Here is a 144,179-nt window from a genome sequence, read left to right as displayed (position 1 = left end):
GTTTACACAATGTTGGATTATGTAATTGGTTTGTCATGACTCATTGTAAAACAAAATATAAATCGCGGGGGGGTTCTGAGGGGAGTGGCCACTGGCTGACAGTGCTCTCTGTCTCGGGTGCCGGTGTTGTGCCGAATTCGGACTCCCTGCCAGAATCCGACTCCCCCTCGGGTAATTAAGCATTACATCACGCGCAGGAGTGGTTTGTGAACAATAAACCATGCCTAGGGGTGGTTGTTAGGCACGAGGCGCAGCCGAGGGTCGTTAGACCCCCCTAGGCATGGTTTATTGTTCACAAATCACGACTGCAAGTGGTGTAAAGCTTTTATACAACTGCCACATTAATCCAACCTTATTTCTATACAATAAACACACATTAATCGAAGATTTATTGAAAAAACCATCCGCCAGAAAAAGTAGTTCCCACAACTACAAAAAAGACAATTTGCCTCCATGTGGAAGCAGCTTGAAGTGCATCCAACCAACTAACACATCCAACTGTGTATTATTGGAATGATTGAGAGAAGTTGCCTCATGTGGAAGCAGCTTGAAGTGCATCCAACCAACTAACACATCCAACTGTGTATTATTGGAATGATTGATTGAAAATTGTATTACCAGATGCAGAATGGGTACAATACAGTACGGCTCAATACACACAATTGTTAAGGGAATGCAGACCTACTTTCCATAGAACTTCATTCTTGGATGCTTCTATAGAAGGTAGGTAAAACAAATTAAAAAGTTTTCTTTGCCCTATAGGAAAAAAACGTTTTCTTCACCCTATTTTTTTATTTGTTTTTTTAAACCTACTGTAGAGGGCCTAAACTTAACCAGTTGGAAACCAAGCGTACAGTAATAAAATTAGCAATCAATCAATCAATCAATCAACTCAATAGGCCATGCTCACTTAGAACAGCGCAGCACCCAGCTCTCTCTCTCAGTCTGACTATCCCCCGCGTTGCAGGCAGAGTGTGTGTGTGTGTGTGTGTGTGCGTGTGTGCGTGTGTGTGTGTGGGGGGGGGGTGGCGGTGGGTGGAGACTAGAGCGAGCGCTGACAGTCGAAAGGAAAAGAAATTGATTTTTTTTTTTAATTAATCAATCAATCCGCGATTTTTCTTTTGTTACAGAATGATTCAAGACCCATCAATTACATCATCCAACATTGTTTAAACGACTAAGACATTCACTGTGACAGAATCGCTCGATATTTAGTCGTTTAGTCGCTATCAACATATCCATTTGTAAAGATTATTGTCCACCTTCTTGTGATCCGGCGGAGTGATGTGATGTGGTTCGGTTGTGGGCGGGTCCTGGGCCAGCAGCGTGGAATTGTTGCCAATAAAGACGTGTAAAATGACTGTTTCAGCCAATCAGAATCGAGAAATTTGCATGCCGTTGTATAAACGTGCATACACTATCAGCCTACCCAGCATGTAATACGTTCTTTGTTAGAACTCAACTCGTTATTATTGGCGCATAGATTGCAGAAATACGGGAACGTTTTGATTATATTTAAAAGGCTTTGACATTGTAAAACGAAATAAGTGGAGTTTTGAAACTGTAAGCAGAATACAAGTCATAGGAACACCCACGATATAGTGTTCTTCCCCCGTCCTACTGTATAAGAAATAATAAAAAAATGCATTGCAAGGAGAACAGAGGTTATTTGTTGAGTTTATGTGTATACAAAACCCTTGCAATAAATGTGTCTTAAATGAATGAAAAGCATACATGGCACCTAATGCTGCTCTGGATACAGGTAGTAGCACAATATCGTGTGGGTGTTCCTATGACTTTTATTTCGTTTTACAATGTCAAAGCCTTTTAAATATAATAAAAATGTCCGCGTATTTCTGTCCGCTTTATCGTTTTATGACAGACATATGATAGAGTGTATGTGCCAATAATAACGAGTTGAGTTCTAACAAAGAACGTATTACATGCTGGGTAGGCTGATAGAGTAAATGTGCGTCCACACGAGGGGGAGTCGGATTCTGGCAGGGAGTCCGAATTCGGCACAACACCGGTTGTTATTTCGTATAACACACTGCACGTGACCCCAGAACCTCAATGTAAATAAACCATAATCACCCTACAAAAGGTTCTGAGAATTCTGTTCCAGCTAAGAGGCAAAATAACAACAGATACTTTTTTCACAAACTGCACTATAACCGGGAATGTTACCATCTATGTAAATAAACCATAATCACCCTACAAAAAGAGTACTGTATTTGTAAATCTGGTATGTCATAAATGTATAGATGTAGCAGTACTGTCTATCTGTATGTCATGTATGTCATATATGTTAATAAAATCTTCAATCAATCAATCAATCAATCATGACTTCCATTGGATCTACGTTTTCTGTTTTGGGATCTACTTTTTCTGTTTTTGAATAAATCTCCATTATGCTTCAATTACTGTGTGTTTATAATAATAATAATAAGGTTGGGTGAATTGGGTTATTGTATAAGATACATTACATCACTTGAAGTCGTGTGTTATAGGAATTAGATCACGCCTAGGGTGGGGTCTAATTAATTGAATTAATTAATTGATTGAAAACCTTTATTTATCCCCGAGGGGAGGATCCCCTGCTGTGCGTCGGGCCTAACAACCACCACCCCTAGGCATGATCTAATTCCTATAACACACTCCGTCGCGTGATGTAATGCTTAATAAACAACTCACTAGGAGGGTGTTAACACTTTCAGTGCCTTTGATTAACATTGATTTACCCCGTTGAATGCCATCATCCACTTCAATGTTAGCGTTAAAAACGCCTAATCTATGTTTAAAATTATGGCTATGTGTCTAATCTGCCCGTCGCTTATCAATGACTTGTTTGCAGTCAACATTGTCGAAACGGATTTTTTTATTTTATTTTTTTTTATCGGTTCATATCCTTTTTATAGCATTTCGAAAAGCTATCGTTCTCTCGAAAATTTGCGGAAAATTGAAAGATTCCGTCATAAACGGCATTTATTGGAATATTCTCGAATACACTAGACACGTTGTCATTTGTCGGCCTATTTATGAATCGTTTTCAAATAAACGCTAGATTATCGATAGTATATGTGTACTTATGCACGCTATAGAGGCGAGCTGAAAAATCGATTCTCTCGTTTCCTCAAGATCACGCACACACACACACACACAGGGACACGCTGTTATCTCAGTGAATACAGCTCCGATTACCCCAAGACTGGTAACATAGACTCCTTACCTTAGATCAGATGTTCTCCAAAAAGATTATTCCAATTCCTGATCGCCATTCCAAATATCGATCGCGTTTATTCATTGATTATTGGCTGCTGTAAATATATATTCCAGGCTGCTTTCCGTCTCGCCATCAGATCCCTCATCATCAGATCCATCGCCAGCACAATGGAGCCAGTTGGCTCCACCTCTACAGATCCCACAGGGATCTCCCAGTCTAATGGACTGACCTGCAGTTACACAGGGATAAACGATAGGGGGCGCTTTTTTACCATCTGAGCTCCTGGGGGGGCTGCTGGACCAACCCTATCGTCTCCCAGATGGTAAATCACCCTTTTGGATTGGACTCAATGAAAGGGGGGAAAAAAACCGCACTCCACATTTTACTTCTCACTCATGTAACCGGGGTCTACCAGCTTCACTCTGGAGCCTCGGAGCCGCGGGGAATATGTGTTTTACTGTATACACGATGGATCAATCAAATGAGCGATTTTTTCTAATGGCGATCGGGAATTGGAATAAACCATTTGGATACCATCTGATCTCAGGTAAGGAATCTATGTTATCAGTATTAGGATAATCAGACTCGTTTTCACAGAGATATAAGCTTTTATGTGATTGTGTGTTAGGAGACTCGATTATCGATATACTATCGATAATCTAGCATTTATTTGAAAACTATTCATGACATGGCCGAACAATGACCACGTTCTAGAATGTTACAGTAAAAGGCGATTATCATGGAATGTGTTGTTTTTTCCGTGAAATCGAGTGATTTTCTAAATGCTAGAAAACGGAAATGAAGCGATAAAAAAAACAATCTTGACTGGAAAATGAGTCTTTGATAAGCGACGAGCAGATTAGACACATAGCCATAATTTAAAACATAGATTAGGCAATATTAACGTTAACATTGGAGTGGATGTGGGCATTCAAGGGAAATTACACTTGGGCAGTCACAGTGTTAATAGTAATAATCAACAGGGTGTAAATAGTAATAATCAACTCACTAGGAGGGTATTAATAGTGATAATCAACTCACTAGGTGGCGTAACAGCGTAGATGACTCCGTCGTTCTGCAGGTGGAGCAGGGCTATGCTGACGGACGGCCCCAGCTCTCGCACGGCGCGGTTGTGTTTGGCGTCCAGCCTGAGCGTCCCCTCGTCCTCCCCGAAGAGCACGCGGGACAGGTGCGATGCCACCGGACTGGAGGGCCGCGTGGGGGCCTGGGAGCGTGCCGGCGAGCGCAGCGGAGAGTTAAAGGCGCTGCCAATCTCTGAGGCGGTGTCGGTGCTCTCGTTGCTGGGCGTCGGCGAGGGCTGCGAGGCGGCTGTGATGCAGATGCCCCCCGTGCGGCCCTCTGTGCGGACCGACAGCGGCGTGGTCAGCGCGTCCTCCTTCTTCCGCTGGACCTCCTTCTTCAGCTTCTCGGCGAGGACGCTCAGAGCCACCTGGCTCTCCACGCCGGTGGCGACCCGACCCGTCCGGGAACGCAGGCCCGGCTTCCGTCTGAACCTTGACAAAGAACGGAAAACGAGATCACGTCACTATCTGGCAGCTGCGGTCGATCGTAAAAACATTTCAAAAAGGGTTTATTTCATTATTCTAATTAAAAGGGGCATTCCGCCAATTATGACAAAGGTTTACAGTATATGTTGTTAGATGAATTACCACTGAACTAGGGATGGGCATGAGTAATGTTTTCCCAGCAACAACTCACGCCTTGCGGGATTTCAGACCGAGATTTCTGTTTCAGTGGCACAAACAAGCACTTTGTGTGTCTGTGTGTGTGTGTGTGTGTGTGTGTGTGTGTGTGTGTGTGTGTGTGTGTGTGTGTGTGTACAAGTCGAGCAGCACTCTCAAAAACCACTGGAGTTCAGTTCAGAAATGGAGAGTACTCAAGTAATCGATTACTCACACCCCTCCCTACACTGAACTTCAGTCATATACGTACTGAGGTATCAAGTATCAAGGTATCAACAAGGTATTCTCTGAGGTATCAAGGTATCAACAAGGTATTCTCTGAGGCATAAGGTATCAACAAGGTATTCTCTGAGGTATCAAGGTATCAACAAGGTATCAACAAGGTATTATCTGAGGCATAAGGTATCAACAAGGTATTCTCTGAGGCATAAGGTATAAAGATATCAATAAGGTATGGTCTAAAGTATCAACAATGTATCCTCTGATTCACCCTGCTTGTACAGACAGTGTGCTGTTTCTCAGTTCAATACAATATTTCTCTTTGGTTAGATTACAACTGTAAAAAATGCAGCATTGCGCTAACCTGCTGGGGGGGGGCGTGGCCGGTGGGGGCGGCACCTCCTCGTCGTCTTCCTCGTAGTCATCATCGTCAGAGTAGGAGGGCTTGGGGGGGCCCGGTATCCTGGCGCGACCCACAACTGCAGCAAGATCCTCCTCTTCCTGTCAATCACACAGAGAATCCCCAGTCGGCCGCTGAGTCAGAGAGAACTCACCGACACGACAGCCTGGCAGGAAGGTGCAAACCACATGGAATGCTCAGGTGGTGGATTTCAAACATTAGTCCCCAGCAGGGTGAGGGGATGAGGGCAGAAGAGTCCATCATCCTTATCCGAGTGAAAGGTGTTTTGTCCACAGAATACTGTTGAGCTAAATGGATCTTTTTGCTCTCATCCTGTGACCCCGCCCACCCCCAGGGACCCACGTCTGACCACTGCATTAATGGATGATTGCTTTTTAAATTGTATTTGTTTAAGATAAAAAATGCATAAAATGAATCCGGAAGTAATCAGTGGAGAGAGTGACAGTAGGGCTGACCCCGAACATTCAAATGGTTTGGAATTTGTTCAGTATATTGACATTGAAAGCTATTCAGGATTAGAGTGATTCGTTTTTTTTTAGAGTGATTCGTTTTTTTATTTTTTATTATTACTGTGTGTAGATCATTTGGCTAAATGATAGTCCAGGTTGTTCATTGTGAGCCGTGTGTGTGTGTTTACCTTGCGATGTGTGTGTGTGTGTTTACCTTGCGATGTGTGTATATCGCAATCACATATCGTGATCACATCACACCAGTTTTGTCCGCCCTACATTGGCTTCCTATCCAAGCCCGCTCTGACTTTAAAGTGCTACTCCTCACCTACAAAATTTTAAATGGGCTTGCACCGCTCTATCTATCTGATCTCATCTCCCGATACTCGCCCGCTCGTGCTCTGCGCTCACAAAATGCGGGGCTTCTATCGACCCCTAGGGTTAAAAAGAAATCCGCCGGCCACAGAGCCTTTGTCTACCGCGCTCCCTACCTGTGGAACAAATTACCTGCCGTCATCAGGGGCGCCTGCTCTGTCGAAGCTTTTAAATCCCTGCTTAAGACTCATCTTTTCTCTCTCTCCTTCAACCTACCTTGATCTCACCTGGTCGGGGACTGACCTTTAGATTAATCTGTGTAGTTTAGTTATGGTACAGGGTACTACATGGTACCACTGGGTAGTTTACTATAGGGTAGTTTAGTTAGGGTACAGGGTACTACATGGTACCACAGAGTACTACTTGGTACTGCATGGCATTACAGGGTACTACATGGCTTACACAGCTCTACATGGCACTACAGGGTACTACATGGCACCACAGGGTACTACATGGCACTACAGGGTACTACAGGATACTACGGGGTACTACATGGCACTATGGGGTACTATAGGGTACTACATGGCACTACGGGGTACTACATGGCACTACAGGGTACTACATGTCTGCTCCTTTGCAGCACCACAAACATGGGAACTCTCTAACTCTCCCCCCCCCCCCCCCTCTCCCCCCCCCCCTCTCCCTCCCCCTTCTCTCTGAGTACCCGTCTCCTGGCGCTGACCAAGGTGATGGATGCCTCGGGGTCTTGGCCAAGCTTGTAGTGACTGCTCTACATGCACCTCCGAGGCATTGGATCAGTTATTCACCGCCGTCTGTCCGTGGTCCTGTCAACTGATTAACAGACTGTTAACAGATTAACAGTCAACGCGGTTTCATTGCTGGGTTAAGTACTTCTATTCTATTCACATAATACGCTTACTTCATACATCTACTCCATTCACATATATGCCTACCACTTGTATCTATTGCTATGTCCGCCTACTACAATCTCATGAGCTGTCTAACGCCTGTCCCGTCTCCCTGTCTTCCTATGACTTGCTGTCCTGGAGTGTTGACCGGAGTGTTGGACGTTGACGAAGGCCGGGAGATTGCGACCCCCTCTGCGTGCCCCCCTGTCTTCGGAGGTTTCGTAGTGGTGACCGGAGTGCCGGATGTCCCGCGATGATGCCGGGAGTTCGCGACCCTCTCTGTGCCACCCCCCCTTCCCCCTGTCTCCGGCTGTCCCTGAGCAACGACCGGAGTGCTGAATGTCCCGTGACTAAGACGGGGAGGACGTGACCCTCTTGCGCCGCCCCTGTGCTTCAAATAGATCCGCTATCAACTCTATCTTTAATTTTTCAAAATGTACAGTTGCTATTGCATGCACTCATCTGTGTTTCACTACACACATGAGTGCATGCTTACCAACTGTCCGTCTGCAACACTACTATCACCGACATCTAAGAAGGGAGATCCCCCCTTGAACGGCCCTTCTAAGGTTTCTCTCCTCCACATTGCCTGTGGAGCTTTTTTCCCTATTGTTAGGTTTTAGTGAGTTTTTCCTTACCTTCGCGTGGGGTATGTCTGGGAGTGCTTGCATTCTTTCATTTATTTGCATTCATCTAAAAAATGTTTGGACCCTATGGTGTTCTTGTTCTGTTCTTGACTTATTGTTATGTTGTCTTCTTGACTTGTTTAAAGAAGACCTGTACGGCCCATGGGGACATTAACGTGTGTTGTCGGGCCCTATAAATAAATTTGATTTGATTTGATTTGATTTATATGTGTATATGTGTAGGTGTGTAGGTGTGTGTGTGTGTGTGTGTGTCGAGCCAGGAAATCAAACAAGGTTTCTGAGTAACATTAACCACTAAACGTTTGTTAAGTTTGTTAAGTTCTATCAGATAATCAAATCGAAATAACGGTTTTTAATTGTGAAAGATGAACTTTTGATACGGACGGACATGCAAGTTGTGGCTAGCTTGTGCTACATGGTCATGACTCATGGACCCAAACACTCGAGACAACCTGGCTGTACCAAGAAATCTGCCGTTCAGAGTTGAAGGATGTCTATGTTTTTCAATGTGTATATAATGTAGGCCTGCCGCGATAAGCAATAAATCGATTAATTGCAGCGATAATTAAAATGAATGCAATGATTTTGACGGGCGCGATTAATTGCTATTTGCGCATTTGTTTTAATGAGGCGGAACCAGTACCCCTCGTCAGTCACTCTCTGTGTGGGGAGGCGGGCCGCTGGCTTTACTACAGAGCACAGCACGGGAGCTCCGTGGGGCAACGCCACATAGCTTAACTACATTTCTCAATAGTGTTGCTCCTTTTAACCAAGTAGCGTTATTTGTAGTGTAACGTTGGCTATTTTTAGACCCAAGTAGTTACTCGTTACTGCCCGGAGAAACTGGACTGCTAAATAAAGATGAAAGATCGAGCGTTGATGCTCATTCAATGCTAACAACATTAGCTAAATAGCTAACAAACGAAATACAACGTATAGCATAGCTACAACACAGAATAACGTTAATACAATTACATGCATCATTGTTTACAATGAACGGGTGGGGCTAGTCAAAGGACTGGACACGGGGACAAGTTAAACATGAATTAATTTATTATAACAGGTAGTTTCGAGTCATGCCTACGCACCACAGGGCTAATATTCTATTATATACGGATTTGACGCTTCCTCCTCATCGTTGATTGCCTGTAGTAGCTGCATCTAACGTTAGTAGCTAACGTTAAAACTAACCTAAAGTTAGTTGTTCACCAACAATCTCAACATTTGTTTTATCATTAGCTCAAAAACACAGAACCGGACGAGACAAGTTGTCCGCTCATAGGTTCTGCTAGGATAATCACAACAATACTTCCGGTCCGGTCGGTGGGCTTCAAAATAAAAGTCTAAAACACCGGAAAAGACGGAGCGGTGGGCTTCAAAATAAAAGTCTAAAACACCGGAAAATACGTTTATTTTGTACAGCGTTTTCCTCCACGAGTACTCGAGTACATCATGTGATCAATCGATCTGGATTATTTTTGCCCATCCCTAGTTTATCCTGTGCTGAAGTCTCCATTCCAATAGAGATAGTATATATTTTGGTCTTTATTTGATTAGTTTCACTGCCTTTTTATTTATTACGTTTCCAGTTTTTTCCTCACACTTTATTAACATTTTGTACATGGTACCGCGGCGCAAGGTACATTAATAATACATGTACATGTTAAAAGGATGACACAAAAAGCCAGACAGAGGGCTTGTTTCCAGTTTCAGTTTTTTTATAATAAACAATCAAACTGAGCATTTTTTTATTTAGGATATTTAAAATGTCTTCCAATGTTAAATAAAAGTTTATTGCACTTTGAAACGGTGTCCTTGCATTATTATGCTATTATCATTATATTAGTGAATTTTTTAAAGAAAATTGAGAACTTTTGGGAAATACATTTCTCCAAAAAATTATTCTCTAACCGGTCGCAATAATATCGCTTATCGCGATATTTTCGGGGGCAATTAATCGCCCAGCAAAATGTGTTATCGTGGCAGGCCTAATATAATGTATATATATCGGTGGGTGACAGCATTTACTCAGACGGATCTATAGATCTTAAAAGTAGCAGGCAGTCAGAGAGTGTGTGTCTCCAGTCGGACTGCAGATGAGGGCCTGTTATCAGCTGAGCTCTCAAGCCCAAAGATAACCAGCCAAGGTCATTGTCTACAGCAGCGCTGGCGTCACATAGCGGTGAAACCACAGAGGGGGGATAATATCAACATTGCCGTTGCTATAGTGATCTGGGTCAAATAGCTGTGGTCAAAGACAGCGCGTCACATAGTAACGAGGAGAGGGGGCGGGCCTGTTGTTAGGGGAAAGAAGGTATGATGCGAGTTTCTTCCGGGTAAGGTTAGATCTAGACACGAAGCTGACGCGAGCAGACGTGGATCAGAGACTTTCATCCTTCCCCACCCTCGCTGGGTGGGGGAAGGGAATATGATACATCATCATTAGCTTCGGCTAACAGGAAAATGGTGGTTGGCTACGACAAGGCCCTGAACCATCGGACTAATGAGAGAATGAGAGGAGAGACGGTGGAGACGAATAAATTAGGACTTTTCAAGGACAATACAGAAGGGGTTACATCTGATTACGAGGCTTTGTTTATGGAATAAACAACGTTTTTCCAAGAAAGGTATCACGTTGCCAGTGTCAAATTCTTATGATTACGGATTGCATATAAGGGGGATAACATCGCTGTACAGCCAGTATGAGAAGGTCGACTTCGGAGAGAGAGATAAACACAACGCAGAAACTACACGAACACAGAGGAAGAGGTGATACTGGCTGATTATGGTCGAAATCTAACAGAGTGGAGAGAGCTGCTGCAGTGCAGACAGAGTGGATGGTAATGTAATGTTAATTATTACTATTGATATGGAAGGATTATTACATTATGGCTAGCTGTTAAGAGTAGGGTTTAATGTCTTTGCATGGGACAGGTAAGAGTTGTCTAATAAGCTATTATAATGACCGCATCTCCCATCAACACGGTTAAATTAGCACAATAATTCCCGGGTTCTAAAACGTAAATAATTGCTCTGTTGAGCTCCTAAAAGTACTTGTAAAATTATTCAACAGCTTTATATGCACTTATATCATACCTGTCAGTTAAATGGTGAGTTTAACACAGAAGCAGTGAGCGGAGCTGCTATTGTGATCACATTACAACAGAACATTTCAAAGACCTTACAGACCTTGATGTATCCCTGATGTTTTTGTGAGTGTGAAGATTCTGAGCTTCATTCATAAACGGCAACGAAGTCCGAACCCTAAAGAAATGGCATTTGGGCCTCAGCCCCAAGTGACAGGAAAACGTAGTGTATGGTTACTTTTCAGGACGTGGATTTATACCAAAATGGCAATAAAAGGTGTGACTTCACTTACTCTACGCAACCAAAACAATCACGGAAGTGGTCAATTTAAACCTTTCAAGTCTTTTGTCTGTTCATCACAAGCAAGTTCGATGCTGCATGTTGCTACTGTTGACACTAATCATAATGCAATGTGACTTTTTATTTCCATGACAAGGGACGGGACAGAAACCTAACTTCCCTACTGCACAGTAGGTGAATTTAGACCTACTGGGTGAACCTACTGTAGGTCCTAAAAGCATAGTGTGTGGGTAGTAGGGTTAGTAGCTTCTGTCTGATTGTGTAGGTACTGAGGGTAGTAGGGTTAGTAACATTGTTGCTCAGCTGATAGAGTTGTGCCCTTCCTGATGGCTTGTCGTACAGAACATGTAAGTCGCTTTGGATAAAAGCGTCAGCTAAATGACTAAATGTAAATGTAGTAGCTTCTGTGTGTGTGAGTGAGAGTGAAAGTGAGAGTGCGAGTGCGAGTGTGAGAGAGAGAGAGAGAGAGAGAGAGAGAGAGAGAATGGATGACGTGTAAACAACAGTCATAAAAAAAGGTCATGAAACTGAAGCCACAGGAAGATCCACCTCTTCCTCTCGTTCCAACAGAGAATCTTCAATAGGCTATTAATCAGGGTGGGGGAATTAACACCAGCCACCGATACATTTACACTTTGGCAGGTAAACAACCAGGCTATTTTCCATTCTATAATTCTATTGGGCAGGTGGAACAGTAGAAGTGTCTGCTGGGAGGGAATTTATGAATAGACACTCTGCCACCGTGGATCAGACAGCAGCACACAGACAGACAGCAGCACACAGACAGACAGCAGCCTGCAGACAGACAGACAGCAGCACAGACAGACAGACAGCAGCACAGACAGACAGAAGCACACAGACAGACAGCAGCCTGCAGACAGACAGACAGACAGACAGCAGCACAGACAGACAGACAGCAGCACACAGACAGACAGACAGACAGAAGCACACAGACACAGACAGCAGCACAGACAGACAGACAGAAGCACAGACAGACAGCAGCCTGCAGACAGACAGACAGACAGAAGCCTGCAGACAGACAGCAGCACACAGACAGACAGACAGACAGCAGCACAGACAGACAGCACACAGACAGACAGACAGCACACAGACAGACAGCAGCACACAGACAGACAGCAGCACAGACAGCACACAGACAGACAGACAGCACACAGACAGACAGCAGCACACAGACAGACAGCAGCACACAGACAGACAGCAGCCTGCAGACAGACAGCAGCACACAGACAGACAGACAGCAGCCTGCAGACAGACAGACAGCAGCACACAGACAGACAGCAGCACACAGACAGACAGCAGCCTGCAGACAGACAGCAGCACACAGACAGACAGACAGCAGCCTGCAGACAGACAGACAGCAGCACACAGACAGACAGCAGCACAGACAGACAGCAGCAAACAGACAGACAGCAGCAGACAGACAGCACACAGACAGACAGCAGCACAGACAGACAGCAGCAGACAGACAGCACACAGACAGACAGCACACAGACAGACAGCACACAGACACAGACAGACAGCACACAGACACAGACAGCACACAGACAGACAGCAGCACACAGACAGACGGCACACAGACAGACAGACCGCACACAGACAGACAGCACACAGACAGACAGCACACAGACAGACAGACAGCACACAGACAGACAGACAGCACACAGACAGACAGACAGACAGCACAGACAGACAGACAGACAGACAGACTGCAGACAGACAGACAGCACACAGACAGACAGACAGCACACAGACAGACAGCAGCACACAAGCATAGCTGTGAGTATAGATGGGAGGTATAAAGGTATAAAGAGTATGATTCAATAATATCATGGATCCATTTTATTATTATATATATACAATACTAATAATAAAAAAGTTAGTGCCCCACTTCACCAAAAGGCAATGCTGATTTATTTTGCACATAATCTCACACACATCCAAAACAATTTAGCAAACATTCATTTAGTTTGACAGTTATTGAAAGTAAATGAGTTTGATATGACCACCAGTGATATCATTGGGGACATTGAATCCTTGTGTTGTGTTAATTACAGCTGGTGGTCATATTCAAACTCATTTACTTTCAATAACTGTCAAACTAAATGAATGTGTGCAAAACTGTTTGAGTTTTTGGATGCGTGTGAGATTATGTGCAAAATAAATCAGCATTGTTTTTTGGTGAAGTGCCCCTTTAATCAAAAAATAATTTCCTTGCAGCAGTATTAAAAACAGTTACAGAAAATAGACCATTTTGAATGAAACAGCACCATGACAATTGACCTCTCCCAAGCTCCGCCCGCTCGTAGCTTAACCGAGGAAGGCAGCGCTTGTCATAGGAGGGCCAGGAAAGAAATGTTTGTTTGACAGAAGAAAAAGCAGCAGTTCTGATTGGAGGGTCAAGAAAAGAGGGGGTGGAGCTTGGGATAGGTAAATTGTATTGCAAGATAAAGACATTTAAAAATGCAAAAATGTCATATCACAGTTTTTGTACTGAACATTTTTTAAATACCGCCAAACACTGTTCTACCTTCAAAACTAAGAAAAATATTATGTGATATTTTGGCCATGTCGCCCAGCACTAACTGACCTGCATGGGGGACTTGGCGTAGTTATGGTTATCCAGGAAGGCAGGCAAACGCTGGACGACGGGGTTGGGACTGGTGACCGGCTGGGAAGACCCCGCTGCTGGCGCTGCAGGTTTACCCATGGTTTTACTGCCACCCGAAGGGCTCGGAGCCGGCTGGGCTTGAACTCCCGAGTCATCCGCTGGGGCTGAAAGGAGAGAGTCCGTGCGTAAAAAAACGTTGAAAGATTTAAGAGGAAACTCGCACAGTACAATTTACAAGGTAAACTCGTGTCAGCGTTTCCTCTGCCTTCATTCAGCCGTGGTGGTGTTGTGTGGCTTGTATATTCTCAGACCACACGTTCTCTCTCTCTTACACACACACCCACACATTATATTAGAGCCCGACCAATACTGGATTTTTGGGGCCAATGCCGATATTTGGGAGTAAAGAAATTCTGATATCGATATATCGGCCAATATTCAAATTTTTTGCAGGGATCCATCAAACATTGTTATAAAAAGAGTTTTGACAAAGACATATACTGGATACGGGATATTTCACAGTTGAACTCATTTGACTGTGAATATATATATTATGTATATATTGTGTAGTTCTATTGAGCACATTTTCATTCAGTTTTCTTGAGGTGAGAAGTCAAGGTACCCCTCCCATCCTCCCATCAAATTTAAGATAGCTTGAAATAGCTCAACTTTGGAGCTAAATCTACCTCCTTTGCCAGTGAGCTAGCATGGCATGGCTGGTAGCTTCTCTAGTCTAACATACACAATATATCTGTGATAAACCCATATCGACCCATATGTCAATTGGCCTCTACATACATATATAAAATAGGAAACTAACTAAATGTATAATCCAGCTCTGTATAATCCAGCTAAATTTCCCACAAGAAGCACCAGCAATCATAGGCCCAGTGCTTAGAAGTGGTGCTTTAATCACAATCAAGTATCCAAATACAAGGTTTTTGTGCCACAACCAAACTTAGGAGCAACAGGGATGGACGTGGAGCAAATGCCAAGAATGACCCGCTACAACCAAACCTAGGAGCAACAGGGATGGACACCAACACCAAGAATGACCCGCTACAACCAAACCTAGGAGCAACAGCGATGGACACCAACACCAAGAATGACCCGTTGCCACCACGGCTACCAAACAATCACTGGTTGCACTGTGAAATTCAACAGGAACACCGTGTGGATGTTCTAGCTGACGTCAGTACCTGGAGGAGTCTGCCCTGCTCCCTGGGATGTCACTGGCTTCACGTGGGCTTCTTTCTTGACAGCAGGAGCTGCGTCGTCAGGAGAGGAAGAGTCCTGCTGCTTCTTGTCCTGGACCAGATCAGGCTGCGTGAGCCGGATCAGCTGGAGGACAGACGGCACGTCGTGAGTTCTCCCTCTTGTGACAGATACATGGGTAAAGGAAAACTACCACATCCTGTATGCTAGTTAAAGGCCCCGCTAGTAAGATTTCAACATCATCAATATTATCATTGTCGACGATAACACGACAAGTCTCTTGCTAGCCTCTACTTTGCTAATTACGCACCAAAGCTATGGGACACCGGCTTACCTATAAACTTTAGGGGGGCTAGCTCAATAAATATTTTCAAAAGTAAAAGCAAAAAATGTATCTCCTTCACAATTAGTATTTTAATACATTCTGCCACTTAAGACTCATTACATCCACACCGTCTATTTTACGCTCATTTTATTTTATGTCTTTTTTTACTGCATTCTATGTCTGCACTTTGCTCATTTGCTCATGCACTTTGGGCTGCAATTCTAAGTTCTAAGTTTCTTTATTAGTTGTCATACAAAAATACAGAGTACTTTTATATCAAATCAAATGCTTATTTCTGTTTTGCTCCAGAGATTGTGCTAGATAAAAATAGATAAGTATAATAAGTATAAAATAGAAGTCAAGTACGTAGACAAAAGTGTTCAATGTACATATATACAATATACAATGCAGAGTAGAAAAGTAACTGAGTTAGAATACAATATACAGTACAATGCAGAAATAGGATGAGGTACAATTTAGGTACAATTTACAGTAAGGTGTGATGAGGTATGAGTTGTAGTGCAAATTCTTTACCAATAAATATAAAGTGTGTTAGGTGTCTAAAGTGGGTAAAGTGGGTGCTGCAGTGAGTTGTTTGTTTAAAGTGTGCGTGTGGATGTGTGTGCTGTGAGTGTATTTGATGGTTTGTTACATAGTGTTATTGTCATTTAGCATCCTGATGGCCTGGGGATAGAAGCTTCTTCTGAGTCTCTCTGTGCTTGCCATGAGACTCCGGTATCACTTGCCTGACCGCAGCAGTTCAAAGAGGCAGTTGTTTGGGTGGCTGGAGTCTTTGATTATTCTCTTAGCCTTACCCATGCAGTGCTTGTTGTAAATGTCTTGGAGAGTGGGAAGCCCACCTCCAATTGTGCGTACGGCTGAACGGGCCACTCTCTGTAGTCTGCTACGGTCTTGTGCGGTGCTATTCCCAAACCAGGAGGTGATATTGCCAGTCAGGATGCTCTCTATTGTGCATGAGTAGAAGTTCTTAAGGATCTTCTGACTCACTTGGAACTTCCTTAGGCGCCTAAGGAAGTAGAGGCGTTGCCGTGCTTTCTTGATAACACTGTCAATGTGTGTGGTCCATGTCAAGTCCTCGGATATGTGGACTCCGAGGTACTTAAAACTGTTCACTCTCTCAACCGGTGCCCCGTCGATGCTGAGGGGGCTGTAGTCCCTGACCCCCGACCTCCTAAAGTCCACAATCATCTCTTTTGTTTTGCTGACGTTCAGGGAGAGGCTGTTCTCCTGACACCATCCCGCCAGAACCTTTACCTCTTCCAGGTAGGTAATTCTTGTATGAAAGGTGCTATATAAATAAAGTATATTATTATTATTATTACATTGTGCTAATATTGTGTGCAGTCAGGTCGGATCCACACGAGCTCTGCTGAATGGCATTACCGCACAAAGGAAGCTTTTCCAAACGAACTTGCTTTTTCAACAAAAACACCTTGACAGTTTAGAAGGGGCTGTTCACCGTCTCGTGGCTTCTTCAAAACAAACACCAGGTGGGAAGCTTCTGGGGCACAAACTACATTCTCTCAAACGTTCTCCTCGCGGGATGTTCTTGTGTTATAGACTGTGGCACAGTGAAGCATATTTACAAGGTCAGCAGTGTAGACCCACAGGTTAGCATGCCATTTTCATCAGATCTGGAGAGTTGGGTGGAGTCAGTGAATTCAGCTAGTCACAACAATGTCTCTGGGTGAGGGTTGTTGAGGTGGGATCTGCAGAGTTGGGATCTGCTTTTGTTAAAGGGCACCTATTGCAGTGGCGTCGCGTGGGTAAAATAACAGGGGAAGCCAAAAAAAAATTAAAAAAAAAATTTAATATTTTTATTAATATTTTTTTTTTTTTTTTTTTTTTTTAAGTCAAGCAGTCACCATGTACACTACAGTATGGCTCGGCGGCCAGTCAAACTTTCTTTTTATTTATTTAACAGATTGCAGAATGGGTACAATACAGTACGGCTCAATACACACAATTGTATAAGGGGATGCAGACCAGAGAAAGACGTTTGTCTTGTTTACATCAGGGTCATTAATACTGCTGGAGCATTGGTTAATTTTTGGTCCGATTTTTCCTTGCACGATTTTGCGCGCCGCGTGGGAGCAAATTCGAGACACATATTCGGTTGCAAAAAGGTGTCCCACAATCTCCTCTATGGCCGTGAATATTTTCACGCGGATCGGAATCACGGCGCGCCCGTGGGACACTTTTCCGTTTCGGCAAGTTTATTCCACGCTTTCTGTTTTCCTTTTCTAAGCATTTTAGGGGCTACATGTGAATGAGTAAAAGTTGCGGGACGCCCAGATGTTTCCACGATAGAAAGCTCGCGTGGATCCCATAATAGGCTCACTTAATACAGCGTTTTTAAAATCACGCAACATTTTCAGGGTCGCGAGCCGACCTTTTCCCCTCGTTTTCGATGATGGAAGTGATTTAGGAAAAGCTTCGGCACGCCGAGAGGTCCCCGTGGATTTAATCTTGCGAGGATCGGGGCAATATTCGGCCCGTGGGAACAGTTACGGGTTAATACAATGTTCAGAGTGCAGAGGGGAAAATATGCTGAGTGTTTTCCTCTCAGCCCCGTTTTAAACTTTTAGGGTGTGGCAGTCAGCTCGAATCTGATTGGCTAGGATCGGATTTGGACCTACCATCTGGACCTACCATCTGCCTCCTCTCCTGCTGCAGTGAGCATAGTGAGGCTGACAGTGTGTTAGAGGGAGTGAGAAGGAGAAGAGGGAGACATTTAAAAAAAAAATAATAATAATTATAACACAGATGCACAGATGAAAAAGAATGTAAACTATATTACATTTTTTTTTTTTTTTTTTTTCATATTTCATATTTGATATTAATTCATATTTTAATATTAGGGAGGCATGGCTTCCGTTGGCTTCCATAAGGATTCGCCACTGACCTATTGTGAAAATGGCCTTTTGAAATGTTAAATACTGTATGTGCATCTGCAACGTCTAGTCTGAAAGTTGGATCAGAACTTGCTTGTTACAGGCACAGAAGCTCATTGAGAACAGGAATAAAACGGATGCATAGAGGCTGCTAGAATGCATAGTCTCTTCAAATACATGTTTAGGGGACCTCAAATACTATTCAATTGTTGAAAATTACTAAAATATGTCCCCTGCCAGGGCTTGACATTAAGGCTTGTCCTATTGTCCGGGACAAGTAAAAAAAAAAATTTCGGACAAGCATAATACAATTGAACTTGTCCGACTGGACAAGTAAAAAGAAATATATATATATATTCCCCAAACGAATAGTAACGTTACTCCATCTGATCAGAAAGTGCCTGTCTCACAGTGTCACACTGGAAACTCTCAATCTCTGTACGTCAATATTACTTGTCCTGGTCAAACGGCGAGCATCTTCTGAGTGCTCGCTTAGTTGACACTGACAGTGGCACAAGACCCGTGAAAATATCAGAATGTTTAATAGAATGTTTAATAAAGGTTGATTGTTTTGTTGTTACCTGTTGATCTAATGTGCCTATTGTTAAAAGAAATTATTTCAAATAAAAATACAATTATTTATTTGAATTATTTATGGCAATAACAACTATACCGTAATAACTAGGGATGCCCCGATCGATCGGCCACCGATCGTTATCGGCCGATACTCAGTATAAATATGCAATCTGTGAATTCCGATAATTAGTCATATTCGCCGATAGCGGAAACCGATCAAGCGAAGCTCTCACTCGCTGTCTGTCTCAGACACACACGACCTGCAAACTGCCGCTGCTCCTCCTCCCTAGCCCCGCCCGCCCCCGTGTAGAGTTTGTAAACAAAGAGGTGCGGCTCCTCTGCTCGAGTCTGTAGTGCACTGCATTCGACCTGCGCTAACGTTAGCTACCTAGCTATCGTTACTGTTTAAACAAAATTACCCAGTCAACTATTCACGTTTAGTAGGCATTGTCTAACGGTATTTAGCCGGCTAGCTACCGATAGCTCCTGATATCAACAAATGATCCAGAAAGTCTAGTAGTTCATGTTCATACCCCAGTTAGCTTGCGTTAGCTGACGTTCGTTTACTGTTCAAAACGAAATGTCCCATTGAACTAAAGTTCTGTCTTAACGTCATCTAGCCGGCTAGCAGTAGCTACAGATAGCTCTTGATATCAATGTCTTATAACATTGATTTAATGCGTATTCGAGCTGAGGGCTTGCTGAATGTGAAATGACCAAAGCACTTAACGTTACCAATGGGGTCCCGCTGCAGCACCGGAGAATCCTTTTTGGAGCTGGGCTACTAGAGTACACACAGACAGTGGAGCTGTTTGCAGATAGTGAGCATTTTGACTTGTTGCGTGGTGGCGATGTCTCGCAGATAATACAAGTACAAGTCTAATTATATAATATATATATTTTATAAAAAAAAAAAAAAAACTTTTTATATAAAATAATTTTTAATTTCTTTTTAATCAAAAACAATCGGTATCGGATCGGTATCGGCCGATATGGCTCACGACGATCGGTGATCGGTATCGGTGGCAAAAAACGTGATCGGGGCATCCCTAGTAATAACAACTATAGGCGTAGACCAGGGTTTAACCCCTGGTCGCCAAGAGAGAGGGGAGATTAGAAAGATGAGCTGGTGCTGATGGGGAGTGAAGATGAGCTGGAGCACTCATCATAAAGTATTATACCCCACACACACAAATGCACACACACTGTGTTTAAGTTATTAAATCATAATAATTGTCCAAATCTCTTGTCGGTTTTATAAATTTTTTAATAGGCCTTTATTTTCACAAGTACATTTCGGACAAGTAAGTTTAGCTTTCGGACAAGTAAGTTTAGCTTTTGGACAAGTAAAATATCTGAGTGAAAAACCTGTTAAGCCTTAAGGTCCCCCTATAGGGGGACCCTGCTTTTCTTTATCATAAATCGATCAATAGAGACCGTATTAGATCCCCAATTATCATATCATGGGGTATCATTGGAAAGCCACACCCATTGGCTACAACCCTGTGCAAAGATTTTCGAGATCGCCAAATGATTGACGGAGCTAGAGCCCCGGGAGTCGGGGGTGGTAATGTGTACTTTTGCGTACTTTGGGGCACGCCTCACATATCGGCATGTAACTCGAGAACCGCTGAACGGATTTTGTCACCTGAAATCGACAGGCAACAAATAGGGCTTTAATTCTATCTATATATTGTATTAAAAGAAATGCACACCCAAGCTACTAGAGGTCGGCAAAGAATCGTCCACATGTGTGCCCTTGGATGTTAAGAGGTCAATGTTTTTAAATATTTTTTTTGTAGCCAAGAGTAAAGACCATAACCCTATCAAAAACAGTAGTCAAAGTGTATATTTTCATTTTTACCGATGTTTTATACGATTTATCGGAAATACAAATTTATCGGAAAATGCTAATTATCGTAAAAACAGCAAGAAATGACTAAATCCAGATTCAACCCTGCCATTGGAAAGAGGAGCATTTTCCCTATCCGATAGATGTATGATTTGGCCATAATAAGGTCAAGGTCAAGTTCAAGGTCAAATATGAATTTATAATTAAAGTAGATTATCATTCATTACTGTATCTACAAATCCTTCTGTTTAATCATCTTCCCGTGGTTCATTTGCTTAGATTTTTTGTACACATGATCTCAATAAGGTGGTGAATGAGCTCAGTGAGCATTTTCTCCTACTCGTATCAATTTTTGATCATCATCATCAAAATTCATAAATCATAATTAATTTATTCATTACAATTGAATAATTACTAGTAACAGACACAATATTTCTGACACTGGAAATACATACCCCCAGGTCCCTAGATGTTCCTAGATACCAAGAACATGCAAATTGACCGTGGAGCAATCTTCCATTTACTTAGGCATGTACCTTTAGGCGAAAACGGTCTATAGATTAACAGGTTAATGTCAAGCCCTGCCTGCACTGCACTTGTATTATCCCAGAGGTGAAACTTGTCTTCTACATTTGACCCATCCTAACTATTTAACCTGTTCCACCCGTGGTGAAAATCCGCCTAAAATATATACCTAGGTAAATGGAATATTGCTCCACTTCTACAAGGTCCATTTGCATATTCTTGGTATCTAGGTACATCTATGGACCTCAGGGAATGTATTCACAGTGTCAGAAATATTGTGTCTATTACTATGCTTGCTTAAATTGTGATGAAACAAAAAGGAGAATATGAATTATGATTTTTCTTTGCATCTTTGACAGTGAATAACACCATGCTAATAATGACCAAACATAAAAAACTGCCACTGATCTCGTTCAGTACCTTCTTGAGATCATGTGTACAAAAAATCTAAGGAAATTAATAAAGGGAAGATGATTAAACAGAAGGTTCTGTAGATACAGTACTGAATTCTCCCATCCGGACCAATGCAATTTGAAATATTATTATAGAATATAGAATAGGAGGCTTATAAATTACCTTATTATAGCCAATTCGCACATTTATATATATATATATATACATATATTATCTTTCAAATACCCGAGTTCAATTTGGATTTAGTATCACCAGGCGTGCATAAGAACAGATAATGATATCTACTGTAATTTACTGTACCTTTTTATTTTCACCACAGTGCAACCATTTTTTTTTACTAATTTCAGATCTAATTGTTGCTACATGCTAACAATAGGGAGGAGAAACTAACTGTGTTTCAATATTTGTCAAAAATGTTACCTTTTGTGGCTTATTATCCCAAATAATAACAGTTATTGATATAATTAATTCAGAACGCTGAACTTTGAACCCCCACAGAATCTGCCAGGAAGTGTAGTTCGGAAGAATTCCAACGCTGATCGGCAGCTATAGATGCCCTCCACAAAATGGCCACAAAAAGACTACAATTCCCATGGTTCAAAATGTCCAAAATGGTCGCCGTCTCGCAATAGACTTCAGTAAATCGAAAACTTAAAACTATCTAATGGCACTTTTAACCTATTGCTAAACTAACGTATTGATTATAATATACATTCTACATGCTTTTGTGACATGTTAGTGATGTTAATACTTGAATACGTTTGATTTTAAAATCGCAAATTTTTTGCATCACTCTGAAAAATATTGATTTATGACCAGATGCCATTTTGGGACCGGATCCGGTCCCGTCGGCGGTGGAACAGAGCAGTGGGCAGCCACAGACAAACACCCGGGGACAAGCTCCGGTTGTAACTACAGTACCCTGGTCAAAGGGCAGTGGCATGAGGACAGGGTGTACCTAGCATGCATGTCTTTTATGGTGTGGGAGGAAACCAGCGAACCCGCAGGAAACACACGCAAACACGAGGGGAGAACATGCCAACTCTAGACAGAAAGGCCCCCCGTCAGGGTTCGAACCCAGGACCTTCTTGCTCTGAGGCAACAGTCCTGCTATCTACTGCGCCGCCTTTGTCATAACTAATCCAGTGGGAGAATAATCTGAATATTATATAAGCAAATGTTTCAGATGTCAGTTGAGAAAGGAAAGCTGACGTGCCAATAAATAAACATCAGCTACTCGTTCAGGCAATAAATAACCCCAAAAATAAGTTTGCATGTGAATAAAAGTCTAAGATGGTTGGAAAACCTTTGTGGAAAGAATATAATGATGAAACTAATTGACTAATTGATTAACCTAAACTCACGTGATTTTACCATCCAAATACATTGCTTCTCTATGTTAATAGGATCTGAATTTTAGCATTTCTGGGTATATCTCATGCCAATCTTTTTATTAATTATGTCCTTCCCTGCCTCGCTACCCCACACACAAGAGTAAAAACCTTTAACAAGAATAGAATAGAATAGATAGAATAGAAATACTTGTATTATCCCAAGGGAAATTTGACACTACAAATCGCTCACATTTAGACAGAACAAGTCACGAATAAGAATAACAAAACAAATTGTCTAAGAATAAGAAGAAGACAAATTGAGCATTACATTAGGTCGGCAGTGTCCTGGCTCCAAAACGCACAGCTAATTTATTAATTAGCAAATTAGCGCTAATCTATTGCTTGTGACATCACAAAGGGCTCGTTAATCTGAGAGAGTTCAAACCCTGGCCAAACTTCGAGGAGTACCGGTATATAATTTTCCCCTAGTGCATAATTAACATCTCAGAGTGCCAAATCCATACGAAGGCAAAAACCCATTTCCCATAATAAATGCCAGGGGCAACCCAGCACATCAGATCAATGGTTCCCAACGCGGGGGCTGCGGCCCCCTGGTGCGCCGTGAGAACTGTCCAGGGGCCCGATCTGCTCGTTTCACGTTCTAATTCTACATAATCCATTTGACCACACAGCTTGTAAAAAAACTTGATCTAATTACACGTCAAAACGAGTTTATAAGCCGATTAAAACATAAATGGTTAATCATTTAAAATGTTCATCAAACGTTGCAAATAATGGTTCCTCAACTTTCATCAAGCACAAATGGGCAATAGCGTAACTAGTTCTAAAAGCAATGATCTCATGAATCCCAGGTTGAACTGGCAGAATTGTGGACAAATGCCAGGCAGCAGGCGCACACTAGTCTCCCATCGCCAGACCAATCTCCACCCTGCGCTACAGTGCTGTGTCAGCACACACAGTGAACAGGGTTTTAATAGCTTCTGCCTTCTGAAGACGAATGTCCCTCCCGCTCAAAGAGTGCCGCCAACGTGCGTGTGTCGAGAGTGGGAGTGAGAGAGTGTGAGAGAGAGAGAGAGAGGGCCTCAGGAGCAGGGGCAAGTTATTGTTTTTAGATATTGTCATAGCCAAATGGGCTCGTTCTTCTTTGATTATAAGGACCAGCAGTGGAATTCTGTTTTAAATATTGCTACAAACTAAATTATGGTGTGTTCTGACATGTTGCAAAACATGTGTTTTTGGGTGCCGTGGGAGAAAGATATTTTCAGGGGTGCCTTGGTCAACAAAAAAAAATAAAGGTTTGGGAACCACTACATTAGATAGACAATAGAGAGACTCTGTGAACGTGCGTGTCTGTGACTAGACTCCTGGTATCAGAGAGACTCTGTGAACGTGCGTGTCTGTGACTAGACTCCTGGTATCAGAGAGACTCTGTGAACGTGTGTGTCTGTGTCTAGACTCCTGGTATCAGAGAGACTCTGAACATGTGTGTCTGTGTCTAGACTCCTGGTATCAGCTAAGACTCTGTGAACGTGTGTCTGTGTCTAGACTCCTGGTATCAGAGAGACTCTGTGAACGTGCGTGTCTGTGTCTAGACTCCTGGTATCAGAGAGACTCTGAACATGTGTGTCTGTGTCTAGACTCCTGGTATCAGCTAAGACTCTGTGAACGTGTGTCTGTGTCTAGACTCCTGGTATCAGAGAGACTCTGTGAACGTGCGTGTCTGTGTCTAGACTCCTGGTATCAGAGAGACTCTGTGAACGTGCGTGTCTGTGTCTAGACTCCTGGTATCAGAGAGACTGTGAACGTGCGTGTCTGTGACTACACTCCTCCTGGTAGAGAGACTCTGTGAACGTGTGTCTGTGTCTAGACTCCTGGTATCAGAGAGACTCTGTGAACATGTGTGTCTGTGTCTAGACTCCTGGTATCAGAGAGACTGTGAACGTGCGTGTCTGTGTCTAGACTCCTGGTATCAGAGAGACTGTGAACGTGCGTGTCTGTGTCTAGACTCCTGGTATCAGAGAGACTCTGTGAACGTGTGTGTCTGTGACTAGACTCCTGGTATCAGAGAGACTGTGAACGTGCGTGTCTGTGTCTAGACTCCTGGTATCAGAGAGACTCTGTGAACGTGTGTGTCTGTGACTACACTCCTCCTGGTAGAGAGACTCTGTGAACGTGTGTCTGTGTCTAGACTCCTGGTATCAGAGAGACTCTGTGAACATGTGTGTCTGTGTCTAGACTCCTGGTATCAGAGAGACTCTGTGAACGTGTGTGTCTGTGTCTAGACTCCTGGTATCAGAGAGACTCTGTGAACGTGTGTGTCTGTGTTTAGACTCCTGGGCCCTCATTTATCAAGTTTTCTTAGAAAATGTTCTATTTCCATACGTAAGCACAGAATTTAGAATGTGTGCACGCACAAAAAAAACGGGATTTATCACACGTGCGTACACAGGTCCTACGCACACCTGTCATGATAAATATCACCTTGCTCCTACGCTGAGGCTCGTGCACACTTTCACGTATTTGCATACCAGAACCGCCCCGATTAACCATATACGGTAATGGAACACCCCCATGAAATGTGGAAAAGTGGACTGACCCGAGGGAAGGGTGTTATGGAGAAATACGAGACAGGTTGACAGACATGTACACGTACGGTGATGTCGGATATGATATCCATTAACCATTGCTGCCTGGGCAGCGCAAACACTAATAAAGACAGTGCTGGAATATGACTGCCTTTTCCCGTTTTGTTCGATTAATACCCAGGGATTAAAGTTCTCCTCAATTTTATTCCAAATCGCGACGGATTTCCCGTCTTTTTTCTACCTGCTGCATATGATTTCTAGATGTCAGTATTGGGTAGCCTATATAAACAATAATACGAGAGCATATACAAGAACAATGAATCTCACTGCCATGTATGATGTAGCCTATACGCCATGTATAGCCTGCCTATGTGATCAATAAAAACGCGAACTTGAATCCCTTGCCCCTTTCGTGAATCCACAGTCACTTGCTCCTCAATAGGAAACCAACCTAGATTTACCCTGAAGGACTGGTTCTAACCGAACCGTTCGTTATACAAGTATCACAGAGACATTTCAAAGGTACTCAGAGTTGCACGAGGGTTTCGAACAGAGATACGGGATGGTTTGAAAGCTCTGCGTTGCTAATAAACATTTAAATATTTTGTATAAACTGCTCAAAACGGCATTATTTTCGGCGTTGGCTGCCTGGTTGTGATCACAGCGCATGCGCATCATGCACCCAACGCCGGAAATAATGCAGTGTTGACCAGTTTAGAAAAAATATTTTAAATGTTTATTAGCAACGCCGAGCTTTCAAACCATCCCGTATTTGTGTCCGAAACCCTCGTGCAACTGTGAGTACCTTTGAAACGTCTCTGTGATTCTTGTATAACGAACGGTTCGGCCAGAACCAGTCCTTCATGGTAAATCTAGGTTGGTTTCCCATTGAGGAGCAAGTGACAGTGGATTCACTCGGTGCAAAAAAAAATACTGTCTTTTACTGTTAGTGTCTCAGTGAAGTTTCAACGGAGCGAGGTAATCTATTCTAACCAACAAATTGAAGTAGAAAGCATTTCGTTGTGGCCAATCTTATTTGGAAACATGACACAAAATAATAGTATGTCGCTTTTTATTTGAAACAATATTTAATCGCGTTTGGAGGTTGGTGTTCTGCGTCTGCCCCCGTGCCAAACAAGCAAGCCAACCTATTGTTCGCGCATGAGCCCGTTATAATTACACTACTGTCGCTATTTCACAATGAACTATAATGAATTACGGTTCATACAGAACACGCGCCAGTAATGCACAGAAGCTTATTTCCGCGTTGAAACGAATGCATGCAACTGATGAGAGCTATGCCGTCCGTATGCAGTCCCCATATTCTACCACAGGGCGTCACCTACGCATGCTCTGGGCTGTGCATAGACATACGCACAAAGTAAAGTTCACGTTCAAATTGATAAATCCCACACTTTGCTTAGAAATGGTCGTACGCACGGGTTAAGCACATATCTGTGCGTACGCAACGTTGATGAATGAGGGCCCTGGTATCAGAGAGACTCTGTGAACGTGCGTGTCTGTGTCTAGACTCCTGGTAGAGAGACTCTGTGAACGTGCGTGTCTGTGACTAGACTCCTCCTGGTAGAGAGACTCTGTGAACGTGTGTGTCTGTGTCTAGACTCCTGGTATCAGAGAGACTCTGAACGTGCGTGTCTGTGACTAGACTCCTGGTATCAGAGAGACTCTGTGAACGTGCGTGTCTGTGACTAGACTCCTGGTATCAGAGAGCCTCTGTGAACGTGCGTGTCTGTGTCTAGACTCCTGGTATCAGAGAGACTCTGTGAACGTGCGTGTCTGTGTCTAGACTCCTGGTATCAGAGAGCCTCTGTGAACGTGCGTGTCTGTGTCTAGACTCCTGGTATCAGAGACTCTGTGAACGTGTGTGTCTGTGACTAGACTCCTGATATCAGAGAGCCTCTGTGAACTTGCGTGTCTGTGACTAGACTCCTGGTATATCGCCCCAACCTGCTGTAGCCCCTCCAGCACAATCTGTCTGTTCCTCTTCAGGATCTCCAGCTTGGACTCGTACTTCATCCTGCGGTCAGGTACCACCGCCATCAGGTTGAAGCGGATATCGTGGTACGGTTCACTGGAAAGAGGGAGACGTGTGAAACGGGAGTGAGTGTGTGCGCGTGCGACTGTGCGTGTGTGGTAAATTGTTCCGGGACTCACCCGGCTGTAGCGAGTCCAATCCTCTCCATGATAACCCTGCGAGCCTTATCGGTCCACTCCTCCTCCTCCCCCCACGGCCCTGTGGGAGACGCAGCAGTAGCGTTTACAGCTAACTCACACACACACCTGTCACACGTCACCGTACGGTTCACCGGGGGGGACGAGCCTCGCTCCGGGAGGAGGGGGGGGGTTGCCGTTGTTACAAGCAAGTGTGACAGAATAAAAGGACAGGACTCTCTCTCAGCGGCGGGGGCCTCACCGTGGTCGATGGGGTACGCCTTGAGTCCGTCCAGTTCGAACAGGCGGTCCTTAATGGGGACGTAGCTCACGAAGTGGAAGGCCTCCATGGTCCGTACGGCGCTGATGCCGTTCTGCTTCTCCGGCAGGTGCCTGGGCTCCGGTCTCCATGGAAACAAGAGGGAAGGGGGGGGGGGGGTTCCTTAGGACACTGGGGACTGAACCGAAGCAACGCCAAGCAATCATGTTTCTTCCTCTCTACGACAGAGATGCCTCCAAACATACAGCAATGGAGGATTTCATTACCAAAAGAAAATCAATGCCATAAATCCATTTTGGAATTTGAAAAACGACCAATGATCAATATTTCCAAAACACAGATGCATTCACAAAAATGTTTTAATTACTTTGTGCCAGAAATTATGTTGTCAGAATTGGTGTGGAGGATATCTCCTATTGAAATGAAACTCTTTATATCTCCTATTGGAATGATACTCTTTATATCTCCTATTGGAATGATATCTCCTATTGGAATGATACTCTTTATATCTCATATTGGAATGATATCTCCTATTGGAATGAAACTATATCTCCTATTGGAATGAAACTATATCTCCTATTGGAATGAAACTCTATATCTCCTATTGGAATTAAACTCTTTATATCTCCTATTGGAATTAAACTCTTTATATCTCAAGTCAAGTCAAGTCAAGAGTTTTATTTGTCACGGCATACAAGCATACAGTGAAATGCGGGGGGGTCATGCCCGCAGCGATTGTGCAATAATACAAGTAATAAGAATAGGAATGAGAATACGACATTTGTGCAATAATACAAGTAATAAGAATAAGACATAACAGGTATAATGTACATAAAGTTTACAAAAAGCATGGTAAGACATGCTAAGGTCCTGCGATATCTCCTATTGAGAGTCCTATCAGAGTGGTGCCTTGGGAAGAGGCTAATTCTGGGCACAAATTAATAGAAGCTACTAGTCTAGCTTAAAACTCCAGGAGAGGTGTTTTTGGCCAACGGCTAGGCTAGCTGGTCTGTATCCGCTTCCATTCATTTGTGCTAAGCTAGGCTAGCTTGCAGCCGTATAGCTTCCTACTGAACGCACAGAGGGGAAATTGGTATCATCTTCTTGTCAGACTCTGGAGAAGATGGTAAGCGCATTTCCCACAATGTTGGCCTTTAAAGTGTACTTGGCGGGGCGCCCGAGTGGCGCACCGCATAGGGTTCGACTCCCGGACCCGGTGTTCTTTGCCGAAAGTCTTCCCCGATCTATCTCCCATTCCTCCTCTCTCTCCCTCTCTACCGGACTGCCCGGTAGCAAAAAAAACAATAAAAACCTACAAAAACATAACTTGTCCGAAAGGACAAGTAACATTTAAAGTGTACTTGGCAGCCATTTCAGCCTACCATATAGGATTTGACAACATCTGGCATGTCGCATTTAAAAAAAAAAAGGGAGTGCAGCATTTGAGCCTTTCTGCTAAGCCAATAGTCCCGTTTTGGGATTTGTCGTTGGTATTGCAGGCATTGTGTAATGATTTGAGCCACTGCAGGAAGTATAGTTCAAGGTACGTTTTATTCCTAGCTCTGGTGTCCACTAAATGGTGAACTTCCTGCATTCTCCATTCACCCATCTTGCATGCAATGTGCCCAGGCTGATGCTAAGGTTACATGATGCCGGAATGCAGCTCGTTTCCAAGGTGCCTAGGGATTATATAGCTGGGTGGCCTTTGAGTTCTCAGCCTTTCATCCTCCTCCACTTCTGAGGAGCCACAAAGGCTTAATGCCCTATGCCCAGTCAGAGGACTGCATTTATGTAGAGCAGCGGTTCTCAAACTACGGGTCGCGGGTAGGCGACAATGGGGTTGCTCATTGGCAACAAAATTTTTAAAAATAAAACCGACAAGCCCAACTCAGATACACATCTCACTACATCCCGCGCATGTCTGGTCTTTTGTGTGTAACCTGGACACTCACAATGGATAGGTTTGTTGTCAGAAGCGGTGCCGGTTGGCCATGTGTTCCAAATGCTGGCAAAAGAAAGGCAGAATCTAGTAGTAGCAACACCAGCACTACTAAAACTAAACGGAGTAAAAGAAGTTATGAACCTAAATACCGTGCATATGGATTTACTTGGACTGGCCAAGAAGATGACCCGAGACCACAGTGTGTTTTGTGTTATGATATCCTTGCTAACGAGAGCTTTAAGCCTTTTTGAACTCTGAGAAGAGCAGATTCTTCTTGCAGACAAAAACAACCCATTGGCAGAGAAATGTGCTGATAATTAATGGCTGGCACAGCTGGCATATCTAGCCAACATCTTTGACCGCCTCAATGCGTTGAATCTGGGACTACAAGGTCGGGACACAGACCTGTTTGGACTCACAGCTCAAATGGAGAGCTGGATTAAGAAACTCCGTTTGTGGCACTCCAGGATAATCAGCGGAGATGTTGGGGTATTTACTCTGCTTGATGGCTTTTTGGAGGAACAGAATGTTGCAAAAAAAATATTCGAAGCCCATCATCTGTAGCCACATAGAAGGGCTCATTGAACAATTTCGGAACAATTTTCCCGAAAGAGAGAGCACGGACAATTTGGACAACTGGATCCAAGATCCATTCATTACACATGACGCAACAGGCCTCCCATTGTCTGAGCAGGAGGCGCTCATTGATCTTTCTTGTGACAAGCTACTGAAAGTTAAGTTCACTGGACAGGCCCTCGCAACGTTCTGGATATCAGTCCGGAACGAGTACCCAGTGTTGTGTAATGCTGCGCTGAGAAAGCTTGTCCCCTTCGCATCAACATACCTCTGTGAGGCCAGATTTTTGGCACTGACATTAATAAAAAAAATAGATACAGATCTCGCCTCAGAGTAGAAGCGGATCTCCGCCTCTTTCTCAGCACAACGCAGCCACGTATCATGGAACTGTGTTCAAATGCACAAGCAAACCCTTCCCATTAAGTCTAGTGTTTTTTTTTTTATTCTTGAAAAGCGCATGTGAATGCATTTTCTTCTCTTTTTTTGTATGTTCTGGCAACATATTTTGGCTAAATATGTTGCCAGACCATAAAAAAAAAGACATCAACAAAAAAGCATCAGGGGTAGAGCGGGTCGTCCAATGATCGAAGGGTTGGTGGTTCGAATCCCGCTCAAGCCCATGTCCATCCCACTGCCGTTGTGTCCTTGGGCAAGACACTTAACCTACTTGCCTCGTATGAATGTGTATGCATGTGAATGAATGTTGGTGGTGGTCGGAGGGGCCGTAGGCGATGATTATTCGCCACGCTTCCGTGAGTCTGCCTCAGTGCAGCTCTGGCTGCAATTGTAGCTTACCACCACCGGTATGACTGTGACTGTGTATGAACGAATAATGGACTCTGTACGCGCTCTGGGGTCACTGGGGTGTCATGAAGAGCGCTATATAAATCCAATCCATTATAATTATTATTATAGAGCATCGTAATAAAACATCAGCATCTACCTGTATTAAACTCCTACACATACTAACAAGAGACTATAGACAGATACACCCTACCCTCTCCTTCCTACATTACACTGGCTAGCCATTTATTTGTGGCACGTCTAAAGCTTCCCCCCTCTTCAATGCTTTTCAGGGTCACTGGAAGCTTGTTCCACTCCAATGCCACAGAATATAAAAAGGTATTCGTGCCCATTACTGTGTTGAATTTTGGAATTATAAAATCTGTACTGCTCCTTCTAGTGGAATATGAATGATTGTCACGGAAGCGATTGAAGTAATTGGAGAAATATTTAGGACCCTTATTTTGAACTATCTTGTGTGTAACACCTAATTTGATATGAATTATCCTTTTATTGACCGGAAGCCAGTTTAGGACTACCCTCAATAATTAATTTTGAGACGTCTGAATCTGAAGTTTGTTTTTTATGACCTGTTGAACAGAGTTGACTGAAAGAGAACGGCCGTTACATATGTAACCTTGGTTCTCTTAAGGAAACGGAGTGAGACACAGCTCTAGAGTGCCCCTCAATGTTGGTTCGTCTTGAAGAGCTGTATCATTGTGAAGGAAAGGCTGCCAGCACAAGGTAATATACGTTGGGGATGGGTGGGACTCCTCAGGTGCCGGCCAATTCTTTCTGCCTATAAGGCGTGTATAAGTACTTCAAGCCAATCGCATACGAGGAAGCTACTCCCATAGTGAGTTGTGTCTCACTCCATTTGCTTGAGACAACCGTGGTCACATACGTAACCAACCGTTTTATATGTCACTCACTACAACCTACCTGGCACGGCTTATATCCTATATGTAACTCACTACAACCTACCTGGCACAGCTTATATGCTATATGTAACTCACTACAACCTACCTGGCATGGCTTATATCCTATATGTAACTCACTACAACCTACCTGGCACAGCTTATATGCTATATGTAACTCACTACAACCTACCTGGCACAGCTTATATCCTATATGTAAATCACTACAACCTACCTGGCACAGTTTATATCCTATATGTAACTCACTTCAACCTACCTGGCACAGCTTATATCCTATATGTCACTCACTACAACCTACCTGGCACAGCTTATATCCTATATGTAACTCACTACAACCTACCTGGCATGGCTTATCCTATATGGCACTCACTCCAACCTACCTGGCATGGCTGTTGTGTGCTTTGGCCAACTCTGGAGCATTTCCTATAGCATAGCCTTTACTCTGGAAGACAGACACAAAATATCATGTTAACCACAACATCAAGGAATAAAACACAATGTTTCAGTTTCAGTTTATTTTTTTAAAAGGACAGTACACATTGATAAACATTTCTGTAAATGTGTCAGTTTTAGCCAGCTGGCTAATTCGCAACTAGAGTCCTTTTGGCAAGATGTTATGAGACAGACAATACACCTAGAACAGAAGCATTAAAAGTAAAACACAGTATTTACAACACAATCCAACATAATAATAAAAGCAATAATAGAAAGAATACACAATGAACTGATTAAAAGTGATGTACTTTCTAGACCAGTGGTTCTCAATGTGGGGGTGCCTAGAAACAAGTGGGAATATTTTCACTATTTAATTTAACAATTTAATTCAATGGAAGTTAAGTCCAATGAGAGAATATATGCATTGACTGACACTGAAGTGACTATTCTGATCAGTTCTGTTACCTCATCAGCTACAGTAGACAGTTGTGGAAATGGAATGATTTTATAAAAATGATATATAGAGTAATCGTATAATAAAAAGAATACACTCAGAGCTTTTAGAAAGATGCAGAAAACCACATAGCGCGCTCAGCCACGGCACGGCCGACCCGGGTTCGATTCCCGAACCCGTCGTTATTTGCCGAATGTCTTCCCCCCACTCTGTCTCCCATTCCTCCTCTCTCTCTCTCTACTGGACTGCCCAGTAGAATAAAGCGATAAACGCTAAAAAAGAAATTTAAAAATTAAAATAAAGATGCAGAATAAAAGTATTGCCCCCCCCCCCCCAAAGTATGGATTAATTATTTTTAAATATTTTGCAGGTCCAAAATTAATGTTGTTTACATGCTGCATGCATGTACCCCCCCCCCCTACTTCCCACGTGGAATGCACATGATTGGATAAATGACATGCTGGTGCTGCAGTGCGACATCTAGTGTCTGAATGTTATCTATAGCACCTTTAATCATATCTAACAACAGAAATCTTCTCAGATGGGGGCCCCCGTGATAACATCTTATCAAATATGTGTCTGAGGCCTAATGTCTATCAGTTTAGGAGTCCTCTACAGGAAAAGGGTTGAGAACCACTGTTCTAGGTAACTATGGACACCTCATTGTGTGAAAGAGTGTGTGTGTGTGTGTGTGTGTGTGTGTGTGTGTGTGTGTGTGTGTGTGTGTGTGTATGTGTGTGTGTGTGTGTGTGTGTGTGTGTGTGTGTGTTACCTCTGGACTAAAGCCTTTCGTGAAAGCCTTCATGCGACTAATGGTGGTGCCGAGCTCGACACCGCTGCAGTTCAGAAGCACACTCAGCAAGGCATGGGTGGCGCAGGAGTTTGGTATCAGCTGGACAAAGAAACATCAACATCAAAGCGATTCCGGAAGTCCAAAACGAGCGGGTCAAAAGTCTATAGTTTAATATTAAAGTGACAATGTATAATCGTGGCCCCCTGCTGGCTTGCGAGCGGTACCGTGTCTGTGTTTCTTTCCTCCGTCTTAACAGTGTGCTTTCCCTCCAGGCCAGGAGAGCTATCGCACTATGTTGGAAGAGTACGGACACTCCGACACTGAGAATGTGGATAAAGGAGCTTTCAGACTGTATCAGTCTGGAAAAACTGACTTACATCACTATGGGCAAAGCAGAAAGACTTTGTTCAACTCTGGGAACCATACAGATATATGTCTGCCATGAAAAATGGAAGCGTGGGCGTTATTTTAAAGGAAATGATAGAATACTAATGACTCTTAGTATATATATATATACACTTTTTTATAATTACTTTAATTTTAATTGATTTACTGCAGGTTGAATGTGTGTGAATGTGGATGAATGTCATTGTGATGTTAATATTTCAAATCCTGGATTGTAATGTTTTCATAATACATATTCTGAATGGGATGTAAACAGAAGAAAATGACAATAAAAAACATTGTGGGGAAAGAAAACCGTGTCCTTTTTTGCAGACTTTCTGCAGAGCAAATTCTATCTTGGTGGTGGGGTTGAAGAGACTATTACATCTAATTCGTTCTAGGCATACGTCTGGTATTCTGAGAGGGCTGACCGAGCAGGTCACACCGGACCATTGGGGTGTAGAGCAGTGAAAGTGAGCGGTGTGTTGAAGCACCGGTAGTCTCGATTTGTTCTGTACATACTACACACACTCCAGAACATAACTAATTGATAGAGAAAATACACATCGTCACTTTAAGATACCACACTGAGTGGTAAAAGGTTAAAAGGTTGACCTGATAAGATTTGACCAAACAAATCCTTAGCCAGCGACAGGTCAGCTCTGGTCAGAAAAATTATCCCTTTGATTTCTGGAAGTAGTGAGTGTAACATAAAAAAAACTGACAAAATCTGCCACACGTAAAAATAATACCCTTGTTGTTATGGGAACACGGATGTGTCATATTCCAGCCACATATACAGTAATTATAAAAGAGACACTAACCTGATGTGCAAAGAACATGTCGTTAACGATCTCCTCATCGATGACAGACGTCTCGTCCACCAGGGTGGACACTTTCCTCCTGGAGCGCCGCTCCTCGATCCATTTGAACAGGAAGATGAAGCCGTAGACGGGACTGAGAGGGACAGCGTGTGTGAGCGGCACCGTCTGACCCAAGGCTATGGACTAGCTAGTGGCTATTCAAAGTGTGAAGTAAATACATCAAAGTAGGGATGCACCGATACCTGTAAGGGATATGGGTCTGATACCAGGCTAAAAATAGATACTGGTATGGGATATGGGTCTGATACCAGGCTGAAATAGATACTGGTATGGGATATGGGTCTGATACCAGGCTAAAATAGCTACTGGTATGGGATATGGGTCTGATACCAGGCTAAAATAGATACCAGTATGGGATATGGGTCTGATACCAGGCTAAAATAGATACCAGTATGGGATATGGGTCTGATACCAGGCTAAAATAGATACTGGTATGGGATATGGGTCTGATACCAGGCTAAAATAGATACTGGTATGGGATATGAGTCTGATACCAGGCTAAAATAGATACCGGTATGGGATATGGGTCTGATACCAGGCTAAAATAGATACTGGTATGGGATATGGGTCTGATACCAGGCTAAAATAGATACCAGTATGGGATATGGGTCTGATACCAGGCTAAAATAGATACCAGTATGGGATATGGGTCTGATACCAGGCTAAAATAGATACCGGTATGGGATATGGGTCTGATACCCATATCTGTAGGATCTGTAAAACAGTCTGTAACTTGTTTTGCTGCATTTCTATGTTAAATCTCGCTTATGGAGAAAAATGTGTTCTATATCTCTGACCTCAAACTCTACTGTTCAGTAAACGCGATGGATCAGATCGGGACTCTGTATCGGCTGATATTGGAAAAGTTTTACTCAAAATTGGTATTGTGATGAAATGGTGGTATCAGTACATTCCTACATCAAAGCTAATGTCTTCTTTTTCTTTCTTTTTTTTTTTATATCGGGAGGGGATCTAGAAGCAGCAACAGAAGCTAGACTCTGGGAGGAGTGCAGGTTGTTGTTGTTGTTCCTGGCTGTATTTTAGATTTAGCTAACAAAAAAAGAAAAAACCTTCACACATGATCCTCCTCCAAAACCTGCTTCAATTTGCAACTTCATACAGTTCTATGATTATGTGGTCAGTTCATTTATAGCATGGAGATATGAATTTAAAAGAATATGGATATTCTGTGGCAGTGCATTGATATAACGTCCTGGGGGAAAGTATTGTGATTTTAGTGCATCATCCACCCTTACTTATAGAATAGATTTAAGGTCAATTCACCATCCTTTGTGTGGTAAGATAAAGATATCTTAGCAGCATCAATAAAATAACATAAAAGCATGTATATAAAAGTGCATTTTAAGAAATAATTTAAAGGGGGAATTCCACTTTAAGTCTCGTATTTGTTGAAAAGCTGCTTTTCTACAGAGTCGAACGCGTTCCCAGACAGCTCTGTATATCTCATCAGGCCAGAGATAGAGTGCTAAACTACCGCACACACACTCCAGCTTCCTGCTTTACAAAGGACTACAGTGAGGCGGAGAAGGGTGGGCGTCAGACAATGCCATGATGACACTGATTTTGTAAGTCCAAGTGTTCCTAAGGCAGAGCATTCCACCGTCTGATAGCAGAAAGCCTGATTGTACCTTCTTTTGTGTCTACAGAACAGAATGTCCTCAGGATCTCAGGCACACAGAAGATTAATGTTGGAGACTTTGTGAGGCACAGCCATGCGGGATACATTAGGGTTGATGTAAGCCTTATTTCCTTCAGAGTGTTCCTGTGCGGGTAGTTCTCACTCAGGCTACAATGCCTAGCCAAACTAAAAATTTACTTTACTACTGTACTAGAATTGTATTGCCTGTATTTATGTCTTCTACTATTACCATGCCCATACCTGTACTCCCGCCACCCCTCCCCCATGCTGCTATGATGCCTGAATTTCCCCAAGGGGATCAATAAAGGAATATCTTATCTTATCTTAACAGACATGCCTAGCACTGTCTGGCCAGCTAGTCACATACCTTTGACACTTGCTTTGAAGATCATATATTTCCTCTACTTGGACACCTTTCACACCTAGAGTAGAACACAAAAGGTTTCAATATTAGCAATCAGCCATTAGAGGGATCCAATTAGCTCCATTTTCACTAACTGTGAGTCCAATAAAGACAAATTATTAGATTAGATTCAAATGTATTGTCATTATACAGCACGAGTACCGTACAACAAAAATAAGTTTGTCGTCAGAGTGTAGAATTTAGCAGTAAAGTGCAACAGCAATATACAATGTACAGGTGATTAAACTGGGTACAAAATATACAAATTAGTACTACAGAGTGTAGTGCTAATCAGATGTATGTACAGAGTTGTAGTATAATATGTACAGTGATACAGGTGTAAAGACAGTATGGTAGTAGTCATACTGGCCAGCAGCGTAACTAGTAAGAGTACTGTACAAAGATATGTACAGATATAGTATCTCTACAGATATGTAAAATGACTATGTGTGTGGTAAATACAAACAGGTGTGGATAGATATAGGCCTATATGCGGCGGGAATATATATATATATATCATTATATATAAAGTATAGTAACACATATGGTTACTATACATAATATACAGAATGGACACCAATGCAATCCCGAGTCGCATTACACTGGACCCGAGAAGGCAAAAGAAAGAAAGGGAGGCCTAAAACGACATGGCGTAGGACTATAAAGGAGCTCCAGCAAAACCACCAGGGCTGGGGGACCATAGAGAAGATGGCCAAAGACAGATGCAAGTGGAGAAACTTTGTTGCTGCCCTATGCGCTAGCCGGCGTAATGGGGATAATAAGTAACACATATTGCAACCACATTCATATTGGTTGTGCAGGGTGATTTGAACCACTTACCAAAATCTTCCACCAGGAGAGTGAACAGTCCTGCAATCGCCACAAAAGCCAGAATTTTAATGTTATACAATTATACAAATAAAAAGGCATTGAAAACATTGGAGCTCTGAAAATTCATAATTGTCCATTAGGACTATATTCTAGTTGTTACTCCTTCGTTTCACAGTCTTGTTCTATAGGCTCCTCCTGATGTTATTCTTCTTACCTCATCACCACTACTTGTGCTTGTTAAAGGGGCACAAAAAACAATGCTAGTTTATTTTGCACATAATCTCAGACACATCCAAGTTTTGCACACATTCCTTTAGTTTGACAGTTATTGAGAGTAAGCAAGTTTGAATATGACTACCAGTGATGTCATCAGGGACATTGAATCCTTGTGTTGTGTTAATTATAGCAGCAAGAAATTATGTAGATGAAAAAACAATTCAGCGTTGTTTTTGGGGGAAGTGCCCCTTTAACTTTTTCATAGTACAAAGCCAATATGAGATATAGGCCTACCTAAAGCTAATATAACCTATTTTTTTTGTTATTTGTTTCTAATCTGGCAATACTCTACTACTTAAAGTAACATCCTGAATTACTGACACTTATACCTATTCATTTATTTGCTTCCAACAGCATGCTTCCACTGTGTTCAATGAACACACACATTTTCCCAAAACCATGCATGTTGGAAGTGGAACGTGGGTGTGGTGATGTTGACTCTGCTAGCCCACTAGTTCTCATAGTTTAATTTCACTATTTCCAGTGACTATTCTGATCATAGGTTTTACTGTGTCCACTGGTGTCTCAGCTATAGACATTCTGGATATTGCCATATAACAGAACAAAACATCTCATCAAGTTAGTTACTCCAAACTGGCTTCCAGTAACATTTAGAATTGATTTTAAGCTCCTCTTTCTTATTTACAGAATCCTAAATGGAACAGGTCCAACTAAGCTACATATTGCCAATTCTCTTGTCAACTATGTTTCAAGTCTTGTTTTATTTGTCACAGATATAAGGTACATGTACATGATAGTGAAATGCTTCTTTCTGTATGACCCTCCTGAAAAAGGAAAAAGAATAAAGACAAAGTACGCTATACAAAATATACAAAACTAAAATGTACAAAATTCAAAAACAAAATGAGGTAGAGAGGTAGTGCAAATAGGTTAGTAATAAATAGATCAAATATGGTATAGTGTTAAAAAGTGTTTAAAGTGTCTAAAGTGAATGTTAAAGGTGAATGTTTAAAGTGAGTGTGCACATGTGGATGTTGTGTGCAATGAGTGTAGAATGGATGAGTTAGTGTTGCATAGAGTCCACATTGATGGCCTGGGGATAGAAGCTCCTTTTGAGTCTCTCTGTACTGGCCATGAGACTCCGGTAGCGCTTGCCTGACTGCAGCAGTGCAAAAAGGCAGTTGTTTGGGTGGCTAGACTCTTTGACTATTCTCTTAGCCTTGGCCCTGCAACACCTGGAGTAAATGTCCTGGAGAGTGGGAAGCCCACCTCCAATTGTGTGTTCAGCTGATCAAGCCACTCTGCAGTGGTCGTGTGCAGTGCAATTCCCAAACCAAAAGGTGATGTTAGCAGTCAGGATGCTCTGAGTGAGTGCAATGAGTAGAAGTTATTTTTAAGATCTTCTGACTCACTTTGAACTTCCTTGTGCCCCCAGGAACACTAAGATCATCTACTTCTGACTACTACTATTGAAGGTTCCCAGCAACAGCCAAAAGAAAATCAGGGATGCAGTTGTTGCTAATTATGCACCAAAACGATGAATGTATTCTGCCAGTTAGACTCATTACATCCACACTGTGATTATTTTACTGTAAATGAGCTATTTTATTTCATGCTCATTTTATGTCTATTTTTACATCAGCACTTTATGAATTGTTTTTATTCTGTCAATGTTATGCTCATTCTATGTCTATTTGATGACCATTTGTCTATTTTACTGCTGTGAAGCACTTTGAGCTGCAATTCTTGTATGAAATGTGCTATAGAAATAAAGTGTATTGTTATGATTATTATCATCAAATGGGAGTCTGTGGCCCAATAAGTAACAACGCGGAGGTCCTTGACGTAAAAAAGGCTGAGAACCGCTGTTCCAGCCAACATCAACTGCACACACTGAAGTGTTACACAAGCTAATGTAATAGTAGTTGCTAGACCCCCCTGTATAACCCCGTGGTCAGATACAGTCGGGAATAAATCCATAGTGAAATCTTTAGGTCCAGAGATTGAAGGCGTCTTGCAAGGTAGTGATTTAGGTCTCTACATGTGGGAAGGTTATGAATTTACTTGAAAATCAATTGGATCACTTGTATTCTCGCTCGCCTCTGAAGTACCACTGTATACATACATACATACATACATACATACATACATACATGATTGCATGGTGGCACGTTTGATTGATTGATTGAAAAGTTTATTAACAGATTGCAGAATGGGTACAGTACAGTACAGCTCAATACATACAATTGTTAAGGGGATGCAGACCAGAGAAAGACTTTCGTCTTGTTTACATCAGGGTCCCCCATTTTCAATTCATCATAACATATATGACATACATGACATACAGATAGACAGTACTGCTACATCTATACATTTATGACATATCAGATTTGCAAATACAGTACTGTTTGTGATACAAAAGTGTCCAGAAAAGGAGTGTATATACATTTGGCGTAGAAACTGTACATTAACATTTAGTCTGCTCTTCAAAATAGAAGTCCCAAGCACTTGTATCTTTGATCAACTTGGCTCTAGCCAGTATATTTTGAAAAATATAAGCGCTGCACTGTCACGTGCAATGAATAATTAATGCCACCGTGTTGTATTGACACGTAACTAGCTATAGTCTACAGCGGTACTTCAAAGAGGCGAGCGAGGATACATTACAAGTTAATCAATGTGATCAAATAGATTTTCGAGAATCATACATTCCTAACCTCGTGTGATCTAAACAGATCACATCTACGCCGCACGGCGCCTTCAATCCCTGGACCTAAAGATCCCCTGTGGATTTAACCCGACTGTATATCATCATCATCATCATCATCATCATCATGGCCATAGTAGTGGATTTGATGCGTTCGAGTTGTTCGCTAACGCACGCTACCTGTATTTTAAGCTGACGTGCGTGCTTGCTAACACGATCGAAGCATACTGTAAGTAGCCAACCGACGGTTGTAGTACAGTAACTAACGTCAATAGCAAATGGCAAACGAATCATTCACAGTAGGTAAGAGTACTAGTAGCTAGCTAGGTGGTAAGCTAGTTAGCTGTGTATAACGGTAATGCTGCTAGCCTGATTTCGCTTTGAGCTTCCTCACCTGGGTCACTCTCAAGTTCCAGCCACCCTTTGTTCATCTTTGCATTTATGTGCAGCGGATATATATCTAATATTTTAGCCAGTCCATGTTCACGTGATGCATATGAACCAGTAACGTTATATCCATATCAGAACCATTGTAGACAACAGTGGCTAGCAGAAGATAAACACAAAAGACACAGCATTGACGCCTACATTCTACGTCATCATATTGCGCCCATAAACGTAACCCGGAAAATTATTAATTTATTTTAGAAGATTGGTTGGCAAACATATTTGGTCAATTGTACACATTAAGGATGATGGAATGGAAATAATCGGAGACATAATAACATACTGTATCGTGAAACATTTAAAGGTTTAGCTCTACTAGTACTGTATCTGTATGTCGTGTGTGTCATATGTTATGATGAATTGAAAATGGGGGACCCTGGTGTAAACAAGACGAAAGTCTTTCTCTGGTCTGCATCCCCTTAACAATTGTATGTATTGATCTGTACTGTACTGTACCAATTCTGCAATCTGTTAATACAGTTTTCAATCAATCAATCAATCAATCAACTACTAACTTTGGGGATTTGAAATAATTAAATGTTTTCATAACTGAATGAACAAACTGTCATTGTAAAAATGTGGTCCCCCGGAACAGTGTTCGAAGCTAGAAAGCTATGTTTTGTCAACTAAGTGCAGGCTCTGCAAAAAAAACGAAATCCCCCTCCTAAGGATCGATGTCTGTGGTGTGAATATCTGAAATAATAATGATTTTTTTTTTACTATATAAAAAAAATATAATATACTATCATGCACCCTGCTATACTATATGTCTTTACTTACTATGCACTCAACACTGCAACACCCAAGTTTCAGCACTGTTTTATGACCATTGTTACTCAGCTGTAGTGTTAGCCCCTTTCGTGACTGTGATGCAAGACTTGTATTCAAGCAAGGCTTGCATCACAGTCACGAAAGGGGCTACTCAGCTGGCGTGAATGCTTTACCTAACGCAGTTGTGTTTCCGCGTCTCTGATTGGCCAGGTCATTTCTGGTCATGTGACATGTACGCCCAATCGTGGGACCACAAGTGTCTACACTGGTTTAGCTTAGGCGCTCTTTCGAAGTTGGTTATGGTTAGAGTTTGTCTTAGAACATGGCGATAGAACGCCTGCCCTTCTTTCGACGGTTAAGCTTAGGCACTCTTTCGAAGTTGGTTAAGGTTAGCGTTTGTCTTAGAGCATGGCGATAGAACGCCAGGTAGTTTGCAGGCTGTTCGACCCGGAAATAGGTGCAGAACTTGCTGTCCTACGATTGGCGCACATGTCACATGACTTGGCCAATCAGAGCGCAAAACTCTCACCCGGAAACACAACTGCGTTGGGTAAAGCATACACGCACTCAGCTGTGAGAGTTGTACCCTTCCTGCTCGCGTCTATGCTTTTACCAAACGGTTCGTGTTTCCGCGTTCCCGTTTTGCGCTCTGATTGGCCACGCACGTTTCTGGTCATGTGACATGTGCGCCCAATCGCATGACGAGCAGTGTCTTAGCCCATTTCCGCGTCGAACAGCCTGCAAACGACCTAACGCCTAGTTTATCACTGGTTAAGCTTAGGCGACTCTTTCGCAGTTGGTTAAGGTTAGAGTTTGGAATCAGGGCTGGCGTTCTATCGCCATGCTCTAAGACAAACTCTAACCTTAACCAACTTCGAAAGAGCGTCTAAGCTTAACCGTCCAAAGAACTTGCCGTCACACAATTGGGCGCACATGTCACATGACCAGAAACGTCAGTGGCCAATCAGATTAGCAAAACGCACGAACCGTTTGGTAAAAGTAATGAGGCTTCCGGCGTCGCGTCTTGTCGTACAGAACGAAGGTTATCCTATAACCCTAGTTATACGATTACTGGCAAGCGTCTTGCTCGCCCTTTTGGACTTGCTCGTTTATACCTACAGTATTGTATACATTGAACGTATTTCTCATGCACCTTACATATATCCAGCCACGCCCACTTCCGGCTATGCATATAACCTCGTGGCGTGGCTGTGCTCCCCCTTCCGAGGGTGAGTTTCATTCGAAAAACAGTCAGGGGTACTCAGGGCCGCAAAGCAAGACGCTTGCCAGTAATCATATAACTAGGGTTATAGGATAACCTTCGTTATATTTCGTTACTGGCTGCGCGTCTTGCTCGCCCTTTTGGACAAACGGGCGGAGCAAGGCGCATAGCCCCGATAAATGTACCCCCTGAGGTCCCCTTTACAACCATCAGAAAATGGGGAGGGTCGCGGCTGAGTGGTGCAGTGGGCAAGGCGCTCGCCACTAACGCAGGATATGCTGGTATCGAGCCCAGCTCTCGGCGTTGTTACCGGCTTGGCCGGCCGTCATACTAACACAATTGGCAGTGTTAGAGGGTTGGAAAGCCGGTGGGTGGGGATTGGACGTTGTGGACAGCGACTCCTACAGGTCGGTTGGGTGGCGGCGGAAACAGGAAGTATTGGGGGCAGCGTGAGCCTCCCACGCGTTACTCCTCGCCACTGAGAGTTCGAGCTGCTGCTGTGAAAAGATGCGACAGGCTGTCTCCTCGTGTACCGGAGGGGACACGTGATGCAAGGCTTCTATCCTCACTACAGCTGACCAGTGGGAGGCATAGTCTAGCAACGTTCAAGACAGGGGAGGGAAGAATTGGAAATACGAAATTGGGATGGGAGAAAAATGGGGAGAAAAAGTGGTTAAAAAAAATGAAAATGGGGAGGGTCCTGGCCCTCACACTCGTCCTAACGAATAGTGGAGGGATAGAACTCCGACTATGCGTAAATAGGGCGCATCTCCCAAAAAACGCACAAGGTGAGTAGTAGGGCTGTCTTAAATACTTCGAAGCTTCGAAGCTTCGTTCGATGGCACAAGCTTCGAACATAAAAAAAAAAATCGAAGTTTAAAAAAATATATATATATTTGCCTCCAAAATCTTGCGCCTCCATTCCAATGAAATGAAAGTAAGCGGCGCCTTCCCGCCTCCATTCCAATGAAACGAAAGTAAGCGGCACCTCGACTCCACCTCTCTACAACAAGCACGTGGAGATTATCTGTGTTGAAAACAACAAGGACATGTGCAGCAGACATGTCGACGAAGAAGCGAAGCAATGCCGTTTGTTATTTAAGACTATGTCGGACAGATTTGTGTTCATTGTGCTGCTTTTTTAAAGTGTCCCGACCCATATAAAAATATGTCTTAATAAAACATGCTTAATTAAGTCGAATTCTGCCTTTGTCTCTATCAACTACATATAAATATTTATATAATTGTTTGCTTGATAGACGAAGGTTGCAACATAATTATGTAATGTCATGTCGTTGGCTGTGAGAGCAGCCCCACTGCACCCAGGCAGGACAGCCGAGTGAAACCTTGTTGGCTGTGTCACAGTCACGAAAGGGGCTACTTAATTCATTAATCCAATCCACTTTATTTATAGAGCACATTTAAAAACAACAAAGTTTACCAAAGTGCTGTACAAGTCCCACAACATAAGATAAAAAAAATAAATTAAAAAAAAAAGTATTTAATTTTTTCTCTAAGCTTTGAAGAAACGCCATTTCTGTTGTATATATACAAATGAAATAAAACAAACTGCGTAGCATCCGGACTATTACAGAGCATCTATGGATGAAATGGGGGCGGCGGGGACGCCGATTAGTAGTATTGATTAGCAATACAGTGTGCGTTCAAGTAGCCATTTTCACTGATCGATCGCTTGCGTGTTACAACAATGTCCAATCCGGCTGTAATTTGGGTGAATAGTATCCTACCGTCAGCCTGTGTGATCGCCGGCAGCATTTCGTCATTAGTCATCGGAATCTGGTAGATCGATATGTCCATTGGCTGATCATAAATCCCATTATTCCAGGCTGAAATCTGCGTTCGGTAACGTGATCAAAGATGGAGTATGTTCAGCTGGGATCGAGGCTCATATGAAACGCCCGGGCCCAGACAGTAAAAAAAATAATTTTCCCATTCGGCCTCAATGATACTGCAGTTGAGCGATGGCGCCCCTAAGAGGATCTGGCCGGTATTGCATGTCGCCGATTTAAATCTGGCGGGTAAATCTGCAGAGCCGATCGGGGACCTTGATCCGTTTATTAATATGGAATAAAACAATAACAACTTGCCACAAGTTAACTCGTGGCTCTGGTCCTCAACGGGTGGAATCGAAACACGAGTTAACTCGTGGTTGGGCGGCAAAGTGTTAACGAAAACAATGCACCCATGCACTTGACCAGGCCCCGCCCCAGTGTCCCCCTATAAGACACCGGACATGGTCACACTCACCCTTCCTCTTTTTTGTTTCCATCATGGACGCTGCAGTGCACTCCATGAACTAGTAGTTATGAAATGCAGAAGGAAATTGAACAATGTTGGTTTTCGCCGGAGATTTGCCAGCCCCTGGAATCTTCTCGGCACATTCTAACAGCGCATCGGGCCTGTCCTGGGGTTTCCTCGTCTTCTGACAGCGGATCGAGGGGCTAGGTCGCGCACAGGTAGGGCCTGCGCCACCAGGCATCAATGCTGGCATTTGTGATACTGCCCGTTGTCCCGTGAGACAACCAAGTTGTGCATTGGCGCAAGGGGCAGGATATCTGGGTAAACGTTGTCGTTTTTAACTTTTTGTTTTAACTTTTTTTTTTTTTCTTATTTTGGAGATCGATGTCATACTGTGACACTGAAATGAAAAAATATTTCATCAAGATATTTAGTCAACAAAAGGCTTACCTGTATACCTGATATGTGGTGCGAAATTTGCGAACAATGAAGAATTTACTTTTTATTTTATAGATTTTCCACAAATAAGGGAAGGACTCTAATAGAGCTGCATAGTTCAGGGTTTTATTTCAAAGTAGGTCTACAGATGCCAGTGTTTTTTCTCCTTTTCTGTGTTTTATTTCAAAGTAGGTCTACACATGGTATTCTTTTTTCAAAGTGGACTACTTTCTATTTTATAAATGTTCCACAAATAAGGGAAGGACTCAAATATACCTGAATAGTTCAGGGTTTTATTTCAAAGTCGGTCTACAGACACCAGTGTTTTGTCTCCTCTTCTGTGTTTTATTAAAAAATAGGTCTACACAGCCAGTATTCTTTCTCCTCTTCATAAGAGTTTGAGGTTTTCCTTTGGTAAAAACAGGTAAAAACAGCAATTAAAAAGTCAAAGATTTTCTTTTTGTTGCTTTATAATCCCATTAATGCAACAAACTGTGTGCTATAAGTATAAAGTATAATAAATCGCAAATTACTTTGGGTATGCAATTGTCAGGCGTTTTATGCTAAATGTGGGGTATGCTTGGGGATATATAAAACGTTATACACTGTGTTATCTTCATTTTAAGGGTAAATAGGTTGTGCGGCTCCCTGAGCATTTTATTTTGTGGGACGGGGGAAAAGTGGCTCTTTTGATAGTAAAGGTTGCTGACCCCTGGGCTAGCCCATTCTGCAGTGTGTTGGTGGAGTTTTTCGTTCATTTACCCCCTCATGGGTGCACACCACAGTGGAGGTTGCTGCATTCCTACTAGTGAGGCAGTGCTTCACTAGTAGTCATTTTTTTGTTGCAACCACCACTGGTGCTCCATGCTTGTGAAGCAGGTGGCATCAGTCCTTTGCCTCTGGCATGTTGGAATGGTGTCCCGCCCGGCCGACGCCATGAGGTGAGTCGGCCCGGCAGGTGGCTGGTGGGCTGTTAAGCCTATACCGCCACGGTATAGAATTAGCAGCGACTAGTAACATTGTTCGAATTGCTGTTTTTTCTGTCAAAAATTGTGTCGGGTGGCGGGGCCTTGAAGGCCAGCAGACGTCGAAACATCGCACGAGGTTTTGATGTTATTAGCTTTGACCTAGCAGCAAGCTATAACCGCAGGGAGGGCTAGGATGCTGTCAACGCTTGTTTACAGACATCTTGGTTGGATCAGTCTCCCCTTGAGGGGGTGAGACGTTTTTTTCCCTCCTCAGGGCTCCCCTCTCTGCAGAGGGACTTGGTCTTTCCGCAGGAGCGCGGGCGGTATTTGACCTAGGCCCCACACCGCCTCGCACCATGCAGCCAGAGGTGAGAGCACGGTCTCGTCAATGTCTGTGGCGAGGCCCTCAACCAGCGGCCATGTTTCCCCCGCCTGAGGTACCCTGGGCACAACGTCAACAGGTGACCGCAAGGCCGACAGCCTTGGCGGCCGAGGGATCGACTACAATAGATGAGCACGCCCTAAAAAACCGCTGCCGTCTAGCTGTGTCCAGCTCGCTCTCCGGTCACTCCCCTCCCCAACACCAGCGGGATAAGGGCTCTGATTTGTTTCCTTTGGTTGCGGGTCGCGTGCCTTCACTGAAGCGCAAGCGGCCCCACGTTTCGCTTCTCATCGGGACAGGGGCTGACACCCAGTTGATGGCTGAAACTGGGTCTGTCCGTGAGGATCTTGTGCTGTCAAGCGGCTCCCACGCCACACGTTCTGCATCTGTGTTTGGTGAGCCTGGTGTTACGTCTGTCAACTACAAAGGTTGTCAGCAGGGGGGCTCGAGACCTCTTGAGGTAAACAGTGCGGGTTCCCCCGACCTCGCCTTCGCCAGGCCGGGTATCACGTCAGTGCCTCCCACTCCCGGAAGACTGGCAGTGGTCTGGCAGGCGCATGTGATTTGGGTGGTAGTAATATCACTGCAGGGCTACGGTGTGTAGGAACCCACCCTATCGGGCAGTGTGGGGGCCTCACACCTTGCATGTCCAGCTGTAGAACAGTTCCTCAGCAATCCATGCTGGCGAGGTGTTCAGTGGGGGAGCTTTTGTCACCCAGTGTGATGTCAGCTTCCCCCGTATCAAACCGGCCCTTTCTGTCGGGGTCCCCCCTTGGGTGCGATTGCCTTGTTGGTAGTGTTGGGGTGCGGTATCCCAGCTCCACGAGATGCCCTGCTTGCGCGGTTGGCGAGTCCAGGGTTGGCAACGCACAGCGGGTGGGACCGGGCCGCCTATCTACGGTTTCTGGCGGACCAGCGCCAAGTGACGGCGGGTGCGCTTGGGATTATCATCACATATGGCTACAGCAGTGCCATATGTCGAGGTGGATGGAGAGAACGCTGAGGCGGGGACTTGTGTTTACACAACCCCACCCGTTTTTAGGTTTGGTACAGACCCTATTGTCAGGGTCACCAGCAGTGACAGCTCTGGCCAACGAGATCCAATCTATGTGGGCGAAGCAAGCCATCGTCGTGGTCCCAAAGGAGGACGCGATGCATGGCGTTTCCTCCCGGTATTCTCTGGTGCCCGAGAAATCGGGAGGGGGGGTGTCAGACCCATGCTGGACCTGTCCCATGGAAGGTTCAGCATTTTGACCGTCTCCCACCTGTTGAACGCTATCAGGTGGGGGTTTGGTTCTCCTCCATAGACCTGTAGGATGCGTATTCGCATCCCGATCTTCCATCCTAGGGCTTACCTACGCTTCCTTTGCAGGGTTTAGCGTATGAGTACCAGAGGCTGCCGTTCGGCTATTCTCTGGCTCCCTGCATCTTCACCAAGTGCGTGGAGACCGCACTGGGGCCTCTGCGTCGTCGGGGGTTATGAAGTGTATTCTGCCCTGGACGACGTTCTGGTCCTTTGCCGGTCAGGGTAGATCGTCAGGTCTCATACCAGGCAGGTGGTGGAATTCCTCACCAGCCTGGGTTTTGCTGTAGACTGGAAGTAGGGTACTCCTCTTCCCAGTCAACGGATGGAGTACTTGGGCTTATTCTAAGCTCAAGGTCTATATGGGCATCCCTCTCAGAGCGGCGGCGAGTGGTTGTTCTCGGCACACTCGGGAGGTTCCGTCCTAGGACGGTTACGGCGCTGTCCGTGATGCGCCTGCTCGATATGATGGCATCTGCTCACTCTGTGGTCCCTCTTGGCCTCCTCTTCGTGAGGAGGATACAGAGGTGGTTTTCCAGTATGGAAATAGACCCGGTGAGAGGCAAGTGGAAGCGGCTGAAGGTTCCCATGTCAGTACTGGGGGACCTTGCCCTCTGGGGAGGGCCTGGGGCCCTCACCAGCGGGGTCCCCATGGGCAGCAGGCTGTCACACGTCACGGTCTTCACCGACACCTCCTTCACTGGGGGGGGGGACGTGTCGGGCCAACGCAGTAGGGGGCAGCTGGCAAGACCATGCTGACAGGTCTGCGCTACATTCAATGTGTTGGAATTGAAGGCAGTCCTTCTGGTCCTCAAACAGTGTTTTGATCAGGACGGGCAACATGACGTCAGCATCATATATCGACAGACAGGGAGGAGTACGCTCCCCCCGTCTGCACCGGGCGGTGGTTGAGCTGGCTATGGGCGTTTCTCCATCTGCGCAGCCTGAGGGCTCTCCACATCCCCGGCAGGGTGAATGTGGGTGCAGGTGTGATGTCGCGGGGCGGATTACGTCCAGACGGGCAGGTCTGGGACCGATTCCGTGGCCGTCCGGGATTCTGTACGCTTTTCCCCCCCTTACACCTGATAGCTCAGCTGTTGGGGCGGGTACGTCGGGAGCGCGGGACTTGGTCCTGGTCGTGCCGGGCCGGGGCTCAGCTGTGTGGTCCCCGGCCCTGATTCAGCTCTGTGTGGCCCCGCCGTGGCCTGTTCCGTGGTCACCGCGGGCCCTTTCTCAGGCATGCAGAACTCTGTTCTGCCTTCCTGTTCTGGGGCAGCCTCTAGGCTTGGCTGCTGTCAGTGTGAATCTGGTGGGGATGCGTCTTGACTATTCTGTGGTTGACGCTATCCGGTACGCGCACGCTCCGTCCTCTACCGCGGCTTACGCTGGGGAGTGGCGTATGGTCGAGTGTGGGGGCGGAACGTTGTTCAGCCACCCTCTCGTGGGATGTTCCTGCTTAGCGCTCGGCGTCTCAAGCCGGTGGAACATTCTCTGTCTCCGAGTAGGACCTCCAACTGGTCCTCGGCCGGTTGTCTGAGGCCCCGTTTGAGCCTCTTGAGCAGGCGTCGTTGGAGCAGCTGTTTTCAAGACTGCGTTCCTACTGGCCATCACCTCCGCTAAGCGCGTGGGTGAGCTGTGTGCTCTCTCGGTGCGGCCTGAGTGCTTGTCTATTCTTGCCAATAGCGGTGCGACTCTGAGGCCTAATCCAGTCTTCGTGCCAAAGAATATCCGGAGCTCTTTTTTTGCTCCAGGGATATTGTGATTCAGGCGTTTCATCCGCCTCCTCACGCTGGTGAGTTAGAGGCGAGCCTTCACCTGTCATGTCCTGTCCGTGCTTGAGGGTTTACCTCAGTCGGACTCGGGATTTCAGGGCTGCCGATCAACTTTTTGTTTGTTACGGTGGCCCTCGCGCTGGTAAGGCACTGTCCAAGCAGCGCCTGTCACATTGGTTGTGCGAGGGCATTGCCCTTTGCTACACGTTGGCTGGGCTGGCCCCCCCTGGGGGTATCAGGGCGCACTCCACTCGTGGAGTGGTGGCCTCTGCCGCCTTGTTAGGGGGGACCTCGGTGGAGGACATCTGTGCTGCGGCCTCCTGGTCCTCCCCGGGTCGCCTAAATATTAAAGGCAACCAACTTGTGTCTAACCACGCCCAACTTGCGTCTAGCCACGCCCCCGCGGCGACGCGGCAGCAGCAGAGCGTAGCGGCAGCATTATATGCCAGTAACCGCCCCTTATTCAGTATCCAGAACTAGCTCAATTGGCAAAGCTGCATGGCTGTGGATCCTACGGCTCGTTGCTGGCTAGTTCGATTCCCTTCAATTTTTTTTTTTTTTTTTTTTTAACGTGCATTCGCATTCTTTCGCCGTTAAGTTTAGGCATAACTTTAAGCATTGTTTCGGAGTTGGTTAAGGTTGAGTTGGTTAAGGTTAGGCATTGTTTCGGAGTTGCTTAAGGTTAGAAGGGTTAAGTTTAGGCGCTGTTAAGGAGCTGGTTAAGGTTAGAGTTTGACTTAGAGAATGGCAATATTTTTTAACGTGCATTCATTTCGCCGGTTAAGTTTAGGCATTGTTTCGGAGTTGGTTAAGGTTAGGCATTGTTTCGGAGTTGCTTAAGGTTAGAAGGGTTAAGTTTAGGCGCTGTTAAGGAGCTGGTTAAGGTTAGAGTTTGACTTAGAGAATGGCAATAGACAGCCTATTTCCGCGCTGCCGCTCTCTCGCGCTGCCGTGGTCACATGGGCGTATTGGCCAATCAGAGAAACGCTAAACACAAGTTGGTTGCCTAAAATATTCACGCCCCGGGTCCCTTCGTTAGGTTTTACCTCATGGACATGACTGGGGGTTCTGTCTCCCAGGTGGTTCTGAGGTCTGGGACCTCCCCTGCGTCCCACCTTTCGGTGGGTTAGCTGAGGTGTGTGGGTGTGTGCCACGGGGTGATGTGTCACACGTGGTCCCGCCTGTGCTGTGCGTTTTTAGGGGTCTCTGGTTCCCTCTTTTTTCGCACTTTGGTGGAGTTGACTGCCGCACCCTCTTCACTAGGAAGGGCGGGTGGACGGGACTCCCCTCCCCCCTGGTGGTAGGGCTTGCGGGTCCTCAGGGGGTACATTTGTCGGGCCACGCGTCTGCTCTGCCCCATATCTCAATATGGCGAAGAGCGAGACGCGATGCCAGTAATGCTATATAACTAGTTATATGAATACTGGCTGAGCGTCTCGCTCTTAGCGCGCCCTGAGGTCCTTTGGTTGGGTTTTCTATGATGGAAACCTTTTCCCGAGGAAGGCTGAGTGTGACCATGTCCGGTGTCTTATAGGGGGACACTGGGGCGGGGCCTGGTCAAGTGCATGGGTGCATTGTTTTCGTTAATGAAGTACAGTAGGTACTGGAGATAAAGATATATCTCAATATGGTGAAGAGCGAGACGCTCGGCCAGTATTCATATAACTAGGTTATAGGATAACCTTTCGTTATATACGTAGCCTGAAGTGGGCGTGGCTGGATAGATGTAAGGTGCATGAGAAATACTTTCAATGTATACAATAGGTATAAACGAGCAAGTCCAAAAGGGCGAGCAAGACACGCAGCCAGTAACAAAATATAACTTGTGTAAGTCGCTTTGGATAAAAGCGTCAGCTAAATGACTAAATGTAAATGTGATGTACTGAGTGACATTTCTATATTTTTTGGGGCCTATGCAAAATCTTGTTTGTCTTGTTTGTATTTCAACAAATTCCTGAAAACATTCAGATTTACCACAATGTGCAGTATAACATCTCCCAGATACACATGATTTGTGGCATAAAAGTTTTATGTGCATGCCAGGGGCATAAATAAAATACACTGCTCAAAAACAGCTGAAAACTTGTCAAACAACACTGATCGTATGTCTGCCTCCTCTAACATGTTCATGAAGTCTGTGTCTGAAAAGCAGGTCCCTGAAACCATGTCTTAAAAACGGTGGTCAAATAAGTGGCACAAGTGGATATCTGTTTATTGATGACTTGCCAAACACACATATAGCATGAAGGACACGCAGTTTTCAATAAATAGTTGTTCCAGTTTGACTGGATTGGTTGGTGTCTTAATGAGAATGCAGATTCAGATATGAGAGACATTAACATGCCCCTAGATATGGCCATTCAAAGGGCTTTGATGATGCCTGTTTTCAGATTCTGTTTTATTTGTCTTATACAATGGCATGCAAATTTCTCGATTCTGATTGGCTGAAACAGTCAAGTTAGACGTGGGATTCTTACTCTCTGTTTGCTCCACAACATAAATGAATAAAAAGCAACAATTAACAATTAAATAAAATAGAAGGCATTTATATACAGTAAATAATAATAATAATAATAATAATAATAATAATAATAATAATAATAATAATAATAATAATAATAATAATAATAATAATAATAATAATAATAATAATAATAATAATAATAATAATAATAATAATAATAATAATAATGACTTGGATTTATATAGCGCTCTTCACTGACCCAGAGCGCTTCACAGAGTCCATTATTCGTTCATACACAGTCATACCGGTGGTGGTAAGCTACAATTGCAGCCAGAGCTGCCCTGAGGCAGACTCACGGAAGCGTGGCGAATAATCAACGCCTACGGCCCCTCCGACCACCACCAACATTCATTCACATGCATACACAGTAAACTGGCTGTGGTATGTCCAATAACATAAGTATAAGTAAATAAAAATAAGTAACGGAACGTAGACCAATCTCAGTCACTCTCTTTGTCTGGGACCAAATTCGGTCACCAACGTGCTGCCAGCACTTTCACTGCCCTTTCTGTGATGCATCCTTATTCAAACCAATAAAGTTGAAAAGCCATTTGGAGGTCCATTTCAAGCGGGCAGTTTCCTATGAAGGTAAAGTTGGCCAACATTTTCTGGGAAATGCAAATGGAGTTACAGTAGAGACCAATTCCATTTGAGAAATGAATCAAAACTAACCCTTCTGTGATGTCTGTGGCAGGTATATGATTCAGATGTTGTGTAGCATATTCAATTGACAGCTGTTCCTCCCTCGTCCATCCGTCTCCATCCACCTCTATCCATTCTTCCCTACCTCCTTCCTAGCTGGGTTGTCAATAAAAAATAAAAAAATATAAACAAATGATCAAATTAGCAAACTGGTTTAGGCAACTTAGATTACAAGTACATTTTGGGAAAGTTATGTGAACACAGAAGAGCAGAGCTCGTGATAACAGCTGCAGTGGCTACTTTTGAGTTTTATATTGTTAAGATATTGTGTGAGCAAAAAAGAAAATTAAAATTTATTTTATTAAGTATAGTTAATTTTCTCATACAGTATCTACATCCTCTGGCCTGTTGGTAGAACTGCCCTGTGTTGTTGACAAAGCTAAACCCTATCGATATGAAGTCTAATGGGAACATGAGAGGATGTTGTCAGTATTGATATGAAGTCTAATGGGAACATGAGAGGATGCCGTCAGTGTAGTGGCCGACTGTCATTCCTCCATGTGCTGACAGGCGTCCACGATGCACCCGCAATTAATTATCTACTCAGTCCCAAAGTTTGTGATGTAAATATGGAATGTCCCAAGTTGCTGCTGTTTACAGGGTTTATTGTTGTCCAAAGGTGAATGATGGTGAATGAAGGGTTAAATCAGAACAGTTGTCAATTGCTCCATTGTCAGTTCCAAACGGTGAGACAGGTAGGAAAATGTATCCTCATCACAGGTACATGGGATTAGCTAGGCTATTTATAGAAGAGGGGCTATAATGGAGGCGGTGAGCCCTCTAGTGTTCAAACATAAATAAGACACTATTCTAAACAAAATAATAATAATATTAATAACCAAAACACTCATATGGCCTTTACAGTCAGTATTGTATGTACTACTGAGGGCTGCTGGGGAAAGGTAAGTGTTTAGGGGTAACTGTATAGCATTTGGAAAAACATCTGTGTTCCATTTCTTGGTTTGACTTTGTGTGTGTATGTTGAATGTTCTGTTTGTAGTTCCTGATAGGTAACATTTGTGTGTTAACAATTTGCCATCTAACCCTAGGTTATTATGAGGGAATCAAGTACATGTGTAGGAGCAGTTGGTGTCACAATTATGCATAACTAATAATACACTATCTATGCTGAGTCTTTCAGGCTTCATGTTTAGTATCCTAAATCACAGATGTAACACTCAAATTATTTTCCCCACCCACAGTGTACATTTTTTTTTTTTTGTGAAATCATAACCAAGGTACCATAGAACTCCTAGCATCTGCTATGTTTCAATATTATATTAAGATGAAGAATTATTATAATAATAATAAATTGTATTTGTATAGCACATCACAGTGCGGTCCTGAGACCATTCTCCAGTCGCAATACTCCAATTCAGCCACTGGGTGGCGCTGAGCCGTCCTCACAGTGCGGTCCTCTCAGAGTCTGCAGCTGGATACTATTGACTAGAATAGGAGGAACACCACTCTGTTATGAGTTCATCTGTTGTCAATGCTCATGTAGCCGGTGTGATCTTGTCTGCGTTGTGTTTTTTAGTCGATTCGACCCCTGTTAAGGGATCGCCCTGAGTGGGAGTTGAATTCACTTCTTGCTTCCGGGTCTGGATGCCTCTGGGGAGTGAGTTTACTTGCAGTACCGCTTACCATCCACAGCCACGTCACTACTTGTACCAGTGACTGTGGATATACTGTGGTACCTCCGTTACACTCACCCCCCTAAACTCACTCCACCCAGGGCATCCGGGTCTAACGGCACCACATGTAGCCGGTGTGATCTTGTCTGCGTTGTGTTTTTTAGTCGATTCGACCCCTGTTAAGGGTTCGCCCTGAGTGGGAGTTGAACCCCGGACGCCCGCGTTGCGGGCGGCATCACAGACCACTAAGCAAGAAGTGAATTCACTTCTTGCTTCCGGGTCTGGATGCCTCTGGGGAGTGAGTTTACTTGCAGTACCGCTTACCATCCACAGCCACGTCACTACTTGTACCCGTGACTGTGGATATACTGCGGTACCTCCGTTACACTCAGTATACTAGAATAGGAGGAACACCACTCTGTTATGAGTTCATCTGTCTGTTGTCAATGCACCTTTAGTGCTTGAGAAAATGATATTTGTTACTGGACCATGCAGCTTCAAGTAGAGCCTTCTTCTGACCAAGAGCATATTTAAAAGTATAAAAGTCCAGGAAGATAGTACTGTCACCCTGTGCTCATTGATGCAGTGAGGCACAGTGATGCATTGTAAAGTCTGATGGCTGTCGGAATGAAGGACTTCCTGTGCCGTTCAGTGCTACATCTTGCGAGTCTTAGTCTAGCACTGAATGTGCTCCTTCTGTCAGCCAGGTCTGTGTATAGTGGCTGGGAGGGGTTGTCCCTGATGGCATGGAGCTTAGCAAGGCTCCTCCTCTCCGCCACCACCGCTAGAGAGTCCAGCTCCACCCCTACCACGTTACTGGCCTTCCAGACCATCTTATCCAGCCTGTTTGTGTCCCCCGGCCCGGCAGGTCACAGCGTACAAGAAGGCGCCTGCCACCACCAACTCATAGAACATCCTCAACATCCTTGTACAGACGTTGAAGGATCTCCACCTTCTGAGGAAGTAGAGTCGGCTCTGGCCCTTCTTGTACAGTGCCTCTGCGTGTTTTGACCCGTTCAGTTTATTGTCGATGTGTACACCGAGGTATTTGTAATCCTCAACCGTGTCCACATCAACCCCCCTGATGGAAACTGGGGTCACAGATGCACTCCGCCTCCCCAGATCCACAACCAGATCCACTATATAGATATAATATCTACAGATATGTAAAATGACTAGAATAAATAAATATATACTATATATGGTATATACAGTAAGTAAGAAACATGTAAGTCTGGTCCATCTTCCTCTCCACACACCTGACCTCCCCCACCAGTTTTTTCTGTCCCGAAGCTCCTCTCACCATTCTTCTGCATCAGTCTGTCTTATGATGCTGTGGGTCTCCTCCCGCAACAGACTGGTAGAACTGCACAGAGCAGAGGGACATAAGAGGGAGTGGAATCATACTCACTCTCATCACCATCGATGCTGAAGACCACAGGGTCAAAGTTCAACTGGTGTCGATGCCAAACATTACGAGGCCTGGGATGGACAGGGCCAATAAGAAACAAGGACCTGGGAGTCACAGAGTTGATGGAGGAGGAGAGATAAGATCAAGGCAGCGTGTCATATGGACAGCAGGGAAGTTGGACGTCGTGGGAGAGCATGGGCGGATATGTGGAAGATCTCTCAGGCAAAGCTTAGCTTCCTGATAAGGGCCACACATGACATCTGCCCATGGAGGCATGGAGCTGTGCAACCACCAACACAGACCTCCATCATATTCTGTCAAGCTGCACAATCACCTTAGCACTTACAGGTGGGGACAGACCATGTTCTGAAGAAGCTGGCAGAGGTTATTCCCTGCCAAATCCAGTTATTCTGGCAATGGAAGCAATATACAAAAGCACTCAAATGGAACAGGACCAAGCTACATTGCCAATTATCTTGTCAACTATGTGCCCCCTAGAACTTTATGATCACAGCCTTCATGAATTATGCACCAAAGCTATAAGACACCCTACCATTAGGGAGGCTAGATCACTAAATATTTTCAGAAATAAGCTAAAAACATACCTCATCACCTTAGCCTTTTACTCTCAATCTAACATCCTATTTGTTTATGGTTTGATCGTCACATGACATAATATAGATAATTTTAAAATAGACAGTAATAAAAGAACAGCTAAATAGTACAATAGAATAGACAGAGTAAAATAATGCAATAGTGCAGTTCTAAATGACTGTTTAAACAGTTTAAAACCTGACAGTCTTACCCCCTGTTTGATACCCATACAGTTTAAAACCTGACAGTCTTACCCCCTGTTTGATACCCATACAGTTTAAAACCTGACAGTCTTACCCCGTTTGATACCCACACAGTTTAAAACTTGACAGTCTTTCCTCCTGTTTGATACCCAATTTGACCCTTTGAACCTCCCTCTCGGGGCGCAGTTCCCTCTCTCAGGGCACAGTTCCCTATCTCTGGGCACAGTTCCAGGCCTGTTGAGCCTTCTTGAGGTATCATGGGTCAAACTCAATGAAACATCTGTGATGGGAGGAGCCCACTTGATAACTGTAGTGACATACCTGCTCTGTGTTGTGTGCAACAGCACCGAAGGTAATTTGCTCCTGACTGGGTCTTACAGGTGTACTCACTCTAATGTGACACAAGATAATTACTTCATATCCTGGGTGCTGGTAGGTGTGACAGACAGAAAGTTTGAGGACAACACCCCTGCTGTGGATATCACACCGGACCAGGACTCCTGTCCATTGGAAGTAACTAGGGCAGAGGTGTGTAAAACCTTTAAAACGGTTAACACACACAAGGCTCCTGGCCCGGATGGTATCCCTGGCAGAGTACTCAGGGCGTGTGCATACGAGCTGGTGATGTCTTTGCGGACATCTTCAACACATCCCTGCTACTGTCCATAGTCCCCACATGTTTCAAGAATACCACCATTGTCCCTGTCCCCAAAAAAGCAAATGCCCTTTGCCTGAATGACTACCGCCCTGTAGCTCTCATTTCCACCCTCCTGAAGTGCTTTGAGCGGATGGTCAAAACTCACATCACCTCCTCACTACCGGACAGATTGGACCCACTACAGTTCGCCTACAGACCAAACAGGTCTACAGACGACACCATCGCCCTCAACCTCCACACCGCCCTCTCCCACCTGGACCAGAGGCACACATATGTGAGAATGCTGTTTATCGACTACAGCTCAGCATTCAACACCATTGTGCCCTCCAAACTCAGGGACCTAGGACTCAACCCAGCCCTGTGCAGCTGGATCCAGGATTTCCTGACAAGCAGACCCCAGGCCGTGAGGATGGGCTCCATCACCTCCTCCACACTGACTCTCAGCACCAGTGCCCCCCAGGGCTGCATACTCAGCCCCCTCCTGTATTCCCTGTTCACACATGATTGTGTGGCCACACAGAGCACCAACACCATCATCAAGTTTGCTGACGACACGACAGTCATTGGCCTGATCACTGGCAACGACGAGTCGAAGTATAGAGAGGAAGTGAGTGCACTGGCAACATCGTGCCAGGATAACAACCTTTGATTGATTGATTGAAAATTGTATTAACAGATTGCAGAATGGGTACAATACAGTACAGCTCAATACACACAATTGTTAAGGGGATGCAGACCAGAGAAATACTTTCGTCTTGTTTACATCAGGGTCCCCCATTTTCAATTCATCATAACATATGACATACATGACATACAGATAGACAGTACTGTTACATCTAGACATTTATGACATACCAGATCTACAAATATACAGTACTGTTTGTGAGTACAAAAAGAGTCTAAAAATGGCGGCTAGGTGGCGCAGTGGGCAAGGCGCTCACCACCAATGCAGGAGACGCTGGGTTCGAGCCCAGCTCTCCGCATTGCTTTCAGCTTGGCTGGTCGTTCATACTAATACAATTGGCAGTATTAGGGGGTGGGAAGCTGATGGGTGGGGATCGGACGTTGTGGACAGCGACTCCTACAGGTCGGTTGGTGCGCCTGCGCAGCAGAATCAGGAAGCGACGGGGGCGGCGTGCCCTCCAAACGCAGACCCCCGACGCTGAGAGATTGCGCTGTGCAGGTGAAAAGATGCGACTGCTGCTTCCTCGAGTACCGGAGGGGACATGTGATGTAAGGCTTAGTCCACATTGCAGCCGGCTTGTGGGAGGCATGGCCTAACAGCGTTCGAGACAGGGGAGGGTAGAATTGGACGATACGAAATTGGGATGGGAGAAAAATAGAAAATGGGAGAAAAGGTAGATAAAAAAAAGGTAGGTAATATCTTCTTTCCTTGTGACAATATTGTCACCCACTGTAACTGAGAAGCCGTCGGTCTTGCTGAGTTTGTTATTTGAACCGAAGAGAATGGACTCTGTTTTGCCCATGTGTAGTGATCGTTTGTTATCAGCGAGCCATATGCAGATTTTGCCTAGTTCTGAGCTGAGGGTTTTTTCAATCTGTAACTTGTTCTTGTCAGAGACCAGCAGGGCTGAGTCGTCCGCAGTGATAGTTTGTTATCAGCGAGCCATATGCAGATTTTTGCCTAGTTCTGAGCTGAGGGTTTTTTCAACCTGTAACTTGTTCTTGTCAGAGATGTGATGGGAATGTTATCTATACATCTATGTTAAAATACATATTCTATCTTTGTACCCAGACAACTAGTATAATGTGTGTATGTGTCTCTTTAAGGACTCCAGTATGGGAGATGTAGCCAAGGTTATTTATCTCCCTAGCTAAGCCTAGCCAAGGCTGATTCCCCTAACTGAGCCCAATTTGTTTACTTTTCAAGTGTCTGGTGTTATGTCTTGAAACTGTGTATTAATGTTACGTCTGACCAGACCTCTTTGTCACTTTGCTGGTCAGACTCTTGTGTGTGTGAACATGTAGTCTCTGATTGTAAACTGAACTTTCTACTGTGGCCACAGAGAAATAATTAAACAATAACTCGACTCAGAATGATTTACACAACGGCTCAACTTTTGTCCTTTAATATTTTCCATAACAGAGACCAGCAGGGCTGAGTCGCCCGCGAACAGGAACAAGTTGCAGTCACAAGCTGACTACATGTCATTTGCATAAATTAGGAATAGTAACAGTCCTAGTATGCTTCCTTGTGGAACACCACAGCTCACTGGGAGGGGGGGTGGGGGATAGAGTACCGTTTACCTCCACCATCTGTTCTCTCCCCTCCAGGTAGGATTGCATCCAGCTCACTGATAGACTATCAAAACCAATTGCTTTTAGCTTGTCAATCAGAATGGAGTGATTGACAGTGTCGGACTCGAAGGCCTTTTGTAGGTCCAGGACCATGCCGCAGGATTTGCCCGCGTCCACCTCTTGTTTGATGTGGTCGTTAAAATAGAGAAGGCATGTGTCAGTGGAGTGGGATGTTCTGAAGCCAGATTGGAATTCGTAGATTTGATTTTTTTCCGCAAGGTACTTTTCGACCTGTTCGTATACTCTTTTTTCCATGACTTTCGAGATGGGGGTAAGAATAGAAACAGGGCAGTAGTTGCCTGGGTCCACATGGCGGTAGTTGCCTCCACCTCAACGTCAGCAAAACGAAGGAGCTCATGTTGGACCACAGGAAGTCCCAGGGGGGAGAGCACGCCCCCATTCACATCGGCGGCCAGCGGGACAGCGGTGGAGAGAGTCAGCAGCTTCAGGTTCCTCAGGGTCAACATCAGCGAGGAGTCGGACCTGTCCTGGTCTCATCACACCGGCATCGTTGTCAAGACAGCGAGACAGCGGCTCTTCTTCCTCCGTAGGCTGAGGAGATTTTTTTTTCTTCACAATCCACAAGACTCCTGAACAAGGACAAAAACAGAGATTAAAAAACGATTGTACACACACCTCTTAAAAAACTCTTGAACACACACACACACATACATAAGCAGCCTGCACCTTAAGATGCACTTTTACGCAAGACACTTTCTGACTATTGTATTTTATCTTATTTTATTTATCGTACTACTACTACTTTTTTTTTCCGATCAAATCTTTTATTCATTTTCTTTTTTTTCCAAAAACAAGACAAGACACAACACAATACAGTAATAATAATTATAAACAACAATAATGGACAGGACTTCACATGACAATAACAGTAGTAATAATAATAACACAAAATGGTAATAAATTGGACTAACAAAATAATAAAACAGAGTATAAATTAAATAAGTCGCCACTTAAATTCTATGTAAGGAGTAGGACTTAACCCCTTACTGTATAGTGGACCTCCTGAGCCCCCTCCATCTCCAGATCCGGCAGCCACGGATCTCAACCCGGAGGACCCACAGTCCGGCGCCCCCGCGAGCCAGAGCACCATGCCTCTTTGATGCCTCGACCCGCAGAGACCCCGAACCGCGCCCCCCCCCCGGCCCGAGCCCACAACCACCAGATCCACAGCCAGAGGGACCCGAAACATATATAATTAAATATATAAGCAAAAACTAAATCAAATACAAAAAAACTAAAAGAAAAATAACAGACATGAACACCCGCTCGTTCCCCCCCCACCCCTCCCCCCCTCTCACCCCAGGACCCCAACGTGAGACATTCATATAATACCTTATTCAGTACTCAAATTCCAAAGTCATATTTGTTCTTTTAACTTTTCCACCGCAGCCAACCAGATTGCGATATTGGCTTCATTAACACCTATGACACGTGCAGTGGAAATCTCTAGATAAATAACATCAAGATAGGTGAGAATCCATACCTTCGGACATAATTTATCTGGTTGTATCCAGCGTGAAGCAATCAACTTTTTGGCAGCCGTAAGGCCGGCCAAAATGAGTCTCTTTACATGTACAGAGGTCGGCAATTGAGAAACATCATTTAACAATAATACAGAAGGGAAGGTCGGTATGGTCAAAGAGAAAATCTCTGATAGCTGAGAGGTAACATTATCCCAGAAGATCTCAACAGGCAGCACGGTGGTGTAGTGGTTAACACTGTCGCCTCACAGCAAGAAGGTCCAGGGTTCGATTCCCGCTTGGGGACCAGGTTTCCATGATCCCAGGTACCCAGGTGGGGTATCTCCCAGGCCTTTCTGTGTGGAGTTTGCATGTTCTCCCCGTGCTCGCAAGGGTTTCCCCCCCGATAAGATAAACCCAATGGAAAAACATGCACAACAACAGATCGCTAACGCTGTGGCGTCCTTGACGAAGACGGGCAGGAGCACTTGGATTGGTCCCCTGGCGCGGCCCTCGTCGACGCCTGTCTGCTCCCAGCTGCCCTTGGGGGGAAGGACGACGGGATGGGTTAATCGCAGAGATGAATCGCATCTGCGATCCTAAAAAAAACAATGCATGCGTGTGTGTTCCGGTGTGTGTGTGTAACCGTGTGTGCTAACCGCTAAACATTGAGGATAGTTGCATGCCAATTGTTGTGAAGGATCAGATTAAACCGAATATATATATTTATTTATGGATATATATTTAATTGTATTTGTATATCGTTTGATATCCCTTGTATATTCTTTGTACATATACACTGAATATCCCTTTAGTCTACTACAGCCCATAATAGTTCATTCTCTCCTTGGACAAGAACCTGGCGCCAGCAGACAGGCCCCTTGAGTCAAGTTCAATAGTGCCGACGAACATGTCCCAACTAGCCCCGGTTCCGCGTAGGAATACGGCTACCGAAATACGAATGGTACTATTTGTTCACCGTGAATATAAATAGGGCGCAAGTAAAGTAGAACTTTCTTTTAGTCCATTAGTCCTTTACCCTCCAACCTAGTAACAGACGTGAAGCCTCACCCACGACCCACGTGTGGTGCAGTATGGCCTATTTTGGCCCCAGAATAGGCATTGAGACCTCGTGTAAATTCATAGCTGAATTGTCATAGTTTGGCACTGTACCGTCGAGTGGGACGTATTTCTATTAAGTTAATAATAGTCTATTATGTATGGTGCATCGTTCGGTTAAAGTTCTAAAGTGAGCAGCACCCCCATCGTTCCTCGCGTTATCTAGAGTCTTAACCAGGCTGGGCAGACCACGCGTGGTGCTTTCATCCGAGGAGTTCTGGGCGAGGACGAGTGGACCTGCACATTGGATTACCTACCCGGACGACTGCTGAGCCTATACGGCATGGAATATCTATTTGCTTTGGGTGCTTTGATTTGTGGAGCGGATAACAGCCAACGCCAGTGAGTGTTGGAATTACCCCCGAGAGGAGCCCAGGTGAGACGGCGCTCAACCCAGACAGAGGCCGCCTCGCTTCTCCTTCGTTGTGGACCTACAGCTACCGTCTACAAGAGGGCCCAAGTGTATTCATCTGTGGATCAAGATCCTGCGGGCACTGTTTTCTGTACCTGAATTCTCCCCAGGAATCGTTGGCCAGATGGGATGCAGCTGACGGCTCTCCAAACCCCCCCCCCCCCTTACTGACTTACAACCAGCAGGACCCCTTTAGTATCCCGCTATAATCCTTAAGTACCATCGCTATAGTTTCCCTAAAGAACCAGGTTGTATACTTGCTTCCTGCGTAACCAGAGATTGGACATTCAGTGTTGATTTGCCTACGAATACTCATTTGCCTTACAAGTGCATTCAAATCATAAATGTAATTAAGTGAATGTTGTATATACCTTTTGCTATATTAAACCTTCGACTGTTATATTTGTGTGGACCTGATTTCATATGTGGGAAAGTGTTCATCATACTTAGATATCGTGTACTGGATGGCCAGAAGTTAAAGTACATCAAGCGGTAGTGGTTTAATGATACCATACTTATCAATACAGTCAGGGAATTGTACCCCTCAGTTACAATTGGTCCTTCGAGCCGGAGGGTAACTAGTGTAATATTAATATAGTGTTATTAATATTGAAATGGCCTATGATGAACACTCCACGAAACGGTCCTCCTAACGTAGAACGCCCGCGGCGCAGAAGACAGACACCTCAGTACTTAGAGGATTACGCTGTCAGTCAACTACCTAGCCTTCTACAGACGGTAAACGCGGTAAAAGTAGAAAGTAAAATTATGTCTGACCTTAACGACCAGGTTACCCCGACCACAGAGGCCCTAGTGGGTTCTAATGTAACTGACCAAGCTCACGGTGGGGACCAGGAGGGAACAGACATGCCTTTACCCCCCGCCAATACCGAAGAAGTAGTCCCCGACCAGCTCCGGGAGGAAGACAACCCTCCAGAGGTGGAACCCTGCACGGAACAAGATGAGGAGAGCGCCGAGGAGATAGAGCTCCAGGACTCCCCAACGAGGACAGCCAGGAGCGGCTCACCTCTACAAGCGTCTTCCCCCAGCGAGGCGGAGAGGATGCTGTCACAGGCGTTCCTCGTCAGCCTGACAGCCTCTACCGAACGCGATCGACTCCAGGGTGAACGCGATCGACTTCAGGGTGAACGCGATCGACTCCAAACACAGCAGCGGAGCGAAGAAGAGCACATACGCCTGGAGATGAGACGCCTTCAGACGGAAGAGAATATGGCAAGAGACCGGTCCGACACCCAGCGCGCCGCTGACGGTGCCCAAAGAGAAGCAGAGCGCGACATCGCTCTCATCCAGCGCGAAGCCGAGCGCGACAGACTACAAGCCGAGCGCGACAGACTACAAGCGCAGCTAATGGAGCAGCTGATCACCAGGGCAACACCCTCTCCCTCCGCCAGGGGTTCAAGGGCCTCGTCGAGACAACAGTCAAGGGCAGCATCCCCTAACCGACCAAGCGACCCTGAACTTGACCACCAGAGAGAGCCTATACCCCCCGCAGACCCCCTTCCCCGACCGGTCCAAGCGAGACCCAGCTACAAGGAAGGAGCAGCATACACTGCGGAGAGGCTAAATAAACGACTACAGGATCTAGAGGACCTGACAGAAGAAGAAGAGGGAGAGGAGGAGAACCAAGCCCGACGACAGCACAGTACTCCACCGGACCAGGAGGTCCAGTACAGCCCAGGCTATACCCCCGCGGCGCTGCGCTACAGACCCCCGACTCTATTCACGGGTGAGCATGACGCACGACCAGCCCCGAGGAACAGCACCTGGACCAGCGGGCCATGGTACCCTGCCGGTACCAGCCCACAGAGAGGCGCAAGAGGAGACTCGCCTAGGAGGCCTCTCTCCCAACGCTCACCGATGTGCCAGCCATCCACGGCGTCATACATTGGCACACCGACGTTTCCAGACTTCACCCATGAGAATCGAGCACAGTACACGGAGCTCCGGATGTGCTTAGAGACAATGATGGTGGATGTCGTTGACGAACGCCACAAGTATGCAATATTACTGAAGCACCTGAAAGTACCCCGAGCGCACAATATAGCGCTAGCCTATGCCACCTCTACGACCCCATACACCGCGGCTCTAGCAGCGCTGGACCAGAGATATGGACGTATATGGGATTACGTAATCCAAGAGATAAGGCATATTGACCGCCTACCCCCAGCAACAGACAATCGCTCACTAGACGACCTGTCTATAAAAGTGCAGTCCCTGGTAGGGATGCTGGGAGCGCAACGAGAAAAGGGTATGCACGAGCTATACGCCAACTCTAACGTCGAGAGGATTTTAGAGAAGCTGCCGCCCGCCAGACAAGAGCGCTTTAGGCGGCAAAGAGACCACCGTGATCCTAACGGTCCCGAACCATCCCTCCTCGATTTAGCCGACTTCCTGACGAGAGAAGTCAGCAGCCTACGCTTGGATACATTCGTGCGGAGCACACCAAGCTCCAGAGAGGGACCTAGGAGAGTAAACGATGGAAGAAGATCAGTGACTGTCATGCACCAATCAGAATCAGTACCGAGCAGTAAGAACCACAGTACCCCCTCGAGAAAAGAGAAGTGGAAGATGGTGTGCCCGTACTGCGAGAAGGAACACTGGCTGTCACAATGTGACCTGTTCAAGAAGACGAATGCAGAAGAAGTGAGTCAATGGATAAAGTCCAACAGGCGCTGTTACCGATGTGCGCGCAGTCACATGGCAGCCGAGTGCCGCCTAAAGAAGAGGTGCAGTCGGTGTGACGGAGCCCACCTAGATGTCCTACACGACAGTAACAGAAGAAAGCCTGCACCTGCACTATCGAGCAGCACAAAGGCAAGTGTCATGTACATTGACCCCGCCAGCAGCAGCGGCGCCCAGGTGCTCTTAAAGGTAGTCCGTGTAACATTGAGCCACCAAGAAAAAGTCATGGACACTTACGCCGTCCTTGATGACGGGTCAGAGAAGACCCTTCTCCTCGCATCCGCTGCGGCCCAGCTGGGACTGCGGGGGAGAGAGAACCAGATGACGATTCGGACAATAAGAAGAGATTTAAAGACGATAAAAGGCGAGAATGTCTCCTTCACTATCGCAGCAAACGGGCAGCCAGAGAGACGGTATAGGATTACAAATGCTTTCACCAGCCAAGAAATAGGACTATCACAGTACACCTACCCCATCGCCAAGCTGATGGATAAATATGTGCACCTGCGTCAACTACCTATCCCGCTCATAGACGGCGCTACCCCGACCCTGCTGATAGGCTCCGACCATGCAGACCTCATAGTCCCGATAGACCGGGTCCATACAGGACCCAGAGGCTGTCCTGCAGCAGTCGAGACCCGCCTAGGATGGACACTACAAGGCCCCCTCGCTAAATCTCTCAACCGAACAGCAGCCACTAGCTGCCTCCACTCCAGAGTGACAGAAGAAGACACCACTCTCCTGCAGCATGTCGAGAGGCTATGGACACTAGAGACAATGCCCTTTAAGAACGAAAAGAAAGACATTCGTTCTAAAGAAGACATTTACGCCATAAACCTCCTCGAGCAAGGGACAAAGAGAGTCACAGTCGGCGGAGTGATGAGATACGCAACTCCACTCCTGAGGCGAGAGGGAATGCCCATCTTTCACGCCACGAAAGAAGCTACGGAGCGGTATCTATTGAACACAGAGCGGCGCCTAGCCAAAGACCCCGCTCAAGAGAGTGTGTACCGCGCTGAGATTGAGAAGCTAATCACAGCGAGACACGTAATGAAGATTGACATTAAAGAGGCCGATCAGACGACCGAATCATGGTACGTGCCGCACCACAAGGTCCACCACAACGGCAAGGATCGCATTGTGTTTAACTGCAGCTACCAGATCGGATCCCAGAATCTGAATAAAGAGCTCTTGCCCGGCCCCACACTCGGCCCCTCTCTACTAGGCGTGCTACTACGCTTCCGCCAGGACAAGGTGGCTATCAGCGGGGATATCAAAGGGATGTTCCTGCAGGTGAGACTAGTGGAGGAGGATAAGCCCCTACTGCGGTTCCTATGGAGAGAGAGGATCGGAGATGAGCACCCAGCCATCTACCAATGGGAAGTCCTCCCCGTCGGAACCACATGCAGCCCGTGCTGTGCTACATTTGCACTGCAGAAACACGTCGCAGAGGACCCAGCAGCAGATGAAGAGGTCCGACACAGTGTGAAGAACAGTTTCTACGTGGACAACTGTTTACAAAGCGTTTTGACCCAAGAAGAAGCCGAGGCTCTCCTACTCAAGCTACGCGCCTCCCAGATCAAAGGCGGCTTTGATCTCAGGCAGTGGGCCAGCAGCGACCCGCAAGTATTGCGCAGCCTCTCCCCCGCGGACAAGGCAGCCAGTAGCGAGACCTGGATGGCGACCATCCCAGGAGAAACCCAAGAAATGACACTAGGACTAGTCTGGCGCTTCAAAACAGACTCGCTCCACTATAGACACAAACCCCTGACCACGGAGCAGGGAAGGTCGACGGCGATACCGACCACCAGACGGAGTGTGTACAGAACACTCGCCAGACAATATGACCCGTTGGGATGTATTCTACCTTACACCACCAGGGCAAAGATGATTGTACGAGCACTATGGGACAAGGACCAGGGCTGGGACGACCCAATACCCGCACACCTTGCCTCCACATGGAGAGAGTGGGAGACGGAACTCCGCTCACTCCCTGGCGTCAACATACGCCGCAGCTACTTCCCACCCACAGTGAGGCCAGAGACATGCAAGATGGATCTACACGTCTTCAGCGACGCCTCCGAAGTAGCCTATGGATCTGTGGCCTACTTGCGTGCCCAAGAGAAGGGAGGAGAGATACACACCGCTTTCATCCTGGCTCGCTCAAGAATAGCCCCACGAAAGCAACAATCTATCCCGCGTCTAGAGCTCTGCGCAGCCCTAGCAGGAGCGCATCTAGCCACGTTAATCCAACGTGAACTCACCATCCCGGTGCAAAGAACAATCTTGTGGTCAGACTCTACGACAGTACTCACATGGATCAAGTCTGATTCATGCAGATACAAGGTCTTCGTGGGAGTCAGAGTCACAGAGATTCAAGAGTTAACAGAAGCAGCAAGCTGGCGGTATGTGGACACCAAACACAACCCAGCTGACGTCATCACCCGGGGAATGTCCCTAGATGACCTCACCCGTCACAACATCTACAGTGACGGACCAGAGTTCCTCAAGCTCCCGGAAGAAGAGTGGCCTACGCCCACCCCACGGGAAGCGAGTAAAGAGGAGGCTGAAAACAAGAAACCTATGTTCTGTGGATTGAGCACAGTCGCCTCCACAGACCCCAACATAGATGATTGCCTCACCCTACAGAGTGCGCAGATAAAGACATTCCTGTGGCACCACCCAGAGATTCAGCCCACCACTGACATTTCAGCAGCTGACTACGAAGAAGCAGGACTTCTTCTACTACAACGAGCCCAGAGAGACTCGTTCCCCGATGAGCTAGACTGTCTACAGGGAGGAAAGCCCGTCCCATCAGACAGCAGACTGCTCCACCTGGCACCCGAGAGTGACGCCCATAATCTCATCAGAGTGGGTGGTCGTCTGCGGAGAGCCCCCGACCTACCGGATGACGTTAAGTACCCGATAGTCTTGAACAGCCGACACAAGGTCACAGAGCTGATCATAAAGAAATACGACGAGGATGTGCACCACGCAGGAGCAGAGAGAGTCTTCGCGGAGATCAGACGTCGCTATTGGATACTTCAAGGGAGAGAAGCAGTGCGACGCTTCCAGCGAACCTGTCTAGACTGCCGAAAGTGGCGCGCGCAGCCCAGCATACCCCGGATGGCTGACCTACCTCCCTGTCGCCTCCGACTCGGCGACAAGCCTTTTCACTCCACAGGCATGGACTGTTTTGGCCCGTTGTATATAAAGAAAGGAAGAGGAACCGAGAAGCGGTGGGGTATTGTATTCAAATGCATGACCACCAGAGCGATACATATCGAACTCCTTCCAACCATGAGCACAGACTCATTCCTTATGGCCTTCCGAAGATTCACATCGCGGAAAGGAAAACCGTCTACATTGTTGTCTGATCACGGGACAAACTTCAAAGGCGGAGAAAGAGAGCTGAGAGAGAGCTTCCAAGCTATGGGCCCAGAACTTAAGACCCACCTCGCTCCATCCCAGATTGACTTCCAGTTTAATCCCCCGAACGCACCCCACTTCGGTGGAACCTGGGAACGAGAAGTACGTTCTATAAAGACAGCCCTGTACGCCGTGCTTGGGGCCCAGACTGTGGCGGAAGAAGTCCTAATGACAGTCCTCACGGAGATCGAGGGAGTATTGAACTCCAAGCCCCTCGGTTACGTCTCAAGTGATGTAGCAGATGTCGACCCAGTCACCCCCAACACACTCTTGATGGGGCGGCTGGACCCCGCGCTACCCCAGACAATGTACAGGCCTGAAGAAGCGAACGGCCGAAGAATGTGGAGGTACAGTCAAGTACTGGCTGACAAGTTTTGGAATAGCTTCCTACTCCACTATCTACCGTCTCTACAGACCCGCCAGAAGTGGGTAAAAGAGAGAGACAATTTGACAGAAGGAACAGTCGTCATGATTATCGACCAGTCACTACCCAGAGCTATGTGGCCGGCTGGCCGCGTAAGCAAAGTGATCACCGGTGCCGATGGCAAGGTCCGAGCAGCTGAAGTGCTCGTCCAAGGGCGAACTTACACACGACCCGTGGCGAGGCTAATAGAACTGCCAAGACTCCCAGACACTATCGATGATGACCATGACCCCATGACTTTGTGAGTTGACTGACCCTTACAGCGGACCTTGAGTGGTAGACAGTGCGGTTAATCTGTCTCTGCTTAGCTAATTAGGTGGGACTAATTAGGGGGCGGCTGTTGTGAAGGATCAGATTAAACCGAATATATATATTTATTTATGGATATATATTTAATAGTATTTGTATATCGTTTGATATCCCTTGTATATTCTTTGTACATATACACTGAATATCCCTTTAGTCTACTACAGCCCATAATAGTTCATTCTCTCCTTGGACAAGAACCTGGCGCCAGCAGACAGGCCCCTTGAGTCAAGTTCAATAGTGCCGACGAACATGTCCCAACTAGCCCCGGTTCCGCGTAGGAATACGGCTACCGAAATACGAATGGTACTATTTGTTCACCGTGAATATAAATAGGGCGCAAGTAAAGTAGAACTTTCTTTTAGTCCATTAGTCCTTTACCCTCCAACCTAGTAACAGACGTGAAGCCTCACCCACGACCCACGTGTGGTGCAGTATGGCCTATTTTGGCCCCAGAATAGGCATTGAGACCTCGTGTAAATTCATAGCTGAATTGTCATAGTTTGGCACTGTACCGTCGAGTGGGACGTATTTCTATTAAGTTAATAATAGTCTATTATGTATGGTGCATCGTTCGGTTAAAGTTCTAAAGTGAGCAGCACCCCCATCGTTCCTCGCGTTATCTAGAGTCTTAACCAGGCTGGGCAGACCACGCGTGGTGCTTTCATCCGAGGAGTTCTGGGCGAGGACGAGTGGACCTGCACATTGGATTACCTACCCGGACGACTGCTGAGCCTATACGGCATGGAATATCTATTTTCTTTGGGTGCTTTGATTTGTGGAGCGGATAACAGCCAACGCCAGTGAGTGTTGGAATTACCCCCGAGAGGAGCCCAGGTGAGACGGCGCTCAACCCAGACAGAGGCCGCCTCGCTTCTCCTTCGTTGTGGACCTACAGCTACCGTCTACAAGAGGGCCCAAGTGTATTCATCTGTGGATCAAGATCCTGCGGGCACTGTTTTCTGTACCTGAATTCTCCCCAGGAATCGTTGGCCAGATGGGATGCAGCTGACGGCTCTCCAAACCCCCCCCCCCCTTACTGACTTACAACCAGCAGGACCCCTTTAGTATCCCGCTATAATCCTTAAGTACCATCGCTATAGTTTCCCTAAAGAACCAGGTTGTATACTTGCTTCCTGCGTAACCAGAGATTGGACATTCAGTGTTGATTTGCCTACGAATACTCATTTGCCTTACAAGTGCATTCAAATCATAAATGTAATTAAGTGAATGTTGTATATACCTTTTGCTATATTAAACCTTCGACTGTTATATTTGTGTGGACCTGATTTCATATGTGGGAAAGTGTTCATCATACTTAGATATCGTGTACTGGATGGCCAGAAGTTAAAGTACATCAAGCGGTAGTGGTTTAATGATACCAATACAGTCAGGGAATTGTACCCCTCAGTTACACCAATTAAAGACCTCTGAACAGGTCCTGCATTATTATATTAACAGGAGGGCACTCCCAGTACATATGCATATATGTTCCAATGGCACCGTTTGGACACAAGGTACATCGAGAGTCAGGTCTGAGACCCATTAGGTTCAATCGCCTGGGGGTCAAATAAGTCCTATGAACTAAATGTTGATGAATCTGTTGGTGATCTGGGTTGCGTGATGATAGCCTAATATTTTCCCAGACTGCATCCCAATCTAAATCTATATCCAACTCAGTACTACTACTACTTATTGATATTGGATACACACACACACCATGCACTGCACCTTATCATGCACATACACTACACACAAGACACATTCTGTAAATAATTGACTATTTTATCTTATCTCTTTTTATATTTTATTTGATGTTACTACTATTACTATTACTATTACTATTTACTACTACTACTACTACTACTACTACTACTACTACTACTACTACTACTACTACTACTACTACTACTACCTTTGTTACCATTCTTGTATTCATTGATGTTTCTTAATTGTGCACTGTTGAGTCTGAGCTCGAAACACAATAATTGCATTACCTGCAATGCCCCCTGTATTGTTGTGTATTTGACTAATTGAAATTGAACATGAACATGAACTTGACAGAAAGACCCTACAGGTAAAACTCTTATCTTATAGAGGTCAAACCTCTATGACCTTTGGATATTTGGTGGATATCTTTGTCCTTTAAGTTATCTAATTGTAATACATTTTTGGAAATACCTGTAAACAACACAGTGACAGGTACCTACTGTAGCTTTCTGTCCCAGGGGACACAGTGTAGCAGTGAGTGAAGTTTTGAAGTCCACCAGGTGGAGCCAGAAAGCCTATCCAACAGAACACACTAAATACAATTTTCTGCCAAAGCTGTAACCTCATTTTCCACCCACACTACTGTATATGTACTGTATGACCTGTGGACCCCTGGCATAAATACCCCTGACCTATACACAAACACCCCTGGCCTACACACAAACACCCCTGGCCTACACACAAACACCACTGGTCTACACACAAACACCCCTGGTCTACACACAAACACCCCTGGTCTACATCTCAATTCTCTAGAACCTCTACAACTCAATCCTCGAGGACCATTTATTTTGTACAAATTGTACTCAGTAGATATAGATACTTCACAAAATATGAGGATATTTGAAGGTTATGTCTCAAAACGATAGACCTCATTTGTTTGGCTCACAATTGAGAGTTTTTTATGGTGAAATTGTCCTCTAACTGACGACATCTGGAGGACACTGAAATGTTGTGTTAATCCTCAAAATGATTAAGTAAAAAATATAAGGATGTCTCAGAACTCTTATTGTCAAAGACTAAACGTAAAAAAGGAAATGCATAAAATGTACTCAAGTAGAAAGTGAAAGTACATGCTTTTAGAAATACTAGTATGTGTAATTAGTTATTTTCCACCTCTGGTTTTATGTTCTTAGACATGGTGAAAATACAAGCTGATTGCAAGTGGGGGGAAAACACTATCTAATGAATTAAAGCTGCACTGTCATTTTGTGAGAAAATTATGTGAGGAAAATATTTTGACAGCAGTGTGAGCCAAACATATATCTAGAAGATACACTTCTCTACAAATATTGTTATTATTATATATAGTATTCTCTACTACTTAATTACAGTAGCTAGAGTAAATGTTTCCACCTGGTTTTTTCTTCTGTACGTGAGCAAGCGCCAAGCCAAATTACTTGTATGTGAAAAGTACAACACTTGACAACAGGTAGGCTAAATATTGTATTCACTGTATTTTGTGGCTGTCAAAGGTTTAAGTTGATAGCCTAATGTTTGCAGACACAAACATTTATATTTCGATTTATAGTTAAGAATGTTCAAACGAGTGTACTTTGCATCCACATTTCAAACTACAACATGTACAAAGAATGTACTTTAGAATTTACCCCAATGTGATCTATATGGTCAAATAGATCACAGATTGGGGCTTTAAAGCTTGTGAAGGTCAATGGGTCAAAAGGTCAAAATAAGGTTTTTCAAACCATTCTATTACTTTACCATTAGGTCCCTAAAGCTGCAGCCAACAGTACATTGAATGGTTTGTTTGCAAGTGATTTTGAGGGTAATTGTTTCATAACTCATTGACTTGCACTAGTATTGCTAACCAATGCAATAGTACAGGCATAATAGAACATGAATCCCTACCCACATTCAAAACCGCTCTTAAAGAGCACCTACGGGAGGCTGCAATTCGAAACTGGCCACCGTAAATGCCCAAAACCCCCACCACCTCCTAATAGACAGTCTCCTCCCCACCGCATGTATACATTCCCTCCCCGCCGTATGTATATTTCTCTCCCACCCACCCACCCCCTCCTAATGTACAGTCCCCTCCCCATCATATGTATATACTCTGTCAGGATCTAGGGGTAACAGTACTGTATATTTGAATACCGTTTATGTCACAAATGTATCAGTACTAAATACCTATATGTCCCTATGCCATAAATGTCATGTATGTTGTGTATGTCATAAATGTCTATATGAATTGAAAATGGGGGACCCTGATGGAAACAAGACAAACGTCTTTCTCAGGTCTGCATCCCCTTAACAATTGTGTGTATTGAGCCGTACTGTATTGTACCCATTCTGCAATCTGTTAAATAAAGTTTTCATTCATTCATTCATTCACCCCGCACAAATTGTAACAGAAACTATTTCAATTCTTCTAGTCTCATACATATGTAATTTATAACATAACAAAAGTCCTAAAAAGTCCAAGTGGTGGAAAGTATTGAAACATACTGTAATCGGTGATGCCACAATTGCCGCCCAAGTACAAAACATATTTATGCATGTCTTCAAGTCTGGTATCCACACACAGGGTCCATTCAGTACTCTCCACAATCAACCAGAAACCTTACATGAGACATGGAGTTGGATGCAGTAGCCCATAGTGCAAAAGGAAATTCGTAACAAATTGAGTGATCTGCAAAATTCCTGTGAACAGAATTCATTGCAAAAATTATGAAGTTGAAGGTTACAAAATTTGCAATTAGTGAAGTTCATTAGTGGTTACTTGTCAGTTACTGTATTGTAAAAATGTATATCCATCTTCTGTTCGGGATTTTAGCTTTTAACTTCTCATGTAGGCTACAGCCACAGAGTTTGACACCTACATCAGCAGCAGCCAAGTACCACAGTCTGGGTGTGTGGCTACCAGGTGCAGCAGAGAAGTACCACAGTCTGGGTGTGTAGGTATACCAGGTGCAGCAGAGAAGTACCACAGTCTGGGTGTGTTGCTACCAGGTGTGGGGCGGCGTGGCTCAGGGGTAGAGCGGGTCGTCCAATGATCGAAGAGTTGGTGGTTCGAATCCCGCTCAAGCCCATGTCCATCCCACTGCCGTTGTGTCCTTGGGCAAGACACTTAACCTACTTGCCTCGTATGAATGTGTATGCATGTGAATGAATGTTGGTGGTGGTCGGAGGGGCCGTAGGCGTTGATTATTCGCCACGCTTCCGTGAGTCAGCCTCAGGGCAGCTCTGGCTGCAATTGTAGTTTACCACCACCGGGATGACTGTGTATGAACAAATAATGGACTCTGTAAGCGATCTGGGGTCTCTGGGGTGTCACGAAGAGCGCTATATAAATCCAATCCATTATTATTATTATTATTATTAGGTGCAGCAGAGAAGTACCACAGTCTGGGTGTGTGGCTACCAGGTGCAGCAGAGAAGTACCACAGTCTGGGTGTGTGGCTACCAGGTGCAGCAGAGAAGTACGACAGTCTGGGTGTGTGGCTACCAGGTGCAGCAGAGAAGTACCACAGTCTGGGTGTGTAGGTATACCAGGTGCAACAGAGAAGTACCACAGTCTGGGTGTGCAGTCCTTGTCCAAACTGACCAGCTCCACAGGAACTCCTGTGGGCCATCAGGTGTACGACAGACTGCAGCACCCTGAGGTGCACTGCAAAGGATCGGAGTGTGCAAATTCATCTCAGGCTGCATGTTGATGACCAGCAATGTTTACGTTTTACTTAAAGGTTTACGTTTATGTTATTCAGTAGTGCCAACATTTATGTTGATTAGTGCCAATTTGGCAGTTATGAATATTTATTAGTATTAGTATGTCCTATTTAAATAATTTTGTTTTAAATGTATGTTAATCAATGTCAAAATGTGTTTATTTTTCCTTGTATACTAATATAGTGATGCAGTTTTAAAGTTTAAAACGAAGCAAAAAATTTGGTACCAGGGGTCTGGTTAAGAAACGCCTTTGAAAAACACATTCTACCACTGTTTATATGTTATAGAGGAACTTTTATGAGTAATAAACATTTTTCAGATACAAAATGCCTGTAATAATAGGGAGGGAGGCTGGTACTCATTTCTCAGAAACAAATACTGGTGTGAAAACTTTTTGGAACTTTCTAAGTGGGGGGGCTTGGTTAGTGGATAATGTGTAAAAGGCTTCTAAATTTTGTTTTACTTTTCCCTATAATAAGTTCGAACTCCATTCCCTGTCATTCGGTTTCTCTGAGTCACTATTACTGTATTATTCTACCCGATAGGTGCCACTTAACCTCGTTCCCAGTTGTATCTGAGGTGCCACTGGAAACTGAACAGAGGACATCATGTGGAGAAGAGATGTCTCGTCACTGGTGCTGCTGCTACCCCCCGGAACCTTCGATTAGACGAGAGTACCCGCCGCTTTCCTAACTGCGTGGGGACGCTCTTTATGGTCACACTGGAAAAACCTGAGAAATTAGCAACCTTAGCCACAGTCCTCCTGTTATACAATCATCACCCCCTGGTTCAACTGATTAGCCACCACTGTACCCGCAGTCACATAGCTACACTTCTTAAAGGAATAACGTTACAGTACACGAGGTAAGAACATTGACCCCAGCACCTTGATGTTTTGAACTTGATGGCGTTATCTAACGTGTATGTTGGCTATCGGTTAGCTATCGTATTGCGTTAGCAGCATTGTAGTAACTTGGCTAACGCAAAGCCAAGTAACGTTATTATAACTAGCGAGGTTAGCTAGCTAGTAGCTACATGGACTGTTAGCCACACAGTCAACGAGTTTATTAAGAGTACCGACGAACCGACAGTAGCTAGCTAACGTTAGCTTTATATCCAACCTGCCAGCCACCCGTGTCGTGCGTGTTCTCTGGTCGTGGATGGACAATGGACGACGTTGTGTGTTGCTGGCTTGTGGAACCAGCTTGCTCGTTTATAACATAGTCGGGCAGGGTAATAATATCAATATTTAACAGTTAAAGTAACATGTGATTTATTTAGCTGGCGCAGTAGCGTCACTCGCTAATAAAGACGGGTGGCTGCAGCCAACGTGAACAATAACAACAATATAGCGGGCTAGCTTCACGCAGTTAGCTTAACGTTAGCTAACGTAACGCCGTTACATCAGTGGCTCACGCAGCCTTTGAAGTTCCACCGCACGGCGTGACGTCATATTTAGACCCAAGTTTCACGGTGAAGAAAGTTTGTACTTCTTCCATATTTAATCTTTAATCTCACCCCGAGACCCGATATACCGATAAAGCGAGGGAATCACTCTCGAATAGGCGAGTGACCCGTGTTGGGTCTCAACTCTTTAAGTTAGTTGAAACGGATGATGGGCACAAACTTTTTCTGATCTTTAACTTATCTATTTAGCTTGATCCTTTTTATGGGTTCAATGGCAGTTTCCGTTGGTGGCACCGGTGCTGTGGTGTAACTGCTCAAATTGGTAAAAGTTAATCTATAAAGCAACTCACTCCATGTCCTTTATCAACGTTAAGCTATTCCAGATGTGGCAGTGTTGGAATCGTTTCTGATACAATTTAACTTTCAGGGCAGTCCCAGACAAGCAAATCATAGGCCTGTTGTCTATGGTATCATTGAACAAATTGTTTAATCTATTACACACTGCCTCGTTAAATGATTAGCTACTGGTAGGCAACATAGGGTCTTCTCAATCAACAAAGATCAACTCTTGATTTGCATCAGGGCTAGTGGGAAGCTGACCTCACATTTCTGGGGAAAGCTGCCATTTGTAGAAGGTCACTCCCATTGACTGTCTGTATTGACAGGAGATTTTTAGCTGCCACAGAAAAGCGCCATTACGGGAGAAACCACAATCAGTTTTTGCGTGATTTCTCAATGCAACTTGGTGTAAGTAACCCGCCAACATCGGGTCCGTAGTCGTAGTGACGTTTCGCAAACAGTCTACCTTCCCGCCCACTTCCCAAGCCCTGTACTGTGATTGGTTAGTACTATGAAGCCATATACTGTGATTAGTACTATGGAGCCATATACTGTGATTAGTACCATGGAGCCCTGTACTGTGATTAGTACTATGAAGCCCTGTACTGTGATTAGTACTATGAAGCCATGTACTGGGATTAGTACTATGGAGCCCTGTACTGTGATTAGTACTATGAAGCCATGTACTGTGATTAGTACTATGAAACCATGTACTGTGATTAGTACTATGAAGCCCTGTACTGTGATTAGTACTATGAAGCCCTGTACTGGGATTAGTACTATTGAGCCCTGTACTGTGATTAGTACTATGAAGCCCTGTACTGTGATTAGTACTATGAAGCCCTGTACTGGGATTAGTACTATTGAGCCCTGTACTGTGATTAGTACTATGAAGCCCTGTACTGTGATTAGTACTATGAAGCCCTGTACTGTGATTAGTACTATGAAGCCCTGTACTGTGATTAGTACTATGGATCCCTGTGCTGTGATTAGTACTATGGATCCCTGTGCTGTGATTAGTACCATGGATCCCTGTGCTGTGATTAGTACTATGAAGCCCTGTACTGTGATTAGTACTATGGAGCCCTGTACTGTGATTAGTACTATGAAGCCCTGTACTGTGATTAGTACTATGGATCCCTGTGCTGTGATTAGTACTATGAAGCCCTATGCTGTGATTACTACTATGGAGCCCTGTACTGTGATTAGTACTATGGAGCCCTGTACTGTGATTAGTACTATGGAGCCCTGTGCTGTGATTAGTACTATGGATCCCTGTGCTGTGATTAGTACTATGAAGCCCTATGCTGTGATTAGTACTATGGAGCCCTGTACTGTGATTAGTACTATGGAGCCCTGTACTGTGATTAGTACTATGAAGCCCTGTACTGTGATTAGTACTATGAAGCCCTGTACTGTGATTAGTACTATGGATCCCTGTGCTGTGATTAGTACTATGGATCCCTGTGCTGTGATTAGTACCATGGATCCCTGTGCTGTGATTAGTACTATGAAGCCCTGTACTGTGATTAGTACTATGGAGCCCTGTACTGTGATTAGTACTATGAAGCCCTGTACTGTGATTAGTACTATGGATCCCTGTGCTGTGATTAGTACTATGAAGCCCTATGCTGTGATTACTACTATGGAGCCCTGTACTGTGATTAGTACTATGGAGCCCTGTACTGTGATTAGACAACCTATGCAGCAGGTTAGCGGTTACTTTCCCACCTGGGCCACAGAAGCTAGAATGCAGTTCTTATTGTACTGTGAGGTACTTTGGATGTTGGGGTTCTACCAGATGTCACATGTAAAGGCTGTGAGACTAGCTGAAGAGAATAGATGCTGATCTGCTCTTTTTGTTTTTCAGGGACTCTTGATAAGGATGTGTAGGTAATACTCTCCGAGCTCTGCAGGACACCATGTCTGAAGAGGCCATTTCAGAGAGTGACCTGGAGCCCAGCCTTAACAACAGTGAAGAGGAGGACTTGGAAAATGATGATGAGGAAGAAGAAGAGGAGGAGGAGGAGGAGGACGATGATGATGACGACGACGATGACGACGAGGGTGAGGGCGATGATGACGAGGAGGATGACGACGAGGATGAAAACGATGGGGATGATGAAGATGACATAGTTGGTGAGTGCAGTTTATTCGTACCTGGAAAGTCAATTGTCGTAGATTTCAGTTCCATCCGTTTGATTACATTGTAACTAGTGGTGGGTGGGTGAAGACAGTGAAGATGAATATCCATTATGTAAAGAATGTTGCAAAACCACTCGCATTCTTTTGGAATGTACTTTCTGCTCACACATACTTTCTTTTGGAATTTGACAGCATAAACATTCTAAATAATTCTCCTACGCAGAGAGTTGGACTGTCAAACATCTCTGCTCAGGTTGGGTACCGTTCACATTTGAACCAGTACCAGTTCCTGGAATTCGGTATCGGTACCCAGCGGTACCTTTTTTTGGTACTTGACTCTCTCTGCAATAACATGTATTTCAGTTGTAAAATAAGTCCAAACTTCTCCATTTCAACATTATTTATATAGAACATTTTGTTATTTATTGTTGTAACACACCACACAAAATAAATCTCATGATTATGTTTTTAAATGTTATATCAACATTATCTGGTAGGGGTGTAAAGGTACACATTCATATCTGTACCTTTCAGTACGGCTGTGTACCGAACGAATACAACGGTATGTTAACCACTAACGTGCCCACCGGGGGCTGTTTTTTTTCACAATCTAATATAATTATTATAATTATTTTTCAACAAGTCGATTATTAATTTCAATATAGAATATTTGTTGACAGCCCAGCCCTACAAGTACAATTAGTTACTGCACACTACATCACCCCTGAGTGGAACATGGTAAGACAAACTTCCCCCCACTGTACCGAAAACCCTTACCGAACCGTGACTTCAAAACCGAGGTACGTACCGAACCGTGGTTTTTGTGTACCGTTACACCCCTAGTATCTGGCCATCCTCAGTAAATATTATCAAACTCCACTGACCTCGTTTGGTCTTTACAAAGACCCAAGAGATGGGACAGTAATTTATATATTTGTGGAAAAGGCTCTCTCTTGTCTAGTACATTACACTCCTATACTAAACATGTAAAACTACCACTTGATTTAGCGTGAATTGGTACTTGGTAGTACAGATGTAATTTGGTCGGTACCGTTAAAAGTACAGAGTTCGGTACCCAACCCTGATCTCTGCCCAAAGAGGAAGTAAACTAACCGCTGTTACCTTTACTCATATTATTTTCCCTTAAATAAATTATATTCTATATTATTGTTCCCCCATATTTTCTTGTCTTTTATAAATAAGAACCACATTTTTAAGTGAAATAATTTAATTTCACACCGTCTGTGCAGCCTTGTTTATTCACTGTGTCCATGGAAAGGTCGATGAACACAGCCATAAAGGTATGGTTTCTTCATGCAGAATGTTCAGACAAGCTTAAATGTTGGTTATTTGTGATACTCTGTAATATACACCCAATTCTAAGTTATAGCTGCATTTTCTTTCAAACTTATTTTTGCTCTCTTGGGCCGACGTGTTTACCAGGCTGTAGTGTACAGGCGGCGTGAATACTTTTGGCAACCAACATGCCCTTCCGCGTTGCTCTGATTGGCCCGCGATCGGCCAGCCCTCTACGCTCGTTTTCCCCCTACGCCGGTAACGCGCGCATGCGCATATTCTTTTTGACGGCACTCACACGCCAAGCAGCTTTTCGCCACACAGCCGCAAGCTGTGCAGGTTTTAATAGCAGGTTTTAATAGGTTTTGCCGCAGCGGCGGCAGGTTTTAATAGGTAAAATTATGCATTCGTCACTACTCTCTCTATATCAACACATAGGTAATATTAATAGGTTTTGCCGCTGCGGCATTATTCATTCGTCACTAGGGATGGGTACCGAATTCGGTACTTTTGAGGTACCGAACCGAAACACGTCGGTACTACCGAGTATCGAATCAAGTGAGAAACCAAAAAAAAAAATAAAAATTATTTTTTTTATTTTTTACCTTTTTCTTTTCATGTCAACGTTCACACGCACAATATATGCTTACCTAGGATTTGACTTAATTCAACAACAAAGCAGTCGGAGCAATGACAAGCCGAAAACTGTCGAAATTGTAGTTATTTGAAGTTTGGATTTTTCTTTTTACGACTGAGGTAGGTAAATAAAATTTCTTGAGACTAAAGTACCGAAAAAAGGTACCGTTGGGTACCGGTATCGATTCACAGGTACCGGTATCGGTTCAAATGTGAAAGGTACCCATCCCTATTCGTCACTACTCTCTCTATATTGACGCATAGCCACCAGCTAATATACGTTCCACAAACGCTCCACACCTCCACGTCCCGCAGCACAGACGCACACATCCGCACACAGCAGCTCAAACATTCCCCACATTTAACATTCACAAACACACAATATTGAAACATAAACACTGCATAACGTTAAACACTAACACTACGATACCCAGAGCTCATCGCGCAAACCGGAAGCGGACATACGTAATCTTTCCTCGCCGCGTCACTCTAACGTTACCTCACCGGCAACTTATCTAATTTAACAGAAAATTAAAACATCTTTTCAAAATCTTTCTTCACATCCATATTTGTAAATTCCACATAAGCTTAGATCTTGTTCTTTAAACATTATGTAGGCCCCTTACCCGCTCACGAATTGAACTCCACCCCATACGTTAAGCTAAAACCAAAGATGTTTGCCCATCACCCCGTTTTAAACAGCGTAAATACGAAATTTCTCTCCGTTTTTAAAGCAATCAACTTATATACGCCAACTCCCCCACACCTTAGCTAGTATCCCTCCTTTTTTAACAACAATCCGACGGTCGCAACATATTTAAAACGCATAATATTCATCGCTAGTCATTACACGCCAAACCGCTTTTTTTACACATCGGTATCGGTCCGATATCAAGATAGGGCCAATATATTAAAAAAAAAATATATATATATATATTTTTATTATACATGTTTTGGCCTTAAATAGTTTCAAAATATGTCATTTCTGAAAATAAGTTACAAAAGTAAAAAAAAAAAATGCGTTTTGGAAAAGAGCTCTTTATTTGATTATCATAAAGTGTTTTCTATACAGAGATATCGGTATCGGCCAGAACAGCAATATTAATATCGGTTATCGGTATCGGCCACAATTTTCACATCGGTGCATCACTAGAATTGCCAAGTTTATTTCCTGTTGCAGCCTTTACTAATATCAATAGCTGACAGAAATCAATTGTTTATGTTTATGTTGTGTTCATAAAATGTTTATGTTGTCAAGTTGAAACCTTCTATACAGGGATATTGGTAATTGGGATGTGAAAATGAAAGACCTTAGATATGATATTGGCAATTATCCAGAATATGAATGTGCATGTCAATGAATGCACTCAATGTCAATTAATTTATAATCCTCTCAAGTGGGACTAATTGGTATTCCCATTCCTCGTCCATACATATTAGAATATTTAAAAGTAAGTCCTTTGACTTGACACCTGTAGGGACTTAATTATTTTGAATACAGTGGCAGTGATGTCAGCCTTCAGGTTTTGTTTACGCATCTGAGTACTAGGGATGGGCGTGAGTAATCGATTACTCGTAGCTATGAGAAAAAAAGAAAAAAATCGAAATTATAAATCTTTATGAAAAATCTTTATAAAAAAAAATTACACATCTTTTCACATGTATGTGTAAGATTATAACTGTTTGTTGGTTTCCTTAAACATATATACGTGAATGAACAAAAATAAGTAAAAAAAAAAAGATTCTAATATTTTTATAATTTTTTTTTCTTTTAAAGTATTTTTTCCCTTTTCGAGTAATACACGATCAATCGAGTATAGCATGCGATCAATCGATCTGGATTTTTCTTTAAAATGCCCATCCCTACTGAGTACATTGACGAGTCGGAGACAAAAATTTTATTGCCACTTTCCAGGTGTAGAGAAGACTCACATTCCAATATAGAAATACAAGATAGAGAAATACAAGTATGCATTGGTACCCAGCTGCACAGTAACATCCAGACACACAGGACGTAACAAGACCAAATGGATAAAAAAGATGCAGTAGGTAAGACTTATCAATCATGGAAGAAGGAGAAGTCTTTATGTGTCATGCAGCAACACACGCATGTAAGATGGGTGACACAGGAACACACACCCAAGGCTGCGGCGTGGGCCATGCCCGGGGACCAATCCAAGTGCTCCTGTCGATCTTTGTCTGGGACGCGGCAGCGTTAGTGATCTGTTCTGCATGTTTTTCCATTGGGTTTATCTCTTTTTCTGGAGGGGAAACCCTTGCGAGCACAGGGAGAGAACATGCAAACTCCACACAGAAAGACCCGGGAGATACCCCACCTGGCAACCTGGTCCCCCAAAGCGGGAATCGAACCTTAAAACTGTTGTTTAATCACACATACCCATTTAAATTGTGACTCAAACACCTTTTGACAACACGGTGATGAAAATAATACACCCGGCTATAAGCTTAAGAATATTTATATTAATTATCAGATAATCCTGGTTTATTATTGGTTATTTGATATCCTGTCTCTCCCGCAGAGCGCCCGAAGAGTGCCCAGGACGATGCAGAAACAGCGGCTCAGGATGGCCGAGACTCTCCTGCTACCTCTGGAGATGGAGAGCCTTCCCCTGAATCTCCACCTCAGTCTGCATCAAGGCCCTCCTCCAGACCTTCCTCCAGACCGCCTTCTTGTCCCCAGCCTCCAGCCAGCCCGGAGAATGAGAATGAGAAGGAGAAGGAGAAGGAGGAGAAGGAGAAGGAGGAGAAGGAAAGCCAGAGCAAGCCCTCTGTCGAGAAAAAAAACAAGAAACATAAGTCCTCCAAATTATCCAAATCATCCAAGTCTCCCAAGTCCTCGAAATCTGCCAAGTCCTCCAAGGGTTCCAAGGGCTCCAAGGGCTCCAAGGGCTCCAAACCCTCCAAACCCTTCAGCCCATCGAAGCCTATCCACATGAGGAAAAACATCAGGTCACTCCCCTAGTTGATACTTAGTGGTTTTACATGCATGGCTAATAGGAATGTGACTCAATACTTTATTATCGGATCAGGCGGTTCACAGTGGGACTTTAAAATCAGGAAGTTGATTTGGCTTTTTCGTACCAAAAAATGTTATTAAGCTAGGCTATAAAAAAAAATTGCCAGCAAGAAACTAAAGCTAATCCTGATGTTGGGCAATGCCAAATGCAAGCCGATCCACAGGGTTTCTACACTTGAGTTAGAACCCCTGGTGGATTTTGGGTGTCATCCTGACCTCTGACCTTTTTATCTTGTCCTCACAGGAAGGTGCTGAAGGAGCACCAGCTGGAGGCCGGGACCCAAGCCGCCCAGCAGGAGGAGATGGAGAGACTGAAGCGTCTGGAGCAGCAGAGGAAGGACTTCCCCACGCCGGCCCTGCCCCCCACGCCGGCCCCGCCGCCCCCTGAGTCTCCCACAGGTGACATGCTACACCACTTTACAAATCAGCCAGCGCACTGTGCCGTTCACACGGCGCGACTCTCTTGTTTTCGATGTCGCCGTGGTTTCACACACTACGTGACTGATCGGCGACAGGGGGTTTACATGTGACAAGATCTTTCACCTGGAGGAATCCGCGACAAGTCTGTCTCGTCTCCAAACGCTTTGTCACAAACACACGCGAGAAGGGACACTGGTGTTGATCATGGAGGTATTTGTTTTGATCAGAGAAAGACACTGGAGGAAGCGATTTCTCTTTTGCTCTGAGTGAATGAGCTGTCATTCTTTCCTTGTCGGGATCCAGATATTTAACATGCTAGATATCTGTCGGTTGTCTGCGACTCATCGTCTTGAAACAGTTCACACATAGCGATCGAGCGCAGACGTGCACGCACCGAGCGAACACAGAGTTGCCTCTGATCTGGGGCTTCTTGTCTGTGGTCTCAAATCAGGGCTAACATTGTGTAGTCTAAACCTGGTGTTAACCCTTTCACTACCAAAGGGTTAATCCTTTCACGGCGACAATACAGAAGGTTCACTGCCACACGACAAAGGGTTAACCCTTTCACAACCACACTACAGAAGGTTAACCCTTTCACTACCACACTACAGTCCTGTAAAATATGTGTGCTGATTGGTAATAGGTCATGTAAAATATGTGTGCTGATTGGTAATAGGTCATGTAAAATATGTGTGCTGATTGGTAATGGGTCATGTAAAATATGTGTGCTGATTGGTAATAGGTAATGGAAAATATGTGTGCTAATAGGTAATGGAAAATATGTGTGCTGATTGGTAATGGGTAATGGAAAATATGTGTGCTGATTGGTAATGGGTAATGGAAAATATGTGTGCTGATTGGTAATAGGTAATGGAAAATATGTGTGCTGATTGGTAATAGGTCATGGAAAATATGTGTGCTGATTGGTAATAGGTAATGGAAAATATGTGTGCTGATTGGTAATAGGTCATGGAAAATATGTGTGCTGATTGGTAATAGGTCATGTAAAATATGTGTGCTGATTGGTAATAGGTCATGGAAAATATGTGTGCTGATTGGTAATAGGTCATGTAAAATATATGTGCTGATTGGTAATAGGTCATGGAAAATATGTGTGCTGACTGGTAATAGGTCATGGAAAATATGTGTGCTGATTGGTAATAGGTCATGTAAAATATGTGTGCTGACTGGTAATAGGTCATGTAAAATATGTGTGCTGATTGGTAATAGGTCATGTAAAATATGTGTGCTGATTGGTAATAGGTCATGTAAAATATGTGTGCTCATCCCACTCTCTGTCTCTACCAGGGGAGACCACGTCAAAGCCGGGGGAGGCGCCTCAGGTGGTACCCGGCCTCCTAAGCAAGCAGGACGTGATCTGTCTCGACAGCAGCGCGGAGGAGGAGGAAGAGGAAGAGGAGGAGGAGGAGGAGGAGGAGGATGTGAAGCCTAAGCTACCCTTGCCGGTCATCAGAGATGGTGAAAAAAAACAAAGAGGATGTTAATGTTGAAAGTTTCAATGAGTGTAACTCCACGTGGGCTGTGTTGGGAATCGCCAACTTTCCATACTTAAAGGAACATGGCAACATTATGTGAAAGGCGCTTACTGTCTTCTCCAGAGTCCGACAAGAAGATGGAAACCAATTTCCTTTCTGTGCGTTCACTAGAGAGCTATCCGGCTGCAAGCTAGCCTAGCTTAGCACAAATGAATGGAAGTGGTTACGGATCACTACCCTAGCTGTCAGCCAAAAACACCTCTCCCGAAGTTTTAAGCCAGGCTAGTGGTCCGTCACTTTTATCCGCATCCAAAATGAAATGAGCTCATGTTACATCAAATGTATCGTGTTGAAAATGGCCCATTCCAAACACAACCCATTTGATTTCTCTGAATGACAATTACCAGTTATGCATCGCTGACCCTATAACACATTAAGTCTTAATGCAGTCGTTTGGGACCAAGGACTCTCTTGATGTCTGTCCTCTTCCCCCTCGTCACAGACGTCATAGAGCTCAGCTCCGGGGACGAGGACATGATGCACATCAGCAGTGAGTCGGCCGACGAGGAGGGCGAGGGCGGCGGCACCACGGAGAGCAGCGGGGCTCACATCAACGACACGCTGAACCAGCCGGACGCCCAGGGGAGAGTCCTGGTCAACATCAACCACCCTGCCGAGGAGGAGGATCTGTACCTGGCACCACAGCTGGCCAAGGCCGTCAAACCTCACCAGGTAGAGGGGCCCGCTGCATACATACTCACTCTCTCTTTCTCTCTCTGTCACTCTCTCCCTCTGTCTCTCTTTCTCTCTCTGTTACTCTCTCTGTCTCTTTCTCTCTGTCACTCTCTCTGTCACTTTCTCTCTCACTCTCTCTTTCTCTCTTTCTCTGTCTCTCGCTCTTTATCTCTTTCTCTGTCTTTCCCTTGTGTCTATCTGTATCTCTGTTTCTCTTTCTCTCTGTGTCTCTGTCTTTCTCTCTGTCTCTCTCTTGCTCTTTCTCTGTCTTTCTATCTGTGTCTCTCTCTGTTTCTCTTTCTCTCCTTTCTCTCTACACACACACACACACACACACACACACACACACACACACACACACACACACACACACACACACACACACACACACACACACTCTCATCAGTCTTGAGTGTGAGTCTTTAACTCTTTATTCTGACTTTTAGCCCAGGGGCTTCTCACAACCATCACCACAACCACAACCTCCTTAACCAACTAGCCTCCATTGGAATATCTCGCAACCTCCTTAACCAACTAGCCTCCATTGGAATATCTCGCACATCCCTAGACTGGTTCCATTCATATCTCTCTGGCCGTACTCAGTTCATACAGTTAAAATCATTCACATCCCATTCATCCCCTCTCTCTTCGGGTGTTCCCCAGGGCTCTGTCCATGGCCCTATCCTCTTCATCATCTACCTCCTCCCACTTGGTCTGATTTTCCGTAAATATAACATCCATTTCCACTGTTACGCGGACGACACCCAGATCTATGTTTCCTCCAAACCCACTTCCACCCTCCCTCCCTGTCTGTTTACAGGAAATCAAATCCTGGTTCACTTCTAATTTTCTCAAACTGAACAGTGATAAAACAGAGGTAGTCCTCATTGGCTCCAAGTCCACACTCACCAAGCACCCTAGTTTCACCCTCAGTCCCTCACCATAGACAACTCCTTAGTTTCCCCCTCCCCTCAGGTTAAGAGTCTGGGTCTCGTCCTCGACAGCACCCTATCATTCCATTCCCACATCAACAACACCATCCGGTCCGCCTACTTCCACCTTTGCAACTTCAACCGCCTACAACTTTCACTCACTCCCAACAGTGCCGCCAATCCTGGTCGCGTGTATCACTTCCACAACAGATTTAGTCGGATTTCGGTTTCCGGGTTCGCCTGATTGGCCGCGACTGCCACGTGACACGCTGTGGCATGCCCCCGCGGCAGCGGCAGACTCGGCAGGCTTGCCGCTGCACGCTGCTGTGGCGAGACGCTGGAGTTCACTTCCCCTTTCACATCGCGCCACGCTTATGCTGTCTAGCACAGTCTCTAACAGTAAGAAGCATTTTGGATAAAAGTATTCTGTACTTCTGTATGACAACAATGTATGCCTTTCAAATGTTAAATGATTAAATGATACACACTGAAATCTACGTTCTCTCATCCTGCTTTCCACAACGCGACAATATTATTAAACAGCAGCTCTGTCATTGAAGTGGGAAAAGTGAGCCGTATTGTATATTAGTACATTGCATAGTATATTGTATGGTAATTCAGTTACTTCTATTCTGCATCGAACATTGTACATAATGTCTATACTGAACAGCACAGAGCTGCTGTTTAATAATAATGTCGCGTTGTGGAAAGCAGGATGAGAGAGCGTAGATTTCAGTGTGTATCATTTAATCATTTATCATTTAACATTTGAAAGGCATACATTGTTGTCATACAGAAGTACGGGCTAGGCATTCAAGAGTCTGATGGCCTGTGGGTAGGGATGCCCCCCGGACCCCGGTTTTAAACGGGAACCGGTACTATATTAGAAAATACCGGAGTATTTATAAGCTCCGACGTCCTCGGTACTGCTATCGATACTAGAGAAATTATTATTATTATTATTATTATTATTATTATTATTATTATTATTATTTAAAAGTTGCAAACGATCTATCCTCTCTCTGTCTCTGCACGAGAAGCGAGCCACAGCGAGTCATTATTACACACACTCCTCGCGAGTCGCTCGCTAGTAGTGCTACATACGGGTACTCTTTAATGAAAGTTCTCCGTGCTGAAGCGCACTGCACACAGACACAGACAGCTCAACATCGTGATGGCGGATAGAGCGAAGCGTTCTAAAGAAAGTATGGATATACAACGCACGTTGCCACAAGTGCAACAAAACATTTGCCAGTAAGGGTGGCAATACGAGCAATTTATCAAAACATCTGTTGGCAAAACATGATATTAGTGTGCAGAAATGCGCGTATTCGACTGCCTTGCGCGCAGTGTTCCATCTGCATCCACGTCCACTGCCGCCGGTAAGCCAAGATACGGAGTTTCCTAGGCTAATAACGAATTATTACAAATAGGCTAATAAACAAAATAATTGTTTAGCTACAAATACTACAATCTAAACTTTTTATAGATCGTCAAGCTGAGGCGTCAGCCACCAATGTGTCCCAGGCCAGTGAGCCCAGGGCCACCACACATCTTCCCTCTACCTCCCTCCACCACCCAAAGTCCTTTCACCCTAGCAGCTAGAGGAAGGATGACAGAGGATAGGGTGAACGAGTGTCACAGTTCTGTTAGCCTTTTGCATTTGTTGTTTATTATAAAAAGTCTATAATTCAGAGTCAGACACATTTAAAACATTGTTGCTGCTGTTGCTGAAGAAATTATATTCATTTATTATATTTATTTATAAAGTTATATAAAAGAACATTGCTGCTGCTGTTGCTGAAGAAATTATATTTATTTATAATACTTATTTATAAAGTTGTATTTATAAATAATAAAGCAATGTTGATTCTGTTCTTAATTAATTGTCTTTTTTTCTTGCAAAAAAAGAACCAAAAAGAACCGATAAGAGTATCGATAAAGTACCGAACCGTTAAGCAGTATCGATAAGAGTAGTAGTATCGATAAAATCCTAACGATACCCATCCCTACCTGTGGGTAGAAACTGTTTGTCAGTCTCGTAGTTCTGGCTTTCAGACTCCTATATCGCCTGCCTGATGGCAGGAGGTTGAAGAGTCTGTGTTGGGGGTGTGTGCTGTCCTTAATGATGTTGTGTGCTCTCCTGGTGGCCCTGGTAGAGTAAATGTCCTGGTAGAGTTAATTGTTGTACGGCGACCTTGAGTGCCTTGAAAGGCGCCTTATAAATACAATATATTATTATTATCCAGTCACATATACTGCACACACACACACTGTAGTTCCTTCATCTCCCCTCCTCTCTTCCAGGTGGGAGGAATCCGCTTCCTGTACGACAACCTGATCGAGTCTCTGGAGCGCTACAAGACCAGCAGCGGCTTCGGCTGCATCCTGGCTCACAGCATGGGGCTGGGAAAGACTCTCCAAGTCATCTCCTTCATCGACATCCTGCTGAGGCACACAGCGGCTCACACTGTGCTGTGCATTGTCCCTGTGAGTATGCTGTGTGTGCTTTGTTGTGTACGTGGAAGGTGTGTGTACTGTTGTGAGATCGAGTGCTGCGTGACGTATGGTTGAGTCATCTGTTTGTGGTTTGTTTGTACTGCGTAGTGTGTGTATGGTTTGTATTGTGTATGTATTGATTTGTTGTGTGTGTATTATGAAGCGACCAATTATCAGTATGGTCGATAATTGGCCCTGTAATCTTTTCATATTATCTGTATCTGCAATGATAATGTCCATTTTGACGCAGCCACCGCTCTCTGTAATGCACAGACTCCATGCCCTGCCCACAGCCACCGCTCTCTGTGATGCACAGACTCCATGCCCTGCCCACAGCCACCGCTCTCTGTAATGCACAGACTCCATGCCCTGCCCACAGCCACCGCTCTCTGTGATGCACAGACTCCATGCCCTGCCCACAGCCACCGCTCTCTGTGATGCACAGACTCCATGCCCTGCCCACAGCCACCGCTCTCTGTAATGCACAGACTCCATGCCCTGCCCACAGCCACCGCTCTCTGTAATGCACAGACTCCATGCCCTGCCCACAGCCACCGCTCTCTGTGATGCACAGTAGTGCACTGCAACCTTGCCCAGGCCCGACGGGGCCCGGGTAGGGCTTTTTTTTTAATAAATAATTCGGGCTCGGCCGGGCCCGGGCACCGCCGTTTTTTTTTTTTTTTTTCATATAACTAGGGTTATAGGATAACCTTCGTTTTAAGATTCACTTTCTCTTTTGCGCCAGAGAAACATTTGGATGTAATTACTGCAGCGCGCAGGGAGAACTCAGCTAGGGGACAAGTTCAACTCGATTGGTTGTGTTGGAATATAGCCAGTTGGCGAACGTTTTAATTTGTTCTTGGGATGTATGTAGCCGGTTTTGTTAACGGTGTTCAACGTGTTGCTGACGTCTGGTGAGTGATGTTATTATTTGCTGGGTCTCGACTCGCTACCTGTTTTGTTGTGATTTTCATTACGTTGCTCTGCTCGAAATCTGATTTCTGTTTTCTGTTTGTTTGTTTGTTTGACTGAGTAGGCTATTGTGTGTCGTGTGTGTGTGTGTGTCAAAGAAGATTCTATAGCCTTCAATACGTTTTACGAGGCTGATGTGTGAGTCAGAGATATAAGCGAGCACTGGGAGAGACGGCATTGCGAAACAGGCTATGTAAATGCTTCTTAGTTTTGTTTATTTATTACGTTCATATAAAACCGTGTTTCGAATATTTAAAACAAATACAAAAAAAATTATATTTTAATAATAATAATAATAATAATTTTTTTCGGGTTTTCAGCGGGCTAGGGCTTAAAATATTATTTACAGTCGGGCTTATTTTCGGGCAGGGCCTGAAGTTCAAGGCCTCGGGCAGGGCTCTGGCTTTATTTCAAGGCCCTTGCAGACCACTAATGCACAGACCAGGGTTTCCGTTAGAAAAAATTGTTGCCGGCCTCAGTGTCCGGTAGATTTCAATCTACCGGTCAAATGAGAGAAATTCCGGTCAGAGTTTATTGAGCTTAAAAACAATTGATAGGCAAAAGAATGACAACAAAACAAAATAATGACATCATCAAGGCATGTAGATTTATAATATTTGTACTTAAAACTAGGCTACTTTTGCGTATAAAGTCATTATATTCCAAATAAAATAAGTCCCGAGACTCGTGCTGCTGCCGACTTTAAATCAAATAGGTGTCTGTGGGCAGTCGCCCGACATTAATTTTAAAATGTTTTTTTGTCATACGATTTGTGTCAAAATAAAGTATACAATCAAACAATCAATCAATAAACAGCAGTCTGTTATAATCACATTTTTATGAGCTAACGAATTCCGTTATATTGGACATTTGTATTAATTATATCAAGCGAAGAACTGAGAAATTTGGCAGAGAGAGACGGCAACATTATCGTGGGTTTGCGTGACGACTCTCTCTCTCCACCTCCCAATGACTTATTTGCGAGAGTATGTCGATGCAGAGCAGCAGATTCAGCTGTTATTGGCTCTTTTCTGGGGACCGCACAGCAGCGCCCCCCACCCAACATTGAATTGCAAATGGCTGAATTGGAGTACTGCTGGAGTACTGCACTGTGCTGCTGTTGCTCCGGCTCTGCAGCTTCACAAAAGTTTGCACGTCCAGCACTAAGCTCTCGCTGACAACGTCGTTGTCATTATTAGAAGCAACGATGAAACAAATGTAATGATTGTTTCGTTCATCGCATAGGCTATTTAATTTTAGCCTATTTTAATACAATTCAAATAATCAAATTGTGCTTAGACTCAGGGAATTATTTTCACCGGACATTAAGACCGGAGAGATTAAATATGTCGGACTTCAACAGATTTTGCCGGTCAAATACCGGTAATTACCGGCTAACGGAAACGCTGGCACAGACTCCATGCCCTGCCCACAGCCACCGCTCTCTGTGATGCACAGACTCCATGCCCTGCCCACAGCCACCGCTCTCTGTGATGCACAGACTCCATGCCCTGCCCACAGCCACCGCTCTCTGTGATGCACACACTCCATGCCCTGCCCACAGCCACCGCTCTCTGTGATGCACAGACTCCATGCCCTGCCCACAGCCACCGCTCTCTGTGATGCACAGACTACATGCCCTGCCCACAGCGTCATCAGCAGGCTTGCCGCAGTAGTCGGTGATACTAGTGTTGCTCTGTGTTCAGGCTCCACAGAGTACATGACTTGCCCACAGCCCCCACCGGTGTATCCTGTTTTCTTTTCTTAATAGAAATAAAACCCATTTAGTTAGTCAGTGCCCACGTCAAATAAAAAACCGCTAATTTGTAAAATACTGTGGAGCGGCTCCATCACTGACTGCGGGCAACGCACACACACCACACATTCCCCGCTCCCTTCCGTTTTTCATTAACGTTGCTATGATCCCTCTTCCCTTTACTGTTTCAGTAGCGCGACCAAGGCTGCTAAACGTGTAGTTATTAAGCATGTTCATCAAACAACATTATAAACTGAATGTGCGGACAGCAGCTATTTTTAGGTTTCACTTTCACTGAGTTTTAACTTTACACAAAGGAGAAAAAGAAGTTCTACATGCGATACGACACGTTACACTACGATATTTTATTTTTAGAACCTAACGTCAACTCTGTCTGTCCGGGCGGCCGGGTAGCGCAGCGGACTAAGCATCTGTCTACCACCACAGAGACAGTGGGATCGAATCCAGCTGTGGTGCTTCCGGGTTGGCCGACCGTCCATACTAACACAATTGGCAGTGTTAGCGGGTGGGTCCTGGTCGTTGTAAACAGCGACTCCTACAGTTCGGTCGGGGCGCCTGCACAGCAAGGGAAGGATCTGGGAGAGGTAGTGTGACCTTCCACACGTTACACTCTCCCAGTGAGAGTCCGCGCTGCCAGGTGAAAAGAAGCGGTGTGCTGGGTACACATGTGTCGGAGGAAGCATGCGATAGTCTCCACCCTCCCGGACCGATGGTAGGGGGTGGAGTGCGCAACGACCAGGAAGGGGATTGGGAATTGGCATAACGACTAACATTGGGATGGGAGAAAAACGGAAAAAGAAGGGGGGAAAAGATAATAATAAAAATAAAAAAAACTCTTGTCTGTCCAACAAATGGATACTCATCATTGAATTTCTTCAAATAAAAAACGGATGTAGACGGACAGACGCAGGGGATCAATGTAGCCGCATAAAGTTAAAGATCAAAGTAAGCGCTCTACAGATATTGAGAGTAATTTTATAAAACGCCCGGTGTCACCGGTAATACTGGTGTTATCATGCGTTTATTAGTCATGGGAAATTCCACATCAACCCTAGTCCGATTGGTTGAAATATTCCGAATGACCAGTAGATGGCCAGATGCTCTTCTTCATGAGGGTATGAGATGGAGAGGAGAGAGAGATGTGGGTCAGAAGCTCTGAAGCATTATGGGTTAGTTTAGCTTCACTCGAGTGGCATAATATCTCAAAGATAATCTTTTCCAAAGAAAGAGGAGCAAAACTCACTCTGTCACATTACATTAGTATGTCTCCCTCATCTCTCCAGCCCTCGACCACACACACACACACACACACACACACACACACACACACACACACACACACACACTGAGACGGTAATGTTATTTAACAATATCCTACGCATATACAGGGATTTCCCCAGGTTTTCTGACCAATATGGTGCTGGAAGGCAAAACAAATTGCAATAAACAAAACCATTTGCTGTAATTTCCTGAAACTTTTAAGAAATTCAATAAAATAGCAAACGCAAGCATAAGTTCCAAATAAGGTATTTTTTTGTATACATTGTATTGTTTATTGTTTATTGTTTAAGGTTGCACAATAGTTTAATGTTGAATACGAAAACATGCATGCATGCACACATACACAGTGGAACAGACGACAGAGCAATCACATAATTATTAGACAATGATGAGTCTGTTTCTAAACTGGCCCCAAGCTTTCACTGCAAACAAAGAAGATTTTCACAACATAAGGACACAATAATAGACTGACAACTTAATGTTAGCAGCCCACTAAACTGATGGTGTCGGACCAGAAAGATCAACTTCTGAGGTTTACCCTCATAGCTATATAACCTCAACAGATCATCAATTCAGAACAGAGCACAATTTCCGCTGCTGTGATGCCTTTCAAATGTAGACTGGTTAAAAACACAACAGCCCTCATTTCAATTTATGGTTACACTGCTGAATACAGCAACATTTTTGTTGCTGAATGATTACGCTTGCTGTCCAAGTTAAAAAGAAACGCCGTTTTGGCAGGAAAACGCGCTGTCCTACTGGCAACGCTGAAATTGTGTTTCCGTTTTGGATACTCTCCAAAACTTGCAGACAATGGTGCCATGTAATCTGCGCGAGCCGGATACGGAGCCGTTGTTGCTAAACGCCCATGCGCAGTAGAGACCAGCACGGTTATTTCCAGTGTTTACAGCAGAGCTGTCCCAAGGAGCTGCGGCTACCATGTGTTGTCAAGTTATTGTTATAAGGAGCCCAGTCCAAGCTACAACAGTCTGCATTCCCTTAACAATTGTTTGTATTGAGCCGTATTGTATTGTACCCATTCTGCAATCTGTTAAATAAAGTTTACATCCATTCATTCTGCTAGCATTAACGTTACCAAGCTAGCCACAATGCTATACTGTTATACTGGCGTATTCCAATCACGTTAGCACGTAAGCTAACAAAATCAGCGACAATCTTTTTGTGAGACTAAACTCCGCTCTTGGTGGTCAATTGTGTTGATGTTAGTTTTGTTTCATCAACAAATGAGGCAGAACACACAGTGAATGTATCCGTTTTGTTTATTGCACTTTTATTGCACTTTGCTGAAAAATAAATGCTACGTTGGCTAAATGGCTCACGCGAGGCATTTAAAGATGGTAGATTGTTGATTTTTTTTGCAGGAAGTGTATTGGCACATTCAACTTTTCTGATTGGCCTTCATGTTTGAACTACATCGCCACCTACTGCCACCTACTGCTTTGGCATTGTTCTGAAAAGCGAAACTGACCCTGATAACGAAACGAAAATGGCCCTGTGTGTAACCGCAGCATGAAGTGTTCCTCCCCTCTTGTGTGAGATTGTGGAGATCTGACTGTTGAATGTGAGGACCAGAACGGGGCAAAACAGCATGCAGGGAACATTGACCTGTTCTTTTAACAATGAGCACAAAGACTGATGTCTCATTGTGGCCCCAGCTTGCATTTCTTTAAAGGCGGGCATTTGCCAATTCATTTATGAGGCAAACCAAAGTAGGGCAATACCATGAACTATGGAACCAGAGAGACGCCTTGAGAATACACAATATAACAGATATTCATCATAGAAATAAAAAAGATACAATCTACCGTACACATAAACGGGGCCAACCGTACCACAAATGACAGTATTCCTAAGTAGCAGTGCTGTCGAATAGATTTTCAGTGAGATGTCGTGGGTCAGTGAAGGAAAACAGATAGAAGTGTAAGAAAGTAAAAATGTATATTGGGGAAGAAATACGTGATAATATAATGATATATGAAGATCAGAGAGAGTGATTTGATTAGTAGGGTTGGGTACTGTTCATGTTTGAACCGATAACGGTACCAGTTCCTGGAATTCGGTATCGGTACCCAATGGTACCTTTTTTCGGTGCTTGACTCTCTGTAATAAAAAAAAAAATCCAAACTTCTCAATTTCAACATTTATTCCGAAAATTTTGTTATTTACAAGCTAAAAAGCATGATCATGTATTATGTTTTTAAATGTTTAAATATCTACATTATCTGGCCATCCTCAGTAAATATGATCAGATTCCTTGGGAGCCCGTCTCTCTCTCTTTACTGGTTCAATTAATGTTTACGTAGAAAAACGTTGCACTATAAAAACAAACTGGATAGTTGATGATAATAAACATTTAACTATTCTAAAATCATTTAAGCCATTCTCCTTTTCTGTGTGTGTGTGTGTGCGTCTCATATCTGGTCTGACAGAGGAGTTTGATAGTATTTACTGAGGATTGCCAGATAATGTTGATATTTAAACATAAAAAAAATTATAATACAAAATAAATATACATGATCGTGCAACATAAAGAAAATTGTTGTAGGAACGGTTTGGGAGAGGAAGGTAAGGGGTTTTAGATTGTGTGTTGTGAAGTTTAGACTTCAGAGAGGGAGAGTAAAGTACAGAAAAAGGGGTACCGTTTGGTACCGGTATCGATTCCCAGGTAAAAAGAAACTTTTTCAGGCTCTCTGTCCCGAACAGACCCACCACGTAGGCCAGATGCAAGCCACATTTTACAATAAACCTCTGTGGGGCTGCTTAAAAAATAAGAATTATAATCGCAAATTTAATCGCAATCGCAATATCTGTCCGAAAAATCGCAATTTGATTATTTCCCAAAATCGTGCAGCCCTAGTGTGTGTCTATTGTTTGTCATATGAGTGGTGTGTGTATTGTATTGCTTGTCATATATATGAGAGAGAAAGAGACTGAGAGAAGAGCACAGTGATTGAGTTGTGTAGTGTGAACAGCACAGTGATTGAGTTGTGTAGTGTGAACAGCACCGTGATTGAGTTGTGTAGTGTGAACAGCACGGTGATTGAGTTGTGTAGTGTGAACAACATGGTGATTGAGTTGTGTAGTGTGAACAGCACAGTGATTGAGTTGTGTAGTGTGAACAACATAGTAGGGCTGGGCGATTATTCGATATTATCGATTAATTCGAATTAATGATTTAGGACGATTCAAAAAAATTAAAATTGATTTTATTTAAAAAAAACATTTTAAGTCACCTTTTATTTTACAAAAAGTGATGTTTGGTGAAAGTTAGATTTGTACTTTATTAATCCCAATAGGGAAATTCATTCTTGTTTGATGATCAAGAGGCACCTTTTATTTGTTTTAAGTGAAGTATGGTGAAAAAGCTAGTTATTGCACTATTAATCCCAATAGGGACATTCATCTTTGTTTGATCAAGAGTAACCTTTTATATTATATATATATTAGTGCTGTCAATCGATTAAAATATTTAACTCGATTAATCGCATGATTGTCCATAGTTAACTCGCGATTAATCGCAAATTAATCAAAAAAATATTTGTTTTACCTTGAACGGATCTTTTTCAAGTTCCAAGTTTTACTCTTATCAACATGCAAGTCAACAAATGCTTGCTTTATGCAGCCATTTAACACAAAAGGATGACCCTCATGCATTGTAAATTTTCATCAAATTCACAACAGAGTGATGCACAAAATAACTTAAAAGAAAATAATAATTTAAAACAATGAATAAAGTGTGCATGAAATAATAGGGGAAAGAAAACGTTAGGAACTTGTTACATTCACCCACACAAGGGCTGAGTAATCACCCCCCCCCTCTCTCTCTCTCACACACACTAATTTGCTAATGTCTTTTTTATTTGGGCTTCACGTCGTCTGCCATGATGTTGACTAGTACAGGCCATCATTTCACTGATCACTTTAGTATTGAAAAACTTAGCTATGCTGCGTCCTCTCACCATGCACCACTACAGTCCAATGGGGCCAAGTGTTTTAGCCTCCATGATGCGTGTCCTATTCCCAAACCGGAACCTTACAATATAATCACTGAGGAAATTGTATCATTATCTTTTTTATAATAAGTAAGAAGCTCACCGTATAATCAGATGTTTATGTTATACTGAGGAAATGGTTGCAAACCGTACATCGTATCAAACATCATAATTACTTTCATAGGCCATTTACGCATTTAACTGGTCAACTAGGATAATACAAGGCCTAGGAAACTCATGATGTTTGATACGATGTACGGTTTGCAACCATTTACTCAGTATAACATAAACATCTGATTATACTAGAATGTATTAGAGAGCATAATGCTAAGTTTCTCAATACTAAACCAATCGGTGAAACCTGTACTAGTAAACATCACGCCAGACCAATAGTGTACCCGTCCTATAATGTAATAATAAATGACGTTTGGTGTTCATATTTAACACTATGATCGCCGATGACGAGTTGAGACGTCATTCCTAGCCATGCTCATTCTGCCGAAGACGCCGTAACTCGTCTTTGATGTCAATATTTCAAAAATCTGTGATCAAAATCATATTTCCCCTCCGGAGCCCTGAGACACACTGCAAAGCTCCACTCAACTCTCTAGTGGTTCAAGAGCGCCATCAGGTGGCCGATCGGCAGATCGCCAACCGGAAATGACCCTTTGAACCGGAAGTGCTCATCCATATGTGGTTCGGGCACTCGCTATCGTTAGAGAGACTCCGTCTTGACACAGTGAACATCGATCGGTGCAAATAACTTGAAAAAACAACATGATTTGGACGTATATACTATTATACAACCTGGAAATGGATCGGGCATTTCTCCATCCCATAATAGAAACAATTCTGTTCCACGCTCATCTGCCAGCGGCGCGAGGAAGCCACGGTAAGATTCAGCGTTATATTCTAACGTGTTCCATATAAACTGCTATGATGAACATATGACCCACTCTGGATGAATCATCTAACGCTGCCCACGGAATTATAAACGGCCCCCCGCCCATCCGGTCATCATCAGATGACACGTAGTAACTTCTAGAACCACATCCAGTTGAAATTTTTTATCTTGCGCCGATTGCTATCAAACTGTATTTGATCATCAATATAATGCATTTAGGGCTATAAATCACGTTCTGAAGAAAGCTGCAGAAAACGATAAAAACATACTTATACTTTAGACCATATTTTAGTATGAATATGTGAATGAAAAAGTTTAACGTTGCTACACCCTGAACAATACATATAGGACATTGAATGGGCCAGAATAATGGCAATTTAGCAATAGAATTAAAAAAGTTATAGCCCTGCAAAGAAGGGGAACTTCTCCATAGACAAATAGAGCTGGCTAGGGATGGTAAATTATGAATTTAACCCATGGCGATCAAAGTGTTAATGAATGGAACTGTTCCCCTCTGTGTCACAGGTGAACACGCTTCAGAACTGGCTGGCAGAGTTTAACCTCTGGCTTCCAGCCCAAGAGGCCCTGGCTCCCGACGCAGACCCTGCCACTTTCACAGGACGCTCCTTCAAGGTCTTCATCCTCAATGATGAGCACAAGTATGTAGTATATTTTATAGTAACATACTTTATAGTAACATACTTTATAGTAACATTTTATAGCAACATACTTTATAGCAACATACTTTATAGCAACATATTTTATAGCAACATACTTTATAGCAACATACTTTATAGTACAATTTTATAGCAACATACTTTATAGCAACATACTTTATAGCAACATATTTTATAGCAACATACTTTATAGCAACATACTTCATAGCAACATACTTTATAGCAACATACTTTATAGTAACATTTTATAGCAACATACTTTATTTTATAGTAACATATTTTATAGTAACATACTTTATAGCAACATTGTTTATAGCAACATATTTTATAGCAACATACTTTATAGCAACATACTTTATAGTAGTAACATATTTTATAGCAACATACTTTATAGCAACATATTTTATAGCAGCATACTTTATAGTAACATACTTTATTTTATAGTAACATACTTTATAGCAACATAGTTTATAGCAACATATTTTATAGCAACATACTTTATAGCAACATATTTTATAGCAACATACTGTATAGCAACATATTTTATTGCAGCATACTTTATAGCAACATACTTTATAGCAACATAGTTTATAGCAACATATTTTATAGCAACATACTTTATAGCAACATATTTTATAGCAGCATACTTTATAGTAACATACTTTATTTTATAGTAACATATTTTATAGCAACATATTTTATAGCAGCATACTTTATAGCAACATACTTTATAGCAACATAGTTTATAGCAACATATTTTATAGCAACATACTTTATAGCAACATATTTTATAGCAACATACTGTATAGCAACATATTTTATAGCAGCATACTTTATAGCAACATAGTTTATAGCAACATATTTTATAGCAACATACTTTATAGCAACATATTTTATAGCAACATACTTTATAGCAACATAGTTTATAGCAACATATTTTATAGCAACATACTTTATAGTAACATACTTTCAGGTCCAGAGGTGGAGGGTTAGGGTTCATCTCACCTGGGGTGGGTGGTTGTGTGTCTCCTTCAGGAGCACGATGGCCAGGGCGAAGGCAGTGGGGGACAGGTCTAGAGTTGAACGGTTAGGGTTCATCTCACCTGGGGTGGGTGTGTGTGTCCTTCAGGAGCACGATGTCCAGGGCGAAGGTAGTGGAGGACTGGTCCAGAGACGGAGGGGTGCTGCTTATGGGATACGAGATGTACCGGCTGCTCTCCATGAAGAAGAGCTTTGTGATGGGCAAGAAGAGGAAGACTAAAAAGGCTCAGGGACCAATCATCATCGACCTGGATGAGGAGGAACGACAGCAGGAGCTCATGAAAGGTAAGTCACATGTCATAATGTCAGGGGTTCTATGTGGAGGGCTGAAAAAGCACAATGCAGTAGGGCTGAAATCCTTAGTCGACTACTAGTCTCTGTCCCTCATCAATTTCCAATTTAATTTGGCACAGGAAAAGGCACAATAATGGGGTCTTGGACCCTAAAACCAAACTGAACGGACTAAAGACCAGGATCAATGTATGTGAAGCCAAAGGACAGAAGAGGCGATCAGAGCAGGGAAGGTGCAGCTTCGCTCGGTGAATTCTTGAGTGAGAAAATGCACATTCCACTATAAAACAAGCATCTGTGTGTGGTGACGTGAATGACGAATGCTCTCCCCTCCCTCAATAACTATCGCTAATGTGCCCTTGAGCAAGGCACTTAACCCAATGGCCAACAGTAGAAGACTATGTTTGTACCGGGCATCGTGGAGTAGGGGCTTGCCAAAAGAAGCACACACGCTCATTCGCCAAATCTTCTTTGGACAATCAAAAGTTGTCATCATTTCTCTCTCTGTTCCGTGCAGGCATCGAGAGGTCCATCGCGCGGCCCGGCCCGGACGTGGTGATCTGCGACGAGGGCCACCGCATCAAGAACTGCCACGCCAGCACGTCGCAGGCGCTGAAGAACATCCGCTCGCGCCGCCGCGTGGTCCTGACGGGCTACCCGCTCCAGAACAACCTCACAGAGTACTGGTGCATGGTGGACTTCGTCCGGCCCGACTTCCTGGGCACGCGGCAGGAGTTCAGCAACATGTTCGAGAGGCCCATCCTGAACGGACAGTGCGTGGACAGCACGCCCCAGGACGTCCGGCTCATGCGCTACCGCAGCCACGTCCTCCACAGCCTGCTGGAGGGCTTTGTCCAGAGGTGAGCACGTTGGGAGTGATGGACCAATACGTTTATCACTGACGAGAGCGAGTCCTAAGCTTTCACCACACAGTCTCGTCCGAAAACTTAAATAAAGTACTAAGCGACCACAGGAAAAAAGGTACTTAATGTACGTTACGTTATGCCCATAAGTACCGGTAGTATTTTTACACATTGTATCAGCAAATCTGTTCTAAGGGACATTATAGAACAATTACTTTACAGACCAACAGCAATACGTACGTCTACTTAAAGTTTTATTTGTTTTTAGGCACAATAAAGTTTGGACAATAAGTTATGGACCAATACATTTATCACTGACTGATTCAGAGTCCCAAGCTTTTACGACACGGTCTCCTCAGAATATGTGAACGAAATCCTAATCGACCGCAGGAAAAAAAGATACATAATGTACGTTATGTTATGCCCATAAGTAATATTTTTACATTGTATCGGCAAAAGTCCAAAACAAACACCAGGAGTTGAACCGACAATCATTGCAGTCGCAGGGTGAGTGCTCTCACCACTATCTAACTATGATTATAGCAATATGAATCGATCTTGTTACGTTGCATCGATCCTATTTGATTATTGATAATAGATCGATATATCGATCTGGATCGATGTATCGTCCCACCCCTAATAGCTCCGCCCCTGGTTGTACTCACCTCCACCACCCACATCAACCATTATAGTGCAGAGACCAGAGACCGCATTCTAACCCGACACTTCCTCAAACAGGGTTTGACAGGCAGAGAACAAGCAAGAGGGAGAGAGAGAGATAGAGAGAGGGACGGCGGGAGGGACTGCAGAAGTGTGTAAATGTGTGTGCGCCATCTCTCTCCCTCGTCGGAGACACACACACAAACTTGACTGCGTGTGTGTCGGGGACGTAGGCAATGCATAGTGTAACGGTTACACTATGCATTGTCTACGTTTTTTTCCCCGAACAACATAGACTTGATCATCAGTTTGGGGTCATTGGACAAACATTTTTGAGATATAATACTAAACATTCTGATCCAGGTCCAGTGTAAATGGTGACGACCCGGGACCGACTCATGTTCATGGTTTGTGTGTAAATTGCCGCCCGTCCCAATGCGGGACAGACGCTGGGTCGGTAACCTGTGTTTAACCAGGGTCGTCGCTGTACAGGAGGTAAAAGAGGGAGTAAGAGATGTCAATAAAATGAGAACATGAATAACGAGTCTCCCACGCGGACAGCTCTAACTGGTTTCTGTCCTGACTCGTGTCCTGGGCTGTAGGCGGGGCCACGATGTGCTGCGGGACCAGCTTCCCGGCAAGGAGGAGCATGTGATCCTGGTGCGGCTGTCGCCCATCCAGAGGGCGCTCTACACCGAGTTCATGAACCGCTTCAGAGAGGCTGGGAACACTGGCTGGCTGGGCCTCAACCCGCTCAAGGCCTTTTGTGTCTGTTGCAAGGTGAGGCTGCTCTCTTGTTTATGTTTGTACAAAGTTGTTGATGTGTCTCTGTATGAATGTCACAGACGCATTCCTGTACATTCAATGTGCTTGGCCATTAAAACGTCTTCTGGTCCTGATGTTGCTTGGCCATTAAAACGTCTTCTGATCATGATGTTGCTTGGCCATTAAAACATGTTAATTATGATCATGATCTTCAGACATGCCAGCCTGACTTTGCCTGACTTTCCTAAAGGGATCAGATCTCCTTTTAAAAATGACTAACTAAAAATATTTGAATGCTTTGAATAAGTGAGTCTGTGTCCTTTTCTCCCTCCGCTCTCCCCAGATCTGGAACCACCCAGACGTCCTGTACGAGACCCTGCAGAAGGAAAACCAGGCCAGCGAGCACGACATGGATCTAGACGACCTGTCCTCGGCCACCAACCCCCGCCCCCCACGGACCGGCCTCAAGGCCAAGGCCGCTGACTCCACCAACAGCAAGGTCAACCTGCCGCCCCTCAACCCCAGCCAGGACAGAGCCAACCAGGTCATCACCTATGAATGGGTACGTCGTGACAAATCCAGTCCGGTGTTGGAACTTTGGTTTTGACCGCTACTCTTTTTAGTAAATGTGTGCTAGAAACTTGGGATGCACCGATACCACTGTTTCACCGCCGTTACAGACTCGGAGAACTACGATTACAGTATTGGCTGATCACTTTTATTTTTTTATTTTTAATCTTTTATCAATCCATCGCTTTTATTGAACAATATAGAACAGTTTGGAGTCACTGGACAAAAGCTACATTCTACTAGGAATGTCTGGTCACTGATCACTAGTGTGACTCTTACCACCTAAACTGCATGGACTACAACTCATTTGCACCTTTGATTACACTGTTAACTCTGAATAATGAGCAAGTAAATGATATTGTTTACACTGCTTATTTTTCATCTTTACTATACTTTTATTGCCAATATTTATGTCTTCTACTATTACCATGCACCTGTACCTCCCTTCTCCCATGCTGCTATGATGCTCGAATTTCCCCAAGGGAATCAATAAAGGAATATCTTATCTTATCTTACATTCATATAATATATAATACATGCATATAATACATTCTCCATTCGAGAGATCTAGCATTGCTTCCATGTGTCAGAAATCAAGTCTCTTTGCTTTGATTTCTGGCTTGTTTCACATGGTTCTTGGTATCCGATTATTTTAGTGGTATTGGTGCGTCCATAGTAAAAGAAAAAAAAGATACCATTGAATTAAAATTTCTTTCTTCCATTGATCTGTCTCAGGCAAAGGACATCATGGCAAACTACTCACCAGGAGTCCTGGAGAACTCTGCCAAGATGGTTCTACTCTTTCACTTGATTGAGGAGAGTGTGAGGAGAGGAGACAAGATCCTGGTCTTCAGGTGAGCCCTCTGTCCAACACACAAGACCTCACACACGTGAAGTAAGCATTAGGCTAAATCAGTTCACAACAGAAATCGATCACAATCTTTTTTATAGATTTGAATGACCGAAATCTATTACAATCTTTTCTAAATAATTTTTTTTGTAATTTTTCCATAGATTCTAATGACGGAAATCTATTAATTCTCTGCTCATTTTATTCTCCGTCTATAATTGTGCCAACTTTATGCACATTTTATGCCTATGTCTATTTCACTGCTGTGAAGCACCTTGGGCTGCAATCCTTGTATGAACGGTGCTATATACAGGGATTAAAGCGCTCCGTCTTGATTCGGAGTCGTGACGGATTTTCCGTCTGCGGTGTGTTTTGGTCTTACGACAGTCGCCTTTTTTGCAACGTATGCCACAGGAAATTACAGTGTGGCAGTAATGGGAAAAGGGTGCTAGCTCGCCATCAATCAGAAGCTAGCCACAAGACTTGCATTCGCTCTCTCCAGCACACAGCCTCCCTGCCTGGCGCGACAACCACAACAGTAGGGTCTATAGTCACAGTCAGGACAGTAGGCTCTACAACACAGTGGTCTATAGTCACAGTCATGACAGTAGGCTACAACACAGTGGTCTGTAATCACAGTCAGGACAGTAGGCTACAACACAGTGGTCTATAGTCACAGTCATGACAGTAGGCTCTACAACACAGTGGTCTGTAGTCACAGTCAGGACAGTAGGCTACAACACAGTGGTCTGTAGTCACAGTCAGGACAGTAGACGCTACAACACAGTGGTCTATATTCCAAAGACTAGAGGAACCTTTGGATGCAGCAGACTTGTGGATTAAGTACAAGACGCATACATTTGAAATCTATATTTTATGTTATGCGTGCATAAAACCCAGAATTAGGAGTTTTCTGTATGTAAGCTGCACTTTTTTGTTGTAAAATTGCATTATGTATTATTAAAACACTTTCCCTTGTTTAGTTCCTTGTTCAAGTCATAAGCTTGTTCAGTTGTCACAATGTACTGTAAATAAAAACGTGCACTGAAAAGTTACAGTATGTAGATTTATTTGTATGACAAAGTCAGAGTCAACCCTTGCAAAAAGTATCCGTTTTATTTAATGAATTGAAAACGGCATTGATATTACGTAAAATCAAACTGGCAATAGAAAATATGTTCAAAATAATCTAGTTCCCTTAAAACGCTAACGCTATTAAAAAAAAAACAGTGGAGGTTAAAATAAGAATATGACTTGGCCTGAAAAGTTCAGTCAGGAGAATTTATTTTGCCTTAATCCCTGTATATAAATAAAGTGTATTATTAATATTATTATCAACAAAGAAGCTCACTCGTTAAATCGTGCCTACTAATGTCTCTGTGTGGGATGAATTGACAGTTAAACTACCAAACGTGTGAATGAATCACTGTCTGATACCCGGAGAGATGTGACTAATCACTAAAACAGGAAGTGTTGTGTTCACTACGGGTCTAACAACTTTCAGATTAAATTTTGTATGCGTTGAAATGTATACTATTCATACTACATAGCTCTAATTATAAATTATATGTAACACAGCTTGGTTTGGCTCTGACATTTTTTTTGTTTAATGTCGTACACAATGAAAATTTGCCTTAAATATTGTGCTAATAGCAGTAGCCATATCATGCCACCAGTTAACCTGAGAGGGAAATACAGAGGAACGAGAGGAGAATCATTGATACAGTTTTACCTTTCAATTAAGAGTGTTGAACGTAATGTGTTTGAATGTTCAATTCTGTGTTGAGATTCTAACTATTGTAAGTGTTCACTGGAGGAAAGCATTGAATGCCTTCAGACGAACCTCTCTCAGTATAATTCCCCCTTAAAGATCACCTCCAGATGTATTTTAAACCCCTAACTAAATTCTATATTTAATAACAATTTGTAAAGTGTGTTTTTTTCCCCTACCAAATTGTTCAATAAACGACAGCAGCATCCCTGCACCTTTACCCTCATTGAGATGCAAGGAGCTATGAATTTGCAAATTGGAAACAAGCAACCAGATGTTTACCAGGAATTCCAAATCGACAGATTAAGTACTTTAAAGACACATATTGGACCATGATAGGTTCGACCTATTAGTGACATCACACATACTTTCAGGAAAGTACAGAAAAGCTCTCCCTCTCCAGGGGAAGAATGTGAAAAAGGCACTCTGGTGACAAGTTCTGCACAATAACAATCTGTATAGTCAAAAGTCGTGCCTCCAAGAGGAGTTAACCATGAAAGAAGACAGATGAAGTGGAGGGGATCTTTAAAATCATTTGATCTCATGTTTCATCAAAGTGATAACTTTACGTTTGCCTCGCAGCCAGAGCTTGTCCACCCTGACGGCCATCGAGGACTTCTTAGCCAAGAGACCCGTACCGGTAGAGCAGTCTCCTGACACCCAGAACCCCAACTGGGTCCGCAACATCAACTACTACAGTGAGTTATCTTGCCTCTGCTCTGTTCCCATAGCAACCACATCACAGTGTGTGACTGGCCGTGTTCCTTAGCAGGGTTTTCATCTGCTATTTATGTTTTTTCTTTCTTTCATTTTGAAGGGAAAATTCATTGTGGAAGGGCCAACAGAGGGTTATTGGCTTACTTGACGAGAACCATTGAATTTCCCTTTTAAAATCTAAAACATGAATAAATATTACTGTAACTGAGGGGTACAATTCCCTGACTGTATTGAGAGTATGGTATTATTAAACCACTACTTAGTTATGTACTTTAATTATTGGCCATACAGTACATGAATATATCTGGTGAACACCCACACAAGAATACGGCAATGACACATAAAGTTCTAGTTAGAGGGATTTATTATTATTAGAGCAAGCAACGGTAGGTTACAGATTGAGAATTATACTTGCGCTTGTAAGGCGAAGAACACTTAAAGTAGGTCAAGAGCGTAAGTCCATGAGAATAGTAAGATGGGTATAACTGACGCCACCTGTAGCATAGCAATTACATAAGGCACACTAGTAGTCGGCTGGAGACACTGGGGGGTTCCCTCCGGTTGTAAGCCGGCAGGGTAGAGGAATGTTCGGGTGCAAAGTCTGGGTCAACGAGGAATAAAGAAGCTCCAGCTACGGGAGTCGGTACATTACTCCCTTGATCGGCAGACAAAGCAACAGCTATAATCCAGTATGCCCGACAGCATGGATGAAAGCTAGCCAGCCTCTGGTCCTAGATGCGGGCTCGAGGGTGCTCCTCACAGGGGTAGATCCCACACGATAGTGGGGTAGACGGTTCTCTGCTCCAGCAGTCACGGTACCAAAGCAATATAATCCAGCCAGAAAAGGCTCTGCATTCGCCGGTGTAGGTTCTCCTGTGCACTATCCGTCACATTAAACTAGGTTGAACTTGACGTTACTTCACCAAACTATGACACTTTACTATCCTATTCGCACATGTTCTAAGTGCTCTATTTAGACGCAAGGTTGCTCACTTCACTTGGTCGTTGACTCGTGGTGAAGGCTTTACTAGTAATGAACGAACGATACGTTGAACGAAGTGCTGCTGTTTACACCTGCGCCGTATTTATACGTAAGGTGAATTATCTAGTGCCAACCTCAGTTCTGTCTCGTATTACTGCGCAAACCTGGACATGTTGAGACATGCCTTGGCGTTTCCTTTGAACTTGCCATTGGGGGTATGGTCGTTGGCGCCTAGGGGTCGCTGTCCAATAGGAGAACGAATATTATGGTCTGGTTTGTACCCAGGTAAAGGGATATTCCGTGTATATATACAAAGAATATACAAGGGATATCAAATGATATACAAATATTATACAAGGGATCTCAAGCAATAAATATATATATTCAGTTTAATCTGACCCTTTGTAACAATTACTAATATATCATCATCAAACCTTTCTCAAACAAATTGAGGTTGCCCTCATTTTCAATTGTGTGCAGTTTACATCAAGATACATAAATAAAACATAAACCTAAACAACAATAAACACAAATGGACTGAATTTATATAGTGCTTTTATCCAAAGCTCTACAACTTATGCCTCACATTCGCCCATTCACTCACACATTCACACAAGGCAAGGCGTCAAACCTGCTCATCGGGAGCAGTTGGGTGGTTAAAAGTGTCTTGCTCAAGGACACGTCGACACACTGCCAGGAGGAGCCGGAATCAAACCAGGAACCACTGTTGCCTAGGGATGGGTACCTTTCACATTTGAACCGATACGTGAATCCATACCGGTACCCACCCGTACCTTTTTTCGGTACTTTAGTCTAAAAACTTTTTTTACCTACCTCAGTTGCGGGGAAAAAAATCCTAACTTCAAATAACTACAATTTCGACCGTTTTCGGCTTGCCATTGCTCCAACTGCTTTGTTGTTGAATCAAGTCAAATCCTAGGTAAGCATATATTGTGCGTGTGAACGTTGACATGAAAATAAAAAAGGTAAAAAGAAAATAAAAATAGTATCTCACTTGAATCGATACTCGGTAGTACCGACATGTTTCGGTTCGGTACCTCAAAAGAACCGAATTCGGTACCCATCCCTACTGTTGCCCCAGTTTTAACCAGAATAAAGTGTACATATATTTGAACTGATCATACAGAAATGTAACTTGTTTACCCCGACATTACAACGTAACCATCATTTGATCCTCCCACATCAAGACCTGATTACTTGCATCAGCGACACGTTGCCATTGAAGGCCAGCTGATGCAAGCGTGCAGGCCCTGGGGTGAGGGGAACAGATGCAAGCGTGCAGGCCCTGGGGTGAGGGGAACAGATGCAAGCGTGCAGGCCCTGGGGTGAGGGGAACAGATGCCAAGCGTGCAGGCCCTGGGGTGAGGGGAACAGATGCCAAGCATGCAGGCCCTGGGGTGAGGGGAACAGATGCCAAGCATGCAGGCCCTGGGGTGAGGGGAACAGATGCCAAGCGTGCAGGCCCTGGGGTGAGGGCAACTGATGCCAAGCGTGCAGGCCCTGGGGTGAGGGGAACAGATGATGCCAGCATGCAGGCCCTGGGGTGAGGGGAACTGATGCCAAGCGTGCAGGCCCTGGGGTGAGGGGAACAGATGATGCCAGCATGCAGGCCCTGGGGTGAGGGGAACTGATGCCAAGCGTGCAGGCCCTGGGGTGAGGGCAACAGATGATGCCAGCATGCAGGCCCTGGGGTGAGGGGAACTGATGCCAAGCGTGCAGGCCCTGGGGTGAGGGGAACAGATGATGCCAGCATGCAGGCCCTGGGGTGAGGGGAACTGATGCCAAGCGTGCAGGCCCTGGGGTGAGGGGAACTGATGCCAAGCATGCAGGCCCTGGGGTGAGGGGAACAGATGATGCCAGCATGCAGGCCCTGGGGTGAGGGGAACTGATGCCAAGCGTGCAGGCCCTGGGGTGAGGGGAACGGATGATGCCAGCATGCAGGCCCTGGGGTGAGGGGAACAGATGCCAAGCATGCAGGCCCTGGTGTGAGGGGAACAGATGATGCCAGCATGCAGGCCCTGGTGTGAGGGGAACAGATGCCAAGCATGCAGGCCCTGGTGTGAGGGGAACAGATGATGCCAGCATGCAGGCCCTGGTGTGAGGGGAACAGATGCCAAGCATGCAGGCCCTGGTGTGAGGGGAACAGATGATGCCAGCATGCAGGCCCTGGTGTGAGGGGAACAGATGCCAAACATGCAGGCCCTGGTGTGAGGGGAACGGATGATGCCAGCATGCAGGCCCTGGGGTGAGGGGAACGGATGCCAAGCATGCAGGCCCTGGGGTGAGGGGAACGGATGATGCCAGCATGCAGGCCCTGGTGTGAGGGGAACAGATGCCAAGCATGCAGGCCCTGGTGTGAGGGGAACAGATGATGCCAGCATGCAGGCCCTGGTGTGAGGGGAACAGATGCCGGTTACATCACAACATCACGGCTAACCTACGTAATCCTTTCAGCTTTTATGTGCCATGATTCCAAGCTTGGGCAGTTTAAAGGCAACATATAAACTCGGCTATTATATGCAAGCATATTTCTGAAATATAATGCTTAGATTGATCTTGCATGTTGCATGTAGGGGCGACAGTGGCTCAGGAGGTAGAGAGGTCGTCTGGAATGGAAACAGCAAGGCACAGGACAAGAAGGCCCTACAGAGAGTGGTGCGCTCAGCTGAGCGTACTACGGGTATTGCAGTACCACCCCTGCAGGTCTTATATAACAAGAGGTGCAAATCCAGAGCCTGCAGAATAATGAAAGACCCTCACCACCCCAACAACAGCCTGTTCAAGCTGCTGCGGTCCGGCAAACGCCTGCGCACACCAGCAACTAGGACGGAGAGACTTCGGCTCAGCTTCTTCCCCCAGGCCATCAGAGTCTTGAACACTGAACTCTTCACACACTAACAGACACTTTAGCATGAACACACATGCTGCACACACACACACACTCAACGGTCACTTTACACAATGAAAAGGTCACTTTAAAAAAAGAACGGGAGTGGCGATTATAATTTTTTTTTAAGCAGCCCCACATAGGTTTATTGTAAAATGCGGCTTGCATCTGGCCTACGCTGTGGGTCTTTTCAGGACACTGAGCCTGAAATTTTTTCTTTTTACCTGGGAATCGATACCGGTACCGAACGGTACCTTTTTTTCTGTACTTTACTCTCCCTCTCTGAAGTCTAAACTTCACAGCACACAATCTAAAACCCCTTACCTCCCTCTCCCAAACCGATCTTGTATCTCAATGGGACTTCCTGGTTAAATAAATGTGGGGGGGGGGGGGAAATTGCGATTTTCTTTTTTTTGCGATTTGATAGTTGCATCATTCCAAATCGCGATTTAGATTTAAAATCGATTAATCATGCAGCCCTACACGACACCACTGTTGACACATCCTAGGGGAAACACTGAGTGTACATAAGACCCAGTGCCTCATCCGTAGCTATCACTGTATTGCACTGTCGCAGGACCTTAGCATGTCTTTACCATGCTTTTTGTAAACGTATGTACATTATACCTGTTAGGTCTTATTCTATGTCTTATTCTTATTATTGCACAATCGCTGCGGGCATGACCACTCGCATTTCACTGTATGCTTGTATGCCGTGACAAATAAAACTCTTGACTTGACTTGGAAATCCGGAGGTTCCCGGTCTGTTTCCGGCTCCTCCTGGGCAGCGTGTTGAGGTGTCCTTGAGCAAGACACTTAACCACCTAACTGCTCCTGATGAGCAGGTTGGCACCTTGCATGGTTGCCTCTGCCGTCGGTGTGTGAGTGAATGGGTCAAATGCTTTGGATAAAAGCACTATATATATTATGCAGTCCATTTACCATGTATTAACCCATTTATTCAAGCTATTATATGCAAGCATATTGTTGAAATATAAGACTGAAGTTGATCTCATGTTAATTTGCAATAGTGATCAAACAGTTTCTGAAGGTGTCTTGATTATGCAAAAATATTGGGACATGTTCTAGGCAGTCCGGAATTTGTCCAGGCCACGGTGTAAGTTCACACAAACGAGATTAATTAATTAATTTGTTTGTTAGGACGTGAGTTTTTGGGGGTCTCCTTGGCCTCTGTTATACACCACTCAGCTGTGTTTTCCTTTCCCTCTCCACAGGGCTGGACGGGAGCACCAATGCCTCAGAGCGAGAGCGTCTGATCCATCACTTCAACGACCCGGAGAACACCAAGACCTGGGTCTTCCTCCTGTCCACCAGGTAACCCGTCTGGCTCCCCCCCGCGTGACTTCACACTCCTTCTGGGAAACGTTCCTCTCATCTCATTCACTCTTTTTGTCACCTTCCACCCAAGAGCCGGCTGCCTGGGCGTGAACCTGATCGGCGCCAACCGCGTGGTGGTGTTCGACGCCTCCTGGAACCCCTGCCACGACGCCCAGGCGGTGTGCCGCGTCTACCGCTATGGCCAGAAGAAGCCCTGCAACATCTACCGCATGGTCTGCGACTACACCCTGGAGAAGAAGATCTACGACCGCCAGGTCTCCAAACAGGGCATGTCCGGTAAGAGACCATTTTGTGTGTGTCATATAGCCCTTCTTCCGTGGATTCAAGCATCTACTTTGCTCAGGGACTCCTTGGCCATCCTTGTCACCACGGATACCGTCCTTGTTGCCGCGGATACCGGAAAATAAACCGCTTTTGTCTTCGGAAGAATCTGTTAACATTATAGGATATGTGGAGATTTATTTTCATTATTCTGTTAATTTAGCGGTAAGATCCGGTAAGAGATCATTGATTACTCTCTTTGCTGTTCTGTAATTGATAAAAGAAAAAAAGGTTGTTGTCTTCTTGATGTCTACAAGAAGGAAATCATTACTAAATAATAACAAAGTAGACGATGTCTACAAGAAGGAAATCATTGATAAATAATAACAAAGTAGACGATGTCTACAAGAAGAAGATCATTAATAAAAAGAACATATGCCCGTCCGAGCTCCAGAAACTGTTTAATACAAGAGAAGAACAAGGTGCTGGAAAATAGATCATTAACATTAGATTTAGACAAGTTAAACAAACGTGTTTTTAACAGATTCAAGGAAATCATATAAAATTGGTGAAAAAATACCAGCACTTTCCCTAAACAACGGTTTACATTTCATTTAGTCATTTAGCTGAACGCTTTTATCCAAAGCGACTTACAAGTTGTGTTCAACAAGTCAGCAGGAAGGGTAAAACTCTGGCAGCTAAGGGTCAGTAACTTTGTTCATCAAACAGTGTTGAACTTGAGTGCTACAGACTTGAGTGCAATTAATTCCTTAGTAGCAGAATGCATACTAGTAAAAGACGGTACAAGGTTACAATGGTATAGACTAGAGGGTGCAGCACCAGCGCCACCATGTGTTTAAAAAAAAAAGTAATGTTTTATTTTCCAGTGAAAGCTTGGGGCCAGCTTAGAAACAGACGACTCATTGTTTAATACATGTGTGCATGCGTGTGTGTGTTTTTGTGTTCAACATTAAACCATTGTGCAACCTTATACACTTACTTAAATAAATAACTTATTTGGAACTCACCCTTGTTTATTTTATTGAAATTGTGTTTTTAAGTTATATGAAATTACATCAAATGGCTTTCTTTATTGCAAATGTTTTTGCCTCCAGACCACCCCCTAGTTGAGACTCGGCACCATCTTGTTTGAAGGAAAGGCCTGAGATCTATGTGTTGGTGTTTGTGTCCAGACCGCGTGGTGGACGACCTGAACCCGGTGCTGAACTTCACCAGGAAGGAGGTGGAGTCTCTGCTGCACTTCGTGGAGGAGGAGCCAAACTCTCAGCGCAACAGGAGTCCCCTGGAGACGGACGAGGAAATGGAGACGGTCATGGACCAAGCCTGTCGGCTCTACCCACACCTCATCACCAAGGTATAACTCACGCATGGGCTACGTTTAGACTGCGCCGGCTGAAGTGGCCCAGATCTGATACATTTTTGCTCATTATGTGACTCGGGTCAGATTTTGTGTGAATGGCACAAATCACATGGTTTTCTATTCTGATTTGGGCCACTTTCACATGTGGTCCTAAATCAGATACAGGTCAGATTTTTTGCAATGTGACCTCAGTCTGAACAGTCATGCGACTTTCATGCCACTCTAGATTGACATTTGTCAAAAATTTTACGTACATTTTCTTTATTGTTCATTTGTGTATGCGGGTCACTTCAGGAGTATGACACTGGAGTCTGATATTGGCCACATAATCTTTTTTTTTATTATAATATTTATTTTTATTTGAAACCTTTATTTATACAGGGAAGACGGTCTCTCTTTTTCAACAGCAGCATTTGGACATAGAACACACATTGCATATAGTATACATAGGTACATAGTTACATACATACAAGCACACATCATGTTAAATAATGAATTGCAAGGAGAAATCTAAATTAAAGATAATAATAATTATTAACATCAAGTTAACAGCTAAGAGAAGCATGAACAGTCCATACATAGCATGTCTTCAATAAGAACACTAAATTATTTTAAGGACACAAGTTTATCCAATTTAAGAGTGTCCTGCAATTTATTCCACCTTTGCAGGGCATAAAAACTAAAAGCACTTTCTCCTGCCTTGGTGTTCACTCGAGGAGCATCAGGGCGAACGAGAGCTTGTGAGTATGTTGTTCCATGACCCTATAAGTCAGCAGTGAGCAGCACAGGTACTGGGGGAGTTTACCAGACAAAGCTTTATAAACAAATAAAAGACAGTGTTGTTCTCTTCTTGTAGCAAGGGAAGGCCACCCCACGTTCCCATATACCGTAAAATACAGTGGTGGGTCAGAAACCCATCATTGGCGATGAAACGAAGCGCGCTGTTATAAATAGCGTCTAGGGGCTTCAAGGTGGAGGGTGCAGCATGCATGTAGAGAACATCCCCATAGTGACAAGGACCGATAAAATAGATGACTGTACAATACGTTTTCTGCTAGCAGTGGAAAAACACTATTTGTTTCTGAAGAGAGAACCAATCTGACCTAAACTTTTTGATGAGGTGCTCAACATGCGTTCGGAAGGATAGACTGCTATCCAGCCAAAAGCCCAGGTATTTATAGGAGTCAACCATTTCAATCTGCCTGCCCTGGAGAGAGTGAATGGTAATGCATGGATAGCATGAACAGCCAAACAAAAAAAATCATATCTGATTAATAAATCAGAATTGAGCACTAAGACTTGGAGTTTGAACGTAGCCATACATAGTGATTAAGCAGGACCACACGCTTTCCAATAAAGGGTTTGGATTTAGCGATGTTTGTTAAAGTTGTAAATTATAATCATCAAAATGAACCGTTCTAAATGTGAGTTTTAGTCCATTTACTAATCGGTACATATATTTTACATTACCCCTGAGCATTTTTAGGTCGATAGCTTGATAGCATAGATTGTTATTATATTTACTCTTATTCTTTTTTCATGGTGATAAATCATAGAAATATATATAATAAAGGCGGTTAGGTGGTCGAGCGGAGATTGCGTTCGTCACCAGCCCCGGAGCTGTGAGCTTGGTTCGCCTGTTCGAATCCAGCTCACAGCTCCGGGGTTGTCACCAGCTTGGCTGGCCGTCTGCACTGATACAATTGGCTGTATCAGAGGGTGGGAGAAGCTGGCGGGGTGGGTCCGGGTCGTTGTAAACAGCGACTCCTACAGTTCGGTCGGGGCGCCTGCTAAGCGCGGATTGGACGTGAGGGGGATAGTGTGGTCCTCCCACACGCTACGCCCTCTCAATGAGAATCCGCGCTGCCAGGTGAAAAGAAGCGGTGATTGGCTGGACGTGTGTCGGAGGAAGCACGTGGTAGCCTCCACTCTCCCAAATGATCTGACTGTGGGGGGTAAAGCGCAGCGACCAGGAAGGGACTGGGAATTGGCATACGACTAACATTGGGATGGGAGAAAATCGGAGGAAAATGGAGGGGGAAAAAGACCAAAAAAAAAAAAAAAATATATAATAAACCTACCTGGTTGTTCTAACAAAAACGTAACTTCTTAGAAAACATGTCTCTCTCTCTCTGTACATGCACTTATTTACACTCCGAGTCCTTTCTGGTCCAATGCACGCATTGTTTTCTTTGATAAGAGGCTTATTCTTTGTTAGTGCGACCAGGAGAGATTTATAAGATATAAGTTTATCACCATACCTCTTTGTTAGTGCGACCAGGAGATATATTTAATCTATAGGTTCATCACCATACCTCTTTGTTAGTGCGACCAGGAGATATATTTAATCTATAGGTTCATCACCATACCTCTTTGTTAGTGCGACCAGGAGATATATTTAATCTATAGGTTCATCACCATACCTCTTGCCCTACAACACACGTTAATGTCCCCATGGGCCAGACATGTCTTCTTTAAACGAGTCAAGAACAAAACAAAAAACACCATGAAATCCAAAATAAAATGTAAAATAAATAAATGCAACACTCCCAGTCCCAGACATACCCCACGCGAAGGTAAGGAAAAACCTATCGATAGGGAAAAAGCACCACAGGCAATGTGGAGGGGAGAAACCTTAGAAGATTCAAAATTCAAGATTCAAGAGGTTTATAAGGCGCCTAGGTGGCGCAGTGGGCAAGGCGCTCACCACCAACGCAGGAGATGCTGGGTTCGAGCCCAGCTCTCGGCGTTGCTACCAGCTTGGCTAGTCGTTCATACTAATACAATTGGCAGTATTAGGGGGTGGGAAGCTGGTGGGTGGGGATCGGACGTTGTGGACAGCGACTCCTACAGGTCGGTTGGTGCGCCTGCGCAGTAGAATCAGGAAGCGACGGGGGCAGACCCACGCAGACCCTCGCCGCTGAGAGATCGCGCTGTGCAGGTGAAAAGATGCGACGGCTGCCTCCTCGTATACCGGAGGCGTCTATATTAATCCCAGCCGAAGAGTGCTTCGCGTTTCTCTGATTGGCCACGACACCCATGTGACCGCGGCGCGCGGTAGAGCGGAAATAGGCTGCTGCCTCCACGTCAAGAAAGACAGACAGGCATTCTATTGCCATGCTCTGCGACAAACTCTAACCTTAACCACCTCCGAAAGAATGCCTAAACTTAACCTTAACCAACTCCGAAAGAATGCCTAAACTTAACCCTAACCTTAACCAACTCCGAAAGAATGTTTAAACTTAACCCTAATCTTAACCAACTCCGAAATAATGCCTAAACTTAACCCTAACCTTAACCAACTCCGAAAGAATGCCTAAACTTAACCCTAACCTTAACCAACTCCTTAACCAAAACCTGCAACAGGGCAGTTTTAAAACCAGAGACAGTGGACAGACTTGTCTTTCTTGCCTGCAACTTAAAGTAATGGCTTTGCTTGTCCAAATGACAATACTGACCAAATTGAGATTTATTTTTCTCTTGTCCATTTATTTTGTTTGCTTTCTAATTTAAAATACAGTTTGAAACCGTCTGTACACAGTAGGCTATGTGTGCTAGCAGAACTAGACGGTGGTTTGTCCACCAAAAAAGCACCAAAAGATCGAAAATAAACTAGCAGAGCCAGAACTGTTCAACTCCCCTGGAGCCACAGCCAGCAGAGAAGCCGGTTTACTTTGGCTTTTAAACCAGCTGCAGCCTGAGAACTGGAGTGTGAGGGGATGTAACACTAAAGATGGCGGCAATGACAAAGAATTGCTGCAAAATAAACATCTGTTGTTAAAAAAAGAAAAGAAAAAAAATTATACTTATAACAATTCGATAATTATCTATATCGAGAAATATGATAACATTATCATATCGTTATCGCGATATGATTTTTTTCCATATCGCCCAGCCCTAGTTTATAGCGAGAGATGATAAATTAATTAAACTTAAAATAATAATAATAAATTGAAGTGATTCGAACTTGTCACCAACGCACCACAGGCTCCACAGCAAGGCGGCGAACGAGTTGAGCTAACCGTCGATGTTAAAACAGGGGGGATTACGGCTGCATAATGCCGCGGAGGGGCGTGTCGCGGCCAATCGGGGAAAACGCGGAAGCACTCGGCAACACTCTTCGGCTGGGATTAAAGAATAGGCGTACCGGAGGGGACACGTGATGCAAGGCTTCGTCCACATTGCAGCCGGCTTGTGGGAGGCATGGCCTAACAACGTTCGAGACAGGGGAGGGTAGAATTGGACAATACGAAATTGGGGAAGGGAGAAAAATAGAAAATGGGGAGAAAAAGTAGATAAAAAAAAAAGATTCAAGAGGTTTATTTGTCACATACATAGCAGGGCATACAGTGAAATGCGGGTGGCCATGCCCGCTTTGATTGTGCAATAATACTAAATAATAAAATAGACATAATAAACATGTAATAAAATAGACATAAAATAGGCATGATAAAATAGACATGCTAAAGTCCTGAGATAGTGCAATACAATGTTAGCTACAGATTAAGGCACTGGGTCCTATGTACACTACTATACAATATACAGTTTCCTTATTAAGGATATAGAGTAATTATGCTATACTTGCTATTTCTATCTAAACTATACTATACAAGAACCACATCAGTTCTTTCCTTAAAGTGACCTTTATTTTCCTCGTTCCTTTAAAGTGTCTTTTCCATTTTGTTTAAAGTGACCGTTTGTGTGTGAGCGAATGCAGTATGTGTGTGTGTGGAGAGTTCAGTGTTCAATGTTCTGATGGCCTTGGGGAAGAAGCCGAGCCTTAGTCTCTCTGTTCTTGCTGCGTGTGTGCGTAGGCGCTTGCCTGACCACAGCAGCTTGAACAGGCTGTTGTTGGGGTGGTGGGGGTCTTTCATTATTCTGCAGGCTCTGGATTTGCACCTCCTGTTATATAAGTCCTGCAGGGGTGGTAGTGCAATACCCGTAGTACGCTCTGCTGAGCACACAACTCTTTGTAGGGCCTTCCTGTCCTGGGCCGTGCTGTTTCCAAACCAGGCAGTGATGTTTCCAGTCAGAATGCTCTCTACAGCCCCGGAATAGAAGGAGTGGAGTATCTTCCCAGATACTCTGTACTACCTTAATTGTCTCAGGTGATAGACGAGGCTCTGTTTCGCCTTTTTTACCACAGTCTGTGTGTTGTCCATGTCAGGTCCTCTGAGATGTGAACTCCCAGGTACTTAAAACTGCTCACCCTGTCCACGATAGCCCCATTTATCCACAGTGGTGTGTGTGTGTCCCCTGCTGTATTTTCCTAAAATCCACGATCAGCTCCTTGGTTTTACCAATGTTCAGGAGTAGGCTGTTATCCTTTTGAATGGCTGTATCTCTTGGTATGTATGTACATATACGTGTAATAAAACACAAATATGTATATGCAATAGCAGCTGGGGTACGTAAGAACATTTTTGAAAGATTGAAAATAGATAAGAGCTACCGGTAATAACGGATCCATTTGAGGTATGGTGGCGACGTAGAGAGGATCGTATCCTCCCGGCCATCACCACAGGACGTCCACCACAGGATGTCCATAGAATAGATACATGTAGTAAGCATTATGTGAATAGAATCAGAGTATATAAGAGAATTGTGAAATTAAGTAATAAATAGAACTAAGAACAACTGCAAGCGTATGTATGTATACAGGATGGGATACAAGACGATGGCTCAGGGCCATATGCACCGGGGAGCAGGAGAACCCACTCAGAATGGGTCATGGCAGAGCAGGTAAGGTTCGACGCTGCAGGTCAGACAGAAGGCGGTATGAAGCTGTTCCATGGTACCGGTGGTGCTCATGTCCAGTATAGGTAGAAGGTCACTGGAATGTCTATATCGATATATTCACTCAGAGAGACAGGGACAGGGGTTAAAAAAAAATTCTGCAGACATGGGAGCAGATGACTAAACTAGACGGATTAAACGGTCAGGCTTACTGTTGAAACCCTGTTGAAACCCTCTCCCTCCCCAGCAACCCTTCCATCATGAGTCTCTGCTGGTGGACCGGAAGGAGTCCAAGCTGACCAAAGCAGAGAAGAGAGCCGCCAAGAAGAGCTACGAGGACGAGAAGCGCGCCTGCGTGCCCTACGCTCGACCGTCTTACGCCCATTATTATCCAACTAGTGACCAGCAGCTCACCAATATACCAGCTTTTAGCCAGCGGAACTGGTAAGTTTCTACCTCCTTTTTAAATGTTTGAACTGGTGAGTTTCTACCTCTTTATAAAGGTTTTAACTCAACTGGTGAGTTGCTACCTCTTTATAAAGGTTTTAACTCAACTGGTGAGTTTCTACCTCTTTATAAAAGTATTAACTCAACTGGTGAGTTTCTACCTCTTTATAAAGGTTTTAACTAGAGGTGGGCATAGATAAACCTTTTAATCTAGATTAATCTATCTGCAATCCTGGAGTTAATCTAGATTAAAATGGCTCATTTGAAGTCTGCCGAAGGCATTCAAAATATGTGTGTTCTACCTAGGGATGGGTATCGTTAGGATTTTATCGATACTACTACTCTTATCGATACTGCTTAACAGTTCGGTACTTTATCGACATTGCTTTATTATTTATAACTTTATAAATAAATATTATTTCTTCAGCAGCAGCAATGTTCTTTTATATAACTTTATAAATAAATTATAAATAAATATTATTTCTTCAGCAGCAGCAGCAACAATGTTTTAAATGTGTCTGAATTATAGACTTTTTATAATAAACAACAAATGTAAGATAAAAAAAATGATATCTGAATGATTAGTTGTTACCTAAAGCCCTTGGACTCCACTGTAGAGAAGGGGTGCAGGCCTTTGACAACAAACTGGGTCACAGACAGCCCTGTGACACTCGTCCCCCCTACCTCTGTCATCCTTCCTAGCTGCTAGGGTGAAGGGACTTGGCTTGGCTGGGTCCGGTGGTGGAGGGAGAGGGAGGAGGCGTGGGCTGTCATCTTTCAAATATATTTGTGGCTAAACAATTAGCTAAGCAATTATATTTTATTTATTAGCCTATTCGTAATAATTCGTTATTAGCCTAGCTAACTCCGTATTATCTTGGCTTACCTGCAGTGGACGTGCATGGAGATAAAACACTGCGAGCAAAGCAGTCGAAAACGGTGCATTTCTGCAGACTAATGTTATGTTTTGACAAATTGCTTGTATTGCCACCCATACTTGCAAATGTTTTATTGCACTTTTGGCAACGTGCGTTGTCGGCATCGACTTTCGTAAAGTGTACCCAGACTTTCGTTTAGTTCTCTCCGCCATGATGAGCGCAGAGCTCGGTCTGTGTCCTCTGCGCTTCAACACTGAGCCACAGATAGGCCCCGCCCTTAACACTTTGGTCGCCAGGCTTATATTCATAATAAACCATCCCACGCCAGCTCTATTTGTCTATGGAGAAGTTCCCCTTCTTTGCAGGGCTATAACTTTTTAAATTGTATTGCTAAATTGACATTACTATGGCCCATTCAACGTCAAGTATCTATTGTTCAGGGTGTAGCAACGTTATACTTTTTCATTCACATATTCATACTAAAATACGGTCTAAAGTAAATACGGTCTAAAGTATAAGTATGTTTTTATCGTTTTCTGCAGCATTCTCCAGAACGTGATTTATAGCCCTAAATGCATTATATTGATGATCAAATACAGTTTGATAGCGATCTGCGCGAGATAAAAAATTTCAAATGGACGTGCTTCTAGAAGTTACTACTTATCATCTGATGTTGACCGGATGGGGGGGGGGGGTCGTTTATAATTCCGTGGCCAACGTTAGATGATTCATCTAGTGTGGGTGATATGATCATCAGAGCAGTTTATATCGAACACGTTAAAAAAAAACGCTGAATCTCACCGTAGCTTCCTCGTAGCGTTGGGCGATGAGCGTGGAGCAGAAATATTCCTATTATGGGATGTAGAAATATGCGATCCATCTCCAGGTTGTATAATAGTATATACGTCCAAATCATGTTGTTTATCGAGTTATTGGTAACGGATTGCTATCCATTGTGTCTAGCTCGAGTCCTGGGACTATTAGCGAGTGATCGGACCGAATTGGAATGAGCACCAGCTTCCATTTCCTGTTTCCGGTTTGGGCGATCCGCCGATCGGCCACCAGATGGCGCTCTTGAACCGTTGGAGAGTTGAGAGGGGATCAACAGTATATCTCAAGTCTCCGGGGGAGAAATATGATTGCGATCACAGATTTTTGAAATATTGATATCAAAGACGTGGTACGGTGTCTTTGGCAGAATGAGCATGACGTGGTAAGGCGTTTTTGGCGACCAAAGTGTTAATTACCTGTATGTGTGAGTGAGTGAGCGGCTCGCTGAGTCGTTGCGGCTCGCTTCTCGTGCAGACGGAGAGGAGACCCAAGTTTGAGAATAGATTAACGGAGTCAATTGTATTATCGCGCAATAACAGTCCGGCGTTAACGGCCCAGCTCTAGTTTTAACTCAACTGGTGAGTTTCTACCTCTTTATAAAAGTATTAACTGAACTGGTGAGTTTCTACCTCTTTATAAAAGTTTCAACTGAATTGGTGAGTTTCTACCTCTTTATAAAGGTTTTAACTCAACTGGTGAGTTGCTACCTCTTTATAAAAGTTTCAACTGAATTGGTGAGTTTCTACCTCTTTATAAAGGTTTTAACTCAACTGGTGAGTTGCTACCTCCTAATAAAAGTTGCTACTTTGCCTTTTCCCCTCTGAAATGTGGATCAAATTGCGTTCAACTGCAATAACACGACCTTACACGGATGTGAAGAGCATTGGTTCTCAAACTCTTTCCATGTCACGGTGAAGGACCCCCAAATTGCTACGTAACAGGCCATGGACCCTGTGAGAAGACGTTTGTTGTTGTATATGATTTAAAGCCTTAGAATTGCATAACCGCCGTCTATAATGTAGGTCGAGAGTGAAACCCATGTGATCAGAACCACTTCAACATGCTCTCGTTGTGCTAATCTATAGTGACAGTGTTTCCCCTATATGCATTCAGCAGCGCATTAGGACCGCCGCTGCTATGAACTAGAGTAGACTATTAAAAAATATATATTAAAAGAAAAAGAGAAATTATAATATTTTTTTTAATCATTTCATTTGGGCTGTGGGGGGTGCTTAATGTAAAAGACTGACCTGAGGAAAAGGCTGCGGGGAGAAAGCACTGCAGTCTAGTCGATTTTGTGTTTTGAGCACAAAGTTCATCATATCTAGCCTCTTTATTTAGCTCTCAAAGTGCACCAGATTGATGCATTTAACTTTAAAATGTAAAAAAAAATTATAATAATAATCCGGGGGGCATGCCCTAGGGGCACACCCCCGCTGCTGAATTTTTTTTTCAGGGGAAACACTGAGTGAATACAATATATAAATATATAATCTATAGTGAATACAATATATATATATATATAATCTATAGTGAATACAATATTATTGGAGTTAAGGAACCCTTGGGAGAATCACTGGTGTAAGGTGTATTTTTTAGTGCGCGCCATGAAATTCAGAAAGGATATTTAACCTCCAAACATGTCAAGTGTTCCTTTATTAATCCCCTTGGGGAAATGCAGGTGTCATAGCAGCATGGGGGAGGGCATAATAATGATGATGATAATAGAGTAGAACATAATATAATAATAATAATAATAATAATAATAATAATAATAATAATAATAATAATAATAATAATAATAATAATAATAATAATAATAATAATAATAATAATAATAATAATAGTCTGTGTCCAAGTAGGTTTACAGTCCTCTCTTTGAGTCTAACCCTGTCGTCTGTCTCAGGCGTGCCATGATGCGGTCCGACGACAAGCCAATGGCCAGCATCCGGCCCATCCAGTCCACCCCGATCCCCATGCTGCCCCGTCAGGTGAACCTGGCCATGGCCGGCTCCAGCTCCGGGGGCAGCTTCCCCGTCAACTACCTGCAGAAGGCTGGGGTCTACGTCCAGAGGATCGTCACCACCACCGGTACCCGCTCTCTCTATTGCTTCTCACACGTCTCACTTTAGTTTGATATATTCCATCCATACACAACCTATAGGCCACAACGTTGTGTAAAAACTAGGCTCTGGTTTCTATTGTATTAATATGAGAGCGCGGGACTCCACCTGGTGGTGAAAAGTGGGAACTGGCTTTCATATTCTTACACCGACCCAAGCCTCATATAGACATGGTGTCATTAGTGTTGTGTTAACCCTTTCACTGCCACACTACAGAAGGTTAACCTTTCACTACCACACTACAGAACGCATTAACCCCTTGTAGTGTGGTAGTGAAAGGGTTAAACGGGCACGAAGCGCCACGCTTGGCATCAACCATCTTGTTTGTATCCACAGATATAGTAATCCCAGGAGCCAATAGCACCACAGACGTACAGGCCCGCATCGGCGCAGGGGAGAGCATCCATGTGATCAAAGGATCCAAAGGTAGTAGTACAATAACCGCTTCGTTTATATTCACATTATACATTTGAATTCACATTATAAAGCCATTATTTATTTACATTTTACATTTAGTTTTTAGCTGACGTTTTTATCCAAAGTGACTTACACGTTCTGTACAACAGGTCATCAGAAAGGGTACAACTCTTTCAGCTAAGTAACAATGTTAGTCAAACAGTGTTGAACTTAGGTGCTACCCTACAGTCTTGAGATGGTAGCAAAGACATTTTAGCATAGTAGGTAGGTAGTAATATAGGCACCACCCTACATCACTTCATTACTAGACAGGAACTCTGGACCTTATCGTACTCTCCCTGGCTTATGTTTAAGGTCCCCAGAGTTTGCACTGAATTTGTAAAAACTGCTTTTCGCTTCTGTGTACCCGACGCGTAGAAAGTTTCGCAAAGCACCTTAAAACTTGATACTTTAGTATCCATTGGTCAGTTTAAAGCTATAATAGCCAACCATTTCACCTCAGTCTGTACTAGGGTTGTCACGATACCAACATTTTAGTTTCGATACTATACCAATATTAATTTCGATACTTTTCGATACTTTCGATACTTTTCCTCAATCAGGGGAAAACTCTCAGATGTCATTATTGTTCTTTATTTTAAAACACAACAATGACAAGAATACAATTAAATTAAAAGCAATGGCATTCAAAATGCTGGAGAATGCTTTTTTTGCACTCGAAACAGTTGCTGTACAAGGTTTCTGAACCCAGCTTTCTCAACTGTATATATATTGGAACTTGGTCCATACAGATGAACTCTGCGACTGCCCTGTTGATCCTTTTATCATCTTTGGACTAATTTGTGTACTTAATATGCTGCTCAAAAAAAGCTGGGAGGTTAGGTTGCTTCTGAGTGGGGGGAGTCACTCTGTGAGCCAAATGCAGCAGACTTCTGTAGTTAAAAAAAATTCAAGGGGTAGAAAAAGTGTGGCTTTATTATTATACATTTGTCATAGCAGAGGGCCTAATTAGTTTGAGATACCATAAGTTACCTAGAACACATTTTGATGAGTGAGACTGATTATAGCCTATCATAATTCTAGAACTAGGTTATGTCATATTGTAGGCTGTTTAACAAAAATTAAATATATTTCTGTTGTCTTTATACAGTATGTATGAACCATTAATGGGCAATTGTCAAATGTCTCTGTATAAATCACGTTTGTGACTAAGCTATAGAGATGCACATGTGCATCAATTAATTTCTGTTGTGGGTAGGCAACAAACGGGGGATGCTGTGTTTACTAGCTTTCAGCACGGCAGTTTAGGCTGTGTATAGCTTATTATTAGGCTTTTCAATTTATTTTCTATTCTTGCGAATAGCATTGTGGACATTTTCTAATGCTCGTATAAGGAACTGTAGTCACGAGAGCTAGCATAGCCCATCCAACGAACGTTGGCACCAACGACACGACCACAGCACCGATAGGAGCCACCGCAGCACGCAACGCCAGCCACCACAACCATCTGCAATCGCAGCGAGGATCTCCATCGACCAACGTCAGCCAGCCAGCCCCAACCAGAACCACAGCTCGCTAGCTATACAAGCCAACGCTAGCCGAGTCCACTCCACGCAAAATGCGCTAGCCCGCCAACGCCAATCAACAAAGATCCCCACTGCGACTGCCGATGGTTATGACAACTAACGTTATGTGCTACAGTAGCTCCTATCAGTACTGTAGTCATGCCACCGATGCCAACACTCGCCGGACGAGCCATGCCAGCTCCTGTCTCAACTAGAGTTTGTTGTTGTTCATTCCAGAAGGTTGCTTCCGGTAAACTAGCGCAACGTCACCACTGACCGCAGCTCTGTGCTCCAATAGGAAGGCATTCGCATGCATAAATAAATTAAAAAAAAGTACAGTTTTTTTTTCCCAAACGCAGTATAGTATCATTTTGAACACTCTAATACCGCGGTACTATACTAATACCGGTATACCGTGCAACCCTAGTATGTACATTGTTTTAATTAAGTTACATTGTTTAATTGATTGACCTTTCTGTTTCTGTGTTAACGTCACGGTGACCAAATGCGTCCACATTTTTATAGGATTCGATCACATTTTCATAACAATAGCGAATATAACTTACCCTGCGCCGTTTTCATTGAGGTTTCTTACAAATTAACTATGTTTTATTTGTCCTTTATATGCGGATAACATTAAAATCTTAAATTGTACCATTATGTTCCCGTTTAGACAATAAACATAATGCTAATGATGCACTTTTGTTAAGATAATTGGGTGACCATTCTCGATCACTGTACTCAGGTCCCATTAATAGTTTAACGCTGTTCAGATCGCGTCAAAGAATAGACTCATCCCAGTGACCTGTGACCTGTGCTAAAGGTCTTGGGAATTGTATTCATTTTGTAGTTTTCACATTTTCACCTTTTAATTTTAAACCAATGCTGCCATCTACTGACTTCCGTAAACACCGTCGCCCAAAACACATTCTAGAGATTCCCACTTTTTACGGGTACATAGGTTCATATCTAATAGTCTTTAGATGACTAAATATAGATGAATACTCGTGAAATTTGATATATATATTCTAAAATAAGTATAATTTCACTTGATCTACCTGTCGACATGAAATTCCCAAATGCTGACGGTAAAAAAAGCCTGGATGTCGCGCAAAATTTGGTCCCAGACAATAAGAGTGACTGAGATGAACGTTCCGTTATGTATTGTACCTCTCGACGTCATTGTAAATGAGAGCTCAGTACATTTTCAGTTGTTTTCTCTGCTCTCACGTTGTTTATATCCCATCCGTGTTAAGTTTAACATTTTTCGTTTTGGAGAAGTTGTAATGAGTCCGACCTCCTTTCACTGACGGCCAGTTAGGGCTGGGCGATATGGCCAAAAATGATATCGTGATAACGATATGATAATGTTAGCATATCACTCGATATCCATAATTATCGATATTGTTATAAGTATTTTTTTTAAATAATAATAAATTACATTTCTTTTTTAAACAACAGATGTATGTTTATTTTAGGGATGGGACTTTCTAGCAAAAGTGCTATTCGAAAATTTGTGTTCCATAATATCGAATATTCGCCCGCCCCCCCCCCCCCCCCCCCCCCCCCCCCCCCAAAATGTATATCAGCTGACCGACAATAAATCAAAATTACACCATTCACCATCATAGCCTATAATAACAGCATTGCATTGGCCTATCAACCGGCTTTAATAAACAAACAGAAACAGTAGCATGTGCATCTTTTTGATCAATTAGGCTATGAAAATTAGGCTGCCTCTAAATATAAAAAGGAATTAAATAAGTATTTGCTTCCAAAAAAAGAATATTCGGTCCCATCACTCGTTTATTTTGCAGCAATTCTTTGTCGTTGCCGCCATCTTTAGTGTTACAGCCCCTCACACTCCAGTTCTCAGGCTGCAGCTGGTTTGAAAGCGAAAGTAAACAAGCTTCTCTGCTGGCTGTGGCTCCAGGGGAGTTGAATAGGTCTGGCTCTGCTAGTTTCTTCTATCTTTTGGCGCTTTTTTGGTGGACAAACCACAGCACATGTGCACCGTGACTGGAGACTAGCTCTGCTAGCACACATAGCCTACTGTGTACAGACGGTTTCAAACTGTATTTTTATCTTTTTTTTAAACTTTGGCCATTTCCCTGGCTCTTTTATACGTTTATCGCATTTATACTTTGGTCAAGTTCGACCGACAGAAGCAGGCTGAAAGGGTTCAGATGGGGGGGAAGACACTCTGGGAAAGGCACGGCTGCAGTCCGGGATTCGAACTCGCTCAGCCCCAGATCCGCGACGAGCACGGTTGTCCACGGCGCTGAAATAGCACTCGCGGTACGTGGTGAGCTACTGGAGCTCCCCTCAAACTGTATTTTAAATTAGAACGCAAACAAAATAAATGGACAAGAGAAAAATAAATCTCAATTTGGTCAGTATTGTCATTTGGACAAGCAAAGCCATTACTTTAAGTAACTTTAAGGCAAGAAAGACAAGTCTGTCCACTGTCTCTGGTTTTAAAACTGCCCTGTTGCAGGTCACAAAAAAACCAAAACAAAACAATTACATTTTTATTTTATTTTTTTTCTATATCGATTATTAAAATATATCGCGATAATTATCGTTTTTATCGCCCAGCCCTATGGCCAGTTAGTTAGCTTGTTAGATATCAAGGAAAATCGTATAGTCCAATCAATTTGAAGCACAAGGGCATATTGTTTTCTCATACTGTGCAGATGTAGCTCCACTTTCATAAACCAGTGGTGGAAAAACTCCTGTTGACCTCAATATACTGACTCCATGACACCTTTACACCTGTTGACCTCAATATACTGACTCCATGACACCTTTACACCTGTTGACCTCAATATACTGACTCCATGACACCTTTACACCTGTTGACCTCAATATACTGACTCCATGACACCTTTACACCTGTTGACCTCAATATACTGACTCCATGACCTTTAAAACTGTTGACCTCAATATACTTGTAACAAGCTTGAAATAATAAACAAACCTGTTCAGCAATAAAGAATGAGAGTACTGGAACAGTGTTAAATTCAAAGTGTTGTATTAAACAAAAAGAGGATCAAACTAAATGGGGCTTCACATAGCAACATACTGTACAACTAAACCATAGCAAACCAATAAGAACAGTCCTGTCAGCATTACAGTCCATTAGCACCAACAAAAATGTACAGGCCTACCAGACCATGCAGCACTGCATTTTAGAGCCAGTAGTGTCCAACCACACTCGGTGTCCAAAAGGAGATAAGTCCTGCGTTGATCCACATCTTCAAAATGGAAAAGAACAAAAGTAATCTACTGGGGAAACACAGACTGCAGCTGAACTGTCCTTGGTTTTTCGAGAATATATTAGGAGGCCTGAAAAATCCCCCCTTCCTCTCACAATAGCGGCAAGCAAACAAATCTCCATGAAGCATAGATTCCAATCCAAGATTGCCAACTGATGGTTAGGACCGCCCCTAACTACACTCATACCTGGAATCTTAAAGGTCAAGTGACTCATATATGCTGACATTGGCATATCTTAACATATTGGGCCCACACTTCATTTATCAACACATTGACATCTTCTTCATAAAGTAACGCATGTTACATACTGACTCCATGACACCTTTAAAATGGTTGACCTCAATATACTGACTCCATGACACCTTTAAAATGGTTGACCTCACAAAACTGAGTCATGACACTATCCTGCCCTCCACAGGTACCTACATCAGGACCAGTGATGGAAGAATCTTCGCCATCAGATCTGGAAAGATCACAAGACCAGCACTGGGGGGGTCAGCTGCTTCAAGAGGTAAAGCCTGCTTACCGCCAACACTCCCTCTGCGAGGACTTGACATGGCAGCACATGACACATCAATGCACAGCAGTCACTACATTTACATGCACAAACTAACCTGGCTATCGGCTTTATTCCAGTTGAAGGGATAATTCAGATTTAGTTTTTTTACCTTCATTCACAACCAGAAAATGCAGCACATCGCCGCTGGGTCTGTGTGTTGGTGTGGATGAATCATTTGTGTGACAGACCCTTGGGTTGGGTTTGTGTCTCCATTACATTTCCAGAGAAATACAACTCTCCTTGCTAGGCAACCTTCCAAAATCCACACCCGATCCACACTTGATGATACATCAGTCCCAGCCAGGTTTGGCCAGGTTGTGAAAGGTGTCAGTCTCAGCGAGGGTCCAGCCAGGCTGTGAAATGTGTCCATCTCAGCCAGGGTCCAGCCAGGTCTGGCCAGGTTCTAAAGACAATGGAGACGCTCACTGTAGCCAGACAGGCCACAGCATGGCTAAACCCTGACTATTGGTGACAAACATCTCTAGTCTCTTTTCTTCATCTTAAAGTCACCCTGGGTAATGTCACTATGTCCACAAAGTCACTGTAGCAGTTCCAAAGTCATCATCAACTCAACCATCTTGGCTATTGTGTTTCTAGCTGAAAGTCTTCAACAATTAAATAATTACTTTGTAATGAAGCTGTTATAAACGTACTAGAAATGAATATACAAAGAAAGTGTCCCCCACCCGTTAAATTCCTGTAGTCAAAGCAGGAATGAGCAGATTCATTTCTAGACTTAACACATTCACTTTGTAAAATGATCGACAGTAACGTCTGCGCTGGGATGGGAAGGGTATGACGGGATCCAGTTGAACTCTTAAAAGGAAAACTCCAACATTTTGGGAAATTAGCTTATTTAACATCTTCCCTGGAGTTAGACAAGAAGATGCATACCTTTTTTGTCTCTGTGCGTGCATTTAACTTAGGGAACAGTCGCTCCGTTAGCATAGCTTAACTTCATCACTGGAAGTGAGCCTGATCCGGAGCCTTACAGTGTATAGTTTGATTGATTGATTGAAAAGTTTATTAACAGATTGCAGAATACACTCCAAATACAACTCCAAAACGTTCATGCAAACATGTTGTGACCTGTGTATTCACCACGTGGAGAAATAAAAAATAATTGAATTAGACAATTACGTTTTATAAGCAAATATACTCTGAACTATTTTTTTGCCCAACCACTCCTCTCTGAGCGCAGCCAGTGATTTCAACGTGACGCCGTGTTTGTTTACATTCTCATTCATTCAAAAGATCCGAACCGATTGAAGTTTATGGATACCTTGACTTTAAATCCTCTTACCTTGACGATTAAAAGCCTCCCCAATTTAGAAAACAGTAATCCAAGCCCTGGTATATTGTTATACCGGACGCTCTGAGCTAACCGGAGCTAACGCAGAACAGGAGGATGGTAAAGCATATATAATGACTTCCTAACGTTACAACTAACCTAAAGTTAGTTTAGGTTCGTGTTAACGTTAGATAATGTACAAAATAAACGTTTTCCGCTGCTATAAACGTCGCACTTTTATTTTGACAACCCCAGAAAGGAAGTCATTATATATGCTTTACCATCCTCCTGTTCTGCGTTAGCTCCGGTTAGCTCAGAGCGTCCGGTATAACAATATACCAGCCATTGGATTACTGTTTTCTAAATTGGGGAGGCTTTTAATCGTCAAGGTAAGAGGATTTCAAGTCATGGTATCCATAAACTTCAATCAGTTCGGATCTTTTGAATGAATGAGAATGTAAACAAACACGGCGTCACGTTGAAATCACTGGCTGCGCTGAGAGAGGAGTGGTTGGGCAAAAAAATTGTTCCGAGTATATTTGCTTATAAAACGTAATTGTCTAATTCAATTATTTTTTATTTCTCCACGTGGTGAATACACAGGTCACAACATGTTTACATGAACGTTTTGGAGTTGTATTTGGAGTGTATTCTGCAATCTGTTAATAAACTTTTCAATCAATCAATCAAACTATAAGGCTGTAAACTGTAAGGCTCCGGATCCGCCTCACTTCCAGTGATGAAGCTAAGCTATGCTAACGGAGCGACTGTTCCCTAAGTTAAATGCACGCACAGAGACAAAAAAGGTATGTATCTTCTTGTCTAACTCCAGGGAAGATGTTAAATAAGCTAATTTCCCAAAATGTTGGAGTTTTCCTTTAAAGGAACACGCCAACATTATGGGAAATTCAGTAGAAAGCTATCCGGTTGCAAGCTAGCTGGGAAATTGGTATCTATCTTCTTGTCTGACTCTGGAGAAGACTGTAAGTGCATTTCCCATAATGTCGGTGTGTTCCTTTAAGAAACATGTGCGGGTGAATAACACTGACGTAACCTTGCCGTGACCTTTGCAAAATGTATTTAGGAAGGGGTGGATGTAATCTGAATGTTTCCGATCTTATCTGAATGTTTCACGGGTGTTTTCCTTGTCCATCAGGCTCCCAGGCTCACATGCACGCCATGAGCAACGGCTGTTCGTCCCCCATGGAGCAGCAGGGCAGCCCGGACGACGAGGACCAGCGTCCCTCCACCCCCGACAGCCCCGAGATCCTCCGGGAGCTCAGCCGCTACTCGGCCGCGGACATTGGCGGCGCCTCCGTCGGGAACGAGGAAGACATGTTTCGGGATGCGGGCGGCTCGCGGCACAATCAGAGCGCCGACTTCGGCAGGCAACTCGGCAGCGAGCTCCTCCTGGCCGCGGCTCTGGGCGCACGTGGCACCAAGCGGAAGATGGGCGGCCAGGGCCGGGGGCGCGGTGGGGGGCGCGGAGCCAAGCAGAGGGGAGGCAAACGAGCCATGGCGGCCGCCGCCCGCTTCTCGGGCCTGAACATGAACCTGAACCTGGGCTCCGGCCTCAGCTTCCCTCCCGTCGGCCTGAACTCCTCCTCCTCCTCCTTGCTGGGGAACATGGGCCACATGAACCACCCGCTCCTGATGGGCGACAGCAGCTCCTTCCTCCAGACGCAGGGCCAGACGCTGAGCGACATGCAGAGCATGTTCCCCTCCGCAGCCGCGGACCTCCTGAGCCCGTCCACTACCGGGAACGGACACCTCCCCTCCTCCACCTCCTCGCTGTCCTCGGTTTTCCTCCCCTCCTCCTCCTCATCCTCCTCTTCCGCCGTCACCACCACCACCTCCTCCTCCTCCGCCGCCACCGCTCCCATGTCGTCCGCCCCGTCGGCGTCCACCTCCGCCTCCTCCTTGCCCTCCTACCTGATGAACCCTATGCTGTCCTCAGGCTTCTCCCTCAACAACTACAGCCAGTCCCTGCTGCCCGAGCCCAGGATGTACCCCAACTCTCTGCTCTCCAGCCCCGGCTCCGGCTCCTCCGGCTTCCTCTCCTATTCCAATCCCACCTCCAGCCTCCTGGGGGCGGCCCTGAGCCGACCCGACTCGCATCTTGCATCGGACGAAGGCGGCAGCTCCGACGACGACGTCATAGAGGTGATGGGACAATAGAACGGTCTGAGCGGTCAAAGATGGCTTCCTACGCGATCTCCCGGAAACGGTGTAAACCCTTTTGCAGTCGCCGAGAACGATCGGTTACTGTACACGACGGGTCACGGGAACATCGCACAATTTGGCATTGAAAACAGTAAAAGCTGTTGAACCAAATTCATCCATTTATCCACCGGGGTTGCTGTATGACCTAAGTTTACCCATCTCTCTGGCCTTTCACCCAGTTTGGTGAAAGGCTTTTACTGGCCAGCGTGTTCATATTTCAGATCCGTTGACACATGTTTGTCCTGTTGTCACAAGTGCATTAGAATGCGTAGCAGTAGAATATTGAATTCTGCCACCGGTGACAAAAAGTTGTACCCTATGAAATCATGAATGAAATCAAAATGAATAATGGTTTTAAAAAAGAAAAAAAATAGGTTGATGGGACTACGGCTTAGATTAGCATAGTGCCGGTCTTATCCGTTCTGAGCTAGCTCTATTTCTGAGACCAGGCGTTTAAACAGTCTGTTCTGAGCTAGCTCTATTTCTGAGACCAGGCGTTTAAACAGTCTGTTCTGAGCTAGCTCTATTTCTGAGACCAGGCGTTTAAACAGTCTGTTCTGAGCTAGCTCTATTTCTGAGACCAGTCGTTTAAACAGTCTGTTCTGAGCTAGCTCTATTTCTGAGACCAGGCGTTTAAACAGTCTGTTCTGAGCTAGCTCTATTTCTGAGACCAGGCGTTTAAACAGTCTGTTCTGAGCTAGCTCTATTTCTGAGACCAGGCGTTTAAACAGTCTGTTCTGAGCTAGCTCTATTTCTGAGACCAGTCATTTAAACGGTCATATTTAGTGAAATTATGTGGGAAATGGATCAAAATTCCCGTTCCTAATGGTCTCGATACACGCGTGTTTGGACTCTGGCACGTTCCCTGGGGCACACGGGAGGATCCGCTCCATGGGTTCACCAAGACAGAGTTAAACACAATCCTAATGCTGAACATCCCAGACGCGCGTCAGCCTGAGCAACCAGAGGCGGTAGGAACACAGACTTCTTGTTGTATGGGACCAGTTTGAACGTGGGGCTTTTGAAGAACAGCGCCTCCTATATTTTCAAGCACGGCTCTGGGGCCATGCACATAACTTTTATTTTCTGAGCTGAGATGGAGCAATTTGTTATTATTAAAGATGGCTCGTGTAGGATTTCTTCTTTGCATTGATATGGCTGTTAATGGATAGGGAGGGATGCACCGATACCGCTATGGGGATATCGGGCCCAGTGTATCGGTTGATACCAGGCTGATACCAGGCTGAAATAAACCAGTCTGTTTCGGTTGAATCTCCCCAATATTAAGACCTGATACCAAGAACCACGTGTAACATGTCAGAATTTCAACAATTCTAGACTCGCAGAATGATATTTGATGTCTCTAATGGAGACAGTGGATTATATATATTTTTTGTCCAATGATCCCCAACTAAGTGGATTATGTTACATCAAAGCGATGGATGGGAGTGACGGTGACAGTGGTATCGGTGCATCCCTACTAATGACACAAGTTGTGATGACACTTCCTGAAGCTGACGTGAAGAGAGACGAACCTTAATGACCCAATGATCCGATTTGCACCTTCATGTGGGACTAATGTGATTCTACACACCGAAAACACCTAAACCTTCCCTTTCCGGTAAACCTCAGACCCCGTAGTGGCGTATCAAGCGTAGCGGGGAAGAGAGAGTGGAATGGGCGTCTCACGGGGCAGCAGCGTGTAGAGGTGTCGTCACCATGACAACGATGTGTTTGGAGGAAATCCTACGGCCGGTCGACTTTAACTATCTGAATTGTTTGCTTTCGGAGAGGTTAGCCTACGTTAGTCATTAGTTATTTGATAGACATTGTAGCATCCCCTCTTGGAAAGGAAATTCTGTGTGATCTGGATGTTTTTTGATTATTAATATTATAACTGATGATGTTGATATTTTGTAAATAGTGGTCATTATTATCATTGTTTATATTGCAAGTGGAGACTGCAGGATGGGGTTGACGGGATTATTTTTTTTGGGTGATGGTGTGTTGATACTGTCACACCCCCAGGATGAGAGCCACACCCCTTCACATCAGCGTCCAGGGGGGGGGGGGGGGGGGCAGTTAAACTTTTCTTTCAAAGAATTCTTAAAACCTAAAATGAATGTACATTCATGTTAGCCTTTGATAACACGGGGCTGTGAGGACATGGTTTGTTTTGTTTCTTAGCCTTAAGTGACACAAAGGGGTGTTGAGTCTTAGCGTTTATATATCAGTTCATCCGTTTTTTTCAATCTGGGGACAGGAGCACTGAGCATCGAGACGGTCGGTGTCAAATTCAAAACGAGTTCATCCGTTAACCCTTACACTACCACACTACAGAATGTTTACCCCTTCACTACCACACTACAGACTATTAACCGTGAAAGGGTTAACCTTCTGTAGTGTGGTTGTGAAAGGGTTAACCTTCTGTATTGTCGCAGTGAAAGGGTTAACCCTTTGGTAGTGTGGTAGTGAAAGGGTTAAAGGTAGAATCTGTAATGTTATCGAATGGCGACTTTTAGGCAAAAGAAAAGCCATGCTTGATATACTTTTGTTTCCATTTTCTTTTGTTTTGGTCTGAGTTTGGCTTGGAGTTGAGTGGGGTAAGGGGGGGGGGGGGGGGTGCCATTGCCGGCCACACGCCAGGTTCTACCAAGAGTAACCCTTATACTGTGAATCTCTCCAGACTTCTCTTGGCAGAGATTGAGGTGTGGCCAGCACAATAACCCCTCTGCTAAACCCACTCAACTCACACCCAGGCATCAGACCAAAACTTAAAAAAGAAAACTAAACAAAGTAATACCAAGCGCGGCTCCTTCACCTACAAGTATTTGACGGCATTACAGATTGTACCTTTTTAAAAGTGGGTTTAAAGGATAACGCTGGTGTCATCTTATCTTTGGCTCATTGCCAGCTTCAAACTACTTGTCTTAAAGGTGATTTCCAGCAGTTTGAAATGAGAACCATATACACTCATCCACGTGGAAAACGTGGAATACGTTTTTAAAAAGCACACAATTTTGTCCTTTTTCTGATACACTACGATATAATGGCTGATACCTACCTACCATCTCTCAAGATGTATAGTTTCCAATGATACCTCTACCTTCATTCTAGCTTTAAAACTGAGCCTACTATGACCTCCCAACGATGGTGACGTCAGCCGTGTTGCTGTTGCATTGTTATAGTTTGACAGGCTGGCAACGTTTTCTTTTTCTCCTTTCTTTGCCAGCCGGTAAAACAATTGAGTTGTTGCGGTGACTTTTAACATGCAAACCTCTTCCTCCGTTTCTCTTCTGTTGCATTTCTGGAAGTCTGTTGCTTCACTGTATTCCTAACGCTGTTGGAAACAACCATCTTGCTTAAGCGCCGTAATCATCCCCTTGTTACAGAAAACGAGGAATAAGATGGATTTACCAAACGTTCTTCTCTAATGTCGACGTTTGTCTTTTAAAGTGGAGACTATTTCTAAAACTGTTAAAGGGGCAATGTTGTGCTTTTCTTCAACAAGTTAATTTAGATCTCTTGAGGTCCCTCAAAACATGTATTTGGAGGTTTTTGCTGGGAATATCACTCTGATTATGCACTCTAGCTTGCGTCTATACCCCTCTGTTTCAGTCCTGTTCTCCAGTGGCTGTTTCTGTAGCTTTAAGTGTAAACGAGCTGCTTCTTCCTATGCGTGACTCCAGTACTCTGGCGTCATGCTGTGGTTCGCATCCCCGCCGAAGAATTCAGATCAAACTGTCAAACTAGGCGTCGGTAGATCAAATATGAATTAAGATCCAGTAATTGCACAGCCTATTTCTCACCCAAAATATTATCAGAAACATATTTTAGCAGCATATTGAGACACAAGTCGAGGACCACCCATATGCAATGTGTTACATGGTGACGTAGAGCAGTAACGGAACAAAAGGCTGGACTACAAACGAGGTGTCTCAGGAAGAAAAGGCTGGAATACAAATGAGGCGTTTCAGGCAGTTCAGGAGCAGTGTTTTCTGTTGGAGAGAATTTGGACTTTGTAAATGCAGACGTTCTACCTGCACCTCCAGCTACATAACACACTAAAGGAAAGGGAAAACTCATGAATTAAACATCAGGTATATTCATCCTATTACTTGTTTTGCCAATGATGGATGATGCCTCTGAAGCAAGAAGTGCATCGGTGCAGGTTCTTTTTTGATGAAGTTGAGACAAACTTCTGGAAGTGCAACAGACAAGAAACGGAGAGAAGAGACGTGTCCATAAGTCACTACAACAGTGAGACTAGTGACGTCTGACGCTGGCATTGAGAAGGAGCAAGGGAAAAGATACCGCCGTTATCTTTAAAGGTAGAATCTGCGTCGAGTCCACAAGCACCAATTACAAGGCCAAAAAGCTTGTAATGTGAGATTTAACGTCGCCGGTTGATTTGTCTATATCTTCTCGTGATCTCGCTGTGTGCACTCATTTTGATTACTTAATAAGTCCTAACTTTTCAGAAGCTTACTGGAGAGACAGAATATTACCCCGATCCAGTGGGACGCCATGTTGCATGTGTGCAGCTCAACCTTTAATGGGGCGCAGGGTGACACCAGAGAGTATAGTGATGTAGCCTCGAAGCCGCTGTCATGTTTCATTGCGAACACAGAGGACTCAGTGAAACGGATCAGGTTATACAGTGGTCTTTGTGATACAGGTAGCTTACTTCAGTAGTGTCCTTGTAAGGCTGTGTCGGGGAGTTTCACGACTCCGCTGTCCTCCCGCCCGTAGCCCATGTGTCTGTCTAGCGATCACACGCCTCAAGGTAATTACATTAGGGGTGGGAAGAGCTCTTTCTTCCGTTAATGTCTAGTTGAAAATATTGTTGAACTCTGGATAACATATAACATTAGATCATTCCTCTTAAGGAACTTGACATTTTCGTAAACTTCTCATTTTTCCTCTAGAAGTAGTACATGGGCCAGACCAGATATCGGTACCGCCTAAGGTGGAAAAATCCTCACATGTCGGATGTATGTTAGTCCCATGCAGTTTATGGTCAAAACCATACAGTTCTGTGCAAATACGTTTTTTTTTTCTTTTTTAATTATGCCTGTTTCTGTATACAGTGGTTGATGGTCTTGGACTTGTATGACTAAAGCCAAGACTCAAGACGATTCCTTTTTCTTTTCCTGCCTCACTGTAATAAATGACCTCTTGCTCCCTCTAGAATAATCAAAGGCTCGTGCAGTTGGGCTCCTCGGATCCACAAGAGTCTTAGATTTACAGCTATATACCTAACGTATGCAGCTCGGAAAGTTTGGGAACCACATTATGCAGAAATAGGCTAAAAGATTATTTAGAAATCACATTTGCACAAAACTGCACAGGACAAAGGTAAAACTGACGTTTGTAAAGATGACTCTTGTGATTCCAGTGAGCCCCCGTTGTAGATGGCCATACCCCCCCCCTTGTATTAAGCTATGAAATGCCCTGTATCTAGATTCCTCATGATATCTGGTTTCAGATGAGACCCTTATCTTCACTGTAGCTTTAGAATTGAGCCTCAGTCTGATTTTATTGGAATGCATTAATTTTACTATGCATTAAATACACAAGATGCATTAAATAGACACGTACGTTCCTATCGTTAAATGTAACTGATTTTATTCCATATGAAACAATGGATAAATTTGGCACTCCACAGATCTATCTGGTCTTGACCATACACCAATATGGTGGGTGGGTATCTTCATGGGCTTAAAATTATGATTAAATTACCACTCTGCAAATGATTATCATATCAAAATATTATCTACAGACATGTACCTTTTCAAAAAATACTTGCCTAATAGTGAGATGTCTGGCCCAGCTCAGACTCTACACATAATTAATTTGCTACCGGCTCCTTGTCCGTTAAGCCTGTGCTCTACCTTACTCTTTCCTCACGCATGTCTTGGGGCATGTTCTCATTTTGGTTTCTCCCCCATAATGCAGCGGTAAAACACTGAGCTGTGGGTTGAATAAAGACTTGCTGAACGTGTGATTCTGTGGAAGGTTCATCGTCCTGAGCCCTCAGTCTTCTCAACATGTTCTCATTTTCAAATAATCATGATTTTGTTTTTTCCTCCCCCTCAGCTTCTAGACAAAAAGCCCGGTCATGTCAGTCAAGTTATTTTACTGTGTATATATATTTTTTTTATGTTTTAACAAGAATATTTCAATCGTTTTATTTTTTATTTTTCTAAGTAATGTTTTTATAACTTCTCGATGTTAGCTCACCTGGCAGTTTTCTCCCAGTTATTTCTGTTTATTTCCTCCTCCTTATTTCCATGTTATGAGTTTTACCAAAATTATTTATTTATGATGGAAATATATTCTATCAATTGTCTTTTTTTTCTTTTTTTTTGTAATTACGTTTTGTAACCTTTTGCTCACTTTTACCCATTGGTGGCTGATGGAGTGAGAACTGTCAGTGAAATGCAGCCTAGCGTGAAGCAGAATGACTTGTGTTATCAATGTTATTTTAACAATTAAACACTCTTCTGTTGCAGTGTGAATGCTTTTTTACATTTATTTCCAGCTCATAAGAGTATTCGAACTTCAGCTGTATTATTAATTCAGCATTTCAAACTTGCTGAGGCGATGATTAATCAAATGGCAGCATCAGCAACATTGTTACCTGAGATGAAGGGGCTCCCTAAAAACTTGGTATCTCGGTTATAAACCCACCTCAAATGGCAGCATCAGCAACATTGTTACCTGAGATGAAGGGGCTCCCTAAAAACTTGGTATCTCGGTTATAAACCCACCTCTACCTTAACCGCAGTATGAGATAGCAAGTTTTTAAGTGAGTCCCTTTACAAGATAAATAATAAAAAATGAATCTGTTTCATGATCAACATTATGGGAAATGCATAGTTCTCTACTGAACACAGGGGAAATTGTTATCCATCTTGTCTGACTGGAGAAGACAATAACCGCATAATGTGTGCATCTTTTAGGTCAATACTAGCATACTTGTATACAAATCATATCCATTACATGCTTAGGAAAACAACAAAAGGCCATACTTGTAAGTTGTAAGACACAAAGTAGTTCCTTTGGTACCAGAGGAGTCATTAGAAAAGTACTTCATGTTGGTCCTGCATTGGCAGACTCCTGTCTAAGCTCTGGTCATTACAAAGCGACAACTCGTTTTGTTTTTACAGTATGATATTGGTGTCGAGAGGCCGTTGTCAGGACTGCAGGCGTTTCTTAGCCATGTAAGCAGTGGTGACTTGGCTCATGACGACCAGGGCGCTAAGGGTCGGGCAGAGCGCCATCACGTACCAGACCGGTTCCGTTACTGACACCGTGAACCAGACGGAGCAGAGACCCAGGAGCACACTGACACTGCCCAGCAGGTAGGTGACTAGGCCGGCGGTGGCGTGGTATCTCTTCACCTTGGCCAGGGACCACCCCTTGGCCAGGGAGTGGTAGACGAGGGGCAGGGCGGCCAGGGACTGCACCCAGACAACGCACACTGTCAACAGGCCCAGCAGACCGTGCCACGACGTGAAGTGAGGTTTGCCAACCAGGTGTTTATTGTAGCTGATGGCCGCCAGGCCCAGAGTGGCACAGGAGACGCAGAGGCACTGCAGGATCCAGTGGAGGCGCCCTTTGGTCTTGTGTGGGAGCTTCCGGACGGGGGAGCCGTGGGGGGAGAAGAGGAGCACAGCCTCTGTCATGAAGATGGAGAACTGGAGGGACAGAGGGTGCATTTGATTAAACTAGCATGTGTGTGTCTCGAATAATTATTTATATAGCGGAGTTTTTTTTTTGCACATTGTCAACTTACAGCCAGTGTCATCAGGAAAGGGTGAAAAGAAAACCAACCTGAAAAAAGATGAAACGATAAAAACAAAGTAATTAAGTAATTGGTAAGTTAAATGTCATTAATATTCTAACATGAGAGTTCAGTAACTTGACCTGTTCAGATGGTGCTACTCAGACTTTGACCAAAGTAGTCTTCAAAAGGAGAATTACAGGAGCACACGGTCGGATCATGTTTAGAAAAGTATTGATTGAAAACTTTATTAACAGATTGCAGAATGGGTACAATACAGTACAGCTCAATACACACAATTGTTAAGGGGATGCAGACCAGAGAAAGACTTTCGTCTTGTTTACATCAGGGTCCCCCATTTTCAATTCATCAGGACATATATGACATACATGACATACAGGTAGACAGTAGGCCTACTGCTACATCTATACATTTATGACATACCAGATTTGCAAATACAGTACTAGTCTGTTTGTGATACAAATAGTCCAGAAAAAAGTATATACATTTGACGTAAAAACTACATGGGGGGGGGGGGGGGCTGTACATTGGAGGTGGTGGGGTGGGGGGGGGGGGGACACAACTGTACAAGCAAAACTGTACATTGGAATATTGACAACCATACTTGGTCAGGACATTTACATGGGCCAGTTTCGAATTGCAGTCTCCCGTAGGTGTTCTTTGAGAGTGCTTTTGAAAGTGGGTAGTGATTCACATTCATTTACAGCTTTGGGTAGGGACGTTCCACATTGATGTGGCATAATTGCGAAACGTGTTTAGTCCCTTGTTTGAGCCGAATCTGGGTTTAACATGATTTGTGGAACTCCCTCTGGTGTTGTGGTCGTGGTATTCACTGACCTTTGGGAAGTATTTCGACATGTACATGGGTACCTTAGTCGTGTAGTGTATCTTGTAGACCAGGCCCATTGCAAGTTGCTGTACTCTGTCCGTCGTCTACTCTAAGCCATCCTAGGTTGTCAAAGTGGGCAGGGGTGAGGTGGGTTCTAGGAGTAAGGTCAAGCAGTAGTCTGACCAGTTTGTTTTGAGATGTTTGTAATTTTGTTTTTAGCGCCTTTGAGGTGCTTTGGTACCATGAGGTGCAAGCATAGTCGTAGTACCCGTTGTATGAGTGCTCCTGCCAGTATACCCTAGTATGAATTGAAAATGGGGGACCCATTTTTTATTTTATTTTTTAAACAAGACTAAAGTCTTTCTATGGTCTGCATCCCCTTACCAATTGTGTGTATTGAGCCGTACTGTATTGTACCCATTCTGCAATCTGTTCATAAAATGAAATGATCAATCAATCAGATGAAGGAGGAGAAGGGGTCTGCTGGGTCAACTCACTTGTCCCTGGTCGCGACAGGAATGTTATGAATCCCGCAAACCCAATGCACGCTGCATGGGTCAAGATTGTGCACGCCGCTTTCGAATAACCGTAGATCCGAGGCTCGGGTTCATTTACCTTGTTGTGAATCATGTTCCCCCGAGATGGTCACGGGCAAATCAATGGACGTTATCAGTTACCTGAGATGAACTTAAGGTACAGCTGGATCACATGAGCAGGAACTGTGGCTGGAATATGCGTCAGATGTGAAATACCGGACCAAAAGAGGTTCATGTCAAATGAAACAAAAGGTCATATCGATCAAATGTAGTTTAACGACTAAACATAATCTCTATATCACTTCTCTACTGAATTTCGCTCCTATGACGTGGCCATTTCCTGCTTTTATCTAGCTGCATCTTGGGAAATGAAGTTCCTGCTTAGTGGGTCCGACTTTTGTAGTCATGGAACATAGGTATCCTCGTCTGTGCAGCCCAACTAAAATTATGTTTATCCTCTAACCTGCTCAAACGTAGGCATTTTTTCCTTTATCTGGTCCATAATAAGACAGGTCTACAAACATAAACCAAGGGTTTGAAAGTCTTAGTGAGTCTGAAAAAATTTG

At 44.0% G+C, this 144,179-nt stretch overlaps 3 protein-coding genes across 7 annotated transcripts in view; 1 reads left to right on the top strand and 2 right to left on the bottom strand.

Moving 5' to 3' along the window:
- bap1 (BRCA1 associated deubiquitinase 1) overlaps positions 1 to 42,429 on the bottom strand; it is a 53,430-nt gene extending 11,001 nt beyond the window's left edge. Inside the window, exons 1-13 of one of the 3 annotated variants that reach the window (XM_084316010.1) lie at positions 42,391 to 42,429; positions 38,229 to 38,258; positions 37,353 to 37,407; positions 35,266 to 35,398; positions 34,037 to 34,156; positions 32,756 to 32,817; positions 28,119 to 28,261; positions 27,860 to 27,938; positions 27,653 to 27,776; positions 15,122 to 15,263; positions 13,902 to 14,086; positions 5,510 to 5,646; positions 4,265 to 4,737 (exon numbers count right to left, since the gene is read on the bottom strand). In XM_084316010.1, coding sequence (XP_084172136.1) covers positions 4,265 to 4,737; positions 5,510 to 5,646; positions 13,902 to 14,086; positions 15,122 to 15,263; positions 27,653 to 27,776; positions 27,860 to 27,938; positions 28,119 to 28,261; positions 32,756 to 32,817; positions 34,037 to 34,156; positions 35,266 to 35,283 — 1,483 coding nt within the window. In that variant the 5' untranslated portion in view covers positions 35,284 to 35,398; positions 37,353 to 37,407; positions 38,229 to 38,258; positions 42,391 to 42,429. Of the gene's footprint in view, positions 1 to 4,264; positions 4,738 to 5,509; positions 5,647 to 13,901; positions 14,087 to 15,121; positions 15,264 to 27,652; positions 27,777 to 27,859; positions 27,939 to 28,118; positions 28,262 to 32,755; positions 32,818 to 34,036; positions 34,157 to 35,265; positions 35,399 to 37,352; positions 37,408 to 38,228; positions 38,259 to 41,557; positions 41,698 to 42,390 lie in introns of those variants that run through there. The other 2 variants (XM_084316008.1, XM_084316009.1) reach the window with 2 other exon arrangements.
- A 34,401-nt stretch (positions 42,430 to 76,830) lies between these two features.
- Positions 76,831 to 135,034, top strand: rad54l2 (RAD54 like 2). 2 transcript variants are annotated; one of them, XM_084316006.1, is made up of 22 exons: positions 76,831 to 76,968; positions 79,721 to 79,989; positions 84,468 to 84,897; positions 85,209 to 85,363; positions 86,693 to 86,863; positions 87,383 to 87,612; positions 90,855 to 91,037; positions 100,519 to 100,652; positions 101,800 to 101,996; positions 102,520 to 102,862; positions 104,128 to 104,305; positions 104,634 to 104,852; positions 105,596 to 105,714; positions 108,064 to 108,179; positions 113,324 to 113,423; positions 113,518 to 113,723; positions 114,902 to 115,083; positions 121,073 to 121,269; positions 124,888 to 125,072; positions 125,441 to 125,530; positions 130,784 to 130,876; positions 133,372 to 135,034. In XM_084316006.1, exons 2-22 carry the CDS (start codon positions 79,773 to 79,775, stop codon positions 134,391 to 134,393), a joined length of 4,767 nt encoding a protein of 1,588 aa, XP_084172132.1. In that variant the 5' UTR covers positions 76,831 to 76,968; positions 79,721 to 79,772; the 3' UTR covers positions 134,394 to 135,034. The 2 variants fall into 2 exon arrangements, with proteins under 2 accessions (XP_084172132.1, XP_084172131.1); XM_084316005.1 differs by having other exon boundaries at positions 125,441 to 125,533.
- Positions 135,035 to 137,102: 2,068 nt separating this feature from the next.
- On the bottom strand, positions 137,103 to 143,949 carry cyb561d2 (cytochrome b561 family, member D2). 2 transcript variants are annotated; one of them, XR_014619765.1, is made up of 4 exons: positions 143,575 to 143,949; positions 142,240 to 142,277; positions 141,212 to 142,141; positions 137,103 to 141,131 (listed from the first exon to the last, which is right to left on the bottom strand). XR_014619765.1 is itself a non-coding variant. In XM_084316018.1 (3 exons), the coding sequence occupies exons 1-3, from the start codon at positions 143,705 to 143,707 to the stop codon at positions 141,638 to 141,640; spliced, it is 675 nt and encodes a 224-aa protein (XP_084172144.1). In that variant the 5' UTR covers positions 143,708 to 143,949; the 3' UTR covers positions 137,103 to 141,637. The 2 variants fall into 2 exon arrangements, 1 of the variants encoding a protein (XP_084172144.1); XM_084316018.1 differs by having other exon boundaries at positions 137,103 to 142,141.
- Between the last annotated feature and the right edge of the window lie 230 nt (positions 143,950 to 144,179).

The sequence above is a fragment of the Notolepis coatsorum genome, assembly GCF_963971535.1.
Source record: "Notolepis coatsorum genome assembly, chromosome: 6".
Lineage (NCBI taxonomy): Eukaryota > Metazoa > Chordata > Actinopteri > Aulopiformes > Paralepididae > Notolepis > Notolepis coatsorum.
Note: the sequence above shows the minus strand (reverse complement) of the source record. Positions and strands in the feature narration are given on the sequence as shown.

What these genes read in the sequence shown, in the direction of transcription:
- rad54l2 (XM_084316005.1), top strand. Translation starts at nt 79,773, where the DNA reads ATGTCTGAAGAGGCCATTTCAGAGAGTGACCTGGAGCCCAGCCTTAAC. An exon ending in AGGTCATCACCTATGAATGG is followed by an intron (nt 104,853 to 105,595) that starts GTACGTCGTGAC and finishes GATCTGTCTCAG; the next exon opens with GCAAAGGACATCATGGCAAA. An exon ending in ACCCACACCTCATCACCAAG is followed by an intron (nt 115,084 to 121,072) that starts GTATAACTCACG and finishes CTCCCTCCCCAG; the next exon opens with CAACCCTTCCATCATGAGTC.
- cyb561d2 (XM_084316018.1), bottom strand. Translation starts at nt 143,707, where the DNA reads ATGATTCACAACAAGGTAAATGAACCCGAGCCTCGGATCTACGGTTAT. An exon ending in CCTGTCGCGACCAGGGACAA is followed by an intron (nt 142,278 to 143,574) that starts GTGAGTTGACCC and finishes ATCTTTTTTCAG; the next exon opens with GTTGGTTTTCTTTTCACCCT. An exon ending in CTTTCCTGATGACACTGGCT is followed by an intron (nt 142,142 to 142,239) that starts GTAAGTTGACAA and finishes CTGTCCCTCCAG; the next exon opens with TTCTCCATCTTCATGACAGA.